The sequence below is a fragment of the Salvia splendens genome, chromosome 20, assembly GCF_004379255.2.
Source record: "Salvia splendens isolate huo1 chromosome 20, SspV2, whole genome shotgun sequence".
NCBI classification, from domain to species: Eukaryota; Viridiplantae; Streptophyta; class Magnoliopsida; order Lamiales; family Lamiaceae; genus Salvia; species Salvia splendens.
The window spans coordinates 16,844,055-16,969,440 of record NC_056051.1 but is presented as its reverse complement, the minus strand read 5'-3'; the positions used below and the strand labels follow the sequence as shown (position 1 = coordinate 16,969,440).

Genomic DNA, 125,386 nt, shown 5'->3' with positions numbered 1-125,386 from the left:
CTTAGTCCAATAGTTTAGATATGATAACTGCGAGGTTAATTTGAGCGTTCGACGCTCGATCTGAAGTATGCTATATTTTTCATGTCTGCTCTGTTCATTCTGTGTTCGTTAGTTGGAAGAGATGAAGTCGATCGGTAGTTGTAGTCGTACTGCTTTAGTTTGTTAGTTGCAGCTTTTGTCAGTAGCTAATTAGAGTAATCTGTTTTCCCGTTCACTTTTGCTTACCTTGTGTTTGGATTATTTAGGAAACTGTTTTACTTGACCCGGGAATTTCATAAATGCTCTTAAGTTGCTTTTTGATACAAATCATGCATGCATCTATGTTTTACGTACTTTCAGTTTCCCAGGCCTAGTAGTTAAAACTCGACCCTCAAGTTGTGTGGCAGCAGCCAACCCCTCCAAAAGTTCTCTCTATGCATTCGACCCTCGAGGTTGTTACAACAACGACGGCATTATGAAAGTTCACGATCTCCTAGACCCTGTGTTCTAGCGAATCCTCTGGACCAAGGAATTAGGCACAAACACATCGTAACACAACAAACCGCGTCGCTTCAAATGGCGCCGTTGCCGGGGATGGATGGCGTTATTTATGTTTGCATCTAGAGATTTTTGGCGTATATAGTTTTTTTTATTCGTTGTTTTTCGTTTTGATTACAGTTTATGCGCAGAGGCTCAGAGTCAGGACACTGGAGCAACTCATTTGGTTGGAGGGACGCTCAAGCTAGTTGGAAGATTAAGAGAACAGTCTCCCATGTTACCACCCGATCTTGGTTGACAACAGGAGATCCAGTCCAGCTGAGTTCGGAAAGTGAAGACGACCTAGTCCCACCCATCAAGGAGGAAGTTGAGTCAGCTACAGACTCATAAGAAGGAACCGTCAGAATGGCGGCTGAACCAGACAATGATCCAGAGATCGACTCGCTCAATGCTCATTTGAACGGCGAGCCGGCACAAGCAATAGTAATCACCCAAGCTCAGAGATTGATAGACATCAAGACCAATGTACTGGCTGTCATGCCACACTTCTATGGCCGCAAGATAGAATGTCCCTACGAGTTTCTACATGAGTTTTGCAAGCTCTGCAGCATTCAGAAGAGGCCACCTAACTCAACTGAGGAAGATTATAGGCTACGTGCTCTACCTTTCGCACTAAAGGGAGAGGCGAATACCTGGTTACTAAGGTTGCCGGAAAATTCTATAAGCTCATGGGCAGATTTAAGGTTACTATTCTTGGATTACTTCTTTCCATCGAACAAGACGAATGCAATCAAGAAGGAGATTCTGGCATGTCGACAAGGTTATGATGAGGCGTTGAGTCAGTATTGGTCGCGATTCAAGGGTTTGCTCGATTCATGCCCTAATAACCGAATGTGCGAAGCAGAGGTCTACAACATCTTTTATGAAGGGACAAATCCGGAGTCCAAGGATTTATTAAACTCCTCGAGCGGGAGAAATTTTACCAAGAAACGAGTAAGTGAGGCCCGAGAGATTTTGGGCAGGCTGATTGATGCCAAGAAGGTGTACGACTCTCCTCGCACCATCCTGAAGAGGGGGAGTGTGGAAGCAGTGAACGTACAGAGTGAAGACCGGATAGATCAAAGGATAGATAAGTTGGAGAAGGTAATCCTAATTGCCTTGGAAAAGAGCAATTCCCCAGACCCAGGAGAGAAGACCAAGCAATTGCCTGGTCCAGAGGAAGTGTATCAATACTATAGTCAGCAGAACGAAGAAGATTGCCAAGCTCAAGCAAATGCAATGGGAAGCTGGAATCCAAACGGAAGTTGGAACCCAGATAGGCAAAGGGATGCTCCCTGGAGGGATACCCAAATTTCAGATGGTCTGACAATGATCCGAGTTTGCCGCCACCACAACAAGGAAACCACTATGAAAACCCTCAGGATCAACAACTGAATTGGATTAACAGAAATCAGGAGGGGAACAATTGGTGCAATCGGCAGCAGAATGACCAACCCAACTGGGCAAACAGGAATCAGAACAATCCAGCCAGTTCTTATGTGCCACCACACCAGAGGAATTATCAAGGCAACAATCAGAGCTCTCAGCCCAACCATCAAAATCAACAAGGGTAGAATCCGCAGTATCACAACACAGGAGGTCCGGGTAATTTCAGGCCGAATCAGGGACATGGTCCAAACCACCCCCAAGGCCCGAACACCAGCCAGCCGAGTACCAGACAACCGAAGAGCATTGATGAATTGGTGAGTGATCTGGTGAACTTGCAACAACATATTCAGAACAACATTCAGTCCAACAATGACGTGATGCATAAGCTTCAAGATGCGCAGACTGAGCAGAAGGCGGCCATGGACATGTTAGCGAAACAACTCTCTCAGATCGCGACTTCTTTGAGCGAGATGCGCGTGAACGAAGAAAGAATTCCTGCCTCGATTAAACCACCAGATAGGGTAAATATCAGCCAGATAACCCTGAGATCGGGGCGAGGATATGATGGGCCAAGTGTGAAGAAAGATGGAGAGTCCATTCTCACTCCATTGGAAAAGGAAATCGGAACAGGGGAAACTGAAACAGGAGAGGTCAGAACAGGGAATGCCAACCAGAGTACGGACAGTGAGAAAGCAATACCCCGGACAGCTGACCAACATTTCCTAGGTCTAGGAGTTGAGGTGGAGATAGATGAAATCGGTAGAGAAACAGGAGAAACTTCCAAGGGAAACGTTAGCAACAGTGAGAGGCAAGTGAAACCCTTCCCCCACAGAGGTGAACCTAGGAAGAAGAAGGAAGATCCAGCAGACTTCATGGAAATTTTTGGGAAGCTTGAAATTAACCTACCGTTTCTTCAGGCTCTTAAGCTGCCCGTCTTCAGTAAGTTTATCAAGGAATTCATCGCTGGGAAGACCAAACCCAGCGGGAAGATTGTGATTGGAGAAACTGTGTCAGCCGTGATCCAGAAGAGAAGAATGCCTTCCAAGCGTACTGACCCAGGTATGTTCACTCTCCCTATCTCGATTGGGAACATTAATGTTGAGCATGCCTTGTGTGACTTAGGTGCTTCGATAAATGTTTTACCACTTTCGCTTTATAAGAAATTGGAGGGAGTAAGGATGGTGGAAACAAAGGTGGTAATTCAGTTAGCTGATAGGTCATGCATCAGTCCTGAGGGCGTTTTAGAAAATGTAATCGTTAAGGTGCATGATTTTCTGTATCCTGTTAATTTCCATGTAATTAAGATGAGTGAGTACCAGTCTGCTGAGTCTAGCGGAGTACTTTTAGGAAGACCATTTTTACGCACCGCTAAGACAATCATTGATGTGTTTGATGGAACCATTTGTCTAGATTATCATGGAGAGAAGTTTACTTTTAACATTGATGAGGCTATGAAAAATCCATTGGATATAGAGAATATGCATGTTGTGGATGTAATTAACCCCCTGGTCCAAGAATTTCTTGAGACAGAGTTGATGCAGGAACATGTGGAAAATTCAGAGTTGAGTCACTCCATCGGCAAGGAGGTGGCCAGTTGGTGTGAGGCAGTCAACACACTGGGAATGACTGATGAAGAATTAGCAGAAGCAATTCTGGAGTTTTGTGAAAGTCCACATTTTGCCAGGTTTAAGGAATTAGCGTGTGTCGCTAGTGGGGAACATTTACCAGCACCTGAAGGATTAATAACTAGAGAGCAAAAGAAGAATCCATTACCCCAGGAGACAAGTGCAACAAAGAAGGAACTGAAGACATTACCCCCAGGCCTGAGATATGCCTATTTGGAAGAGATTGAGATCTTCCCAGTGATTGTCAACAGTAACCTAACCAGAGAACAGGAAGAAGAGTTGCTGGAAGTCCTCAGGAAGAATAAGACCGCTATAGGATGGACTCTATCAAACCTGGTGGGGATCAGTCATGATCTCAGCATGCACCATATCCGCCTGGAGGATGGAGCCAAACCTCACAGAGACCCACAGAGGAAGCTGAATTTGAATATGAGAGAAGGGATTCTTAAAGAAGTACTCAAGCTGCTATCGCTGGGTATCATATATTCTATTCCAGATAGCAAGTGGGTAAGCCCGGTCCTTATGGTACCTAAGAAGTCATGCATCCAAGTAGTAACAAATGAGAAGAATGAGTTGGTGCCCACAGGATTAGTAACCGGGTGGCGGATGTGTATAGATTACCAGAAATTGAATGAGGCTACGCAGAAGGACCATTTTCCGTTACCATTCATAGATTAGATACTGGAAAGATTGGCAGGCAAGAAGTTTTTCTGTTTTCTGGACTGATACAGTGGATACTTCCAAATTTACGTTGATTCGGAAGATCAGGAGAAAACAACCTTCACATGCCCGTTGGGGACATACACATATAGGAGGATACCCTTTGGATTGTGCAATGCGCCAGGCACTTTTCAGAGGTGCATGATGAGTATTTTCTCAAACCTGTTAAAGGAGTGTATTGGGATTTTTATGGATGACTTAACGGTCTATGGGAACTCTTTCGAAGCTTGCTTGGCCAATTTGGATCGAGTGTTACAGAGATGCAGAGAGAAGAATCTGGTACTAAATTTTGAAAAGTGCCACTTTCTGGTACAAGAGGGAATTGTTCTGGGGCACGTGGTCTCGGAAAAAGGTATTCAGGTGGATAAGGCGAAGGTAGTGATCTCAAAGCTTCCATATCCTATGAATCAGAAAGAGATAAGGGGATTTTTGGGTCATGCTGGATTCTACCGGAGGTTCATTAAGGACTTTGCAAAAATCGCACAGCCACTTACCCGCCTCCTGCAGAATGACGTAGACTTCAACTTTGACGATGCATGTCAAGGGGCTTCCAACTTCTGAAAGAAAGACTTGTATCAACCCCTATCATTAGAGCTCCAGATTGGAATTACCCTTTCGAGGTAATGTGTGACGCCAGCGATTACGCGGTTGGAGCAGTCTTAGGTCAAAGAATTGAAAGGAAAAGCTATGTGATCTTCTATGCGTCCAATACCTTGAACCAGGCCCATAAGAATTACGACACCACGGAGAAAGAGATGCTAGCTGTCGTGTATTCCTTTGAGAAATTTCGACCATATTTGTTGGGGTCAAGGGTAATCGTGTTTACTGATCATGCAGTGTTAAAATATCTATTGGCAAAGAAGGAGTCTAAACCACGATTGATCAGATGGGTGTTGTTACTTCAAGAATTCGATTGGGAAGTTAAGGATAAGAAGGGTACGGAGAACAAGGTGGCTGATCATCTCAGCAGAATTTTTCAGGGAGATACTGAAGAGGCTATACCAGACGCATTCCCGGGTGAGCATCTGTACTTCACAGGAGAAACCTCAAGCCTCATTTGTTGGGATAAGGTAATGGCTGCGACTGGAGCTGGAGTTTCTGACAAAGAGAAGTACCCGCTGAATATGGAACCATGGTTCGCTGACCTAGCAAACTACTTAGTCACATGGGAACCGCCCAGCACTCCAGACGTGTGCCGGGCCCAGAGGATGAAAATCAGAAGTGGGGCCAAATATTATTTTTGGGACAATCCGTATCTATGGAGAATGGGGTCCGACCAAGTAATCAGAAGATGCATTCCGGAATGGGAGCAGCGAGACGTACTAGACCATTGCCATGCATTGGCGTGCGGTGGGCATTTCGGTCCAAGAAAGACTGCTCGGAAAGTTTTAGACAGTGGATTTTATTGGCCGACACTGAATAAGGACGCTTACGACTACTGCCAGAGTTGTAACCGGTGCCAGCAGACCAGGGGAATTTCTACCCGAGATGAGATGCCCCAGATCCCAGTGATCGTCTGCGAGGTTTTTGATGTCTGGGGGATGGACTTCATGGGTCCTTTCCCATCCTCCTATGGTAACTCGTACATTCTGGTGGTAGTAGATTACGTATCAAAATGGATAGAAGCCAAGACAACTGCCACCTGTGAGGCAAAAAAGGTCACGAGGTTCCTCAAGGCAAGCATTTTCAGTAGATACGGGGTGCCAAGGGCGGTCATTTCTTACCAGGGAACGCATTTCTGTAATCGGACGATGGAGGTGCTCATGAAGAAATACGAGGTACATCACAGACGTTCCACTCCGTATCATCCGCAAAGCAACGGTCAAGAAGAAATCTCTAATAAAGAGATCAAAGGAATTTTGGAAAAGACCGTCAACCCGTCGCGAAAGGACTGGAGCAGAAGGCTAGATGATGCGCTTTGGGCCTATCTTACTGCGTTTAAAACCTTCATCGGTATGTCGCCGTATGGACTGGTGTTTGGCAGGATGTGCCACCTTCCTGTAGGTATAGAGCACAAGGCCCATTGGGCAGTCCGAGAAATGAATATGAAGCCAGAGGTCTGTGGAGAGGAAAGGAAACTGCAACTGCAGGAGCTGGAGGAGCTGAGACTCGAGTCTTACGATGCCGCAATGTGGTACAAAGAAAAAACCAAGTTGTGGTACGATAAAAATCTCCGGATGAAGGAACTGCAGGTCGGGCAGAAAGTACTCCTTTTCAGTCAAGGTTAAAATTCATGCCAGGAAAAATGAAGTCGAAGTGGGCAGGAACCTACACCATCGTGAGCCTCAGAGCCAACGGAGCTGTGGAGATTCAGGGATGTACTCCTAACTCTGTTCCTTTTCTGGTAAATGGTCATCGAGTCAAGGGGTATAGGGATAGTTCAGAGTTGTGTGTGGTGGAAGAAGTTCCACTGCGCATGCTCCCCACTATAACTTAGATGGTTGAAGTGTTTAAGTATTTTTAGGGAATTCTAGGGTCGAAGGGATGGTTTGAAGTTTTAAATTTTTTGCAAGGCAAAACCCAGTTCTCGAGAATACTTAAACAGTTCTAGGGTCGAAGGGATGGTTTGAAGTGTGAATATTTTCTTTTTGACTCTTAAGAAAACTCAAACAAAGTAGAAAAAATCTTTTAAACCAAAAAAATATTTTCGAACCACCGAATAACCCTTGGAAACTCAGTTGAACTTTAAAATGTTTTTTTAATCTTATTTACTTGACCTGGGAAATTCGGTGTTTCATTCTTTTGTTTAATATGTATGTAAGTTGTGCATTTAAAGGACGCGTAGGAACGCGGCAGTTGAAAATAGGAGAGAGCAGAAAGAAAAGGCGGGAGTTTGGGAATTTGAAATTTAAAATTCAAAAAAGGAGAGGAAACTGAACTGTCACTGATGTCACTCTGCAGCTTTCCATTTTCCCTCAATATTTCCTTAATCTTTCTTTACCCAAAATAAACTCCACTCATTTTGTTAACTCTCCCCCATAATCCAAAAAAAAATCTCTCTCATAAGCTACGTATTTCCTTGCAGAAAACGCAGAAAACCCTCGCCGCCATACACCGAATCACGATGAAGAATCAAGATATTTCTCCCGAACCTCGCCAGAAGCGTACCAGATCACAGAGGGAGACAACCGGGGAAACATCAGAAGCGGCGGTCAGAAGGATTCGGGATGAGTCAGGAGCCGCTGCAATGTAAAGTTCTGGCCAGGCCACTCATTCGATTAACCCTACTGCGGCTGAGAGGGCCGATAATCTCAGTTCAGAGGAGATTATGAGGGAGTTTCTTAGCAGATTCGGCAATGGCGCGAACGCAAGTGAACTATTTACAAGAATGGCCGCGGCTTACCAAGAAGAGGAGGAAACCGAAACCCTAACCCCCCTAATAATTCCTCCAAGACCCCAAACTTTAATTGAAGGTACAACCGGTAGAGAGTTAGCGGTAAGAAGCGATGAAGAACCAGAGGAAGTAGGTGTGTCGGGGAGGAATATAATGGAAGTTGAAGAAGAGGTGAAAGCCGATAAACTACAAGTCATGTTAGAAAAAATGTTAGGTAACCCCGAAGATGCAGAATCATTAACTGGTCACGGTGGAGTTGATACTGAGAGAGAGAAAGTAGAGACAATGGTCGAAACAGACATCGTTGTTCTTGATGATGTGACTTCAGACGCAGATGAAAGCCTAAGAGATGAGAGACTGGTTAGACGGCGGCAGAGACAACTCAAGCGAATGGAAGAAACAGCTGCAGAGGCAGGGGAGGAGCCTAGTGCCGAAAAAGAAGATTGTCCCGAGGATAGGGCGGCTCTACCAGGGGAAGATTTGGATGACCACTACGTTTTGGAGAGAAAACGAAATGGAAAGCAAGTGGCTGAACCCATTTCCAAGAAACCCCACTAAACACCTGCAAGTTTGGATATACCAGCAGCCGATCCAGAAGCGCTCATGGTCCCCTTCGACCAAATGTCTGAGTCAGAGGTGTCTTGGACAGAGGATGAAGAAAAAGTTGAGACGGATAACCTTCGAGTAGAGGATTGGGCATTTGAGAGACTGGAAATCCTGGTGACGAAAAGATTACTGTATGATATGGCCAAATTCGAGGACCCTAAGCAGAGTGCAGCGTACAAAGGGCGACTGTCTAGCGGAAAGATGGCTAAATCAGGAAGGAAGCTGTGTATCGAGGATCTAAGGGACCTCGATGTGGATGTTAGGTTCGCTCAATACCTTTCGCAAATAGGATTCCAGTGTCTCTGGCTCGGGAGTTCTTCACAACCTTTATATTAAAACCAACTGAAGATCCTGACGCAGATTCTATCTCTTTCCGATTGTTCACCCAAGAGTTCACATTGAGTATTAGGGAGTTTTCCCTACAGTTGGGCCTCTTCACGGAAGACGAGGATGAAAAGGGTAAATGGAATGAGAGAGCTATCGGCCCACCAAAGAAGACGAAGGGCTTCAGCGTTGAGGAGGCTTGGAACATAGTAGCCCAGGGGAGAGGGGGTAAGTTCAAGACAGGGACCTCAAAAGGTTCACACATCACTGATCCCTCCCTGCGATTGGCCCAAGTCTACATCAGATACAATCTCTTGGGACAGGTCGGAGCCACTATCACCACATCGGAGCTCTATTTCATGTGGTGTATGGTCCAAGGAGTCAAGGTGCACTTGGGTTATTGGATAGCCCACGCTTGCCATGCGGTCCGATCATATCCTGATCGCCATTTGCTCACATGTCACCTGTTGGGAGCATTCTTGAGAAGAAACATCGTGATGAGAGTAGCCAACACGGTCATCAATCTGCCTATGTGCGACACGTCAGAGAGCTTCGATCTCCCTTACTTCTTCAACACAGGAATCACCTTGCTTACAGATGGTGAAGTAAAATTCTACGGAGATAGAGGCCAGGAGGTGATGGATGTGCAGCAAGAGCGAGCGGAGGAGACATCCACATCAAAGGATAGCAAAGATGACTGGAAGCAAAGGATAAAAACAATGCTGATCAAGTTGGGCGAGGGACCTGACTTGCAGAGACGGATTAGTGAGGAGCAGACGACGAAGATGGCCAAGGCCATTGAGGTGATGCTAAAAATGATAGATGTGGTCGAACACCGAATGTCCTCGGCGCAGCCGCCCGTTGCTACCCCTGATCGGCACTTGTCTGTTCAACCAGTAGGGCCACCCCAGTCCAAGGCCAGGAAGGATACTGCAACACCACCCCCAAGAGGAGCACCCCAGAAACCTGGTCCCCGCAGGGGCCAGGGACAGAATTAGTCAAACACCCCCCAGAGTAACCAAGTAATTTTTAGTTTGTTTTCAGTTCTTTTTGGTTTTTCATCTTTAGTTTTTTTTAGTAAGCATGCTAGGTTATTTCTGTGCCTTCTCCCGCTTAGTCCATGGCTTGGCCTAAGTGTGAGAAGTTTGTATGCCTAGTAGGTTCTGTTTCTTGTGTTTTTCTTGCGTTTCTTCTTACACTTAGTCCATTGCTTGGCCTAAGTGTGAGAAGATTGCTTTGTTTTTGTTCGGTGTGTTTTTGCCTTCTTACACTTAGCCCAATTCTTGGTCTAAGTGTGAGAAGTGTGTGTCTTGTTGTTTTTCTGTTTTTCTGTTTTGTCGCCACTAACTGGCCTGCTTTCCACTTCATGAGGATTGCTTGGGGACAAACATAAATGAAGTGGGAGGGGGGAAGCAGTTAATGTAGTCAGTGTCTTGTACATATTCTATTAGGTCTATGAGTTGTTAGTTTTTTTTAGGTTCTGTGTTTTGCATAACTGGTATAATAGATAGCAAAAGCCCCTTAGAAAGAGTAATTGAAGAGGAAATACATGCTGATTTGTGAATCCTTCTTCCTTAATAAATCTAAGTCAGGTGGAAGAAGTAAGGACAATAGAAAATGCCTGAATTTAAGCTTACTGTGAAGCCCTCTTAAAAGTGAGTTATAAGCCTAGAGTAGAATACTTTCTACTAAACACTTAAAAAAAAAGAGTGGCTGCTATTGATGCTAGAGCAGAAATGGCATAGATAGTAAGGACTAAAGGCAATAGGGTAACCATGTTGAGCTTTATTCTTTCGAACTTGCTGAACCTGCCTCATTGGAAAGGCACCCCTTAGTGAACCCTTTGGGCCTATTCTAAATTGAATCCATTTGTTGGAGCTTTAGCCTTCATGCCATGTGAACAAATGGACAGGGATGGAGTAGCTCGATGGTAGGGGTAAAAGACAGATTTAGTGGCAAAAGAAAAAAAATTAAGGAAGTGTTAGAGGCAATAAACGGGCAAGGAAAGTTGTAACTTGACCCGAGAGAAAAATAAGTTAGAATATGGGCAGGAAAAAAAAAGAGATATATGTTACCAGGCCCAGGACAAAATTGACTGAGAAAAAAATGGGCAGGAACAGTTTTACCTGACCCCAAGAAAAAAAAATAAAAAAATAGAGAACGGGCAGAAAAAAATTGTGGCCCAGACAAGTAAGAAAAATAAGGGCAAAAAGCCAAGGAACATCTCTATAAGGAAGGAATGATAAAATCATATACGGGAGTTGTTGCTAAGCTTTGTCCCTGAGTTCACGTGTCCGTATCATGTTTTACCTGTACTTTTTGAACTTAGCCCCCTAGGATTCTCACCGATATACACTGTGACCCCCTAGCCCATTACAACCCAGTGAAAGACCTTAAGGAACTATTTTATGGCATCAATGGTATGGCAGAATGAAGAGTGATGATCATTACGTCCCTGGTGAGGAATGAGTGATCGTATGAACCTAATAGAGGCAAAAATTTTAGGCTATCTTAACGAACTGACAACTTGGCTAAGATAGAGGAAGGGATGGGGAAGAATCTGAGGCTGTAAAAACTTGGATCGACCTTAATCTTGTGGGGATGGCTGCTAGAAAAAATACCAGTTTATGCGCTTCTGTGTTTTTCTTTTCTTTGTCTTGTGTTTTCTGTGTCTACGTCTAGGAGTTTTTTTTAGGTTGGTTAACAGGGGAGAATGCATTGAAACTTGCCTTATTTCTTTTTCTTGTCTTTCATACTTGAGGACAAGTATGGTTTAAGTGTGAGCAGTTTGATAAGGCTCGTTTCATGCATCTATTTTACATATGAATTCTATGATTTCTAAGGTGCTAACATGCATTTATAAGTCCTTGTGCGTGAAAAATCTGTCAGACCCAGGAATGAGAGACGATTACCAGGGCAGAGAGAATAGAGAAGAAAAGTGGAGAAAAAGAGTGAAATCCGCAAGGGCACAATCGTCAATTCAGGAATACCGCTGCCCTAGGGATTTGAGCCACACCTATAAATACCGGGAAGCTTACGAAAGGAAAGGGGGAGAGAGAATTTTCCTTAGTATTTTTGGGCTCACTCTTCACACATTCACTCGCGCACTTGGTTCCATGGAGTTTTTGGGGTAGTTAGTGGTGGTTTGTTTTTGTTCAGCTGAAGGTGTAACACCACTCCGAGAAGGAGTGAAGAAACAATTTACTTTCTGCACGTGCTCTTTTCTCGCCGATTTTCTTGCCGGAAATTCAGTGATTGCTTTGTGACTCATTTCGGTCTATGTTTAATCTAGTTTAAATTTATGTTTTCGGTTGATCTTAATGTTTACTGCTTTGATTACTGATTTGGATGCATTTCACAATTGTTTTGGTTGTTCGGAGTTGAGATCGGTGTTGATCGGAGTCGATCTTTTGAATTGAGGTTGAATCAGAGTGGGAATGATGTTGAACTCTGTGGATCTAGTTTATTTGGTGTTGATTCTGGTAGATCTAGCTTTGATTTCTGTTAATAGATCGAATCTGGAATATGTGTGCTCGGATCTGCATGGGAAACCCTGTTACTGTTTTTTTTTACTTAGTCCAGTAGTATAGATATGATAACTGCGAGGTTAATTTGAGTGTTCGACGCTCGATCTGAAGTATGCTCTGTTTTTCATGTCTGCTCTGTTCATTCCGTGTTCGTTTGTTGGAAGAGATGAAGTCGATCGGTAGTTGTAGTCGTACTGCTTTAGTTTTTTAGTTGCAGCTTTTGTCAGTAGCTAATTAGAGTAATCTGTTTTCCCGTTTACTTTTGCTTACCTTGTGTTTGGATTATTTAGGAAACTGTTTTACTTGACCCAGGAATTTCATAAATGCTCTTAAGTTGCTTTTTGATAAAAATCATGCATGCATCTATGTTTTACGTACTTTCAGTTTCCCAGGCCTAGTAGTTAAAACTCGACCCTCAAGTTGCGTGGCAGCAGCCAACCCCTCCAAAAGTTCTCTTTATGCATTCCGGCCCTTCCGTCCTCGTGGATTCGATCCCGACTTCCCTATACTAACCAATAGTGTAGAGGGTTGAGGTTTTGAGGCGAGGTTGTTACAACAACGACGGCATTCTGAAAGTTCACAATCTCCTAGACCCTGTGTTCTAGCGAATCCTCTGGACCAAGGAATTAGGCACAAACACAGCGTAACACAAAAAACTGCGTCGCTTCAATGATTGTTTTTTAAAAACATGAATAAATGCCGTGTTGTTTTTGCAGCTGAATGCGTTCGTCTGAGTGTACTACCATCGTGACGAGCCACATTTTAATGAACTGGACACTATATTCGGTTACTTCGATGTGAAGTTTGAGGAGGCCACCGAGGTGATAACCTTATCCGACAATACCGAGATCGTAGTCATTACTGACACCATCGAGCCAAACGTGCCGGTGCGTGGGCGTGTGAAAGAATTGGATGTAGATCTCGATGAGGTAAACTCACCATCGCCCGGGGCAGCATCGCGTGTTCGCCGGAAGCTATTTCACATTGACGAGGTTAACCTAGACCTAGACCACCTATCATCTTCAAAGTCACCAAGTCGCGTCATACCGGCGAAGAAGGTGATGGGGGCTTTACCCAAAGGTTCCTTGAAGGTGGTTGGCTCTGTAAGCAGTGATAGTAAGTAAGTCAAGTGTGCACAGAGAAAACTAAAGCAAGTGCTCGGTCAAGACACCACGCTCCTTAAATCCACCGGATCACCAGGTCCAGGAACTCAAGAGAACATCAGTGTTTTTGTCGTTGGACACACTCGACTCCCCTTCAAAAATAAATCTCTCAACCCGAATACTATAAATTAGTATAGAGAAGCGGGGTCGATCCCACGGAGATCTATTCGTGAAGTAGTGCTTAGAGACTCTAGAAACAAGCGGCTGCTGCCACGCAAAAGGGTTGAGAATTTTAACTACCTCTAGACCTAGGCACGAAATGTAAATGCTAGACCTAGGACACGGAAAGGAAAATAGAATCAGACTTCAATACTGAGAGACACATTTTACTTCTTAGATTGAGTAAACGCCTAACTAATTAAGACCTAGGCACGAAATGTAAATGCTAGACCACAGGCTCTGAACACTAACACAAAACACGCCATCCATCCCCGGCAACGGCGCCATTTGAAGGTGGTTGGCTCTGTAAGCAGTGATAGTAAGTAAGTCAAGTGTGCACAGAGAAAACTAAAGCAAGTGCTCGGTCAAGACACCACGCTCCTTAAATCCACCGGATCACCAGGTCCAGGAACTCAAGAGAACAACAGTGTTTTGTCGTTGGACACACTCGACTCCCCTTCAAAAATAAATCCCTCAACCGAATACTATAAATTAGTATAGAGAAGCGGGGTCGATCCCACGAAGATGGATTCGTGAAGTAGTGCTTAGAGACTCTGGAAACAAGCGGCTGCTGCCACGCAAAAGGGTTGAGAATTTTAACTACCTCTAGACCTAGGCACGAAATGTAAATGCTAGACCTAGGACACGGAAAGAAAAATAGAATCAGACTTCAATACTGAGAGACACATTTTACTTCCTAGATTGAGTAAACGCCTAACTAATTAAGACTAGACAGAGAGAATAAAACGGCGGGGACCATGACTCCAAATATAGTAAGTACGGCCAAAGCTGCAAATAACAAACTTATGCTCCAACTAACAACGACATGGAATTTCCTAACCGATTCAAGCACGCAAATGGAGAAAGAAGAGCATATATCTGGATTCGAACAGAATATAAAGATTTGGACTGGAAACTTACCATGAACCGGAAATACATCAGAATTGCGTAAACTAGGCGAAATAAAATGAAAACACGTAAACTAGGCATGAAATTTAATCAATCTTGCTCAGATTCACGTCGGATGCTTAATCCACTCCGGATCCAAGCGATCCGAACCCAACAATAAACAAAATCGACTCTATAACTCCGGTTTTCACAGATCTGTCCCGATCAACTCCGAATTCAAACAATCACAAACATCTCCACAACACCAGCGAACTCAACACTCTGATTCATCAACAAACAGACTCCGATCACCCAGATCCAACCACAACCTGCATAAATTCAGAAAACAATTGCGAAACGCATCCAAAACAAGTAAACTAACTCAAATTCCAGAAGATCATAGCAGCAAAACCAGAAATCAACATCATCGACATAACTGAAAATAAAACTCGCATAAAATACGGAAATAATGGTAAAAACAACCAGAGGTCCGAGCTTCGAACAACGAAGCTCAGCGAAATCAGCAAAGTACGAAAGCGGAAATTAAATTGTTTCTTCGCCCCACAGAAGGACGGTGTTACAACCCAATCGAAAACGTGAAAAAGCTAGATGTGAACCCAAAGTGTGTCACCCTGAATCTCCCCACGAAAAGAACCCAAGTGTGTGAAAAGTGAACTAAGCTACAGGCTGTTAGTGAGGCCTCCAACCGAGCAGATCCCTCCAGCGTGCATGCTTCTCCCTTTTATAGATGCGTACATAACCTTCTAGAGTCTTCGTAGAAATCTCTATTCTACCCTTCAACTCCGAGGTTTCCTCCGTCAAGCAATTTTTCGCACATTGTTCACTTATCCGCCAGTTTCGTCGGGCGTGTGATTACCGCCTTCCCTTCCTGGACCTGGCGGATTCCTTCTACACACCTGGCTTAAAACAAGTGTTAGACCCTGTAAATTCACGAATTTTTCCCCTAGACCTATGCATGAAATTAGCCTTATCAAACTGCTCACACTTAAACCATACTTGTCCTCAAGTATGAAAGACAAGAAAAAAAAGAAATAAGGCGAATTTCAATGCACGGTTCCCAAGAACGACTCTATAAACAAGACACTAACACAGAAACAGACTCCTAGACCTAGACAACTACAAATTCAGAAAAGAAAAATAACACACAAAGAACACAAAACACAACAAATAAGCATGCACTAGTTTCAACTTTTAGGCAACGGTCCCCACAAGCTTAAGTTCTCTCTGATTGTTTACAGTCTTCAAATCCTCCCTCTTCCTTCGTCGACCTAAACGGTCCGTCAGTTTGTCAAGAAGCCTATGGATTTCCTAGCGGTTAGGTTCGCTCGATCGCTCATTCCTCACCAGGGATGTTAGGACCAAAACGCTCCAAAGTTAAAGTTACACCACTGATGCGTTGGGTTACGAGAGTTTCTCCTTTCTATCATCTCTTTTTTTTCTAGGTCAGGTAATTTTTATTCTTTTTCCCCTTTTTTTTCCCTGGACTTCGTCCAGCTTATACCTCCCCCTTTTTTTCAATTTTCTCCTCCCCTGGACTTTGTCCAGCTTATACCAACAGTTCTGGACTTCGTCCAGCTTATTCCTCCATAACCCATTTTTCCTCCTTTGTACTCTACTCCCTAAGCATCAAGTGGCTGCCCATTTTTTACTTGTTAGCTCAAAGTGTTTAGGCTTATAACTCACTTTTATAGTAGGGCTGCACAGCTAGGTTATCTAAAGCATCCTCTATTGTCCTCACTTCATCCAAACCGCTTTTGGTTTATTAAGGAAAAGGGCATCAAAGTTGACGTGTATCCATTCTTCAATTGCTCTTACTAAGGGAATTTTTTCGTTATTGTATCCACTAGCTCATGCAACACGCAAAAATAAAATAAAAAAAACTTAAGACTCTAAGACTCTTATTTACATACTGCACCTATTCCCTCCCCCTCCCACTTCACTCAAGCTTGTCCCCAAGCTATCCTAGTGAAGGGGGGAAACAGGGAAGTATGAACAACATAAAACATACCAAAAAATGAACAAACAACATGCTAAAAACAAAACAAACTTCTCACACTTAGACTGTACACCGGGCTAAGTGGGAGAAAGTTCAACAACTAAAACCAAACATGCAAAAACGGCACAACCCCTTCTCACACTTAGACCAAAGAATGGGCTAAGTGTGGGAAATTGCAACACATAAGTACAGAACAAGCATACTGGCACAGAAAAACAAAAACAGAAAACAATAATAGATGAAAAGTAAAAGTTACTTGGGTTGGGGGAATTAATTCGGGGTCTGGCCCCCTTGGGAGCCAGACTTGGGCGGCAAGGCCATGTGGGTCACTTTAGCCTTCTTTCTTGCCGGCGATTTCGGCTTCTCTGTCCTCTCTTCTGTCTGTCTGGGTACGGTCTTCTTTAAAGTCACGGGTCTAGCAGAAGACAGGATGGTCAGAGGCTTGGTGACTTGTGGCTGCTTCTGGATAGATAAACTTCCTGGACTTGGCGCCGTGGTTCCGCCACTGGATCCAGGAAGTGACTTTGGTGCGTCCGGAAATTTCTCGCGCAACCACTTCATCATCGGCATTATTAATGCGACACCTTCCGTCATCCTCTCAGTACATCTGGATGATGTCTCCACCAGATCAGAAATGCGCCCCTTGAGGGCCACCATTTCCTCCCTAACCTTCCTGACTTCCGTTTTCATTTCGTCGTTCTCCGTTCTTACTCCGACAACTTCTTTCCGGACTCCCTCAGCCCCAACACTGTCCTTCCCTTTACCCCGTAGGGCCACGATCTCTTCCCTCACCTTTTGAATTTTGGATCTCATCCATCCGACTTCCTTCCTCACCACTTCCACTTTCACGACTGACTCTCTGGCTGCATCCACATCAGCAATTTCTGTCACCCCCGCCACCTCTTGCTCCTGTTTGATCTGGGCTTCCGACTTACCAACTTCATAAAAACAGACATCCTTCCCGTGCGTGATTAGCAGCCCCTTATTGAAGAAGTAATCCATGTTGAAAACCTCTGGGGGTAGACACATCTTCACTTCTCGGCAGGACTTGTGGATCTTCATGATCACATTCCGCTGTAGATAAGCCCCGAGAAGATGGCATGTGTATAGATGCCGGGAAGGGTTGGCAGTTACTTGGTGGCAGGCTTGGGCTAACCAGTAGCCCAAGTGGACACGTACACCCGTGGCCATGCACCAGGTAAAGTATAAGTCGGGAGTCGTCAATGCGTTGTTAGCTGTGCCCATCAGATTATAGCTAATGAAGGTTTGAGCGAACCTCAGGATCCTGTTCTCGATATGGTGGGCCTTCGAAAACTAGTTTTAAATTGACCCACCCTCAGGTGGGTCAAGAACTCCCATGCGCTCTGCGCTTTGAAACCTGGCGTGAACTTTGGTGGGCCGACCATTCTCTCGTTCCATAATCCTTCGTCATCTTCTGTACGCGTCAGCAAACCCATCCGTAAGGTCCACTCACGGATGCTCATCACATGTTCTTCGGTGAAGAGCCAGAAGTTAATGGAATCGGCTTCCAAGTCGGTGGTAGATTTAAACTGAAAAGTCGAGAAAAATTCCTGGGCCAATACTATCGGAACCTCAAGGGTGCTATGCTTTAGCAACCAGTCAAAGCCGATTGCCTCTATATACCCCCAAAATTCATCGTTGCTCGATATCTCCTTTAGTTCCGCCGAGTCATACATCTTCCCGGACTTAGCAACATTTCCTAAACCACTCTTCTCCGTGTATATTGCTGTGCGTTTTGGGTCCGCGAACTTCCTCATCTCATTCAGCAGCTCTTTAGTAATCCAGATTTCTTTCGGCTCAAAGTTGAGCTCCACCTCTTGTTCTTCTTCGGAGTCACTGGACCCATCAGGGCTTCCGGACTCAGCAGCGTACGGTACCTTAGCAGGTGGAGCGAGAGAGGGTTCAACAGACTTTCCTTTTGCTTTCTTGGTCGAGGAAGCAGCAATCTGTTTTCCTTTCCTCTTCCTCTCGACCGCGTGTCGGCGCTCCTCCTTGTCGCTCTCCCCATCAGTAGGTCTAGGAGAGTTTACCTGGTCAGGAGCTGCAGGCTCTAGATCCAGCGACCCTGCTTCTGTCCGCGGGACGTGTTCCTCTATTTCATCACGTAAACCTCGACAAGCTTGCCTCCTTGCTTCCCGTGCGTTAACTGGTGAATCGGTCCCAATGGGGACATCAGTCAGATCTACCATCAAAGTCATCCCGTCGCCGCCGGGTTCTGGTTCAGCATCAGTAACGAGGGCTTCTCCCTTGTCAGACATAAAAGGGGTCGCCCCCTTGAGATAAACAGGGGACTCTACCCCAACCAACTCTTGTTCAACGTGGGCTTCAATACCCACGGACTTCTCAGGGGTTTCCCCCTCTTTGACATCTTCCTCAACAGTTAGGGCTTCGGCGCCCTCAACCACTTCTGGGGTTTCCCCCGCTAATTTTCTATCAGAATTTAGGGCTTCGTCTCCCTCTGGAACATCACTACCAACAACTGGGGTTTCCCCCCTCCAAACTTTTCCAAAACAGGGGATTCCCCCTCTGTACGACTACCAGCAACAATAGAAAGATCCACACCCACAGATTCTGGTAGGGTTTCTTTCTCCACAAAACCCACGGCGGCAAACACAGGGTTCACCCCCTCAGGAACTCCAACTACCTCATCATTTAAAACAGAGGATTCCCTCTCAGCGACAGAATCTAACCTGGGTTCACTTACAGCCAATAATCCCAGCCCTGCCGCCAGATCTGCTTCTTTTTCGTGCTTTTCTGCGGCGGCTGTCTCCGGGACGGCAGTGTCAGGTTCTGCGACGGCTTCCGGTTGGGATGTTGAAACCCCTGAAGTTTCCGGTGGGGGTGGTATGGCAGATGTTGAAATGGCCAGTACAGGATTTCCCATCACAACCGCGAACATAGCAAATGCCTCCATCGCCTTTTCTGGCCCCCCTAATTTTTGTAGGAGGTCAGCCATGAACGCCACCGTATTAGAATCGGCGGGTCCTGAAGTACTTCCGGCACCCTGTTTGTTGTCCATGAAGAATGCTGCAAAATTTTCACAGAAACTCGGATGGAATTTTCTCGATTAGGGTTAGAGAAAGAAAACCTAAAGAGAAATTTTGGGGATTCTCGAATGTAGAGATAGAGTGAGTAATGAAAAATAAAAAGCAGCACACGGTTATTAGCTGATGGGTATGGACGAGGACGGTTTTGCAGGCATGACGCTAGCGACCGTACGTCTCCTCATAAAGGTTCCCCTTTAGTTTTTTTAAAATCCGAACCGGTGCCAATTCCCTCCAATGTTTTGCTCCTCAACTCCCTGCCCCAGTAGATACTCTCTGCAGAACTACACATAAAAAAAAATCAAACTAAACAAATGAAACGCCAGACCCCCCAGGTCTAGGATATGACAATATAAAAAACATTCCCAAGGAGTCTGGTATTTCGAAAATATTTTTGGAAGATTATTTTTTTTTTATTTGTTTGGGTTTTCTTGATTTAAGGAAAACAATTAAATATTTACAAATTGTGTTCAAGTGTTCTCACGATTCCTAGGTCAGGTCATGGTAAAACTTTTTGGATACTGGACCTAGGAAATCCTTAAGAACACTCACTTCCTAGACCGATCAGGCGATATTAGGGACTGCGCGTAGTGGCATTTCGTCCACTACACACAGCTCCGAGTTATCCCTAAATACCTTCACACGATGACCGTTGACAAGAAAAGGAGTTGAGTTTGAAGCACTTCCCTGGATCTCTACTGCTCAATTTGCACGAAGACTCACAATAGTGTATGGTCCAGTCCATTTGGACTTCAGCTTACCAGGCATTAACTTGAGCCGGGATTGGAACAGGAGAACTTTCTACCCAACTTGCAGTTCCTTGGTTCGGAGATTCTTATCATGCCAAAGCTTGGTCTTTTCTTTGTACCACATCGCTGATTCGTAAGACTCAAGCCTCAATTCTTCCAACTCCTGGAGCTGCAGTTTCCTCTCTCCCTCACAGGCTTGAGGATTCATATTAATCTCCTTGACTGCCCAGTACGCCCTATGCTCAATTCCCACCGGCAAGTGACACATCTTGCCGAATACTAACCTGTAAGGAGACATTCCAATGGGCATTTTATATGCTGTTTTGTATGCCCATAGTGCGTCATCAAGTCTCTTACTCCAGTCCTTCCTTGACGGATTAACCGTCTTTTCCAGAATCGCTTTGATTTCCCTGTTTGATATTTCAGCTTGCCCATTTGATTGAGAATGATATGGTGTGGAAAGGCGATGGTGAACTCCGTACTTTCTCATTAGAGCTTCAATAGTCCGGTTACGGAAATGCGTCCCATTATCAGATATTATAGCTCTGGGCACTCCGTACCTGTTAAAGATGTTAGCTCTAAGAAATTTCGCTACCTCTTTGGCTTCACACGATGTGGTCGCCTTGGCCTCTATCCACTTTGAAACATAATCAACTGCCACAAGTATGTACGCGTTCCCGTATGAAGACGAAAATGGACCCATGAAATCCATTCCCCAGACATCGAAGATCTCACACACAATCACTGGAACTTGTGGCATTTCGTCCCTCCTGGAGATTCCCCCTGTCTGTTGACACCTCTCACAGCTCTGACAAAACTCGAAAGCATCCTTATGCAATGTAGGCCAGTAAAAACCACTATCTAACACCTTCCTTGCAGTCTTCCTAGGTCCAAAGTGACCTCCACAAGCTAGGGCATGGCAATGGTTCAGCACTTCCCTTTGTTCCCATTCTGGTATGCATCTTCTAATCACTTGGTCAGCTCCCATTTTCCACAAATACGGGTCGTCCCAGAAATAATACTTGGCCTCGCTTTTGAGCTTCATCCTCTGGGCCAGGGAAATTTTCTGCGAACTGGGCACCTCTCCAGTGACCAAGTAGTTTGCCAAGTCTGCGAACCATGGCTCATCGTTTAGACGACATTTTCCTCTCTCAGAATCTCCTGGATCTGTTAACGCCATGATCTTTTCCCAATTGACGGGTCTAGGAAGTTCTCCTAAATAGTACAGATGTTCCTCGGGGAATGCATCTGGAATTACTTCCTCGGTCTCCCCTTGAAAAATACGACTCAAGTGGTCAGCCACCTTGTTCTCAGTTCCTTTCTTATCCTTGACCTCCCAATCAAATTCTTGTAAAAGTAACACCCAACGGATTAATCTTGGTTTGGACTCCTTCTTCGCCAGCAGGTACTTAATAGCCGCGTGGTCTGTGAAAACGATCACCTTCGACCCCAGCAAGTACGGGCGAAACTTCTCGAATGAGTATACAACAGCCAGCATCTCCTTTTCAGTGGTGTCATAATTCTTCTGAGCTAGATTCAGTGTCTTGGATGCATAAAAAATCACGTAGCTTTTCCCATCAACTCTTTGACCTAGCACCGCTCCCACGGCGTAGTCGCTTGCGTCGCACATGATCTCAAATGGTAGATTCCAGTCGGGCGCTCTAATAATGGGAGCAGAAACTAACCTATCCTTCAACAACTGAAAAGCTTTTTTGCACTGCTCATCGAAAACAAACTCCACATCGTTATGCAATAAGTGAGTGAGTGGTTGAGCAATTCTAGCAAAATCCTTTATAAACCTCCTATAAAATCCTGCATGCCCTAGGAATCCTCTCACCTCTTTCTGATTCGTCGGGTAAGGCAGTTTTGAGATAACATCGATTTTTGCTTGATCTACCTGTATGCCTCTTTCCGATACCACATGCCCTAGGACAATTCCCTCGAGGACCATAAAGTGGCATTTCTCGAAATTCAAAACCAAGTGCTTCTCCTGACACCTCCTCAGCACTACATCCAAACTTGCCAAACACGAGTCAAATGAATTCCCATACACAGTGAAGTCATCCATAAAAATCTCGATGCAATCCTCCAGGAGATCTGAGAAGATACTCATCATACACCGCTGAAAGGTGCCTGGCGCATTGCACAGACCAAACGGCATCCGTCTATAAGCATACGTTGCAAAGGGACACGTGAAAGTTGTCTTCTCCTAGTCCTCGGGATCCACATAGATTTGAAAATACCCACTATATCCATCCAGGAAGCAGAAATATTGCTTGCCCGCCAACCTCTCCAACATCTGGTCAATGAAAGGTAACGGGAAGTGATCTGATACAAACGGGAAGTCCAAGGCCCGAGCTGACCCGACCACGACTCCCCTTAAGCTGCCCGGAAGGCCCGTCACAAGATCAATGAGACAAAAGCTTCGGGAAGGCGTTTCAAACTTCATTAGGAGGGGAATGGAGGAGGCAGATGGAATGCCCGGTCGGGCGAATCCACACCTCCAAAACGCCCGACCTGGCGTTTGTGCGCTGAGCATCGTCTACAGTCCAGAAAGTTCACCCGACCGGGCGATTTCACCATCCCAGAATGCCCGACCGGGCGTTTGAAGAAGCAGCGCCGAATCCAGAAAGTTCGCCCGACCGGGCGATTTCACTTTCCCAAAACGCCCGGCCGGGCGATTCAACTTTTACAGCCGTTTTTTCCTTGTTTTTTAGCCTTTTCTTGGGTTTCCAACCCTAACTATAAATATCCTTTTTGTAAGACTTTAGAGGGGACTTTTGATGAATGTTATTATGAAGACTCCTTTGAGAGCATCTCCCATGTGAGATTTCTATCCAAATTCCTACATTGTAGGTTGCTTGTTTTATGTTCATTTGGCTAAATCAAGTATAGGTATGCATTTATGGTTGTGTAGTCATGAATGTGGAGCCAATGGAGTATTTGCTTTGGGTGAAAGTAGCCTAGGGTTGCCCACATCTTCTTGTGGGAGGTCATAGGTCCTCAAAGAGGATTCCTCCTTCTTTACACTTTCTTCTCACCTTCTTTTCTCTTCATCAAAATCCATTTTGAGCCTAGTTTTTGTGGCTAGCTCAACTTATCTTTGTTTATCTTAACTAAAAAGTGAGATCAAACACTACTTTGGGTATTTCTTGGGCACATGGAAGGATTCCCTCACAAGGAACCTTATCATTTGGTATCTAGAGCCTAGGTGCCTACCAAGTGTTTGATTTTAAACCTCTATGAAATTTCTTTTTCCTTGTTTTTCCTTATTTCTTTTGTTTTAGTCTTTGCTTGTTTATTGGTCAATTGTTGTAGGATTGAGCTGATTTTTGGTGTGCATGAACCTTGATATATGAACTATTTTCCTGAAAAATCTCAGCCAAAAATTCCATCATTTGATAGGTCAAATTAATGTGTGAAGTTGCTGCTCTGTTTTGTGCCCTAGTTTGACAGATTTGGGGAAAACGTAAAATCGAGGGTCTCCTCGAAAACCTGCTATATTGGGGATATTTTTCCCTCTTTCTAAACCCTTTTAATCTTGTTATCTACCAAGTTTCATCAATTTTGGGGTTGGGTAGCCATATAAAAAAATTTCCTAAAGATCAACCAAGAGTTACATAGATTTTCAGCTCAACTAAGTTTGTTTGCTAGCTTCCTTAGGCATTGAACCTTACTTTCACATGCTTGATTGGATTTACTTGCTTGGTTATATTGCCTATGTGTATACCTTGAATGATTTTTCTTAGCACTTGCATTTAGGAAGTTGGATATTGAGAGTGAGTGAACCTAGCCCTCACTATATTCTAAGCCTTTTTCCGAGTGACATTGGTGAGTGAATTGGGGGTGGGATTACCAATTGGGAAGTGAGTTCTTACTAAAATCTCCCCTTCTTGTGTGTGTGAGTGTGGATTTTACTAACCCTTAGGACTAGATCCTAGTTTATTTTTATTTCTTATTGTAGGTACCATTGTGAATGCCACCTCGTACTAGATCCACCACGATGGGGGATCCGCAACCGGGTGCGAGCACGAGTCTTAGTGTGGCGGGGGATGAGTTGAAAAACTTGATGGAAAAAATTATGACGGATTTGAGGGATCTAAAAGAAGGCCAAACCACAATGCATGTCACTCAAGATGCTATGTTCGGGGATTTGAATGAACTCAAGGAGAACCAAGCATCCATCCATGAAAACCAAACTTTTCTCCACGACGAGCTCAACGCTTTGAAGGCCTTGCGACTATCAAGGTCAAACACCCCTAGGAGCAATCACACACATCATGATGCCTCCGAGGGGAGTAATGGAGAGGAAGAGCCATATGGTTGGTACGATCATGGGGGGCGTGGGGGACAAGGAGGAGGACGGAATGGGAATAGGAATGGTAGGTTCGGGAACATGATGGGCGGAAGAGGGAATGGAAACATGGGGCACCATGGGTGGAATGGTAGGCATAGAAGATATAGAAACTATGAGGAGGAGGAGATGGAGCCGCGGTATGATGATCCCACCAAGTCTATCAAGCACACATTTCCCGAGTTCCACGGCAATTTTGATCCCGAGGCCTACTTGGAATGGGAGTCACAAATGAGCAAAATTTTCTCACTCCATAACTTTTCGGAAGGTGATAAGGTGAAGGTGGCAATAGCCGAGTTTCGTGGCAATGCGGATACATGGTGGAATGATACGATGAGGAGGAGAATGATGGTTAGGGGAGGAGAAGTGGGTTCGTGGGCGGAGTTGTGTGAGCTCATGAGGACTACCTTTGTACCAAAGTCCTATTTCCTCCGAATTCGAGGGGAGTTTCAAGATTTGAAGCAAGGGACGAAGAGCGTAATGGAGTACTACTACGAACTCCTATCATTGATGAGCAAGGTAGGGGTGGAGGAGCGAGAAGAGGCGACTCAAGATCGATTTATCCATGGCCTTAACATCAACTTGAAGCACAAGGTGCAAGTGGAGGCATTGAGGGGAATTTCCTTGGATGAGGTGATTGGGTTTGCCGACACTTTTGAGAGGCAAAGTAAGGAGTTGGTTTCTATCCGGGCTAAATGGGCGTCTAGCCAAACCGGAGGGACGGGGACTAGCAAGTGTAGCGCTCCCGGCAAGAAGGTGGAAAACATGGCCAATCCAAATACCCAAGGGAGATCGATCGTTAAGGCTTTACCGGGTACTCAACCTATTAAAGCTATAGCCCCTATGGAAGACAAGAAGGTTCAATGTTTCAAGTGCAAGGGGTATGGCCATTATGCACGTGAGTGCCCAAACCAACGGGTAATGGTTATCGGGCAAGATGGTAGCGTGTATAGTGAGGAAGATGAAGAAGATGGGGAGAGTGTGGCCACTAAAGAAGTGAGCCCGGACACCGACATAGCTTTTTCTAGTGGCGAAGAAGAAGATACACCCTTAAGGGCTATGGTTGTTCTCCGAATGCTCAATGTACAACCCAACCTTGAGGAGCATAAGGAGCAAAGGTGCAACATCTTTCATATGAAGTGTAAGGTGAAGTTCAAGACGTGCTTGGTCATCATAGATGGAGAGAGTTGTACAAATGTGGTGTGTGACCGGTTGGTGGCCAAGTTGGGATTGAAGGTACTTAAACACCCAAGCCCCTACAAATTGCAATGGTTAGGGGATTCCGGGGAGTTGAAGGTGAAGGCTCAATGCAAAGTTCCATTGAAGATTGGGGAAGTTGAGGAAGAAATCCTATGTGATATCATTCCTATGACGGCATGTCATGTTTTGCTAGGGAGGCCATGGGAGTTTGACAAAAGGGCCTACAAAAATGGCTTCACGAATGAGTATTTCTACATGCTCAACGGGTTGAAGGTTCGTTTGAAGCCATTGCTACCTAGTGCCATGTTTGAGGCTAGCCAACATCTACAAAAGGAAAGAGAGAGAGATAGGGAAAAAAGGCTAGTAGAAGAATGTGAGCTAAAAAAGCCAAGTGAGAGTGGGGGTGGTGAGAGAAAAATAAAAGCGCCCAAAGGAGAGCACCCACAAACAAGAGAAGGAAATGAATGTTTGATAGCTAGTAAAACCGACCTTGGGTGGGCACTAAACAATCACCTCTCCGTTCTCCTCATGGTCCGTAAGGATTTGTGCTTAGCTACTAACCTTGACCCGTATCCTTTGATTGTCCAAAGTGTGTTGCAGGAATTTGAAGATGTATTCCCGGAGGAACTCCCGAGTGAACTCCCTCCCATGAGGGGGATCGAGCATCAAATTGACTTTTTGCAGGGATCATCTCTCCCAAACCGGGCCGCATACAAGGCGAACCCCAAGGAGACACAAGAGCTACAAAGGCAAGTCGATGAACTTCTTGCCAAAGGTCTAATTCGTGAATCTCTATCTCCTTGTGTCGTACCCGTCATTCTTGTACCTAAGAAGGACGGAAGTTGGAGGATGTGTGTAGATTGTAGGGCAATTAACAAAATCACCATCAAATATAGACACCCTATACCTAGGTTAGACGACATGTTAGAGGATCTTTGTGGCTCTATATGTTTCTCTAAAATTGATTTGGCTAGTGGATATCACCAAATTCGCATGAAAGAGGGAGATGAATAGAAAACCGCTTTCAAAACCAAATTTGGCCTATATGAATGGCTTGTGATGCCTTTTGGTTTAACTAATGCCCCTTCTACATTCATGCGTTTGATGAATCATGTGCTTCGTCCTTTTAGTGGGAAATTTGTGGTGGTATATTTTAACGATATCTTGATTTATAGTCGTAGTGTTGAAGAGCATGCTAGTCATCTTAGGAATGTGCTTGAAGTGTTGAGAATGCATGCTTTATATGCCAAGTTGCCTAAATGCACTTTTTGTGTTGAGGAAGTTGTGTTTCTTGGTTTTGTTGTGGGAAAGGAAGGAGTGCGGGTAGATGAGGAAAAGGTGAAAGCCATTAGGGAATGGCCAACACCTAGGAATGTGAGTGAGGTTAGGTCTTTTCATGGCCTTGCTAGCTTCTATAGGAGGTTTGTTAGGGATTTTTCCACAAAAGCTTCACCCTTGAACTACCTTGTCAAAAAAAATGTTGAGTTTAAGTGGGGGGAGGAGCAAGAGAGAGCGTTTAGTACTTTGAAAAATGACCTCACGCATGCTCCCTTACTAGCACTCCCTAATTTTGATAAAACTTTTGAACTTGAGTGTGATGCAAGTGGTGTGGGGATCGGGGGAGTTCTCATGCAAGAGGGTAAGCCCATAGCTTACTTCTCGGAAAAACTAAATCAAGCCCAATTGAACTACCCCACATACGACAAGGAGTTGTATGCTATAGTCCGTTGCCTTGAGAATTGGCAACACTACTTGATGCACAAGGAGTTTGTGATACACACGGATCATGAGTCTATTAAGTTCTTAGGAGGGCAACATAAACTTGATAAAAGACATGCTAAATGGAGTGTTTTCCTAGAGACTTTTCCCTATGTCATTAGGTACAAGAAGGGAAAGGACAATGTGGTTGCCGATGCTCTTTCTAGGAAACCTTTTGAGACCTTGCATGATGGCACTTTACTTGTGAGTGATACCGTGTGTTTGAGAAAGCGTGTGCTTACTATGTGTGCCTCCAATTATGTTGGATTTGAGTTTATTAAAGACCTTTATGAGCATGATCATGACTTTTCTTCTATTTACGGAGCTTGTGAAAAAGGTGCTTCTGATAAATACTATAAGTTGGATGGCTATCTTTTTAGAGAGAATAGGTTGTGCATACCTTCATGCTCTTTGAGAAATTTGTTGATTAAGGAGGCTCACCTAGGGGGCCTAATGGGTCATTTTGGGTTGCTTAAAACTTTTGACATACTAAATGAGCATTTCTTTTGGCCTTGCATGAAGAAGCATGTTGAAAAGTTTTGTAGTAGTTGCTTAGAGTGTAGGTAAGCCAAGTCTAAATCTAACAATTATGGTCTTTACACCCCTTTGCCTACTCCTACACATCCTTGGGTAGACTTGTCCATGGACTTTGTTCTAGGCCTCCCAATGTCTCATCGGAAAAATGATAGCATCTTTGTGGTGGTGGATAGGTTTTCCAAAATGGCTCACTTCATTCCATGTCAGAAGACAAGTGATGCCAAATTCGTTGCTAGTTTATTTTTCAAGGAGGTTGTAAGAATCCATGGGGTCCCGAGAACTATTGTAAGTGATAGAGACGTAAAATTTTTGAGTTTCTTTTGGAAAACACTTTGGGGTAGGATGGGCACCAAACTCCTTTTCTCTACCACCGCACATCCCCAAACGGATGGTCAAACGGAAGTTGTAAACCGCTCATTGGGAACTCTTCTCCGTGCCTTGGTTTTTGAAAATAAAACTTCTTGGGAAGAATGTTTGCCTATAGCCGAATTTTCTTATAATAGGACCATACATTCCACCACCCAACAATCCCCTTTTGAGGTTGTCTATGGTTTCAATCCACTCACCCCGTTGGACTTGTCCACGGCCGATTTGCCTTTGTCTTTTATGGTTGATGTAGGTGGGATGGAGAAGGCCAAGTTTGTACAAGACGTGCATACTCGAGTGCAAGAACGAATCCGCAAGATGGGGGAACAAGTAGCTCAAAGGGTGAACAAAGGGCGAAAGAAAATGTTGTTCAACCCCGGAGATTGGGTGTGGGTACACTTTTGGAAAATACGTTTTCCCGAAAAAGCAAGATCCAAGCTTGCCTCGCGAGGGGATGCCCATTTATGGTCCTAGAGCGTGTGAACGACAATGCCTACATCATTGATCTTCCCGGTGAGTATAACGTGAGTTGTACTTTTAATGTGGCTGACTTGAGCCCATTTGATTTTGTAGGGGACGACCCAGATTTGAGGACAAATCCTTCTCAAGAGGGAGAGGATGATACAAACGGGAAGTCCAAGGCCCGGGCTGACCCGACCACGACTCCCCTTAAGCTGCCCGGAAGGCCCGTCACAAGATCAATGAGACAAAAGCTTCGGGAAGGCGTTTCAAACTTCATTAGGAGGGGAATGGAGGAGGCAGATGGAATGCCCGGTCGGGCGAATCCACACCTCCAAAACGCCCGACCGGGCGTTTGTGCGCTGAGCATCGTCTACAGTCCAGAAAGTTCGCCCGACCGAGCGATTTCACCATCCCAGAACGCCCGACCGGGCGTTTGAAGAAGCAGTGCCGAATCCAGAAAGTTCGCCCGACCGGGCGATTTCACTTTCCCAAAACGCCCGGCCGGGCGATTCAACTTTTACAGCCATTTTTTCCTTATTTTTTTAGCCTTTTCTTGGGTTTCTAACCCTAACTATAAATATCCTTTTTGTAAGACTTTAGAGGGGACTTTTGATGAATGTTATTATGAAGACTCCTTTGAGAGCATCTCCCATGTGAGATTTCTATCCAAATTCCTACATTGTAGGTTGCTTGTTTTATGTTCATTTGGCTAAATCAAGTATAGGTATGCATTTATGGTTGTGTAGTCATGAATGTTGAGCCAATGGAGTATTTGCTTTGGGTGAAAGTAGCCTAGGGTTGCCCACATCTTCTTGTGGGAGGTCATAGGTCCTCAAAGAGGATTCCTCCTTCTTTACACTTTCTTCTCACCTTCTTTTCTCTTCATCAAAATCCATTTTGAGCCTAGTTTTTGTGGCTAGCTCAACTTATCTTTGTTTATCTTAACTAAAAAGTGAGATCAAACACTACTTTGGGTATTTCTTGGGCACATGGAAGGATTCCCTCACAAGGAACCTTATCATGATCCTTCTTAGTAGCCTCGTTCAGCTTCCGGTAGTCAATACACATCCTCCACACAGTAACAAGTCGAGTGGGGACCAACTCCATTTTATCATTCTTAACCACCTGTATTCCTGACTTCTTTGGTACCATATGAACTGGACTAACCCATTCACTGTCTGGTATGGAATATATGATTCCTAGGGATAGCAGCTTCAATACTTCCTTCAGCACTTCTTCCCTCATGTTCGGATTCAACGTGCGTTGCGGGTCCCTGCAGGCTTTTGCTCCTTCTTCTAGACGAATGTGATGCATGCACATATATGGACTGATTTCAACCAAGTCAGAGAGTGTCCACCCAATAGCCTTCTTGTGTCTCCGGATCACATTCAGCAATTTCTCTTCTTGTCCCTCGGTCAAGCTGCTGTTAATAATTACCGGGAAATTTTCATTCTCCTCCAGATACGCATACTTGAGCCCAGGTGGAAGCGTTTTCAATTCTTTCTTGAGGACATCTTTTTCCTGGGGCAAGGGATTTTTCTCTGTCGACTCTGTTGCGATTCCCTTCTTAGACTCAGTAGAACTGTCCATGCTCGCCACATAAGGTGCCTTCCTTGATCTAGCTAGCTTCGGGTTCGCACAGAATTCCAGAATCGCTTCAGCTAGCTCATCATCTGATAACTCACTCGTGTTCATTGCTTGACACCAACTAGCTACTTCTCTATCAATGGCATGACTCATCTCGGAATTCTCGATCTGTTCCCGCATTAATTTTGTCTCAAGGTATTCCTGGACCAATGGGTTAATAACATCTATAGCATGTAAATTTTCGACGTCAAGAGATTTTTTCATTGCCTCATCTATGCTGAATGTATATTTCTCCCCATTATAATCAAGGCAGATGGTACCATCAAAAACATCAATGATAGTCTTGGCGGTACGTAGGAAGGGTCTCCCTAAAAGTACTCCGCCAGACTCTGCAGATTCATTATCACTCATTCTAATCACATGGAAATCAGCTGGGTACAAGAAGTCATGTACCTTTACTATTACATTCTCAAGCACTCCTTGAGGACAAATGCATGACCTGTCTGCCAATTGGATCACAACTTTCGTGTCCACCATGCCTACCCCTACTAACTTCTTGTATATAGACAGTGGTAACACATTTATGGATGTACCTAAATCGCACATAGCATGCTCGATTTTTACATCACCAATAGAGATGGGTAAGGTAAACATACCTGGATCATTGCATTTCGAAGGCATCCTCCGCTTTTGAATCACTGCAGAGACATTCTCGCCTATCAAAATTTTCCCACTGGGTGTCTAGCCTTCCGAGCTATAAATTTCTTAATGAACTTGCTAAACACCGGCAATTTCAAGGCCTGTAAAAATGGTAGATTAATCTCCAATTTCCCGAAAATTTCCATGAAGTCCACCGGTTCTTCCTTCTTCTTCTTGGCTTCCCCCCGGCTTGGGAAAGGCTTCAGTCGCTTCCCTGCTCCTGTAGAGCTTTCAGCTAAGAATTCTCCAGTTTCCTCCCTTATTGCCTCGTTCTCCAACTCCGGCTCTGGATCGAGGAAAAAAGGCTCAGCTGACCTTGGCAAGGGTTTCTCCAAATCCCATATCTTAAGGTCATCCTTGACCCAGGAAGTTCCTCCCTCCAAGTTCCTAGGCCTAGGAATTGTATCCTCGTCCTTGCCTTCCTTGGGGCTTGTCGCTTCTTTCGTTCTTACCTCTGGCCAATCATATCCTTTCCCAGATCTCAAGGTAATCTGACTTATATTCGCTCTATCTGGTGGCCTTACGGAGGCGGGAATCTTCCCTTCATTTCCCCTCATATCACTAAAAGAAGTGGCTATCTGGGATAACTGCTTGGCCAGCATATCCATTACTGCCTTTTGCTTCTGTTGAGCATCTTGAAGCTTGTGCACTACGCCATTGTTCGATTGCAGGTTGTTTTGCATATGCTGCTGAGAACTGACGAGATCGTGCACCATATCATCGATACTCTTTGGTGATTTGGATGGCTGAGTGGGCCGTGGACCGACTCTGGTGGCCTTATGCTCAGAGTCGGTCCACTCACTTGACCCTGACGAGCGTTTCCTTGACCTCCTGAAGAGTTGTTGTATTGATTTCCTTGACCCTGGTAATTGTTCTGAAAATTCCTTTGGTGCGGTGGTACATAAGAGTTCCCTTGACTGTTCTGATTTATGTTTCCCCAGCTCGAGTGGTCTCCTTGGTTCCGATTGATCCAGCTGCCCTGCCCCTCTTGATTCCTTCCTGACCAGTTACCTTGTCTTTCGGGCTAAGGTGCAAATTGCTGACTTTGTTGTGGTGCCGGCTGATTCTGCTCATTGTCAGTCCATCTGAAATTTGGATGGTTTCTCCAGGGCACATCTCTCTGTCTCCCTGGATTCCAGCTCCCATCGGGATTCCAACTTCCCATTGCATTGACCTGGGCCTGATAATCTCCTTCCTGGGTCCCGTAATATTGCTGAATTTAATTATCTCCTGGACCAGGAGATTTCTCCTTCCCTTGTAAAGCCAGTGGAATCGTCTTTTCAATCGCGTTCAAAAGAGCTTTCTCGAGCCTATCAATCTTGCTTCTACTTTGTCATCTTCTTGCTCTCTTACAGCATGCACCGATCCTCTCCTCACTGCATTCCCAGGGTTATCGTATGTTTTTTAGCGTCGATCAACTTCCCCAGGATTTCTCTTGCCTCACTTCCTCTTTTTCTTGTGAAATTTTCTCCACTCGAGGAATTCATTAAGTCCTTTGACTCAGGAGTTGCCCCTTCGTAAAACAGAGAGTAGGTCTCTGCATCTATCATTCGGTGGTTCGGGCATGCATCCAACAACCCCTTGAATCTCGACCAATACTGACTCAGCAATTCATCGTAATCCTGCTTACACTCTAGTATTTTTTTTTTCAGTGCATTCGTCTTGTTAGATGGAAAGAAATAATCTAAGAATTCCAACTTGAAGTCCCTCCATGTGCGGATAGAATCTGGGGGCAACCTCAATAACCACGTATTAGCTTCCCCCTTCAAGGTAAATGGAATTGCACGTAGGCGATAATCCTCCTCTGCTGCATCATTCGCCCTCTTCTGAATACCACACAACTTACTGAATTCATTTAGGAACTCATAAGGACACTCATTCCTACGCCTAGAGAACGTTGGCAAGATGCCGAGTACGTTTGTCTTGATCTCAATAGTCCTCTGACGTGGATTCATCACTATTGCTTGAGCTGGTTCTCCATCTAAATGGGCAGTGAGCGAACCGATCTCTGGATCTGGATCTACTACTTGCGCCATGACTACTTCCTCTGCTTCCCCTGTTTCTGACTCTGTTTCTGATTCGGGTGGTGACTCTGGATCTTAGCGTTCTGACGACGTCCAAGATTCGTCGCTAGTAAATTCACTCGGAAACGGATCTCCCGTGGTGAACCCTGATCTGGTGGTCACAGTAGAGACTGTATCCTTAACCCGCCAGTTAAACTGGCCGTGCTTCCACCCAGATGAGTTGCTCTAGTAGGTAGATCTTGAGCCTCTGCTCATAAACTACAAATAAAAGAGAGAGAAAATAAATCAAAACTATTTACACCACAGGCTCTGAACACTAACACAAAACACGCCATCCATCCCCGGCAACGGCGCCATTTGAAGGTGGTTGGCTCTGTAAGCAGTGATAGTAAGTAAGTCAAGTGTGCACAGAGAAAACTAAAGCAAGTGCTCGGTCAAGACACCACGCTCCTTAAATCCACCGGATCACCAGGTCCAGGAACTCAAGAGAACAACAGTGTTTTGTCGTTGGACACACTCGACTCCCCTTCAAAAATAAATCCCTCAACCGAATACTATAAATTAGTATAGAGAAGCGGGGTCGATCCCACGAAGATGGATTCGTGAAGTAGTGCTTAGAGACTCTGGAAACAAGCGGCTGCTGCCACGCAAAAGGGTTGAGAATTTTAACTACCTCTAGACCTAGGCACGAAATGTAAATGCTAGACCTAGGACACGGAAAGAAAAATAGAATCAGACTTCAATACTGAGAGACACATTTTACTTCCTAGATTGAGTAAACGCCTAACTAATTAAGACTAGACAGAGAGAATAAAACGGCGGGGACCATGACTCCAAATATAGTAAGTATGGCCAAAGCTGCAAATAACAAACTTATGCTCCAACTAACAACGACATGAAATTTCCTAACCGATTCAAGCACGCAAATGGAGAAAGAAGAGCATATATCTGGATTCGAACAGAATATAAAGATTTGGATGCTGGAAACTTACCATGAACCGGAAATACATCAGATCTGCGTAAACTAGGCGAAATAAAATGAAAACACGTAAACTAGGCATGAAATTTAATCAATCTTGCTCAGATTCACGTCGGATGCTTAATCCACTCCGGATCCAAGCGATCCGAACCCAACAACAGACAAAATCGACTTTATAACTCCGGTTTTCACAGATCTGTCCCGATCAACTCCGAATTCAAACAATCACAAATATCTCCACAACACCAGCGAACTCAACTCTCCGATTCATCAACAAACAGACTCCGATCACCCAGATCCAACCACAACCTGCATAAATTCAGAAAACAATTGCGAAACGTATCCAAAACAAGTAAACTAACTCAAATTCCAGAAGATCATAGCAGCAAAACCATAAATCAACATCATCGACATAACTGAAAATAAAACTCGCATAAAATACGGAAATAATGGTAAAAACAACCAGAGGTCCGAGCTTCGAACAGCGAAGCTCGGTGAAATCAGCAAAGTACGAAAGCGGAAATTAAATTGTTTCTTCGCCCCGCAGAAGGACGGTGTTACAACCCAATCGAAAATGTGAAAAAGCTAGATGTGAACCCAAAGTGCGTCACCCTGAATCTCCCCATGAAAAGAACCCAAGTGTGTGAAAAGTGAACTAAGCTACAGGCTGTTAGCGAGGCCTCCAACCGAGCAGATCCCTCCAGCGTGCATGCTTCTCCATTTTATAGATGCGGACATAACCTTCTAGAGTCTTCGTAGAAATCTCTATTCTACCCTTCAACTCCGAGGTTCCCTCCGTCAAGCAATTTTTCGCACATTGTTCACTTATCCGCCAGTTTCCTCGGGCGTGTGATTACCGCCTTCCCTTCCTGGACCTGGCGGATTCTTTCTACACACCTGGCTTAAAACAAGTGTTAGACCCTGTAAATTCATGAATTTTTCCCCTAGACCTATGCATGAAATTAGCCTTATCATTCCTCGTGGGCTTCTTGGAGCCCGCTCCCAACGTCACGCAAGACGGCACCGTAGCTGGTGTTTTATTAGTTTCAATCGAATGTTATGCAATATGGTGTAGGGTTTAGCATTTTGTCGTAAGTTTAAAATAGTAGGAACTTAAGTAGTAATGTTATGTTTTATGTCCTCATCCTTAGTAGTCGTTGGTTTAAAATAGTAGGAACTTAACAGTAGCAATGTTATGTTTTATGTCCTCATCCTTAGTTAGTCGTCGAAAATATTGCTCGATGGATGTGTCGATTCTCTATGTATTAGGAATTTGGGAGTGAAGTTGTTGATGTTTTAATTTTCTATAAGAAAAAATGGATTTCAAGTCTGGTTGTGTGTGTTATATTTAACAAGTCCATTACTTAATAATTAACAAATATAATAGTCAACCAACAAAGTGGATTTCAATTTAAGCATCAGTATGAACCCCAATATTTCAATATTTCATCATTCAGATACACCTGTGTCTGGATTGTTAAGACGATCTTAAACAGAGTACACATATTGTTCGAAGTTCATCATATACAACCGCACAAGCATAAACGGGCACACTACGTAAAATGCATTTGCCCTATATGACAAAAGACTAGCAAACATCGATCCCCACTTTATAGCATCCCATCAGTGTCCAGAAGATCTAGCACGAAGGCCGAACGAGTAAACTCATCCAGACCCCGAAAAAGATCCATAAGCTCGGGCTCCTTAACAAGCTTTTTTGCTGCATAAAATTGTTGCTTTATGGTGAGGCCAACCATACCTTTCACTTGATTGAACACCCTCATTCTCTTCGTGCTAAGATCGAACTCATAGCCAATTCGACTCGAGATTTCCTTCAACCGATCATTCGTGTCTTCGTGGATGCGAGTCATCAAAGTAAGGACACTATCAATCTTTTCCACCTTGTCCATCGAATCAACAACCTTCCTTTTCTTGTTCTTTTTGTGCGGCACCTTTGGAGCAGATGCAACAGGTACCGACGTGCTCTCGTCAACCATCTCCAGTATCACACCCTCAGGGAAGACGTGGTCAGGGTAAAGTTCGTCTAAGGTCAGTGGGGAAGACTTATCTGAATCTTCATTCAAATGCACCTTTGAGCCATAAATTCTGCGAACCGCATCCCCGGTATCCACAGACCAAATTCTCTCCGAACGGTCCTTCTCGAAGATCTCTTTCCAGTCGTTCAACAAGGGCCAAGACTTGTTCCTCATATATTTCGCATTGTTGTCTTTCTGCCATACAAATTAAAGAAAACCATTAGTGAAGAAACTGACACAAAGCAATGCATAACTCCCCAATAATATATAAAACACAACCTGCACGACTTGTGCCCATTGTTCATCATCGATATCTATTTTGTAGTTACCATTAGCATTGAAACCCACGCCACTGCGGTCAAGTATTAATATTAGCGAATAGTAGTTCCTCTTCCAAGTATTGATCTTAGACTTGATGTGAGGGTGAACACATAAGTCGGTCTTTGGGAATTCACGGCGAAGTGCCTCTTTTGCTCGGGTTAAATATCCTGCACAGAAGCCATTATCCGATTTCCATCCGGCTGCAGCCAGCTCCTTCATAGTTGACATAAGGATCTCCTCCTCACGTTGTGTCCATACACGTCTTGACCTGTCGACTGCAATCCCTCTGCCGATATGAAGATCCGGATCAGCTGGAAAAAATGAATGCCCTCCTGTCAATTGTTATGCAAAAACTGATCATACAAGAATGAAGGAAATTTACTAGAGGGATTACCATCTGTCAATGGACTGTCGTTGTTGTTATTACAGCAACAACCACAAAAACTCATTGAAGCAATAAATCTCTAATCCAGAAACTGTTATCCAATATATAGTTTTTGCAATAGACTGAAAGAAACGATACTTCATAAATTTCCCAACCAAAAATGATCACAGAACCAACACAAATTAAGTCTCAGACTACATTATCTTATACATTCACGCTGGTTCAGGTTAAACTAAAACATATATTCGGACACACAAAATTGACAAAGGCAATTTAATTGTAAACACCTAGCAGAAATTTGTTACGGTTGCCTATTTCATTTGTGCATCTGTTCAGTTATACATTGATGAAGGCAATTTAAGGTGCTTGAATACATGATAGGCAAAACATACCACCGCTAAAAGAAATCAATAACCGGTCGGATTCAACTTCGGTGGAAGAGCTTCCTCCTGCTGGGAATTGTCATAAGCTTCAGTATTGACAAAATAATGAGAAGTTGGTGTTAAATTACGAATTTGAGTGAAATCGAAAATGAGAGGCGCGAACTCTAATTTGGGGACGCGCCAAATAGGGTTTTTTTAGGGCAATTCTGGAATAATGAGTAATTGATGAGGCTATTTTTGGGAATGTATAATTGTATCATACATCTCGTTGTGCCATACCAAACAGATGAATTGCATACATGTGTTTAGTATAGTGGCAAACAAATAGCAGTAGGTGATAACTATGCAATTCAGAAAACATAAATATAGTGTTGACTATATGCTAACACATGTTGGTCTAATATGCCAAACAAACGAGCCCTTAGGGTTAGATTTGTTTTATTTGAAGTCAATTAGTGAGATAGTGTATATATATATATATATATATATATATATATATATATATATATATATATATATATATATATATATAGGGTTTTGATCTATGCAAAACTGGATTTAAATACAGAAACGCAGAACAATATCATAATTAGGGCACTTTTAGGTCATAATTAGGTAATTTGTAGGTCATGCTAACAAAGCATGACCTAAAACGATCTTAGTATGACATTAAATCCAAATATTATAATATGACCTAAAATTGCTTAATTATGACCTTCCGTGTTTTTGGTTAATTATTGACCATTAGATCATCTAATCCTAGGGCTGAGATTTGGTCTGCATTTCTGGATTTAAACACATACTTATTTTGATCATCTCCCTATATATATATATGTATATATATATATGGGAGCATTAAGGTTCTATTGCTCCCTTAGTGTTAAGTTCCTACTTAAAATCAACCATTAGATTGGGTGGATGGACGGACTAGATGAAACTTTGATAAATGAATCCGTGTTGCATTATTAGGCATAATATGTACATTATATGAGTAAAATTATAAAACCACATTGAATCATAGACGTTTCAAAACGGAAGGAGTGCGAATTAAGTGGAATTTTCAATAAACCTTACATCTACTCACTCTCTCTCTCTCAATCCAACCGTCTCACCCCTCAAACCACGACTGAAATTCGTCTCCCCTAATTCACCCCAATTTCCAAACCCTAGCCGCAACTACAAGCCACCGGAAATCAACAACATCGTCGATTTTCGCCCTAAATCAACCTCCAGCGCTGTTTCACAGTCGAAACCTCACTCCCTTAGCGCGCAACCATCCAGTTGAAGGCGACGACAAGGTAGGGTTTAAATGGTTAATTATTTGGTACTGATACCCACTGTTAATCGCCGATTTTCACCGCCTACACATTACCTACTCGTCGATTCAATAATTTCTCCCAAAAAAATCACGGTCTTCAAACTTTTTTTGTTCGTTATTTTCTTTAATCATAATAAGTACGTTGCGTTCATTGAACTTGAAGGTTCCTTTCTTTTTCTAGAAATTTTCAATGTTGTATTGAGTTATGATTCCTGTTTGTTAAACTGTGTAAAAATGATTGTGTAGTGATTGTTTTCCATGATACTACGATAGATATAAGAGTCATCTTTCTTAATAATGCAATTGTCATTAAAAGAAATCGAATATCCATCAAAAAATCAATTTAGAAACTGAAATTAAATTTCTTCAAAATAAAAAAATATGTCACTACTAAAACATAAATAAACGTCTTCCACTGCAACGGCTGCCACTTTAGTAGCATCGCCTAGCTGGACTTCGATCTCACGATCATGTAGCCGTCTTGTCACCTGCATTAAGTCAGGATCAAAACAAATATGATCATTGGCTCCAGTGTCAATAACCTAAGTGTGAGTAGATATTGAAGCCAAACATGATTCAACTACCAGAGCTTGGTGCATACCTGTAGCCTTGCCCTTTTTAGGACAATCTGACTTCCACTTCTGACCACACTTGAAACACTTTCCACCTAGCCTATTCTTAGCCTTTCTCTTCTTGCCACCCTTAGCACTGATCAAATTAGATTATTTTTAATGTTTTATAAATTTAATTTACAATATTTTATTAAAACTATAATATTCTCCTCACTTTTTCTTGTCTTAATAATTAATACTCTCACCGTTCCATTAGAAATGAAAAATTTGCATTTCCATACGAGATTTTATGTAATGTTATTTTGTGAGTTAATGAGGAGAGGATAAAGTAAGAGATATGAAAAAGTAGAGATAATGTTGTTTCTTGGTTCCATTTTAGAAAAGTTTTATTTTTAATGGAACAACCCAAAAAAAATATTTTATTTTTAATAAAATAAGGAGAATAATAGAAATTAATAATTCATTAAAATTTTATTGAATCATATCCCAATTCCATCTTTCAACTAAAAAAATCACTTAAATGATTTTGACCCCTCCATACAATTAAATATTGGATGAAATTGGGTTATGATTCAATTAAATTTTAATGAATTAGTTGTAATTTTCATTAAAAAAAATTAAATAAATAATAATTATTAAAACATGAATAGTTGAGGATAAAAAAGAACAAAAATAAAGGAAAATTGTGATACCTATATCAATTGAGAGACATGATTATGATTTTAATAAAATATTGCATATCAAATTCATAAAACATTAAAAATCATCTAATTTGATTTATTGACGTAATTACAAAATTGTTATAAGATTGGATACCATTTTTATAATTTATTAGAAAGAGATGTAATCAAATACAAACTCTAAATATTGTACAAACTTCAAACTATGATCTGAATCATTAGAAAATATCAACAGATGACAAAATAATATTAACAAAAAGATCAGCACAGTGTCAACAGTTGATGCTGCGTTAAAAATGTGTAATAGTCTTACAAATCTTATATTGACATAAATAAGGATGATTAAATGGGGTAACTGATGCACTCCATTATTAGTTGATAGTCTTACCGTACTACTACCTCCGTCCCTAAAATTTTGTGACATTTTTTCATTTTTTCCGTTCCACATATTTTGTCACATTTCACTTTTTACTATTTTTGGTAATAGACCCCACATTCCACTAACTTATTCTCACTCACATTTTATTATAAAACTAATACTTTAAAAGTAGGACTCACATCTTATCAACTTTTTTTTCAACTGACTTTTCATTATATTTTTTAAAACTTGTATCCGGTCAAACTGTGACCAATGGGCGGATGGAGTATATATTTCTATGCAGGGTCTATTGAAAAGGATGTGTATAAATAAAGAAAATGGTATATTGATTTTGGAATATGGAATACTACTATTTTATATTTAATGAAAGTTTTAGCAATTGCACGCAAGAATCGAACGATTTCTCGTGAAATTCAGAAATTCACACTTTAGCGCGAATTATCGTGAGATACAAATTCATGCAAAAATTAAGAAATTCACAAGATCGCATGGACCTCCAAATGGAATTATTTCCCGATTGTACATTACCACTAACATTAATTTGATAAGAATTTATATATTTTGATTGAAATTTATATACTCATTCCGTCCCCTATCAAGTGCTATTATACAATCAATTCATGTCTAAATTAAATGACTAGTCATATTATTTTCTCCAACATGACTTCTCCTACCTATACTATTTGTTGAAACCAAACGAACACAGGCAAGAAACTCTCTCTCCCCATCCATTATTTGAAACAAGTTGAAACCCAAAGAAAATCTAAACTCAAGGCACACCACATAAAAGGTAAAAGGTAGCATGAATTCCTCCTCCCCCTCCAATATAAATCCACCTCCACCTCCTATTTCTCCCCTCCAAACTGACGACCACCACCACCACCACCATGACACCCTCCCTCTTCTCTCTCCTCCTCCTCCTCTTCACCCTCCTCCTCCTCGGCACGGCCCGGGCCGAGGACCCCTACCACTTCCACACATGGGACGTGAAATACGCCACCCTCTCCCCCTTAGGCACCCCTCAAAAGATCATCACCATCAACGACCAGTTCCCCGGGCCCCGCCTCAACGGCACCTCCAACAACAACATCGTCGTCAACGTCTTCAACCACCTCGACGAGCCTCTCCTCTTCACCTGGAACGGCATCCAGCAGCGCAAAAACTCGTGGCAGGAGGGCCTCCCCGGCACCAACTGCCCCATCCCCCCCGGCACCAACGTCACCTACAAATTCCAAGTCAAGGACCAGATCGGCAGCTACTACTACTACCCCTCCACCTCCCTCCACCGCGCCGCGGGAGGCTACGGCCCCATCACCGTCCACAGCCGCGAGCTCATCCCCGTCCCCTACGACTTCCCCGAGGCCGAACACACCGTCCTCGTCGGCGACTGGTACACCAAGCCCCTCCCCGACCTCCTCAAGCTCCTCGAATCCGGCCGCAGCCTCGGCCGCCCGGAGGGTGTCGTCATCAACGGAAAAGGTGGGAAAATCGAACCAAACCCTAACCCTAAGGAGGAGCCGATGTTCACTATGCTCCCTGGCAAAACCTATCGCTACAGATTCTGCAATGTTGGGATGAGAAACTCAATCAACGTCCGATTCCAGAAGCATTCGATGAAATTGGTGGAGATTGAAGGATCTCACACGGTGCAGAACATGTACGATTCGCTGGATGTTCATCTCGGCCAATGCTACGCCGTTTTGGTGACCGCCGATCAGGCACCGGGGGATTATTACCTGATCGCGTCGACGCGGTTCACGAAGGAGGTGGTGGTGGCGCGGGCGCTGGTGCGGTACTCCGGCGGTAAATCTCCGGCGCCGTCGGAGATGCCGGAGGCGCCGGTGGGGTGGGCGTGGTCGCTGAACCAGTTCCGGTCGCAGCGGTGGAACCTGACGGCGAGCGCGGCACGGCCGAACCCGCAGGGCTCGTACCACTACGGGAAGATCAACATCACGAGGACGATCAAGATCGTGAACACCGCGGGGTCGGTGGACGGGAAGCTCAGGTACGCGATCAACGGCGTGTCGCACGTGAACCCCGAGACGCCGCTGAAGCTGGCGGAGTACTTCAGAGTGGCGGATAAGGTGTTCAAGTACAATCTTATCAAGGACAACCCCGGCGAGGTCGGGGAGACCATGACCATGGCGCCGGACGTCGTGAATGCGACCTTTCGCGATTTTATTGAAATTATTTTCGAGAATCCGGAGAAGAGCGTGCAGACGTGGCATCTGGCCGGCTATTCCTTCTTCTCCGTCGCGTAAGTTTTCTTTCTTTTTTTTTGAAAAAAAAAGCGAAGTGAAAGAAAAATAATATAATAATATATCAGAGAGAACTGATGAGTGACTGTGTCATGTATGAAAATGTTACAGGATAGAGCCGGGGAAATGGACGCCGGCGAAGAGGAGCAACTACAATCTGCTGGATGCGGTGAGCAGGAACACGATCCAAGTGTACCCGGGATGCTGGGCTGCGGTGATGTTGACAATGGACAACGCGGGGATGTGGAATTTGAGGGCGGGCTCGACGGAGAGGGCATATTTAGGGCAGCAGCTCTACTTCAGCGTGCTCTCGCCGGAGCTCTCCCTGCGCGACGAGTACAATCTCCCCGACGATCAGCTTCTCTGTGGAATCGTGAAGGATATGCCAAGGCCTAAATTGTATACCATTTGATCATTTTTTTTTGGTTTAATGCATGGAGAGCGTGTGGTGATATGATATGTATGACACTGATTAATTTGTATGTAGACTTGTACTGCATTCTGGTTTGGATATATATACAATAAAAGTAGAGGTATTGGCCAACGTATCAAAAAATGTTGATAGGAAACTTATTTTTTCACAGTTAAATAGGGTACTTACAAAACTTCATACCTATGATGTGTTTAATACTCTCTCCCTTCATCCCATCCCATGTTAATTGAGTCATTTTTCATTCCAAAAATCATCCCATGTTAATTGAGTCATTTTTCATTACAAAATTATTGCAATCATTTTTATTTTAAACAAAAGTAATCATCCCTCTTACTTTATTATCTCTTCATCCCTCTTATTTTATTTTCTCTTACATTATTCATCATCTACTTAACGCACTATATTTCAATCTTCGTGTCTAAAAGAAGTGTCTCAAGTAACAAGGAACAGAAGAAGTAGAACATATTAAAACTGTTTAAAATCATAATCATCATTTTAATATTCTTCTTCCTTTCTAAAACAAAAACTTTTGGAGTCATTTTTCTTCCAATTTTTCTCTAATTTCACCCCTCCTAATCCTCTCACATATGATAATTCGGTCTTTACTTGCAGCAGGGGGCTAAAATGATTTTTGACCAAAGTAACAATTGAAAAAATGAAAAAAAAAATATTTTGGCAACTTGGAATTTAAGACCGTTGTTCCTCTCATTTATGCCCGTACCCTATACAAGTACCCTATGTTAATTTTCTATTTTTCTACCTTTTTCTATCCCACTTTTTATGGTTTTACTTTTCTTTTTTAACGAGCAAACTTAAGGAAAAATCAATAGAATATACTAAAATAACACTGTAAAGTTTGTGATATTTAGATCAGTTTCAAGTTTGGGAAAATACAAGAATTGGTTCAAAGTTTGTGGTCGTAGGGATCAGCATCCCTGAAACAATATGTTTTAGGGCTAGCGCGTTGGAGGGGAGCTAGTCGGGTAGAGCGGCGGCACACCTGCGAAAATAGAGTTTTTGTCTACTCCAACGCTGCCACTACTGGTGAGGGCAGGGACGGAACCACCAGCGGCCAAGCCACCGCTCCAGCGGGGGCTTGGCCAGTCCTAGAAACATCCCACCCATGGTCTCCCTCTGCGCTGGTGCCCCGTCGCCGTTGCACTAAATCCAAAATGTTTCGGGTTAGATGCTGCGGCGCACAAAAATTTGGGAAAGAAGATGATTATAATTGGGCTTCTAGTATTATTAGTTCTGTTGGGCCTTAACTTTTATTGTGTTTGCTGGACTAGTATTAAATTTTGAACAAGCCCAAGTGTAAACAATTACACCGTTGTCGAGCCGAGAAATTCATTTTCACCAATTTTGCTCTATTCTTTTAATTTACTTACTACTTTTTTTATCGATCCCTTTTTTCATTTTTTCACCAATTTTGCTGGACTAGTATTAAATTTTGAACAAGCCCAAGTGGGACACTTGTCACCAAATCGTCAAAATTATAATTCCTAAAAAATTATAAAGTTTGCAAGCACAATAATTTCAATCTCCACATCTTAAAATTAATATTTCAAGGATAAAATATTTCAAGTACAATACTATAGTTAGTTTGCACACAATCTTCATTAATTCATCGATTTCATAGATTTCATTATTTAAAATTATTTTTCATTATTTTAAAAAACATAGAATCAATTAAAAGATAAATAACTAATTTACAACAATTATATTAGTTTTGATTCTAATACATATTTTTATAGATGTATTTTGATTTTGATACATCATTTAACTTGATTTATTTCTCAATATCCAGGCTCACTTGTTTTCAAATTTTAAATATAATATTAGTTCTTCTAAATTTGATTGATATATTTTAATTTTTGGTTCGGTTGACTTTAAATAATTGAACGAAACAACAAATCGAATTATATATATTAATTATTTTTAAATATTACTATTATTATTTTAAATAATTTAATAATATTATTATTTTATTACATTTCAGCACCGGCTAATTTGTATTTCTGGTTCCGTCCCTGGGTGAGGGAGACAAGCGCGGCCACAAGACCAGCGTTTCCAACAAGCGTGGGCTCGGTGTATGAGTAGTTAGTGCGGACGTCTTTGAATTCGTCCAAGGGATAAGGCCCGGCTACCATAGCACCGGTGACTATGTTGGGATTGGGTGTGCTGGCGTCGCGCCACTGCCATCCACCACGGCAAGAGTAGCGGGTTTTGTCTCTAGGGATGGAGGCACCGCGGTGGTGGACGTGCCTCGGAAATTTGGCGCCGTATCCCACAACGTAGCTCGTCTTTGAAGGGTTGGCGCCTAGTATATAATTCATCTTAACAAAACATACACAATTGTTAGTTGTTACAAACCATCTACTATAATTTTATTTTTATTTAAAATAAAATCAGAAACACAATAAAAGAGAGAATATGGTAGTACTTGTAAAGTGGCGAAATCTTTGAGAACACTTAGTGGCAAAAAGGTTGAGCCACAAAATCAGAAAGGAATTCCTGTAGCGTTGAGGTAATCAGCATAAACAGATGCCAAAAATGCTGCATTTGCTATATATTGCAAATTTTGTGGCCTCCCACGGTTCAATTCAACCATTCCTCCTATAAATTTTACAACATAACAACCAAAGTTTATCAATTAGATGGGCAATTAGGCCTAACTACACAAATGTAGTCTTACCTCGACTCCATTTGAAAACTCTGTTGCTCCGAAGGTAAGAACACATAGTAAGCCCGGTAATATTATGATGCATATTCAACATATGGATTTCCCGGTTTCAAGAAAAGCTCAACTCTCGTTAGAAGTAGCATTGCTCCCGACAGCTTATTATCCCAGCTAAAAACTCTCAAATCAGGAGTCATGTGTCAAGTTTTATCAAACCGATCATGGTGAAAATTAGAGGTGAAATGTGAAGAGATGGATGAAGAAATGATAGAACTCCATGGAAGGAGATGAAGAACATATTTACATATTTACAGAGGAAAACTACCGGTTTCTGTTGCGTGGGAAGAAGAAGAGATGGAGATAATCGAAAATCTTTATTGACTACATTGTGAATTGTTGTTTTTAAACTACACCAAGCTATGCCTTATATAGGCTTACATCTAACTAACTAACTCACTCCTCTAACTAGCTAACTAACTAACTAACTCTAATAGCCCCCTCAAGATGGAAGCAAGACAATTGCTACCATCTTGACAATAACGTCAAACTACAAAAGAAGAAGAACTACAGCCATCTCAATCTTATTCTAACTAAATCCTAATTACATTCCATCTTGAGCATATTATTGATGTCGAGCATTGCTTCCTAGAACAACATCCATAGCATAAAGATTCACAATAAGATTGGCAACAACTTGAGCTTATCAACTTTCCATCCCCTGATCAAGCCATCATCGGCCTGCTTGATCAAGCCCTTGATCAAGCCATCATCGACCGGCTTGATCAAGCCATGTTCAACATTCTCAACCATACGCAATAGTGCTGCCCTTTCCAACACTGCATTGGCAAATTCACTCTTCTGCAATTTCACTCTACTGGACTTGAACGTCACTCTACAGCATTGGCAACTTCACTCTATTGCAACTTCACTTTTCTTGACGTGAACTTCACTCTACTTGACTTGAACAACACCACAGCCTAATCTCCACAGAACCGAATCAAACCTCGGAAAAATCTGAAACAATCGGAGAAGAGAAAAAAAATAGATCGGCTGAAATCAAACGCCGAAGAGAGAAAGATTGAACCGGTTCAAAATGAGAAGAAATATATCGTGAACAAGGAGATTCACTTGAGAAGAGAAAAAAAAACGAAACAGATCGTGATCACGGAGATTCACTTGAGAATAGAAAAAAAAATGAAACAGATCGTGAACACAGAGATTCACTTCCGAAACAAATCGTGAACACAGAGATTCACTTGAGAAAAACTGAAATAGATCGTGAATACAGAGAGTCACTTGAGATAAACTATGAGAAAGTCGAATTCAATCGGCGATAGAGAAAAAACAACCGAATTCAATCGGTGATTTGAGAAGATAAGAACCGAATTCAATCGGTGAGAAAAACAAAAAAAGGTGAGAAGAAATTGCGGATCCAAAAAAAACTGAAGAACTCCGTCGAAGTCGGATGCGGCGGAGATGAAGCACTCAGCAGAAGATTCCGCTCTGATACCATGCCAAGTTTTATCAAACCGATCATGGTGAAAATCAGAGGTGAAATGTGAAGAGATGGATGAAGAAATGATAGAACTCCATGGAAGGAGATGAAGAACATATTTACATATTTACAGAGGAAAACTACCGGTTTATGTTGCGTGGGAAGAAGAAGAGATGGAGAGAATCGAAAATCTTTATTGACTACATTGCGAATTGTTGTTTTTAAACTACACCAAGCTATGCCTTATATAGGCTTACATCTAACTAACTAACTAACTCCTCTAACTAACTAACTAACTCTAATATCATGTTAAAGGCCCGGGAATTCTTCGCCATTCCAGGATTAGTAGCCAGGGACACTTACGAAGAGTTGCCGGTGGCATAGAAAAGCCACGCAGAACCCCAAATGTATTCATCGTAGTATCCGGTTGAGTTGTAGTATGGCTCGATGAAAGGGTTACCTCTCGAGTAGCGGGTCCTCCGGCCAGCTTCGCGGCCAAAGGCGAAAACGTTCTTGGCCCCCTCGGCCAGCTTCTTGGAGTAGGCGTGGTTGTCACGGAAAATAATGGAGGTGGCGGCTAGGGCGGTCGCCATCTCGTTCGCGAGGTCAGGCCCAAAGGTCGTGGTTTGGACCGGGCGGGGCTAGTCCATGTCTTCAGGACGTTGCCAACAAAAATGGTCATCGGGGGTGGTGGAGCCGGGTCGGGATCCGCCAACCTGCTCTGAGTTCGGGTTGGGATATACAATGGCCCGTGAGAATAGGCCAGTTATGATGTGCCTCTTGAGTTTTAGTATATCTCATAGTATGTACTCACTCTGTCTCCTAATATGTTTCCTACTTTGATCCGACATAAAATTTAAGAAATGTAAAAGAAAGTGAGTTGAAAAAATTAGTGGATTGGTGATCCTAGTAACCAAATGTGTGCAGAACAAGTTAGTGGAATGTAGGCCCTATTATCAAAAGTGGAATAGTAAAATTGAAATGAGACAAATAATGAGAGATGAACCAAAATGAAAAATTGTAATACATAATGGTGGATGAAGGGATTATTATGCAGGCACAAGTCTAATATATATTGTCATGGACAACATGTAATATTAGTATTATTAACTATACATTGACATCAAATTATAGTGAAATAGGGGCATACCTGAGAATAAATTTGGTGTATTTTAGGGGAGGAGTTGAAAGTTAGTAGCAAATAGTCAGCGCCCCAGCGCCCCATTTGATGAGGTCTCTCACGTGATTATATTCTCCATTTGCACGATATTTGTGTTTATATTCAATAATGCTCCAACTTAACATCGTGACGGAATATGCCATGGGAAAATTAAATTTGGCATTATCTCCGGCGTAGTAGTATCCTCCCACTAACCCTCCTTTAATGTAGCACACCGAAATTTTGCGACTTTTGTTTCTATTAATGTGGATGTTGAATGGAAATTTCCCTTATGGAATTTAATTTCTATGCGATTGAGTTAATTATGTGAAATTAGTTGTTGTGAGTTATGTGAAATAATTTTCGATGTGCTAATTAAATTAAATGGGATCATGCATAATTATTCTAGCCATTTTATTGGAATTTTCGGCCCTCCTATTTATTGGAAATAATATTTTCTTTCTTGGATTTAATTAATTGTTATGGGGTATTTATCCAAATTAAATCCAAACCAAATTGTCCCTGTTTTATTCTACATGATTTTCGACCACTTGTCCATCCCTTGAAATTTTCGAAATTCTCCGATTAATTAGGAGAAGGAATTATTTTGTAGATTTAATTGGTACTTTGTTTATTTCCTTCCTTGAATTAAAATCCAATTAAATCTTACCATATCTTGCCAAATCTTTCCATATCCTATTCTAATTAGGATTTGACTCTTTCCTTCTTTGAGACCTCATTATTTTCGCCCCTTATGCCTATTACTTACTTGTGGGATTAAATTATTTGTTACCTATTTCGTGGGAGTCTTTTCCTACAAGAGATTACCAAATTTAAATCATATTCCTATTTAATTTGAGGATTTAAATATATTTTCCTTGTTTACACCCCTTCAACACACGCCTATTTTGCTAAAATTGTGGGATTTATTTATTGACCTCTATTTTATTCTTCCACAATTTTAATTGCTTTATTTAATTGTGGGATTTATCCTAGACTATAAATTAAAAGAACCCTAACCATAGCCCTCATATTTTCGCCTCCCTCTTCTCTCCTCCCACACGTTTTTCCCTCTCTTCCTCTCTCCTTCTCCACAAATCCTTCACCAATTACTTGTTCTTGCATCATTGTGGAGTTGGAAATTCAAGATTCATCGAAGAATCGCATCATTCGTCATTCCTACCTATTGTCTTCAAGAGAAAGGTATACTTTGATTCATCTTTCTCCTTCTTACACCATTGAATCCATGTTTCTTGATCCCCTCATGCATATAGTGAGTGTAGAAATCGTAGATCTAAAAATTATTCGGTTGGGGGATGTTTGCATGAGAAATTATGTGAATGTGCGTGTATGTATGTGTGTGTGAATTTGTGGATGATTCATTGGTGAATGGTATGTGTAAATAAGAGAACATGGTTGTGATGTCGTTTTTGAAGCGTGAATATGTGTTGAAAGCATGAATATGTATGTGTGGATGAATGATAGACATACCCTAGTTTGTAAATGTTGAACATGAAAACTGTGGTGTTCGGACAGTAGGTTCCGATGAGTGTTTGGCCGACCAAGCGATCTTATTTTGACACGAATTTTTAACTGAGTGAAATTTTAAGTGTCTTCTGTGTTGTGTCATAATTTCAACCCCTTTTGACGAAAGATGAATATTTAACGAATTTTTCAATTGAACTGCGCAGTCCTGTCAGAATTTGTATTCTCGTCCAGTGAGTTTCGTTTTTGTTTTGACCGACCTAAAGATGTGATTTTGGTGTGGATTTTTAACTGGATGAACCTTGATGTGTCTACGGTGTGGTGACCAAATTTTAGCTTCAAATGATATCAGATGGATTTTTAATGATTTTTACAAAACGACTGCGTTGTTCTGCCAGATTCATGTCTTGATTGAAATAGTCTTGTTGGCAAGTTTTGAATGAAATACATGATACATGTGTGAGTAAGAACTTATCCTATGATGTGATTATGTGTTGCACGTTAATGTATGCCAAAGGGTTCGTTTCGTGTATGATGGTGGACGTTGGGATGGGCAATATAAGAAAACGGTGAAAGGAACAATAGGGCATGTATGAGTAACGTGTGTATAGAAAACTGATTGTGTTGTATTATGTGGTTATGATGTTGATAAGGGTTTTTGTGCGTACGTGGGTACGAAGAGCAAGGATTTCAATAAAGTTGTGAACCGTGTTTGTAAGCGAACGAGGTGGGCTTTCTTTACTAAACTCTTTTACGTTTCAAAAATATGATTGTGGAGCTATAAGGGTGGTTTAAAGTGTTATGTCATGCCATGATTGTTTTGATGTTGAGATTGTTGCCTGATGTCTAGTTCGTTTGAGCTTGCTCCGTTAGACTATAGGGCTATGTGTGATGTTGAAATTGTTGCCAAATGCCTAGTTCGTTTGAGCTTGCTCCGTTAGGCTATAGGGCTATGTGTGATGTTGAGATTGTTGTCTGATGCCTAGTTCGTTTGAGCTTGCTCCGTTAGGCTATAGGGCTATGTGTGATGTTGAGATTATTGTCTGATGCCTAGTTCGTTTGAGCTTGCTCCGTTAGGCTATAGGGCTATGTGTGAAACGAATTCGGGTCTGAGTAGGGCCCCAAACCCTATCAGGTTGTGTACACAGGTGGGATCAGGAGTCGTCCTTGCTAGTCGGCCGGTCTCGTGGGCGAATAGTGTGACCACACTTTCGTCGCACTATGGTAAGAGGATGTGATTGATTGATTGATTGATGAGAAAGTGAGGAGATTGTTTTGACTGGCCAGTCTACAAAATTTTTTTGTGATACTCGATGATATTCTTTTCTAAAATGTTAAAACTCGAGTTCACTATGTATGGATGACATAACTTTTATCAACTATTTTGGCGTGTGCCCACTGAGTATATCAAGTACTCAGCCCTGCATATGTTTTCTTTATGTGCAGGTTGAGCGGTGATGTTGCGGCGGATGTTGAGTCGAGCCTGAAGAAATTTCAGATGCGTCCTGTCTTCATACATAGGCGTCTCCCTATGACTCTCTAGATACCTTTATTCCGCTGCCTTGTTTCGAATCGTTCTTGATAAAGTCTTTCGTTTTACTCTACACTATGTTATGACATTAATTACCTTGAGATATAAACCTGTTGCGTAATTGTTTAATCGATTAAAACTTTTCTTTTGAAGCTTTGTTTTGGATGTTGTCTTTTATTGTTTTCCCCTTCTCCTTCCCTTCTCCTTAGTCCCTTCCCTAGTCACGATTTCCCCGTCTTTACTATCCTTAGTAAGGGCGGTCGTGACATTTAACGTCTCTTAAACCCGACCCGTCTCGTAACCCGGAATCTCCTCTCCATGGGATGCGGTTCTTCTTGCCCAATTTTCCAGCTGCACACACAAATTAAGGATGTAAAATGGAAAATATGTACACGAGGACATACATCAAATAAACATGTAGTAGCATAGTGCTAAAACTCAAATACAAAAAACATATTGTAAAAAGAACTTACCGCTATGACTGAGTCTCCTAGAAATGATAAAGCTATAGCTAATCAGATCCAGTCATCCTAATAAAATACTTTTACACATATTTTACATGGAATGCGTTATGTCATCCTAATAAAATACTTTTACACATATTTTACATGGAATGCGTTATGGTGAAACTAGTATTAAAGTGACAATTTGATAATAACGTGTCATGCAATCTGTGATACATAGACAAGCAACTCGGCATACGGTTCTAAGCAATCTGTGATATGAAATCAGAGCACTATAGTGACACTATAATTAAAATGATAATCTAGACAAGCAATCTACTATACATACATAAGCAATCTGGTATACATAAGCAAACAATTCTGTATATGATTTCAAGCAATCTACGATACGAAATTAGAGATAATCAAATAATTATCTTCAATGCATAAGTAAGCAAGCCTATCACGTGACAAACTAAAATTAAACATGTTTCTAAATCTAAGTATCTTCATTGGTGGTATATTTTCATTTTAAATTTTTAAATGTGGTTATCATTTTAATACAATCCTATTTTACTATTTCATCAAATTGAGTCCTATGTTGACTATTGACATATGAAATAAAAATTAATAAATAAATAAGAGATTGATATAGTAGATAGGAAACGTACACTTTTGAGCATCGAAGAAGAGAAGAGCCTTGTGGAGGGCGGCTGCATAGTTATCCGGCAATGGACGCGGCGACGGCTTGTGTTTAGGTTCGGAGTTAGGTTCGGTGATCGGAAGCCCGATCACGATAAAAATGGACAAAAATGTCCATTTCAGCATGCTTAAATATTTATTTTGTTGTCTCATATATTTGAGATCACGAAAAGAAACACAAACTCAAAGTTACCTGAAAATATCAGTGGCTAAATTGGACACCACTTGTAATATCTCTGTCTTTCTCTAGATAGTATGCATTTGAATTGTATATATAGAGATTGGGGAGAATAGAAAAAACAAGTTGACTTGAATGCGTAATTTTTAATTTGTATCTCTCGCCTTGATGATTTTTCTTTGATTGATGCATGTGCAACTTTCTGAGACAGAGACTGAATCAACCAAATTCTGTAATGATCTATAATATATTTAAATTGGCTTTTTTAGGAATGAGTTGTATAATTATTAATTATGAGATTTAGTTTAATAGAGTTTAGGTGGTCAATCACACTAATTAAATTTCATATTTTTCATTCGCAATGGAAATGGCCTTCAAGAAGTATTGACAACAATTTGTGGTAGTATTTTATGTCTCATGTTGCTATTAATTAAAATTAAAAAGAGGAGACCATGGACGTGCTATATTACTATCCTTTTGAAGGCCATGAAAAATATTAATGAAACTACAAGAATTTATGCAAGTTGAATTACATTGACAAAGTAGAGAGCTTTAGTTATAGATGGAACCAGCTCGGACCTAGCAATTTAAATAAACCAGTGCTGAAATTTAAAAATCATAATATATAATAATATTAAAATATTTAATTTTTTAGTAATATAATATCATTGCAGCTTTATGCTATCAAACCGCTATGCTATGCTGTCAAAAAATGTATAATATGCTATCAAACACTGAACTTGGAGAAAAAATGAATACCTACCTATACTCTATCTTCCCTTCTAGAGTACCTAAATTCAGCAATGATTTTTATCCTAAATTCATTAGCAGCAATTCTAAATGAAAGCCGAAAATTTCGATGTTGAAATATGGAATTCTAATTTCTAAATGACGAAAGTTGGAAGAGTAAGTTTATCTCAATCATAAGAATCAAATTAAATGTTGAAAGTTGGGGTTCAAAGTAGTACCCAATAAAGTTTTCAACCATAAAGCGATAACATCTCATAAACTCAAGAAATAATCAAGATCCAAGACTTAGTTAAAATAATCTAGTAAAATCATTAATTAAAATTAAATTTTTAGATTTCTTTTTTTGGTAATTACCAAAGTATCCACTGGCTGACTCAATGACTATTTTCTCATGCTGATTTGTAGGCACTTCGATAGGTGGGACAACTGACTCAAGGATTTAAGGTTACTTCATATTCAAAGGCAGAGATCGACCACCTGACCATTTGGTTAAGAATGGATGAGTCCATACTATTTGACCACACCCCTTGGATTAAATATATTCGTTTTTTCGACTCCACCTATTGGTTCTCGGTTGTTAGAATTGGGAACCGATGTCAGTGTAGAATCCCTAACCGAAATCGAGACCTGACCATAATTTAGAAGTCTGGAGTTAGAAGTCAACAACATCATCCTCTCTATCCAATAGGTTGGGGTTCGAATATCACAAGGCTAAATTATCAACCGATCCCTTTTTTAAAAATTAGTAGTCTTGTAAAAATCAACTAATTATTCCATACTTTCTATATAAGTTAACATTATAAAAGAGTGGTTACAATCTGAAAATGTTGTGATCAATAACAAATTCATTTATACTTGAAAGTAAATGTCTGCCATACTTTCTATATAAGTTAACATTATAAAAGAGTGGTTACAATCTGAAAATGTTGTGATCAATAACAAATTCATTTATACTTGAAAGTAAATGTCTGCCATACTTTCTATATAAGTTAACATTATAAAAGAGTGGTTACAATCTGAAAATGTTGTGATCAATAAGGCCATCCACAACGTTGTCTCTATACCGTCTCTTAACTACTATTTGAGCACTATTTGAGGGCCCCACTGTCCTTTTTTCCTCCATCTCTTAACTAAGAGACGGAATCTGCAACGCTCCGTCTCTTAACCGTCTCTATACCGTCTCTTAATTACTATTCATTCAATTTAATTTATAATTTTTTTTTAAAACCCAATTCAATTTAAACAAACACACTTTATTAAAATCAAAACAAAAAAAAACACACAAAATAAAAAAAACACACAAAAAAAAAAATTTAAAAAAAACACAAAATAAAAAAACACACAAAATAAAAAAAAAACTAATCGGAAGGGCTAATCATCCTCCGGAGGCGGTCGAGGTTGAGGGGGAGTCGGAAGGCCAAGTTGTGCTGCCATATGCACAATTCCGTTCCACCAGGCCGCGAATTGGGAGTGCGAGAAGCGGGAAGTGTCCGCCATTGTGGCGGTCATGTACGCCACCATAAGTGTGTCCGAGCCTCCTCGCGAGCCCGATCCTGAGGCCGACTGGCTTGATTCGCCTCGGCCCTTCCTTGCTCTAGCCGCTTTCGCCGCCTTCGTCCCTTGCGGCCGACGGCGCCCACTCGCGGATCCTCCTGCAGCGCCGACTGTACCCGCAAACTCCTGGGATTCAACATCATGTTGGCTGATGCCTTCAGCAGTGTCACCACTAGACGCACCAGCACTAGACGAGTATAGGCCACTCGCCGTATGCTTCGTGCGCTTCGAGGTTGAGCCCGAGCTGGAGCGGAAACCGCCGGCCCATCGTTCCTCGTCCTTGACGGCGCGCCAAACATCAACAAATCTGAATTGATGTCCCTCGTCCTGGTAGTAGGCGCGCAAAGCGGACGTCAAAATGTCGGTGGCCGTGGCGCCGCTTTGGTAGCGCGCCTCTTCCGCCGAGTAGATGCCGCAGAATTTTTTGACCTGTCGGTCGACTCGGTCAAAGTGACAGCGGATCATTTTAACTGTGCGCTTGCGGGAGCGGTTCGGCTTTATTTGGTGGTAGACCTCGACAACCTTTTCCCAGAAACACTTCCGGGTTTGTTGATTCCCGACGATGGGATCGTACGAGACCGTGATCCAGGCGTTGTACACCGCCATCGTTTCGAGGTTGTTGTACGGATGTCGGCCAAGATCCTCTTCCTCTTCTTCCTCCTCGTCCTCGCCCGTCTGGGGTTGTACACTGCCTCGGCCACCTCCACCGCCTCGCCCACTTCCACCGCCTCGGCCTACTCCCGGCGTGGGATCAACTGGAAAATCCTCCCGGATCTGGGATAATCCCTGCGAAAACCGCGGGACGTTGGGACGAACATATGCATCAAGGTCAAAATTGGGTGGTTGGTACCCCCCCGGCGTCGCCGAACCCTGGGTCCCCGGCGTTGACGAACCTCCACCGCCCAATGTGTTGATCATGTTCTCCCAATCGCCGAATGAGTTGAGATCCCACCCGCCGGAGCCGGAGCCGCCATAGTTGCCCTCGCCGTCGCCGGACATCTTGAGTTGGGTTATGAAAATTTCAGCGAAAATTTGAGAGAAAATTTAGATGATAGGAAGAATAGATGTGTAGTTGTGTGTAAATGAGGATGGGTTTAGGAGTATTTATAGAGTAAAAAATTTAATAAAAAACAAAAAAAATATAAAAAAAACAAAAAAACGGTAATAATACCGTTACAAATTTTTTTTTTTTATTTAAATTCGAATTTTTTTTAAAAAAAAAATATTTATTGCGTCAGCACGTGACGACGCCCACTCGCGGGCCGGCGAGTGGGCGTCACGCACGACGCCGGGCTGCGCCACGTCGCCTAGGCGCGTGGCGAGACAGCTCGTCTCGTGGCTCGCCGAGGCGAGACGCGCGACGAGACGGGACGAGATGGAGACTGCAACGCGTCTCGCCGGGGTCTCGTCTCGCTGAGACGAGACGCGAGACGCCGGCGAGACCCGTTGTGGATGGTCTAACAAATTCATTTACACTTGAAAGTAAATGTCTGTAAACATATCATATTTGTAGCAAAACTATATACTATATCACTGCAAATAACAAGAAGCAGGCTCTACTGGTGCTTCCCTCCCAAGTCCATCCAATGGAGCTGCAGCTACTCCCCTTTGATTCAGCAGACATCGGAAATACGACAATCGACTCTTGACCTTCTCCGGATCCTTCGCTAGTTTGTCATAAGGTGTCCATAGCCTCTCTGCAAACAAGATCAACACGGAATCAATTAGTGAAATCCGAACTTCAAGATTTTTCCGATTTCTCCTTCTTGTCTTCGAAGGACCTTCGAGATTTTAGTGAAAAGTCGTGTGTTATATGCTCATGTAAAAGGTTACCTGCAGCTGCTGCAGCTCGTGGCCAAATCGTTTGCTCAATATCAGATGCATCGATATGCTCAGCCCACGCGCACACCTCACCTCCGAGGACCAAGGCTTGCTGCTTAGGATCCGTGATGTTTGTCAGCGGCTCATTCGAGTAGAAACCTTGCCAAAGTGCATCCAAATGGTCCAAATACCAGCTGTCTTGGTTGCTCACAACGCAACGGAGCCCTGCTTTAACGACATTTTGAGCAACACCGCTTCCTAGCCTGCATGGAATCAATACGAGTGCGTGGGATTTACCATGAAAGCCTGCTATTAGACCTTTTGTTTGAGCATTTAGTTACTTACCAGTTATGAACCACGGTTTTGGGGTTCAACTTTTTCCCGAAGTTGTTGAAAGTCTCTTCCCTGTGATCAGATTTCACACGTTATCGATATATTTTAGAGAGTTTTTAGATTATAGGCTAATTTCATTTGAATGCTAAGTACCAGTTTATCATGTCGTATCCATGGGAGAGAGCGATCTTCTGTGCTCTCAACACGAAATACTCGTAAGCCTTGGATCCGTTCATGTGGTTTTTGTGCAGCCTGCAAAGGAATGTAGCTAAGAGAGGTCATGTTTTCAGAATATTTTGACAGAGTATTGAAGATTGAAGCAGACGATTTTTACCATTTTTTAACATGAGGCGTCGTCTCCCAGCAACCTGCGATCCACATTTACGTGCATTTCAGAACAACGGTATGCAAAGCTAAATGATAGACTAATACAAAAACACTAGCAACAAATAAAAACAGAACTGTTTTGCAATTTCGAATTTTGTGTAAAATCTTACTCGTGTTCACTTCATCGCCTCCCAAGTGAACAAACTTGTACTTGAAGATCTTACTGAAATCTGGAAAACAGAATATCAGCATATTGTTAGTTGATCATAGCGTTTCCGGGATGAGAGGGACACGTTTTATGAAACAGAAACGAGATGTACCTGAGAGAATCCCATCGATCAGTTTGAAAGTAAACTCATTGCTGACATCAAGTGGTTGCTTACAATCTTTTGAAGGCCATAATGCAGGATATCCCACCCCCCTATAAATCAAGAATTTATGTTCGTAATGCTAGTTCCGAGTTCATAATTTTCACGAAAAAGGTAGTAAATTTTTATGCTGGTTCAAGATCAATGCTGTCGATCCATCAGTAAAACTCGTATCCTTAAACAAGTGATGAAGATGTTGAGCAACAGTACCAGGATTCAGTGTGACCGGGCACATCAATTTCAGCTAGCACATTGATCCCTCGTCTCTTAGCATAACTGAAATACCATGAATGAAACGTTAGAGAAACGACACTATATGTATATATAGTATCTGCACTGAACATATAAAATATACACACTTATTGCATTGCAGAAGCTTTATACGTTCAGTACAGTGTTTTAACGTTTTCATAATAAAAAGGTTCTCACAATTGACGATTCACTTGCCTTACAATCTCTTCAGCATCAGCAAACATGTAGCGTTCTGTTATGGAATATGCCCCATTCCACAGCTTCGGATACGAGGGTAGCTCGAGTGGGAAGGATTGTGTATCTACAATATGCCAATGCAGCACGTTCTGTGATCAGTAAGATTCGTAACAGAAAAAAAGTTAGTTTTGGCAGCAAAAGATGCATAGTCCTAAGAAAATTACTTGCCTATTTTTACGGGTTACATCTGAAAAAATCGAATTAGATACATTCTCCTTATGTCATGTTACTTACTAGCTTGGCGTAAGTCATCGAATCAATGACCTTCTTTATGACCGGAATAGGCAGGTAATGCCGTGAAGTATCTGCAATGTCACAAGTAAATTAGATACAAAGGATCAGAGGAATTCGATAGAAAATGCATCTTAGAACTTCCATTTTAAGAAGGGAAAACAGAGATGAGCGCCTCACCTATCAGAATGCCTCTGTACGAGAATCTCGGCTGATCAGCTATGGTCCATGGAACTTGATGGACTTGAATTCCTCTTGATGAAATGTTGTAGTGGCAGACTTGGCTAAATGTCTGTTGCAGTTTGTAACATTAATATTCATCAATTTTACATATTTAATAATGTGATAAATTGAAAAAAAAACTATAGATATTAAGCATTTGAAAAAGAATAGCAGACCTCTAGTCCATGCAAAGCTCCATAAACAGTTTTTGCCTGCAAAAAAAAAATCTCTTAAATCATCTTCAAAAATATCAAGATATTAGAAATTCAAATACTATCTGAAGCATTAGCATTCTCTATATGAGCATCATGTCCAACGAGCTAGTGTTATCTTGCTAAAATAGATGAGCAAATGGCCTAATGCATAAATCATACTATACGGCACAAGATGAATTCTGTTTCAGAGGTCATGTTGGTATACTCGAAGTCAAAAAATTTCACGGTACACACCTCAATATGTGCATAAAGTGGACTTCCCTGAGCAGGGACGTGCAGCTTGTACGACTCATCAGTTCCGTGCTGCAACTGCACCACCACACACGAAAAATGTTAGAAGCAATGTTTAACACAGAAATCTAAAACTGGACTAATAGGGAATAATAAGTATGAATCTACATTTGATTGAAAATTTGAAATGACTCTATTTTGACAAGATTAATATTAAGTTCCATCTTTCCATATGAAATTCAGATGTATAAACTCATTATTACTACTGCAGCATCCAAAAAAAATCGAAAACAATGAAAGAAGAAGCAAAAAATTTGCTTAAGTAAATCGCGATTCGCACAAAAGGTAATGAGGTATACCTCATCAGAAGGTGAGGAAACTACTATATGAATTCCTTTCAGCACCAGCGAAGAATCAATCTTGGAAGCGTTAAATTCAATCACATGACTTGATCTGACGACGTCTATTGACCTCTTGAATGCATCCTTGAGAATCGAGGAAGCATCAGCAAACTTGGTCCCATCGGTCCTGAGCTCAAATTCATTGCTGAGGTGGAGATTTCGGTATCCGTAGCTCGCAGATTTAGGCATCGGCCATATGTTCAAATGCTTGACATCAACTGCATTAGCTGATATCACAAAAATGAACACCAGATACCAATGAAACATGCCTTCTAGTCTTCTTTTTCCCATCCTACAAAGGGAAAGGAGACAATGCAGAGTGATTTTTCTATTTGGCTACAAAAGATGTACATATATTGTCACTTCAATTCTACATTTATTTCCCAGATTTTCAAAACGAAATGCTTTTTATTAATTGCAGTTCAATCCAAATTACCAAATTTAGACTCATATACTGACTAAGGTCAACAATCCTTCAATTCAAGGAAATGTTATTTACTAGATATTTCAACTGCAAAAAAGTAGTATTTACTATACAAAAGGAGTGATTTTTCCACATTTTAGCTATAAATCCCTATGCAATACTGCATATTTTTCCAGATTTTCAAAAGAATATGCTTTTATTCATTGCAGTTAAATACATTTCACCAAATTTACCCTCTTCTACTGACCAAGGGCAAAATCCTTTTTAATTCAAGAAAAAAAGTGGCATTTACTAGATATATAATGATATTCCATACTAGAGAAAATTCATGATTTTTTCACCATAAATGCATTAATGAAGATTAATTTCAATAATCCCAATGCACACACCACAATGTAGATTCAACAAGAGCTCATCAAATTCACCATTCAGAAACACATAAAAAAGCAATAAAATTTAGCAAGAATAACATGAAGAAATATAAAAATAGCACCTTTCGAATTTCAAGAAAGCCCAAAAAAGTTCTTTATCTTCCAGCAATATGATGAAAGATACAAACTTTTTATGGAGGTTTTAGTAATGAAGCATCTTAAATTCCCAGACTGATACAAAAGCAAGATGCTTTTTGGGCTGAGTTAAAAACCAGGAAATACTTTGATAATAGTACAAAATGTGAAAGAGGAATAATTGATGATTGTAAACACATTACGGTTCAACAAACCGAAACGTAGATCTACCTCCTTGTGTTCCTACATTGAGATGGGATAACATTCAATATATATACATACATATGGATATACACCTCCAGTGTGTGTGTTCGTGTAGGTGTGGGCGGATGGTTGTGACAACAAGCTGACAAAAATGATGGATTACATATGTTGTTGTTTTTTGTTTAAAATTTCTTAATTGAGTGAGTGGCGTGGTGGTTAATTAGGTGTAGATAATTAAATAAGAGTTATCAGTTATTCCAAAAAAAAAAAAAAAAAAAAGTGTATAACCCATAACTCTCATCCTTTATGGTTTATCTGCCGACTTTTGCCGATGATTAAAATCGCTCTCATCCTTTTATTTAAGCATTTTCTAATTATGAGTTGGACCTTATAATTGAATTTGTGTTTAAAAAACAATGGAGTTCAAATATTGTCACTAACATCTTTGTGTTAGAAAAACAAAGGACTAGGATGTTACTGCGGTATGCAATCCGTAGACCGGTCCGAATAGCCTGCTAAATTTAGAGGGTTAGAGTTGGAAAATTTACAGCTTAATAAAATTATAATCCGATTAGCCCGCAATCCAAATAGGACTAATCCGAAAACCTGTGGGCTGGCTCGAAAATCGAATGAAATTTCTATTGTTATAATTGTTTGACTCCTAATTGATATATATTACTCCCTCCGTCCCTGAAAATTTGTCACATTTCATTTTCTACACTCGTTTTAGAAAAATGATAATAAATAGCTAAAGTGGAGAGAGGTAAAATAAGATAGAAAATAATGTAGATAAGAGTCTTCTCTACATTATTATCTCTCTTATTTTACTCTCTTTCCATTTTAATTATTTATTAAGTAAGTATCATTTTTCTAAAACGGGTGCAAAAAATAAAATGTGACAAATTTTCAGGGACGGAGTGAGTACTATATTTATAATATAAATAACTAAAATAATAACCTTCAATTTTGTATAAACATACATATTATATGTTAAGTTTTTAGTATAATACTCACTCTGTCTACCAATAAACGTCTAATTTTGTCATTTTTATTCGTCCACCAATACAAGTCTCGTTTACATTTTACCATTTTTGGTAATGCATCTCACATTCCACTAACTTTATCTCAGACACATTTCACCATAAAACTAATACTACTTCCGTCAAAAAATAAGAGTCACATATTTTCATTTCGGTCCGTCCCACAATAAGAGTCACATTTCATTTTTACCGTAAATGGTAAGTAGACCACAAATTCCTTTAACTTATTCTACTCACATTTTATTACAAGAGCATCCAAGGGCGGACACATGTGGAAAGAGGGTAGGGCTTTAGCCCCTAATGAATTTATATTTTTAATTTTTTCTTTTATAAAGTTTTATAATTTTTTCATAATTTATACATATAATTATATTAAAGACTGTGTTAGTAATTAAAATCACATAGAAAATTGTTTTCAAACAATATTTTGAAAATATAGCCCTTATTAATGCTCATTTCTGCGTCCGCCCCTGAGAGCATCCACATCCGTGCTCTTGCCAACGAGCACGGATGTGGGCCCGGACCCACTTTTTCTGCATGCTCTTAGGCAATAGCACAACACCCACATTCGTGCTCTTCCGCAAGGACGAGCACAAGGGTCCCACCATTCCATTATTCAATTTAAATAAAAACATTTCCACAAAATTAAAATACATTAAAAATACCCGGAATAATATTACAAATTACAAAAAAATTAAAAATTACATAATTAAAGCATAAAAATTTAAAAGTACATAATTAAAATCCTAAAATTTTAAAAGTACATAATTAAAATCCTAAAAACTAAAAATTACATAATTAAATTCATAATTGGCTGAATTTCGTCCAAATGGATGATGAATGTGTGTATTTATAGATGATTTTGGGATTAATTTTTTTTAAAATTTTCAAAAAAATGGTAATAAAATGGCTATATTTTTGGGAATCCGAAAATATATTTTTTAATTTTTGGTATTATTTTCAATTTAAAAAAAAAAGAAAAGAAAATGCCAACGCCCAATAAAAACGTGCCACGTCGCTCTGCTCGCTGGCACGGACATGCTCTTAGCTAAGAGCATGTTCGTGTCAGCGGCAAGAGCGCAGCGGCGGACAAGCGTGTCCTTGCCAGCGGCAAGGACGGACGCACGGCGTGTGCTCGCCGCTGCGGATGCTCTAAAACTAATACTCCATGTATAAGTAGTATATAAAAGTAGAACTCACCTTTCACTAATCTTTTCTCGCCTATTTTCTATTACATTTCTTAAAACTCGTACTCGGTCATGGCCTTATAATGATGGATGGAGGGAGTAATAGATAAATAAATTAAAATTTTCAAATTCACCGAAAAAAAAATATTCAATTTCTAAACATGTTTTAAAATTTCTGGAAATATGTTTATGTTTTATTTTATTTATACAAATCGTAAAATTAGTATTTGATCATGTTTGTGTGTAACCATATATCACAAATTTATCATAATTGAATATTTTACATCTTATAAATATAACTGATTTTCATCATTAAGTATTGGATTGATCATATGCTAATTTTATGAGCAGTAACCCGATTAGCCCGATGGGCTAGCTCTAAACCCGAACCTTTAGGGTAAGGGTTGAATTTATATAACCCAATAAAAATACAACTCGATTAGCCCGCAACCTGAGTAGTGTTGGCCAAAATCCGTTTGGCTAACCCGATTGACAAACTTAATTGTCACTATATTTCGTTGTCTATAAATAAAGTAGTACTCCCTCCGTCCCTCTGTAGTAGAAGCGTTTCATTTTGAGCATTCATTTTGGAAAAATTATAATAAATAGTTAAAGTGGAGAAAGTAAAGTAAAAAAGAGAATAATATAGTTAAGAATCTTCTCTATATTAATCTTTCTCTATTTGAATTATTTATTATAATTTTTCCAAAACGGGTGCTGAAAATAAAACATCTCTATTACAAAGGGACGGAGGAAGTATGTTTTACTTGAATATTCCTCAATGTGTATTTTAATTTATGGTTTGAAAGTGATTTGGAGCATCACCAAGGAAGAGTAAATTGATAAAACCTCTTCAAAATATAAATATAACTTCTTAAAAAGTACGTGATTATTACAGAAGAATATAAATTGAAAAGGTACCATTTTACCCTTTGTGTAAATAAGGTATATTACCTTGTCAATACTTTTTCCATTAAAGTAGAAGTTTTTACAAAGAAGACGTATTGTAACATGGCAATTATTTCTCATTTCTCTCAATATTTCCCCGTTTGACTAGCGGCAAACAGTAATAATTCAAGGCATCATAACAAATCTCCACCTTAACTTGAATCCTCCTTCCAAATGCATCATCATAATACCATGTAGAAATCATGGAATAAAATATGTCCGATCAATGGATTTTGACCCAATAATAAATGTGACGAGACATCTAATTTTTTAAATTAAATGATATAGCGTCGATCTACATTTTACGTAGATAAATGTAGTATATTCACTTCCTCAAATCCGATTTCCGGTGAGTGAGAAATATTGGATTAAAGTTGGGCATAATTAGCTTTTAACTAAAGCTTGGAGTTTAAGTTTAGGGAATAATTAACTAGTGTTAATTATCCCACATAGGAGAAGTGACACATCTTTTAATGTGCTTAAATTAAGTGACTTTATGTTAATTAATAATTATAGTGGACCAATATGGGTGAAAGAGCCCACGCGCGCGCCGCCGCCGCCCGTGCTCGTACTAGCAGTCGCGGGCTCGGGCTCGAACTCAGACTTGGATCTTGGCAATTGGTCTTTGGGTGGTCTTTGGGCTCGGGTCTGGACCCGTAGTAATCTTTTTAGACCACCACTGAGTCAGTAATCCAAGTGGCTTGACACATCGTCAAGCGTGGCACAGTCAAAGCCTACACGGCTGCCACGTGAGAAATCCACACGCGAAAGGCACACTCCTGCCACAAGCTTGTAACCGCCGACGGTTACGAATGAGCCATGATGAGCCTTCATGGCTTGGTTGACCCTGCATGGTGGCTTGGCCTATAAATAGGCTAGCCATTCCACTGCATTTCACACACTGAATATCACAAGCATACTTCCTCTCTGCATAGTCTTTTCGAAGCTCTGCCCTCTTCCTCTTCTAGTTCGCCGGAGCTCGTTCCAACTGCGGTGTTGCAACGAACGAGACGTAGCCGTTTTATCTTTGGGGACGACGCGCCAAAAACCAAGGACACTACCGGGGTGTATCTCGTCTTGCGGAAAGAGGCCTTCCTCGACTCGGCTAAGTTTCAGAAAACGGGTTATATTACGCCCGGTTAGTATTTTTATAGCTATATCTCCAACAATCGCAAGACGAGATACCTACTACAGAAGACCTTAGACTTTCAGAAAACGAATTAAAAACTTTCGAAACTTAATCCTTTGCTGGAAATGTCGACCAACGTCAACACCACCGATGCCACCATTCCGGCCACTGCCGCATCCACTATTCTGGCCACCAACGCCGCCGTCATTTTCCCCACTCCATCAACCGGCATCTGCCAATGCATCCACCATCTCGATGATGCCGACCCCAGGCTTCCCAGCCGCCTCATCAACTATCCCATGGATTTCGGACAACCCTTTTGGGGCGTCCACTGGTTCCATCTTCGGTGGTTCAGTTGGTTCCACTTTTAGTGGTTCCTTCGGATCCTTTAATGGATCGAGTGTTGGTGCCTTCGGGCTCAATACTAGTGTTGGATCTTTCAGGATCAACACGAATGTGGGGGGCACTATGCCCAACACGAACCTGGGGGGGGTTCTATGCCCAACCCAACTGTTGGCTCCTACGGGGGCAGCGGGATAGGCTCCTTCCATGGGGTCAATCCGGCACCAATGGCACCAAGAATTATGCCACACACCGAGAAGCCGCCAAAGTTTGGAGGTTCGGACTTCAAGAGGTGGCACCAAAAGATGTTGTTCTACTTGACAACATTGGGCGTCATAAACTTTCTCACAGAAGACGAGCCGCCCACTCCAAGTGACCAAGAGACTAACATCGAGGTCATGGCCCACTATGATGCATGGCGCAGAGGAGATTACCTTTGTAAAAACTTTATTCTAAATGCTTTAGATGATAGTTTGTACAATGTATACTCAGTTGTAAACACCTCTAGGCAAGTGTGGGAAAACCTAGAGAGAAAGTACCGCAGTGATAATGCAGGAAATAAGAAGTTTGTAATAGTTAAGTTCCTTGACTACAAAATGGTCGATACAAGACCAGTCATGGAACAAGTTTAGGAGTTCCAAATGATCGTCCATGAACTTGCTGCCGAAGAAATGGCATTGCCCGACAACTTTACAACGGGCACGACCATTGAGAAGCTTCCACCTAGCTGGAGGGACTTCAAAAACTACCTCAAGCACAAGCAAAAGGAGATGACTTTTGAAGACTTGACCGTGAAGCTGCGCATTGAGGCAGATGTGCGAAAAATTGATCAAAAGGCTAAGAGCTCTTTTGATGCAAAAGCCAACTTGTTGGAGCAGGGCGGTCCCTCCAACAAACGCCCTCGCCCAAATCGTCCAAGTGACAAAGTGATAAGGCTAATTTCATGCATCGGTCTAGGGGTTTTATTTAGTGAAATTACTGGGTCTAATGCACGATTTAAGCCAGGTGTGTGAAGATTTTCGCTAGATCCAGGAAAAGAAGAGGACGCTTGCATGGTCCTAGGAAACTGGCAAAAAAGTGGACATTATGAAGGAAATTGCTTGACGGAGGAAGCCTCGGAGTTGAAGGGTAGAATAGGTATTTCTACGAAGACTCTAGAAGGCTATGTCCGCATCTATAAAAGGAAGAAGCATGCAAGCTGGAGGGAGCTTCTCGGTGGAGACCTTGCTAACAGCCTGTAGCTTAGTCCATTCTCTTCACACTCTTGGGTTCTTTCAGTGGGAAATTCAGGGCACACTAGGGGGTTCACCTCTAGCTTTCATACATTTTCGATCTGGTTGTAACACCGTCCTTCTTTAGGGCGAAGAAATAATTTATTTTCCGCTTTCGTTTCTGCTGAATTCGCCGAGCTTCGCTGTTCGAAGCTCGGATCTCTTTTGTTTCTGGTTATTTCTTACTTTTATGTAAGTTTCGTTTTCGTTTACGTCGATCGTGATGGTTCAAGTTGTTTGATTGTGTTTACTTGAATTCTGGAGTTGGATTGTTGGAGTTGGTTGATTTCTGGATTATTGCAGGTTAATGGTTGAATCTGGGAGAATGGAGCTGGTTTGTGAATGAATCGGGGTTTTGTCTGGTTAATGTTGTGGAGTTGTTCGTGATTGTTGGAATTTGGCGGTGATCGGAGCAGATCTGTTAGAATCGGAGTTATGGAGTTGATTTTGTTGATTGTTGAATTTGGATTGCTTGGATCCGGAGTGGATTAAGCGTCCGACGTGATTCTGAGCAGGAGTGTTTAATTTTATGCCGCGCTTACGTGTTTTCATTTCATTTCGCCTAGTTTACGTAGATCTGGTGAATTTCCGATTCGTAGCAAGTTTCCGGCGTCCAAATTTCTATATTCTGTTCGAATCCAGGAGTATGCTCTGGTTTCTGCATTTACGCGTCTGAGTTGTTTAGGAAATTGCATGGGTTGGTTGTCTGCAGCTTTTACCGTACTTGCTATTTCTGGAAACATGGTCCCCACTGTTAGTTGCTTCCTGTTTAGCTAGATTAGGTAATTGTTTACTTAGTCTAGGGAGTAATTGTGTCTTTCGGATTTGATGTCTGATTCCAGTAAGTTTTCTGTGTCCTAGGTCTAGCGTTTACATTTCTTGCCTAGATCTAGTGATAGTTAAAATCTCAACCCCTTTGCGTGGCAGCAGCCGTCTGTTTCCATAGTCTCTTAGCACTACTTTGCGAATCCATCTCTGTGGGATCGACCTCACTTCCCTATACTAATTCATAGTATTCGGGTTGAGGGATTTATTTTTGAAGGGGAGTCGAGTGTGTCCAACGACAAAAACACTGTAGTTCTCTTGAGTTCCTGGACCCAGTGATCCAGTGGATTTAAGGAGCGTTGTGTCTGGACCGAGCTTTGCATTAATTCTCATATGTGCACACTTGCTTACTCCTGAGTCTAGTCATTCGACATTAGAGTCGAGTGAGAGGACCACCACTTCAAATGGCGCCGTTGCTGGGGATGGATGGCGTGCTTAGTGTTAGTGTTCAGAGTCTGTGGTGTAAATAGTTTTGATTTGTTTTCCTTCTCTTTTGTTTACAGTTTATGAGCAGAGGCTCAAGATCTACCTACTGGAGCAACTCATCTGGGTGGAAACACGGCCAGTTTGATTGGCGGGTTAAGGATACAGTCTCTACTGTGACCACCAGATCAGGGTTCACCACGGGAGATCCGTTTCCGAGTGAATTTACTAGCGACGAATCTTGGACGTCATCAGGACGCGAAGATCCAGAATCACCACCCGAATCAGAAACAGAGTCAGAAACAGGGGAAGCAGAGGAAGTAGTCATGGCGCAGGTGGTAGACCCAGATCCAGAAATCGGCTCTCTCACTGCCCATTTAGATGGAGAACCAGCTCAAGCTATAGTGATGAATCCACGCCAGAGAACTATCGAGATCAAGACAAACGTACTCGGCATCTTGCCGACGTTCTCTGGGCGTAGAAATGAGTGTCCGTATGAGTTCTTAAATGAATTCAGTAAGTTATGTGGTATTCAGAAGAGGCCGAATGATGCAACAGAGGAGGATTATCGCCTACGAGCGATTCCGATTACCTTGAAGGGGGAAGCTAATACGTGGCTATTGAGGTTGCCTCCGGATTCTATCCGCACGTGGAGGGACTTCAAGTTAGAATTCTTAGATTATTTCTTCCCATCCAACAAGACGAATGCACTTAAGAAAGAAATACTAGAGTGTAAGCAAGATTACGATGAATCGTTGAGTCAGTATTGGTCGAGATTTAAGGGGTTGTTGGATGCATGCCCGAATCACCGAATGATAGAGGCAGAGACCTACTCTCTGTTTTACGAAGGAGCAACTCCCGAGTCAAAGGACTTAATGAACTCCTCGAGTGGGGGAAATTTCACAAGAAAAAGGGGAAGTGAGGCAAGAGAGATCCTAGGGAAGTTGATTGACGCTAAGAAGGCGTACGATAACCCTAGGAATGCAGTGAAAAGAGGATCGGTGCATGCTGTGAGAGAACAAGAAGATGACAAAGTCGAAGCAAGGATTGATAGGCTCGAGAAGGCTCTTTTGAACGCGATTGAAAAGACGATTCCACTGGCTTCACAAGGGAAGGAGAAATCTCCTGGTCCAGGAGATAATCGAATGCAACAATATTACGGGACCCAGGAAGGAGATTATCAGGCCCAGGTCAATGCAATGGGAAGTTGGAATCCCGATGGGAGCTGGAATCCAGGGAGACAGAGAGATGCGCCTTGGAGAAACCATCCAAATTTCAGATGGACTGACAATGAACAGAATCAGCCGGCACCACAACAAAGTCAGCAGTTTGCACCTCAGCCCGAAAGACAAGGTAACTGGTCAGGAAGGAATCAAGAGGGGCATGGCAACTGGATTAATCGGAACCAAGGAGACCACTCGAGCTGGGGAAACAGGAATCAGAGCAATCAGGGGAACTCTTATGTACCCCCACACCAAAGGAATTTTCAGAACAATTACCAGGGCCAAGGAAATCAATACAATAACTCTTCAGGCGGTCAAGGAAACGCTCATCAGAATCAAGCAAGTGGACCAACTCTGAGTATAGGGCCAGGGCCCAGTCAACCCCCGAAACCACCAAAGAGTATCGATGATATGGTGCACGACCTCGTCAGTTCTCAGCAACATATGCAAAACAACCTGCAATTGAACAATGACGTAGTGCACAAGCTTCAAGATGCTCAACAGGAACAGAAGGCAACGATGGATATGCTGGCAAAGCAACTGTCACAAATAGCTAATTCCTTGAGTGATATGCGAGGAAACGAGGGAAAAATTCCTGCCTCAGTAAGGCAACCTGATAGAGCTAATATAAGTCAGATTACCTTGAGATCCGGGAAAGGGTATGATGGGCCAGTGGTAAGAACAAAGGAGGTGACAGATCCCAAAGAAGACAGGGAAGAAGAGGATACAATTCCTAGGCCAAGACACTTGGGGGGAGTATTCCCTTGGTCAAGGATGACCTTAAGACCGGAGATTTAGAGAAACCTTTGCCTAGATCAACTGAATCATTCTTCCTCGATCCAGAGCCGGAGTTGGAAGATGAGGCAGTGGGAAAAGAAACTGGAGAGTTATCAGCTGAAAGTTCTACCGGAGCAGGAAAGCGACCGAAACCCTTTCCAAGCCGAGGGGAAGCCAAGAAGCAAAAGGAAGAGCCGGTGGACTTCATGGACATTTTTGGGAAGTTGGAGATCAATCTGCCATTCTTACAGGCCCTGAAGATGCCAGTCTTTAGCAAGTTCATCAAGGAATTTATAGCTGGGAAGGCTAGACCCAGTGGAAAAATTCTTATAGGCGAGAACGTCTCCGCAGTGATTCAGAAGAGGAAGATGCCTTCAAAATGCAATGACCCATGTATGTTCACCTTACCCATCTCTATTGGTGACGTGAAAATCGAGCATGCTATGTGTGATTTGGGTGCGTCGATAAATGTGTTACCACTTTCCATATACAAGAAATTAGTGGGGGTAGGCATGGTAGACACGAAGGTAGTGATTCAACTGGCGGACAGGTCATGCATCTGTCCTGAAGGGGTGCTTGAGAATGTGATAGTCAAGGTACATGACTTCTTGTACCCTGCTGATTTCCATGTGATTAAGATGAGTGATAATGAGTCTGCAGAGTCGGGCGGAGTACTTTTAGGGAGACCCTTCCTACGTACCGCTAAGACTATCATTGATGTTTTTGATGGAACAATTTGCCTTGATTATAATGGGGAGAAATACACATTCAGCATTGATGAGGCAATGAAGAAACCTCTTGACGTTGAAAATTTGCATGCTATAGATGTTATTAACCCTTTGGTCCAAGAATACCTTGAGACGGAATTAATGCAGGAACAGATTGAGAACTCCGAGATGAGTCATGCCATTGATAGAGAAGTGGCCAGTTGGTGTCAAGCAATGAACACAAGTGAGTTATCTGATGAGGAGTTAGCTGAAGCAATTCTGGAATTCTGTGCAAATCCGGAGCTAGCTAGGTCAAGGAATACACCTTATGTGGCGAGTGTGGAAGGTTCTGTTGGGTCGAGGAAGGGAATGACAACCGAAACAACAGAGAAAAATCCCTTGCCCCAGGAAAAAGACGTTCCCAAGAAAGAGTTGAAAACACTTCCACCAGGCCTAAAGTATGCTTATTTAGAGGAAAATGAAACTTTCCCTGTGATTATCAACAGCAGCTTGACCAAGGGACAGAAAGAGGAACTGCTGAAGGTAATCCGAAGAAACAAGAAGGCTATTGGGTGGACACTCTCTGACCTGGTAGGAATTAGTCCAGATTTGTGCATGCATCACATCCGCTTGGAGGAAGGAGCAAAAGCCTGCAGAGATCCTCAACGCAAATTGAATCCTAACATGAGGGAGGAAGTGCTGAAGGAAGTATTGAAACTACTCTCCCTAGGAATCATTTATTCCATACCAGACAGTGAATGGGTGAGTCCAGTCCATATGGTACCCAAGAAGTCAGGAATACAGGTGGTCAAGAACGACAAGAATGAATTGGTGCCCACCAGACTAGTCACTGGGTGGAGGATGTGCATCGATTATAGGAAGTTAAATGAAGCGACCAAGAAAGACCATTTCCCTCTACCTTTCATTGACCAGATGCTGGAGAGGCTAGCGGGCAAGCAATACTTCTGTTTCCTAGACGGGTACAGTGGGTATTTTCAAATCTATGTGGATCCCGAGGACCAGGAGAAGACAACTTTCACGTGTCCTTTCGGCACGTATGCTTACAAGAGGATGCCGTTTGGCCTGTGCAATGCGCCAGACACTTTTCAGCGGTGTATGATGAGTATCTTCTCGGATCTCTTGGAGGACTGCATCGAGATTTTTATGGACGACTTCACTGTGTACGGGAATTCATTTGACTCATGTTTGGCTAGTTTGGATATAGTATTGAGAAGGTGCCAGGAAAAACATTTGGTTTTAAACTTCGAGAAATGCCACTTTATGGTCCCTGAGGGAATTGTCCTAGGGCACGTAGTCTCGGAAAGAGGTATACAGGTAGACCAGGCAAAGATTGAGGTGATCTCAAAACTGCCTTACCCGACGAATCAGAATGAGGTGAGAGGATTCCTAGGGCATGCCGGATTCTATAGGAGGTTCATAAAAGATTTCGCAAAAATTGCTCAGCCACTCTCCCACTTGTTGCATAACGATGTTGATTTTGTCTTTGATGAGGAATGCAAAAAGGCTTTTCAGTTGTTAAAAGACAGGCTAGTATCTGCGCCTATTATTAGAGCACCTGACTGGAATCTACCCTTTGAGATTATGTGTGACGCAAGCGATTATGCGGTGGGAGGGGTACTAGGTCAAAGAGTTGATGGGAAAAGCTATGTGATCTTTTATGCTTCAAAAACGCTGAATCAAGCTCAGAGAAATTATGACACTACTGAAAAAGAAATGATGGCGGTAGTATACTCATTTGAGAAATTTCGCCCGTACTTGCTTGGGTCGAGGGTGATAGTCTTCACCGACCACGCGGCTATAAAGTACCTGTTGGCAAAGAAAGAATCCAAGCCGAGATTAATCCGATGGGTGTTGCTTTTGCAGGAATTCGATTGGGAAGTCAGAGACAAAAAGGGAACAAAAAATAAAGTAGCCGATCATCTGAGCAGGATATTTCAAGGGGAGACCGAGGAAGCAATACCGGATGCATTCCCAGAGGAACATTTGTACTACGTGAAAAAATTTCCTCGACCTATCAGCTGGGAAGAGATTATGGTGTTAACAGGTCCAGGGGATGCCGAAAAAGGGAAATGTCATCAAAACGCTGAGCCATGGTTCGCTGACCTGGCAAATTACTTAGTCACTGGAGAGGTGCCCAGTTCGCAAGTAATTTCCCGGGCCCAGAAGATGAAATTGAAGAGCGAGGCCAAGTACTATTTCTGGGAAGACCCGTATTTGTGGCGAATGGGAGCCGACCAAGTAATCCGGAGGTGTATTCCGGAGTGGGAACAGAGGGATGTGCTGAATCATTGTCATGCTCTAGCATGTGGAGGTCACTTTGGACCTAGGAAGACCGCAAGTAAGGTGTTAGATAGTGGTTTTTACTGGCCTACATTGCATAAGGATGCGTTAGAGTTTTGTCAGAATTGTGAGAGGTGTCAACAGACTGGGGGAATCTCCAGAAGAGATGAAATGCCGCAAGTCCCGGTGATCATTTTTGAAATTTTTGATGTTTGGGGAATGGACTTCATGGGTCCATTTCCATCTTCATACGGGAATACATACATACTAGTGGCAGTGGATTATGTTTCGAAATGGATAGAAGCCAAGGCGACCACATCTTGCGAAGCTAAGGAGGTATCGAAGTTTCTTAGAGCTAATGTCTTCAATCGGTACGGAGTGCCCAAAGCTATAATATCTGACAATGGGACGCATTTCCGCAACCGGACTATTGAAGCTTTGATGAGAAAGTATGGCGTCCACCACAGATTGTCTACACCTTATCATCCTCAATCTAACGGCCAGGCAGAAATATCAAACAGAGAAATCAAAGCGATCCTGGAAAAAACGGTGAATCCGTCGAGGAAAGACTGGAGCAAGAGAATTGATGATGCATTATGGGCATACAGAACAGCGTATAAAACGCCCATTGGAATGTCTCCTTACAGGTTAGTATTCGGTAAGATGTGTCACTTGCCGGTGGGAATTGAGCACAAGGCGTACTGGGCGGTTAAGGAGATTAATATGAATCCTCAAGCTTGTGAGGAAGAGAGAAAACTGCAACTCCAGGAGTTGGAAGAATTGCGACTTGAATCCTATGAGTCGGCAATGTGGTACAAGGAAAAGACCAAGTTGTGGCATGATAAGAATCTCCGAACCAAGGAACTGCAAGTGGGGCAGAAGGTTCTCCTATTCCAGTCCCGACTCAAGTTAATGCCCGGTAAGCTGAAGTCCAAATGGACTGGACCATACACTGTTGTGAGTCTGCGTGCGAACGGAGCGGTAGAAATCCAGGGAAGTTTTTCAAACTCTGCTCCATTTCTTGTCAATGGCCATAGGGTAAAGGTATTTAGGGATAACTCGGAGATGTGTGTAGTGGACGAAGTTCCACTACGCTTACTCCCTAATATCGCCTGATCATTCTGGGAAGTGAGTGTTCTTGGAGATTTCCTAGGTCCAGTATCGAAGAAGTTTTATCATGGCCTGATCTAGGGAATCTTGAGAACACTGGAACATAAATTGTAAATATTTAGTCGCTTTTAGTAAATTAAGAAAACCCAAACAAATCAGAAAACAAACAATCTTCCAAAAATATTTTTGAAATACCAGGCTCCTTTAGGAATGTTTTTGATACTGTCATACCCTAGACCCGGGGAGTCTGGCGTTTCAATTTTTAGTTTAATGTTTTTCTCTAAGTGTGATTTTGCAGAAGGAAGTTACTTGGGCAGGGAATTGAGGAGTAAAATTTTGGAGGGAGTAGGCACCGGCTCGGATTTCAAAAGACACCTTTATGGGGAGGCGTACGGTCGCTAGCGTCATGCCTGCAAACCACCTGCAACAAAAACCGTCCTCGCCCATACCTATCGGATAATAACCGTGTTCTCCTTTTATTTTACTTATTCACGCTCTCTCTCTCTACATCCGTAATTCCCCAAATTCTCTCTAGGCTTTCTCTTTTCTAACCCTAATCAAAGTAATTTCCGTCCAAGTCTGTGTAAAAAATTTTGCAGAGTTCTCCATGGATAACAAGCAAAGTGCCGGGAACACCTCAGGATCCGCCGATTCAAGTGCGGCAACGTTTATGGCCGAGCTATTCCAGAAATTCGGGGGTGCGGAGAAGGCGATGGAGGCATTCGCCATGTTTGTAACCGCAATGGGTAAATCCGTACTAGAGGAGACAGCTGTTCCAGAGACCACCACACAACCGGAGGACGTTCCAGAATCCACGACCACCAGTCCGGAACCACCCACAACAGGGGATCGTGAAGACGACTCAGATCTGGTCACAGGGTTGGAATTGTTGGCTGTGAACGAACCAAGGTTAGACTCTGCAACTGAGGGGGAAACCCTTATTTCGATTAGTGTTTCCGAGGGGGTGAATCCCGTACTCGCCAGTGAGGAATGTGTTGAGAGAGATGTTCTGAAACCGTCTGGGGAAGTCAAAGATTTTGTTGTTAATGTTAGTATTTCTGAGGGGGAAACCCCTGTTTTGAAAGAATCTGTGGGGGGGGAGGCCCCTATAGTTGGTAAAGATGAGGGCGACGAGGCCCTAAATTCTGAACAAAATGTGGAGGGGGATACCTCCGAGAAACCGGTGGGTACTGAGGCCCACGTCGGAGAAGGATTTGAGGGGGTAGAGACCCCTATTTATATTTCGGGGGCAACCCCATTGTTGTCCACGGAGGGAGAAGCCCTCGATTCTGAAGTTGGCCAGAAACCCGCATCCTTCCTCGACCAAGAAGGCAAGAGGGAAGTCTACTGAATCCACACTTCCGCCGGCAGCTAAGGTGCCATATGCCGCAGAAACCGAGAGCCCCTCTGAGTCCAGCGACTCGGAAGAAGAACAAGAAGAGGAACTCAACTTTGAGCCAGCCGAAGTGTGGATAACAAACAGCTTGCTAGATGAAATGAGGAAGTTTGACGACCCAAAACGCAAGGCCATTTATAAAGAGAAGAGTACTGAGGGGAAGGTCGCTAAGTCTGGAAAGATGTATAGCTCATCGGAGCTCAAGAAGATTGCTTGCAACGGTGAATTCAGGACTTATATCGACGCCATAGGCTTCGATTGGTTGCTCAAGCACAGTACTGTCGAGGTTCCGATTGACCTGGCCCGAGAATTCTTTTCCACCTTCCGATTTAAGTCCACTACCGATTTGGATGCTGACTCAATTAATTTCAAACTTCTCAATGAGGAACATACGATGAGCATCCGGGAATGGACCTTGCGGATGGGTTTGCTGACACGAACGGAGGACGATGAGGGCCTGTGGAATGCAAGAATGGTGGGTCCGCCGAAAATGACGCCGGGATTCAAAGCGCAAAGCGCATGGGAGTTTTTGACTCACCCGAGGGTGGGTCAGTTTAAAACAAGCTGTTCGAAGGCACACCATATTGAGGACATGGTCCTGCGATTTGCCCAGACTTTTATTAGTTACAATTTAATGGGCACAGCCAACAACGCTCTGACTACCGCCGATCTGTACTTCACATGGTGCATGGCTACGGGGGTAAGAGTTCACTTGGGCTACTGGTTAGCCCAAGCCTGCCATCAAGTGACTGCAAATCCTTCTCGGCACCTATACACATGCCACCTACTCGGGGCTTATCTGCAGAGGAATGTGATTATGAAGTTCCATAAGGCATGCCGAGAGGTAAAGACATGCTCGCCCCCTGAGGTTTTTAACATGGATTATTTTTTCAATAAAGGGTTGCTGATCGCACGCGGAAGGGAAGTATGCTTTTACGCGGTTGGGCAGTCAGAGACTCAGGTGAAACAGGAACCCGATGTGGTGGAAGTGAAGGATACTGCTGACATGGAAGCAGGAGCCAGGATAGAAGTAGAGGAAGTGCGAAAGGAGGTTGGTTGGATGAGGTCAGAAATGAAAATGGTTTTGGAGGGGATTGTGGCCCTGCGGGGAGAAGGGAAGAATAGTGCTGAGGCTGAGAGTGTCAGGAAAGAAGTCGCGGGAGTACGAACGGAACTGGAAGAAATAAGGATGGAAGTTGGGAAGGTTCGGGAGGAAATGGTGGCCCTCAAGGGGCGCATTTTTGATCTAGTGGTATCATCGTCCAGATGTACTGAGCGGATGACGGAGGGCGTCGCACTGATGATGAAGATGACGAAGTGGCTTCAAGCGAAGTTCCCCGAGACACCGAAGGGACTTCCTGAACCTAGCGGCGGTTCCAAGACGTCGGGTCAAGGGAGTCTAGCTGTGCAGAAGCCGCCACAAGCACAAAGGCCTCAGACCACCTCGTCTTCCTCCAGGCCCGTGATTTTGAAGAAAACCGTACCCCGACCCACAGAAGATCAGAAGGAGACGCCGGAGTCACTGGCACGAAAGAAAGCTAAGGTGACCCAGCAGACAGTGCCACCAAAGTCTGGCCCTCGCGGGGGCCAGACCCCGAATTAAAATCCCCCAAAACCAAGTAATTCTTATTTTTTTTTCTGTCTTTTACTTTTCGTTTTTCTTTCGTTTGTGTTTTTATGTGCCAGCATGCTTCGTTTGTATATATGTGTTATACCTTCCCACACTTAGCCCATTTTTTGGTCTAAGTGTGAGAAGGGGCTTTTGTTTTGCATGTCTTGGTTTGGTATGTTGCGCCTTCTCCCACTTAGCCCGATGTTCGGTCTAAGTGTGAGAAGTTTGTTTTGTTCATATGTTTTGTTTGTTGTCTGCTGTTCTTACTTCCTTTTCCCCCCTTCACTAGGATAGCTTGGGGACAAGCTTGAGTGAAGTGGGAGGGGGAGGGGGTAAGTATGTGTCTGTTTTTTTTTCTGTTTTAGAGTCTTTAGGATGTGTGTTTCGCATGAGCTAGTGAGATAATAAGGCAGGTTTCCCTTAGTAAGAGTGATTGAAGAAAGAAAGCAGATCAACTTTGACACCTTCTTCCTTAATAAGCCGAATGCGATCTGAATGAAGTTAGGACGATGGAAAATGCCTTAGATAACCTAGTTGTGCAGCCCTACTATAAAGTTAGTTATAAGCCTAAACACCTTTTGTGCTAACATGTAAATTGGGCTGCCACTCGATGCTTAGGGAGTAGAGTATGAAGGAGAAAATAAATGGGTTAAGAAGGTATAAGCTGGACGAAGTCCAGAAAAAGGAGGTATAAGCTGGACGAAGTCCAGGGGAGGTTTGAAAAAAAAAAAAAAAATCGGAGGTATAAGCTGGACGAAGTCCAGGGGAAAATGGGTCATAATACAGAAAAATGAGGAAGAAAAAAAAAGAAAAAAAAATATAATCCTTAAGGGCAGAAAAATCGTAGCCTGACCTAGGGAAATTCATAGGAAAGGAGAAGTAAGAAGGGAAAAACTCTCATAACCCGACGCATCAGTGGTATAACCTTAACTGTGGAGCGTTTTGATCCTAGCATCCCTGGTGAGGAATGAGTGATCGAGCGAACCTAACAGATGGGAAATCGATAGGCTATCTTGACAAACTGACGGACCGTTTAGGCAGACGAAGGAAGGGGGAAAATTTGAAGACTGTAATCGATCGGATTGAACTTAAACTTGTGGGGATAGTAGCTTAAAATTCGAAACTAGTTCATGCTTGTTTGTTTTGTTGTGTTTCTGTTCTTTGTGTTGTTTTCTTTTCCAATTCCGTAGTTGCTTAGGTCTAGGAGTTTGTTTTCATTTTTAGGATTTTACTTGGTAACCATGCATTGAAATTCGCCTTATTCCTATTTTCTTGTCTTTCATACTTGAGGACAAGCATGGTTTAAGTGTGAGCAGTTTGATAAGGCTAATTTCATGCATCGGTCTAGGGGTTTTATTTCATGAAATTATTGGGTCTAACGCACGATTTAAGCCAGGTGTGTGAAGATTTTCGCTAGATCCAGGAAAAGAAGAGGATGCTTGCATGGTCCTAGGAAACTGGCGAAAAAGTGGACATTATGAAGGAAATTGCTTGACGGAGGAAGCCTCGGAGTTGAAGGGTAGAATAGGTATTTCTACGAAGACTCTAGAAGGCTATGTCCGCATCTATAAAAGGAAGAAGCATGCAAGCTGGAGGGAGCTTCTCGGTGGAGACCTTGCTAACAGCCTGTAGCTTAGTCCATTCTCTTCACACTCTTGGGTTCTTTCGGTGGGAAATTCAGGGCACACTAGGGGGTTCACCTCTAGCTTTCATACATTTTCGATCTGGTTGTAACACCGTCCTTCTTTAGGGCGAAGAAATAATTTATTTTCCGCTTTCGTTTCTGCTGAATTCGCCGAGCTTCGCTGTTCGAAGCTCGGATCTCTTTTGTTTCTGGATATTTCTTACTTTTATGCAAGTTTTGTTTTCGTTTACGTCGATCGTGATGGTTCCTGTTGTTTGATTGTGTTTACTTGAATTCTGGAGTTGGATTGTTGGAGTTGGTTGATTTCTGGATTATTGCAGGTTAATGGTTGAATCTGGGAGAATGGAGCTGGTTTGTGAATGAATCGGGGTTTTGTCTGGTTAATGTTGTGGAGTTGTTCGTGATTGTTGGAATTTGGCGGTGATCGGAGCAGATCTGTTAGAATCGGAGTTATGGAGTTGATTTTGTTGATTGTTGAGTTTGGATTGTTTGGATCCGGAGTGGATTAAGCGTCCGACGTGATTCTGAGCAGGAGTGTTTAATTTTATGCCGCGCTTACGTGTTTTCATTTCATTTCGCCTAGTTTACGTAGATCTGGTGTATTTCCGATTCGTAGCAAGTTTCCGGCGTCTAAATTTCTATATTCTGTTCGAATCCAGGAGTATGCTCTGTTTTCTGCATTTACGCGTCTGAGTTGGTTAGGAAATTGCATGGGTTGGTTGTCTGCAGCTTTTACCGTACTTGCTATTTCTGGAAACATGGTCCCCACTGTTAGTTGCTTCCTATTTAGCTAGATTAGGTAATTGTTTACTTAGTCTAGGGAGTAATTGTGTCTTTCGGATTTGATGTCTGATTCCAGTAAGTTTTCTGTGTCCTAGGTCTAGCGTTTACATTTCTTGCCTAGATCTAGTGATAGTTAAAATCTCAACCCCTTTGCGTGGCAGCAGCCGTCTGTTTCCATAGTCTCTTAGCACTACTTTGCGAATCCATCTCTGTGGGATCGACCCCACTTCCCTATACTAATTCATAGTATTCGGGTTGAGGGATTTATTTTTGAAGGGGAGTCGAGTGTGTCCAACGACAAAAACACTGTAGTTCTCTTGAGTTCCTGGACCCAGTGATCCAGTGGATTTAAGGAGCGTTGTGTCTGGACCGAGCTTTGCATTAATTCTCATATGTGCACACGTGCTTACTCTTGAGTCTAGTCATTCGACATTAGAGTCGAGTGAGAGGACCACCACTTCACAAAAGAAAGGGAAAACAGCCTACAAAGAAGTTTGAAGGCGACTGCTACAAATGTCGCAAACCGGGCCACTTTGCAAAGGACTGCCGCAGCAAGAAGAAGAAGCCGGCTGTCCACGTTGTTGAGAAGGAGTTCAAGGACTGGGATGAAAGCGACCTCATCGTTGTGGTCACCGAAGAAGTCAACATTGTTGACAACAAGGGTGGCTGGTATATTTATACAGGCGCTACTGCACACGTTTGTGCAGATAGGAGTATGTTCTCAACCTACAACAATGTTGAAGGGAGAAAAATAAACATGGGGAATCAAGCTTCGTCTGAAGTCCTCGGAGTTGGTGATGTAATCCTCAACATGGCGTCTGGCGTCTCAATCACCTTGAAGGATGCGCTGCACGTTCCGGACATCCGGAAGAACCTAGTTTCAGGATCAATACTAGTGAATAAGGGTTTTAAACTTGTATTTGAATCCAATAGGTTTGCATTGTATAAGTTTGGGAAGTCCATCGGAAAAGGTTATGTAACCGACGGACTTTTCAAGCTTAGTGTAGCAACACTTCGTGTTCCAAAGCCATTGGCTAATAAGAATGAAGCATCTACTTCCTCCTACTTGACTGAGTGTACAAATTTGTGGCACTACAGATTGGGACATGTAAGTTCAAATGCCATTAAAAGACTAGCAAACCTAGAGTAAATAAAGGCAAATAAAGTCTACACTAAAGATAAATGTGAAATTTATCTTGAAGCCAAAATGGCCAAGTTACCTTTTCATTCAGTAGAAAGAAACACGAAACCCCTTGAACTAATCCACACGGATGTGTGTGATTTAAAGTTGGTGCAAACTAGAGGTGGTAATAGAAGCGTTCAAAAATTACAAGAACGAAGTAGAGAATCAACTTGGTTGTAAAATCAAAATGATTCTAAGTGATAGAGGAGGCAAATATGTAGCCTCGTTTGAAGAACTATGCAACACAAGTGGCATAATTCATCAAACAACTGCTCTCTATTCACCACAATCTAATGGGGTTGTAGAAGGCAAAAATCGAACTCCAAAAGAGATGATGAATGCACTGCTACTCAGTTCAAGATTACCACATAACATGTGGGGGGAAGCTGTTTTGACAGCTAACTATATCTTGAATAAAATTCCACTAAAAGGTAAGGATGTCACTCCCTACGAGTTGTGGAAAGGAAGGAAGTCATCTTACAAATACCTCAAAGTGTGGGGGTGTTTGGCAAAGGTGATGGTTCCTCTGCTGAAAGAGGTTACAATCGGACCTAAATCGGTTGATTGTATCTTCATTGGATATGCGCTTAACAGTAGTGCATATAGATTTGTTGTTCATAAGTCTGAAATATCGACTGTGACTGTTGGAACAACAATTGAATAAATAAATGTTGTATTTCTTGAAAATACATTTCTTTGTAAAAAATAAGAAAATGTAGCATCTAATTCTGAAGCAAGAATTGAGGATGAAATAACAAGCTCTAAGTCGTTAGATAATGAGCCCGAATCTCGCAAGCGTGCTAGGCCTGATCCAAATTAGGCAGTAACGAGACGAAGCAATAGGGTTAGAACACCAAAATCTTTTGGTCCCGACTACATTGCCTTCATGTTGGATGAAGAACCAACGTCTTTGAAAGTAGCCTATGCAGGCCAAGACGGGCTGCATTGGAGAGAAGTTGTTCAAAGCGAAATTGACTCAATTTTGCTAAACCACACTTGGGTGTTGGTTGATCTTCCCGAAGGTGCTAAACCTCTAGGATGTAAATGAGTCCTTAAAAGGAAATTTAAGGCCGATGGAACAGTTGATAAATATAAAGCCCGATTAGTAGTCAAGGGTTTTAAACAAAAGGAATGACATGACTTCTTTGATATGTACTCACCTGTAACGAGAATTACTTCTATAAGAGTGCTTCTCACGATTGCTGCATTGTACAATCTTGAGATTCACCAAATGGACGTAAAAACTGCGTTTCTAAATGGTGAACTCGAAGATGAGATCTATATGGAACAACCTGAAGGTTTTGTAGTACCTGGACAAGAAAATAAGGTCTGCAAACTGGTTAAGTCCTTATATGGATTAAAACAAGCGCCGCTCCAATGGCACTTAAAATTTGATAATGTAATGTTATCAAATGAATTTAAAATCAACGAGTGTGACAAGTGTGTCTATATTAAGAATACTGATAACGGATATGTTATAGTATGTCTCTATGTTGATGATATGTTAATCATGGGCAGTAGCACCCGAATAATTAACGAAACTAAAGCCATGTTGAAAAGAAATTTTGACATGAAGGACATAGGTCTAGCCGATGTAATTCTTGGAATGAAGATTCTAAGAACATCCGAGGGAATCACCTTAACAGAATCTCACTATGTGGAGAAAGTGCTAAAAAGATTCAATGCTTATGACAGCACGCCGACTAAGACGCCTATAGAGCTAAATGTTCACCTTAGCAAGAACAAAGGCGAACCTGTTTCACAAGAAGATTATGCGAAGGTTATCGGGTGCATTATGTACTTGACTAACTGTACGAGACCCGATATTGCTTGCGTCGTGAACAAGTTAGCACGCTACACGAGTAATCCAAGCAAAGAGCATTGGAAAGCTCTTGTAAGGGTTTTGAGATACTTAAAACATACTCAAAATCATGGGCTGCATTTTGCAAGACACCCCCCGGTACTTGAAGGGTACTGTGATGCGAACTGGATATCCGATAATAAAGACTCACTTTCCACTAATGGATATGCCTTTACTATTGGGGGTGCTGTTGTCTCGTGGAAATCCACGAAACAGACTTGTATAGCTCAATCAACTATGGAATCCAAATTCATAGCTTTAGACAAAGCTGGTGAGGAAGCCGAGTGGCTTAAGAATTTCCTCGAGGACATTCCATGTTGGTCTAAACATGTGCCTCCGGTGATGATTCACTGCGATAGCCAGGCCACTATCGGAAGGGCGAATAATGGCTTGTACATGGGAAGTCTCGACACATTCGTCGACGACATAACACCGTGAGACTCTTGATCACAACTGGCGTGATTACAATTGACTATGTGAAGTCAATAGATAATCTAGCGGATCCGCTAACCAAAGGGTTAAACCGTGATCAAATGAACAAACTGCTAGAGGGAATGGGACTGAAATTCACAAACTAAGGAATGATCTTAGTGGTAACCCAACCACGATGACTGGAGATCCCAAGAACTTGGTTCAATGAGAAAACTAAGCTATGAAAGTTCGTGTGAAACACTCACCAAATCTATTCCCCAGACAACAAAAGAGTGTTGCTAAGCTTGCCTAGTGGTGAGGCTAAGTCTATGACTTTTAATGAATCCTAGAGATCTCCAAGAGATGGACTTCTCAAGAAGATAGAGTAGGGCAAGATACTCAAATAGGAATCACCTATGTAAGTGTGAAGTGTGGCCGCTTCGTATTAAGCACATATGAATCCAAAGTGGTGTCCAAGGCCGAAATGGACACAAAACCTGAGAACGGATGAGGTTGAGGTGTTTAAGTGTCAACACCATTGTCTCAATGCACACGATGGAGGAATAGTTCAAAGCATCGCGCTACTAGTCCGTCGGTGTATTCGATGATGTTGACTATGGATGGTTCAAAGCCACAAACTACCTATCCTAATACTTACATATCTCATGAGGGTTGAGCTTGTGTCTGCATGCATATGCATTTGGCTATTTCCACTCATGTGGGGATTGTAGAAATCATGGAATAAAATATGCCCAGTCAATGGATTTTGACCAAATAATAAATGTGACGAGACATCTAATTTTTGAAATTAAATGATATAGCGTCGATCTACATTTTACGTAGATAAATATAGTATATTCACTTCCTCAAATCCGATTTTCGGTGAGTGAGAAATAGTAGATTAAAGTTGGGTATAATTAGCTTTTAATTAAAGCTTGGAATTTGAGCTTAGGGAATAATTAACTAGTGTTAATTATCCCACATAGGAGAAGTGACACATCTTTTAATATGCATAAATTAAGTGACTTTATGTTACTTAATAATTATAGTGGACCAAGATGGGTGAAGGGGCCCACACGCGCGCACACGCACGCGCCGCCGCCGCCCGCCCGCCCGAGCCCGAGTCCATTCTCGTGCTCGTGCTCATGCTAGTGCTAGTGCTCGTGGTCGCGGGCCTCAGGCCTCGAGCTCGAACTCGATCTTGGACTTGGATCTTGGCATTAGGTTTTTGGGTGGTCTTTGGGCTCGGGTCTGGACCCGTAGTAATCTTTTTAGACTACCGCTGAGTCAGCAATCCAAGTGGCTTGACACATCGTCAAACGTGGCATAGTCAAAGCCTACACGGCTGCCACGTGAGAAATCCACACGCGAAAGGCACACTCCTGCCACAAGTTTGTAACCTCCGACGGTTACGAATGAGCCATGATGAGCCTTTATGGCTTGGTTGACCCTGCATGGTGGCTTGGCCTATAAATAAGCTAGTCATTCCACTGCATTTCACACACTGAATATCACAAGCATACTTCCTCTCTGCATAGTCTTTTCGAAGCTCTGCCATCTTCCTCTTCCAGTTGGACGGAGCTCGTTCCAACTGCGGTGTTGCAACGAACGAGACGTAGCCGTTTTATCATTGGGGACGACGTGCTAAAAACTGAGAACACTACCGGGGCGTATCTCGTCTTGCGGAAAGAGGGGTTCCTCGACTCGGCTAAGTTCATCTTTACAGTTTCGAATTTCTTATTGTAATTTTCGTTTCTACTTTCCTTTTCTTCGACCTTCTCTCGGGTTGTATTACGCCCGGTTAGTGTTTTTATAGCTATATCTCCAACATACCAGACGAACAAACTTCTCTATTCTTGCCTCAAATTTTCCCTCCACGTGCAACTAATAGCTCATGACATTAAGCAAGTCCAAACAATGTTGAAACTTGCTCTGCGGGACCGGCTTGGTGAACATATCAGTAGGATTATCAGCTGTGCCAACTTTCTTAACCTCAATTCTTTTCTCATTTTTCAGAAAATGATACCTCACATCAATATGTTTAGTCCTCTCATGGTGGACTTGATCTTTGGCTAAACAAATAGCGCTCTAACTATCACAGAACACAATAGCTTGATCTTGATGTAAACCAAGATCACCAACTAGCCTTTTCAACCATATTCCCTCTTTAGCAGCTTCTGTCAATGTCATATACTCTGCTTCAGTCGTAGACAAAGTAACAGCAGCCTGCAAGGTTGCCTTCCAACTAACAACAGAACCACCAAGAGTGAAAACATAGTCAGTCATAGATCTTCTACCATCAACATCTCCAGCATAATCAGAATCAGAATAGCCAGTCACAGAACAATGAGTATCACCTCCATAAACGAGACCAACATCATACGTACCTCTCAAGTAACGAAAAATCCTCTTCACAGCCTGCCAATGCTCCTTCCCAGGCTGTACCATGAACCTGCTAACAACACTGACAGCATGTGCTATGTCTGGTCTACTGCAGACCATAGCATACATCAGACTCCCAACTGCATTTGAGTACAGATGAATGTTTGTGGCACTTGGAGTATCAATAGGAATAGATGTAGACATGTCAAATCTTGACAAGATCTTCTCAATGTAGCTCTTCTATGACAAGGAAAGCTTCTTCTTTTCTCTTTCCCTAGAAATCTCCATGCCTGTGATTTTCTTTGCAGCACCCAAATCCTTCATATCAAACTCAACACTGAGATGAGCCTTCAACTTCTGAATCTCATACAACGACTTCGTAGTTATAAACATATCATCCACGTACAGAACAAGATAGATCGTGGAACCATCATCAGCTTTGTTGTGATACACACAACAATCATACGGACTCCTGCTGTATCCCAGCTAGATCATGTAGCTGTCAAATCTCTTATACCATTGCCTCGAAGACTGCTTTAGTCCATATAACGACTTCTTCAGCTTGCACACATAATCCTCTTTGCTCGGAACCACAAATCCATCTGGCTGAGTCATGTAGATATCTTCCTCAAGCAATCCGTGTAGGAAAGCCGTCTTCACATCTAGTTTCTCAAGCTCCAAATCATAATGTGCAACTATCGAAAGTAACACTCTGATGGAAGTGTGTCTGACCACTGGTGAGAATATCTCATTATAGTCAACCCCTTCCTTCTGCGTGAATCCTCTTGCAACTAGCCGAGCTTTGTATCTAACACCATCATCTACTGTGGTCCCTTCCTTCTTCTTGAAGATCCATTTGCAAGTAATAATCTTTCTCCCCTTAGGCCGTTTGACTAGCTCCCATGTCAGATTCTTCCATAGTGATTCCATCTCTTCTCCCATTGCAGCGAGCCATTTAGCACGCTCACTGCCCGAAACAACTTCCTTATAAGTGGATGATTCTTCAGTAGATGGTTCATCTTCCACCTCACTGGCAACTTGTAGTGCATATGTCATCATGTTCTCAAAACTGTACTTCAACGGAGGCTTCACACCCGTCCTCCTAGCTCTGTCAATAGCAATGCTTCTCTAACGAGCTTCTAGATGAACATCAGAACTAGTAGTATCAGTAGTAGCTTCAGCAGCAGTGTGTTGATCTTCTCCACCTTGGAGTTGTGATTCACTCTCATCGTGAGTGACTTGCAGCTCCACCTGTTTATCAACACCTTCCAAATCCTCTGCAGCAATAAACTTTACAGTAGAGTTAAGCATATAATTTTCATCAAACACCACATTCCGACTGAGAATAATTCTATCCTCTGAAGGCGACCAGATTCTGTATCAAATTTCTTTTTACAATTCCGGCTGCTCAAACTTCTTTTTAGTTGAGATATTGGTGCAGAGAATTAAAGGCTTAGCTTTGAAAGAATAAGTCCCTTATTGGTATGATTAAATGAATTTGCCTACTTGCATTCCATTTATTTCCTTTGTATAAGAGCACTCACAGTGGTCGCTGTCCCGCAAGCCGCGTGGTTGGCTCGGTAGTTGGGACGGCGCCACTGCGCGCCATCAAAAAAATGGGGTGGGAAGGGCGCCGTGACTTCGGTGGTCGCCGAGCAGGCAACGACAGTCGCTCGACGCCCATTGTGCGCCGTCAGACCGTCGTCCGACCGCCGAGCAATTTAAGCTTTTGGAAGGGATTTTTTTTAGTGTGTTTTTTTTTTTAATGTAGTATGTTTGCGTTTACTTCTGTGTCCAAGTAATTTTGTAATCGTTGTTTTAAATATTTGACGAAACACCAACAACATAAAATGAATTAAAATGGGAGGACTATTGGAAAGGTTGTTGGGAGGGCTGAAGGTATTTTTGGGAAGGCTTAATTAGGGGTGAATAAAAAAATCGAAAACCGAATATCCGAACCGAACCAAACCGAAATTTTAAAATTCGGTTTTTTCGGTTTTTTGGTTCGGTTCGTTATTAAAAATTAAAAAAAATCCATTTTTCTGTTCTGGTGAAATAAAAAATTGAATAATCGAAAAACCGGATTATATTTTAAATATAATATTATATATATATACATATATATATATATATATTCTTTTAATTTATTCTTTATATACGTATATATAAAATAAATATATAATAAATATTACGTACATACATATATAGATTTATATACTATTAATTTCGTTTTTTTTTAGTTTTTCGGTTATTTCATATAATTTCTGTTTTTTCGATTTAGTTCGGTTTTTTAAGTTTGGTTTTCGGTTTTTGGGTTTCGGTTCAGTTTGAGTTTTGAATTAAATTCGGTTTTGGTTCGGTTTAGGTAAAAAACCGAACCGAAACCTGAATGCTCACCCCTAGGCTTAGTGATGCGGTATGAGGTACTTTTGAGAAGGTTGTTGGGAGGGCCTTCCCATTGTGCTCTAAGACTATCTTCATCCGTGACACTCACCCAACCCAACCCCAATCAACTTTTTAATAAAATATTCATTTCTCTATCCTCCACATACACAACTCTCCCCCAATTCAACCCCCATCAACTTTTTTACTTCCATCAGTGACCCCAACCCAACCCAATTAAATATTTTCTTTTTCATATATTTTATATTAATATTTTAATTTATAGTTAATTTATATATATTAAATAATGTCTAAAAATTATAATAAAAAATATATGATTCAAATTTAAAACAGAAAATATTAGCTATTCAAATAATTAAAACACAATATAATAATAAATTACACACATTAAAAAATACAAGGCGATAATAGAAATAAACAAACCAAAATACAAATGAAGAGTGAAAAAAAAAGCTAGCTTAAACAAGATAAACATTAGTACATATTTAATTGTTTGTGCCAAATTTAATCCAAATGTGCTCAATCAAATCTTCTCGAAGAGCAATATGAGCTTCTCTATTGCGGAGTTGAGCTCGATTAGTCATATATGATGACAAGCTCCCGATCCGTTGAGTGGAATAGCGAAAGGCTTCAAAAACAAATTCATAACTAAAATTAATAAAAAAATCAAAAATTAATTTAGTGTAAAATGTTCAAGATTAAACTAGTGACCAAATTTATACAACTAGTGATAAAATAAATCAATAAATAAAAGTAAAGAAATAAAAAAAAAGTAATCAATATTGTCCAATAGGAGAAAGACATGTGTGAATGACACCCACTTTTTACTTGGGCCGGCAGGGTGACAATGGAAGAAAGGGTTGGGTTGGGTTTGGTTTTTTTTTTGTTTAGAATTATTTTTAATTGCATCTTTTTTGTCTTATGTGGGTGACCTTCTCTCCATGGTCACCGATGGAGATGGTCTAATAGAATAGAATGTTCATGTGATGGAAAGAAGTAGAAAATGAAATGGAAATACAAAGTACTCCATCCGTCTCTGAAAAATTGTCACTTATTTCCACTTTTGTTCGTCTCTAAAAATTTGTCACCTTTCACTTTTACCATTTTTTGTAGAGGACCCCACATTTCACTAACTCATTTCCCTTCACATTTTATTTTAATACTAATATATAAAAGTAGGACCCACATGTCACTATCTTTTTCAACGACTTTTTGTTACATTTCTTAAAGCCATGTCAGATCAAATGGTGACAAATTATAAGGGACAGAGGGATTAATTGTCTTCTCATCACTATCTTATTTCGTTCCTATCTTCATTTCATCTCGTCATTAGTAACGGATTTAGGAACAAATATCTTGAGATACACATTCAATATTTATTAATAATGAATGAGTTGCCGCCCAATACTTATTAGTAATGGTGAGTATAACTGTCACCAATATCGAAATTCATTATTGTCGATACCTGGCAATCCATATATCGAAACATTGAAACATAGTTATTACATTTGAGAAGTTACATCAAACAACAAAATCAAATATTATAATTTTAAATGATAATATTACATTAAAAGATCAAAATTGTTTATTATTTTCAAAATAATGATTTAGTAGCAAAGCATAGTTAATTAGACATAACATGACGGGATGTAGTATCCAAATCCAATTCTATATAATTAATAAAATGCATGTTACGTTATTACCCGATTTTACGCATACTAACATTTTTGTCATTTAAATTGGTAGCTTTGAATAGAAGATGGAGATGAGATTGCTGCCACGAAACATCAGAGTGGAGGTGGCAATCCAGCAGCCTTTGCACGAGTTTAACAATGTATCTTTAATACGCTGTTTATTATTTAAAGCGGATGACTTTTAATAATTTATGTTGTTTTTCTAAATTTCTTTTTACTTTTTATGTTTAGTATCTTTATGACGAAAAAGATTTGAAAGTTTAGTTTGATCTCCATAAAATAAAAGTATGCAATTTTTAGTTCAAAATGTTTGTTAACAACTTTCGTTTTAAAACACTAATCAAAATTTCTTCTCCCATATGTTTTGAGCTGATTTTAAGTACTTAAGATTGTAGCCACCAAGATTATATTATTGCTTCTCATGTCAAATTATCATTGTCTAGTTTATTTAGCAAGTATTATTACTGCTTGCACTTGACATCATTATACGAGTGATGAAAATATTAAAAGGATTAGTTTGATTTAAGCCATTAAGATAGCAAGTTATGATTAGTTTCTAGTATAATGATGAAAACATTAAAAGGATTAGTTTGATTTCAGCCACTAAGATAGCAAGTTATGATTAGTTTCTAGTATAATGATGAAAATATTAAAAGGATTAGTTTGATTTCAGCCACCAAGATAGCAAGTTATGATTAGTTTCTGCATATTGTCACCGACTAAAAAGAAAAGGATTGATGATTGATAAGTTATATGTATTTCATGAATCTCAATTTACTGATAATTCTTTTATGAACATCTTATAGTACCATCTTTGAATACGATAGTGAAGAGAGAAAGCTAAGGCTCCGTTTGATACACGGAGTTGATGGTGTGGGATTGGAATTGGAGCCTTCAATTCTAAATCTAGTGTTCGGTATAAAAAATTCTTGGATTTGGAATTAAATTACAATTTCACAATTTGAATTCCATATCAAAAGTATTGGATATCTAAATATTTATTTATTAAATTAACTCACTACACACACACACACATTCTTACACACACACTGCACACATTCGCGCACGCGCGCAAACATTCACACACTGCACACATTCACAAACATTCACACACTGCACACATTCACACATTCTTACACGCACACTGCACACACACATTGAACACATTCTTACACACACTGCACACACACATTCACACACACATTGCAAACATTCAATTTTTTAAATTCAATTCCATATCAATTATTTCATTTTACCAAACAAAGAATTTGGAATTGGATTCTAATTCCTTCCAACTCAATTTTATACAATTCTAGTTCCAATTCCGTGTACCAAACGGACCCTTAAGAGAGTTGGAAATGAATGTTATTCGTTCTTTGAATATATTACAATTAATACAAGTTCGGCTGCTTGCAAAGTTCGCATAGTTCTACCTCTGAGATTTTCGGATACTCAAATACTCCATAGATATGCAGAAGTTTCTCCTTAATTCAAACAAGTACTCCCTCCGTCTGCGAATAGGAGTCTCGTATTTCCATTTTAATCCGTCCGCGAATATGAGTCCCGGTTCACTTTTACCATAAATGGTAATAAGGTCCCACCTTCCACTAACTCACTTCACTCATATTTCATTTAAAACTAATATATACAAGTGAGACCCCTATTCCACTAACTTTTTCCACCCATTTTTTCTTAACATTCATTAAAATTCGTACCGCCAAGAAATGAGACTCCTAATAGAGGACGAAGTAAGTAATCATTATCAAGGACAATGACTATGGATTTAATCAGTTATACGGTTGGTGTTGAATAGAAATTGCGATGCCACCGGCATTGACCTTTGCAAAAGATTTATCTAACCTAAACATTTAGAATGATATTATGGTTATTATTTATTTAAAATTTTTAATCATATTTAGAATTGATCTAATTTTGGTAGATGACTTGACTTAAAATAGTAAATTAGTTTGTTTTTTTAGATGGTGGTAATATGTCATAGTGCACCCTGCTACTGTTTTTCCTTCACACCAATTAGATACCAAATTCAATAAAATGGAGTATAGAATAACCCAAAGTCCCAAACAATAAAAAACATTAGTACTATGTCATAGCTGAGCCCACATTGTGGCCCACCGGCCCGTTATCAAATTAGCTAGTATTGCTACTAATTTCTTTTGTTTAAATTTTTCTCAACATCTCCTCCTCTTCCTCCCATTGCTGCTGCCGCCGTAGGAGGGCGAGACTGAGGCCTAGGCGAAGAAGCGGATTGCGTCAACGACGAGAGAGACCTGCATATCAATTTCTAGAACATTAGGTACGGAGTATTATTGAGTTATGCTCCAGTTTTGATGCCTCTAATTATGTTTTGAGACCTGCATAGCAATTTCTGCTAATTATGTTTTTGAAGAGAATAATTGCCCGCTTTATGCATCTAATTTGATTGTTAATTATTGTTTGAAGAAATTTTGTTTTGGGTTGAGCTATAGCTCGTGCTTCAATTGATTTTCTTTTTGGCGTTATTTTCCCCCTTTTTTCTGTGCTGGTGTTGTATCCTCTGTTTCTCGAGCTTTTGCCTCTGATGTTATGGTGAAAGTCCTTGTTTTGGTATGTTATGTTGTTAGCTTAATAAGTTATGATTTCAAGTGTCACCTGTGGTTTTTGCGAGATATTTTATTTTGTTCTGGACAATTTCTTGGCATCTGTTTGAATGGAATGAATTTTTCATGAAAGACAATTTTGCATTTGGAAGGGACATTATTGATTCATTTTGAGAGTTGAATTAGCTGTCAAATTGATTGTATAATACTAAAATGGAAGTGCATCTTTATGTTTTAGCCCTTTGATTTGATCGAATCAAAGCTCCTATCGTGAAAATCAGGAAAGCATGTGATATTTTATGCTTGTTGTTCTCTACTAAGTAGTGCTATTGACATATAAAAAAGTTGAGGGTTCAAGAAAATTAAAGGTTAAAGATGAAGGATTTGCTACCGTCAGCGATTAAAAACAAAGAGAAAAGGTCGGAAGTTCATGCGAAGTTGAAGCACCAGAAGAAACTTGAAAAGAAGAAGAAGGCCAAGGTTCGTGAAGCTGCAGAGAAGCAAGCATTGGAGCTGGGGGAGGAGCCTCCTGCAAGGCCAGTCCCTCGGACCATTGAAAACACCCGTGAGCTGGATGAAACTGTTTGTAAGCCTGATGATGAAGAGCTATTTGCTGGAAACGAGGCTGATGAATTCAGCTGCATATTGAAAGAAGAACGCGCTCCTAAGGTGTTGATCACAACATCTCGCTTCCACTCCTCGGTATGTTATTGGTAACAGCTTTTGTTGAACCGTCTGATTTTCTGTATATGATACTGTAGCCTTGTGTGTTTTCCTTGTTAATGGTGGTTCATTCTATGATCTGCAGAGAGGGCCTGCATTTATTGATGAGCTTATCTCTGTCATCCCCAATGCTCATTATCATAAAAGAGGAACTTATGACCTTAAAAAGGTATTCATGTCGACACCATATATATTGTATTTTCCTAGTTAAAATGTGATTCTAAATTTGTGTACATTTTGTAGTTTTTTTACTCTTCGTGCTAACATCGTTCTATCAGATTGTTGAATATGCCAATAATAAAGATTTCACCTCCATCATAGTTGTTCATACCAACCGTCGGGAACCAGGTTAATCTTTGCCCTCATCTTTACTAGCACAGTAATAGTTTATACAAGAATTCATTAATATTTCAAATCTTTCCTGAAAAATAGTTTTAATAGATCAATGAAGCCGAAACTCTTGCATTGTGTTTTGGAAAGTCAGTTTTGTTTATAACTCTTATGACCCAATGCAGATGCTTTACTAATTATTGGATTACCAAGTGGGCCTACTGCTCACTTCAAATTATCGAGGCTCGTTTTGCGGAAGGACATTAAGGTAGGATGATCATTTCCCTGTTGTCTGAGTACATTCTTAGATGGTCAGTGAATTGTCATATTTTAACTCGTGGTCTTAATAGTCTAGTACTATCACAATTTGCTAGTCCTTCAACTTAGAATCCTTGTCATTCCAGCTCTGCTGATGAATTTTGTGTTTCCATTGTTTTGCTTCATGTTTCACTGAGTTGGCTTTGATATGTATATATTTCAGACGTAACATTGCATTTCTAATAATTTCTCAGAATCATGGAAATCCAACCAACCACCAGCCTGAGTTGGTTTTCAATAATTTCACAACACGCTTGGGACATCGTATAGGCAGGTAATTTTACCGTGATTTATTCAACATACTTACACATTCTAGGTGATAAACTATCATTGTTGATATTTGAACATGTAGCTTTTTATTCTGTTCTCTTTATTATGTTGTAGTTACACACGTCACTCGGCTTTTTATTAAGAGATTAAGTCTGAAATCTGCTAGTGTTTCTCCCTCCTACTTCATTCTGGATCCACATGTATCTGTTTAGAATTGAAAACAGAAGTTGTCATTGTTTATGTGGCTCAGGTTGATACAGTCACTGTTCCCACAAGACCCCAATTTCCGAGGACGGAGAGTTGTTACATTTCACAATCAGCGTGATTTCATATTCTTCCGCCATCACCGGTATGTACTCATGCATATGATACTGCTCTGTGTTTTCCTGTATGATGACACAAGTATCTTCTTTTTCCACATTGTTGCATGTAAAAGATACATTTTCGAAACAAAAGAAAGCAAAGAGCCTGAATCGAAAGGTAAAGGGAAAAAGGAGGTGGCTAAAACTCAAGAGAAAGTTATTACCAGGCTTCAGGTTTGTCATTCCTATACGCTCGAGCATCACCCCTAATAAATAGTCATCTTAACTCAAACATAAACACGATATGCAACTGAGTCTGCCCAATTTTCCATGATCCTTATATCTCAAAATTGTAGGAATGTGGTCCTCGCTTCACTCTGAAGCTAATCAGTCTTCAGCATGGAACATTTGATACAAAGGGAGGTGAATATGAATGGACACATAAGGTAATCTTTTTATTCATGTGCCGACTTTGCAGCAATGTTTACTCGTTCACCCTCTCACCTCCAACCCGATTTTCCCGAAAATGAGTGCTTACATTTCGTCTCCCTTCTTACCAATGGCAGCCTGAGATGGACACCAGTCGGAGAAGGTTTTTCTTGTGAAGCGCTCCGGGGTGCGATTTTTGTAGCCAATTTAATTTTAGATGTGATTTTCTTGAAGAATTTGTGTTGCCTTTTCTGTCTTTTTTTTTGGCTCCAACTTTTCTTGCATTATGCAACTCGATGTAACTTTTGATGGAAGTGTATAAGATTAGCAACAGATAGTTCAATGACAACAAAATCATTTTCTGTCCAACGGTGTCGTATTATGACATGACAACAAAATTTACATTATTTGCAACAATTATGGAAAGTTCTATAAACTTTTGACATTTCTCTGAGTTTTATACTATCAATTATTACGTTATTATATTGAAATCAAACCAGCCTCCATTTCAACCTATTATAAGTAGTTGAACATATTTATCTATACAACTACAACCATATTTCTTGAAGTATTAAAACATTTCAAAGTCACAAACATATAAAAACTTTTAGTTGGATCACCAAACCCCACCTATTAATTCTACCTCAAACACTCAATACATATAGACATAATTTAGCCAAGCATATAATCACCAAATCTCTTAGATCATACAAAGTAAAGGTAAAAAGGAACATGGATCATCAAATTAGAGCCATGCAATATGCAATCAAGATTGCAATCATCTTTTCTCTCTTCATCTCCCAAAATCTTGCACAGGTGCAACAACAACAATGCATGAACGAGCTTCAGCCGTGCCTAAACTATCTCAACGAAAAAAACCGGCCACCGGAAAGTTGCTGCCAGAATCTCGATTATGTTATTAAGTCAATGCCCGAGTGCCTGTGCGCTTTGATAAGCGTCCAGGGCGCCAATCAAGCCGAGCAAGCGGGCATCAACGTCACTGAGGCACAGACGCTGCCGGGAAGGTGCGGGCAACGTATTAACCCGCTAGGGTGCGTGACGGGAACGCCCGATACGAGATCGAGGAATACGGTTCAAAGTTCGAGCAGCTTGAAATTAAGGTCTTGGAGTTTGCCTGTGTATGTTGCTGCAATATTAGTAATTTTACTGGATTTGTAGTATATTATCCGGTTCTTTGTGGTTGTGGTGTTGAAGTCTTGTATGTGTGCAAGATTAAATTAAGCTTTTAATTTCTGTTATGAATGTATTGTATCATGTTTGAATTTATTCTTTAACAAATAATCATTTCAGTAATGTTATGGGTTGCTATACTAAATTATTTGAGTTTTTCTCATGATGCCTGGTTAGAAGAAACTGATTCATGTGACTGAATGTCCGGGAAACAAAGTTACAATTAAAATCCAAATTATAAAATAATTATAAAATATAGACTAGAGTCCAATTTTAGTCCCTTACATTTGTTCTAAAATTCTTTTTGGTCCCTTACATTAAGTTTGTAACATTTTGATCCCTTACATATTGTTTTGGTACCTTTTGCTCCCAAACAAGGTTATGGGACCCGAAAAGAATTTTATGGAAAATATAGGAGACCAAAATTGCACTTTAGTCCTTGATTATAATTAAGTTATTAAATTGATCAAACATTTTGACTATTAATTTTAACATAAAATGATTATTTTGGACCAAAACAATATATTTGGGACCAAAAGGTACCAAGACAATATGTAAGGGACCAAAATGTTACAAACTTAGGGTGTGTTCAGTTTGTTGAATATAGCCAGTTTTGGTGTTATTTTTGGGAGATTTCATCCGTTCATCTTCACGAAACTAATTTTGATCGGCCTGCTAGAAACCCATCGGCCCGCACTATTGATCCATGTTTTGGTCATATATAATTCACAATGGCATCACAATATTTGATTTCTGCTCCGCTACTGTCATCCAGAATTGGACACGAATTTACAATTTTACCCTTCAAAATTTTGAATTCCCCTCTCTCACCGACATCAGCGTCATTTTGTGCTTTGCAATTGTGGAATTTCTCTCTGTACCTCCCACTCCGCAAGACCCGTTGAAGAGGAGACGGTCGGCGAAATACCACCTTCCTGACGAGGCCGACATCTACCTCATCAGATCTAATTAGTCTGTTGCTTTTCTTGCCTATTGGAGTACTCATTTTTTGTTACTTAGTTTCATTCAAATTTATATTCTGATTTGAATCTGAGAAGAAAATCCCCGTACTTCTTCGCCGGTCAGAAAATAACAGCCCATGCCCTCCTACCTGTCTTCTCCCCTAATTTCCATAACTTAACAAACTTCTCGTGTTCTCCTTCCCCTTCATTCACCAGAAAAGTCAACAAATATGGTTTGGACACATCTCTGTTGGAATCGTCGGAAAAATTCACACAATCGGTTGGGTCTCCTCCCTCTGTCATTTGCCATAATATCGAATCGGACTTTCCCACTCTCATCTATCCTTCCAATTTTTCTATATATCTGGCATACAAAACGATCCGCCGAATTCCCACCTTTTCATCCTTCTCTCATCTCTTTCTCTTTCGCCGGAAAATTAAGAAACGCGGCTCATAAGAAATGGAGAAATTGGATAATGAATTTCCAAACAATTGGGGATGGCTGCTGCAAAGATGCCGAAGGGAAGGGGAATTGCAATGGGGGCAATTAGTTGAGTAGATTTTTAGGTTTTATTTTAACTTTTTTGATTATTTATATTTTTATAAAAATGGAGGACAAAATGGTCAAATTGCAAGTATATGTCATATCAACTGAAACTCATAAGGTTCACACCAAACGCTACAAATTAAATATGGGTTGGTGGGGCCACCCACATTTAATTCTAGCCGGTTTCATTACATGCAAAAACAATTGCGGTTAACTAAACACGCCCTTAATGTAAGAGGCCAAAAAGAATTTTAGGGCAAATATAAATGACCAAAATTAGACTTTAATCTAATATATATACACATAAGTAGTTGATGTGCTGTATTCGTGGATGATACATGTGGCAGTTTAAAGGATTCAGATTGCCAAATACTAGGGAGATGGCGGCAAGGAATGAGAAATTTCATGTTTTTTTCAAAAAAATTACTCCCCGTCCCCTAACAATTGTCTATTTTTATTTCGACATGAGTTTTAAGAAATATAAAGGACAGTGAGTTGAAAGATGTAACACCCCTTACTCGGTAGGTAAACCCACCGAATAAGTGATGGCACGTTTCAGTATCGAAAACCAGTACTGAAATTTTCCTTTTTCTTTTTAGCTTAAAAGCACAATTAAAATCTATTACATTTAAAAACTTAACATTTATCCAACTGAAGATTAAAGATTAAACTATTATACAACATGCCACGACTACTAAACCAAGTTGACCACCAGTGACTTGCAAAAGATGCAAAGCTGCGCAACACCACTGACATAATATCAACTCTATTGACCAACCGGGCGAGTGCGGCGAGTAAACGCGGGAGGGGACGGGAACTCCTGAACATCCTCGGGGAGGTCGTGGGAACCCCCGCTGCTGCCGCCACTGTAATCATCGGTATAGTTCAGTCGCTGCTTCTTCGGCCAGCCAGCATCGACACCTGCCCAAAATTTCTCGGAGTCCATCAGCACCTCATAGTAGTTCCAGTAGGTGAACTCCTTATAAAGCCCGGGCACGGGGAAGGCTTTCTCCGCTATCCTCCTGCAGTCCTCGTCAGTTTGGCCACTGGTCTGCATGCGGAGGACGTTGGTGTACAAGCCCGAAAATCGAGAGACCGCAGCTCTGATTCGGTCCCACCCCTTCCGGCACTCCTCCCCGCTGCGTGGCCTCCCCTCCGGGCAAAATGCCTTGTAGGCTGCTGCTATTTTAGCCCACAAGTTGACGATCCTCGGATTGTTCGAGGCGAGGGGATCATCGCAAACACTCACCCATGCCTTGGATAGCTCGACGTTCTCCGCATCCGTCAACTTCCTCCGTGTCGGACTCTCGTCGTCAGTTGGCTGCGACGACTCGCCGACCACCCTCTTGCCCTTGCCCTTCTCATTCTTTGGCGCGCCCCAACCCCGCCATACTCCCCCCGTTTGAACGGGAGTGTCCGCATCCCTGAGATCTATCCCCATCTCCTCTAAGGAGAAAGTATCACACCCAGTGAACTACGTCTCCGATGGGGTCAATGTGTACGAAGAAGCAGTCAAAAAATCAAAACTGGGGCGATAGACATTGTCCCCCCCCCCCCCGCATCCCCTGCATTCCCGGCTGCCACCTTGGCATCATCTGCATCCCGGGTGCCCACCCCGACATCATCTGCATCCCGGGTTGCATCCTGGGTACCCCCCTGCCCGCCCGGCATCGCCGATCCACCCTGCATCCCTTGCCATCCCGGCATACTACCCCCGGATGCCATCCCGGGCATCATCTGCTGCCAAGGGTACATGTTGTAGTACCCGGCCATCGGACCCCATCCACTTCCCACGGGTACCGTGGGAGTTTGAGACCCGCTCGTCACTGGAGTAGACTCGTTGTTGTGCTCCATTTCGCGTCGTTGCTCTTGTACAGAAATTAAGATAGAGAGAAAACTCGTTAAAACAAGTGGTGCGAATGAAAATGACGTGCAAATCGCGTATATATAGTGTTTCGAAAATTAAATAAAAAAAATAAAAAAATCGGCTGGCCGATCGCTCACCGATCGGGAGCCTGCAATGGCGGCCAGCCGATCGGTGAGCGCATCAGCCAGCGCCCGGGAATCGGCCTGCGCTCGCTATTTTTCTTGCCGATTTGGCGCTCGCCTGCTGCAATGGTTCGGCGAGCGGACCGGCCAGCGCCGGGAATAGGCTAGCCGGTCCGCTCGCCGCCATAGTGGATGCTCTAAAGTTTAAACATCCAAGGTTGATCATCACGACTTCCATTTGAGAAATTGTATCTATCCATTTCCACACTATTTTCAGTTAATCATAGCTCTAACAGTTTTCAACACTTCGGAAAACAACCGATCTAAAAAGCTTTCCACCACATTCTAGCGATTGATCGAGTCAACTTTCATTCAAAATTCGAGCTCAATCATGCGATCCAGCGCTTCTCCAGCTCCACCATCATGCCTTGCAACGTCCGGAAAAATCGATGCGGTTGGTCTCGAGCACGACGTTGAGGCAATTATGAATTGGCTCCGTCGAGATGCCCGCGAGCTCCTCTTCATCCCGATCGCCGGAGGAATCGGTAAAACAACCCTGGCTCGAAATGTTTATCACGATCCCTATTTCATTGATACCTATGATATTCGTGCTTGAGTTACAATATCTCAGGAGTATAGTTTCAGCGACATTTTGGCAAATCTGCTTGTTTCCATGAAAATATTCGTTAGAGAAGACATATCTAGATTGAGCAAAGAGGAAATTCCTTTGAAAGTTCACCAAACGCTAACGAATCGAAGATATTTTATCGTAATTGATGTTATGTGGAGTACCAACGCCTGGGATGAGATAAAGCCCTATTTCTCCAACAACAACCACACAAGTAGGATAATATTGACCACGAGGTTAGAGGATGTGGCTGGGTATATTGTTCGTCTGGAGAAATTCCATCAGATGCAATATTTGAAAGACGATCAGAGTTTGAGTCTGCTTAAGAAGGAGCTGTGTAAAGGGGAATGTCGGCTTCCGATGGTGGAAACGATGGAAGACATAGCAACGAGGATCACGAGGAGCTGCGGAGGGCTGCCCCTCGCGATTGTGGTGACCGCGGGACTTCTCTCGTAAGTCAGTGAGACGGAAGCTGACTGGGAGCAGATCGTCTTCACCTCGAATCTGGCCATCACTACGGATGAGGACCAGTATACTGCGATCTTAGATTTGAGCTATACCAATTTGCCTCACCATTTGAGGCCTTGTTTCTTGTACATGGGAGGACTTGGTTAGGAGAAATCTTGTTTTGGTTACAAAGAGGAAGTCGAATGGGAGAATCAAGAGCTGTGGCCTTCATGATCTGTTGCGCGACTTATGCCTTATGAGATCCCTGGAAGACAACTTTCTTCTATGCTTTATGGGTTCGTTTTTCCTACCTGAAATCTTTGCAACTCAGTGATAAAGGGGGAGTGTGGAAGGTATATACATGTGGAAGCAGGAGAGTGGTTTACCCAACCGAAAGTGAGGATATTGAGGAAGAAGTTCAGCAAACTGAAAGTGAGGAAATGGGGGAGTAAAAGTAGTTGCATCAGCATCAAATCTCGGCAGTCAAGAAGTCTTTATTCATTAGTCAAATTTGTTATTATGTTCCTTTAAATTAGCATTGAGTCTCTCTATTTATAGAGAGACTCAAAGTGGAGAGAATCATCTTTGGGGATCAATATTTTGGGCGAATTATTCGCAGGCCTCCTTAGCGAGGATAGTTCTTTCATATTCATTTTCCTTTCAGTTCAGTACTCAATAAAGCCGAGAGCCTTTCCCTCTAACAAATTGGTGCGGTGACGATGGTTGCAACTCGAAGCACGGACTCGCGACTGGATGGGTTAGAGAAGGCGACCGGAGACTTGGAGAAAGAGGTCGACTCTGCCAATGAGTCGATTGCCGAACTGACCGTCCAAGTCAAGGTGATCCAGTCTCAACTCGACTTACTCGTTAAGGAATTAAGGACGAGCCATTCCAACGACAATTCTGGCCCAAAGACAGGGCCCACTGGTGAGGGCTCCAGCAACAATCTCGAGTCCAACACAGCGGCTACGGAGGGTAGCGGGTCTTTAACTATGCCCACTTTTGACGGCTCAGAAGCAAAGGCTTGGCTGGCCAGAGCGGAGCAGTATTTTTTGGTTCAGAAAACGCCATCGGAAAATCGGGTGGCGTTGGCAGGGCAGGCTCTGCCTTGGTACCAGCTGCTGATTAAGCGCTGCCCTACGCTCTCGTGGGCAGAGTTTATCCGGGAGCTTCTGAAACGATTTGGGAACAATGGGGCTCGCGACGAATATGAGGCATTCACGTCAGTACGCCACATGGTGTCCCTTGCGGAGTTCGTAGCAGCCTTCGAATCTTGCCTTGGGTAGGTTCCAGATCTAGCTTACACGGGGTCCCTTGGCCGGCCTTCGGCTGGAGGTTCGTTTGCAGATGAAGGCGGCCAAGATCGCCGACTATGTAGACGCGGTTCAGCTAGCCCTGGACATCGACCAGGCATCGGGGAACCCGCCGACGAATCCATACCCCAAACCTGCGCCGATGGCTGTGAGTCAGGGTAGATCATTCTCGAAAGGATATTCACAGTCCTTTTCTTCACAATCAACGGGGGGTCCTCTCGACCTCCGGCGCGCCATTTTAGGACTATGTCTTCGGAGGAGTACACGAAGCACCTTGCGGCTGGGACTTGTTTCAAGTGTGGTCTGAAGTTCGGGCCTACTCACCGGTGCCCTCCGAAGACACTGAATGTATTGGTCGGTGATGGGGACGAGCTGTTCTCCGATGAATCCGATGACCAGGCTGAGAAGGTGGAATTGCAGCTCTCTGAGTTATCTTTAAATGGGCTTGACACGTCACACACCTTGAAGCTATTTGGGTCCATCGGTCCTCACCAAGTCAAGATAATGGTTGATAGCGGCGCGAGCCATTGTTTTATTTCAGACCAAGTCATTTTCGCCCTAAAATTGACGGTCACGCCCACTTCGCCCTACTCAGTGAGGTTGGGCGATGGTTCTAGAGTGCAGGCTATTGGGATATGCCAAGACTTGGTTTTAACTATGGCTTCAACAGATTTTTGTCTATCTTGCTACGTTTTCCCCCTTCGAAATGTGGATGTCATTCTAGGAGTAACGTGGCTGGCAGCGTTAGGAGATGTGACTGCCAATTGGTAGACCTTGCGGATGACATTCTCAGTCGATGACCGAATGCTTACTATCCAGGGAGATCCTACTCTCACTCGACGGGCCTGCTCCTCCCACGACATCAATTCTATCACAAACGACGACTCTTGCTGGGTCTTGCGATCCTTGGAAAGCACTGCATAGCCAGCAGGTTTTGGCCTCAATGAGACACTCTCAGCCACAGCACAGCGCCAGCTTCGGGATATCATCGCAGCGTTTCCCTCTGTTAGCTATGCGACGACTGCGCTGCCTCCGGTGCGCTGGATTGACCACCAAATTCCTCTCCAACCAGGGTCCCAGCCAGTCTCGGTGCTGCCTTATCGTTATAATCACTTGCAGAAGGATGAGATGGAGAAGCTCATCGCTAAAATGCTGGCATCAGGGGTCATCCAGCCAAGTACGAGCCCCTACTTGAGCCCAGTCCTCCTCGTCCGCAAGAAGGATGGCTCGTGGCATTTTTGGGTACACTATCACCAGCTGAATAAACGCACGGTGCCCGACAGATACCCTATTCCAGTGATCCTATTCCAGTGATTCAAGAATTATTAGATGAATTACATAGGGCGCGTTGGTTTAGCAAGCTGGACCTCAAAGCGGGATATCACCAAATCCGCGTGGCTACTGCTGATGTTCACAAGACTGTCTTTCGCACTCACTCGGGCCACTACGAGTTCCTTGTGATGCCTTTTGGCCTCACCAATGCTCTCGCAAAATTTCAAGGACTCATGAACGACATATTCCAGCCATTTTTGCGCAAGTTTGTTTAGGTGTTTTTTGACGTACAACGATTCTTGGTCAGCCCATCTTCATTACCTTCAACAGGTTTTCTATTTACTACAGGAACACGCGCTGGTGGTCAATCCAAAGAAGTGTTTGTTGGGGCGTGACAGCGTGGAATATCTTGGTCACATAGTTTCCTTCGAAGGAGTTCGAATGGATCCTTCAAAAATTTTAGCGGTACTGCGGTGGCCGACTCCAACAACTCTTAAGGGGGTTCCGTGGATTCTTAGGCCTCACCGGCTATTACCGGCGTTTTATAAAAGACTATGGCAAGAGTGCGGCTCCCCTAACTGCACTTTTGAAGAAATCTGCGATAGGTCCCCAGAAAAAAAAGGCATGGGTTTGGCCTGTTGAGGTGGAGAGGGCGTTCTCTGAAGGCGGCCCTAACTTCTGCCCCCCTCCTTCGTATGCCTGATTTCTCGAAGGAATTCGTCATCGAGTGCAATGCGTCTGGCCGTGGTCTCGGTGCCGTTCTCATGCAGGCCGACAGCCGGTCGCTTATTTCAGCAAGACCTTGTCTAGTCGCTGGCTCGCTAAATCAGCTTATGAGAAGGAGTTGATGGCTCTAGTCCTGGCCATCCACGATTGGCGCCCATATTTATTGGGGCGTCGTTTTGTGGTTCGCACCGACCAGCGAAGTTTGAAGCAACTATTGGCACAACCTCTTTCCACGCCGGCACAACAGAATTGGGCAACCAAACTTCTTGGCTATGATTTCTCCATATTGTACAAAGACGGGAGGCTTAATCGTGCCGCTGACGCGCTATCTCGCAGAGACGAGGAGACTCTCGAGCTCTCCACCTTATCACACCCAACCTGGCCGGTCTGGTCCGAGATGCAAGCCACGATCTCAGCTGATCCCTTCTTGGCAAAGATCAAGGCTGACCTTGAGGGAGATCGGCCTGCAGCAACCCAGTATGAACTCATCCATGGCGTTCTGTTTTACAAAGGCCGCATCGTGATACCAGCCCAATCATCTTGGATTCCTAAGCTCCTGGCTGAATTTCATCTCACACCAAGTGGAGGTGACGCTGGCGCATACCGCACCTATAGACGCCTCGCGAGCAACGTCTACTGCCCAGGAATGATGAAGCATGTCACAAATTTTGTGGCGGCTTGAACATGCCAACGCCATAAGTCTGACACGCACTCCCCAGCAGGGTTGCTGGTACCCGTCCCTATTCCGGAGCGAATTTGGGAAGATATTAGCATGAATTTTCTCTCCGGTCTTCCCAGGGAGGTGGGATGGATTGCATCTTCGTGGTAGTGGACTGTTTGTCCAAATACACCCACTTTATTGTACTCCGCCACCCGTTCTCAGCAAAACAGATCGCAGACCTGTTCACTAAAGAGATAGTGAGACTTCATGGCATCCCAAGATCCATCATTTCAGACCGAGACCCAATTTTCCTGAGCTCATTTTGGCAGGAGTTGTTTCGAGCTACGGGTACCAAACTCAAGATGAGCTCCGCATATCACCCAGAAACGGACGGCCAAACGGAGGTACTAAATCACTGTTTACAGACTTACTTACGTTGTTTCTCTTCCGATCGACCAAAAAATTGGAACCGTTGGCTGGCATGGGCCGAATATAGCTACAATACAAGTGCGCACTCTGCGTCGGGCCCGACCCCCTTTGAGGTTGTTTATGGCCGGCCGCCGCCGACTCTTCACAACTTCCTCCCTGGCGAGATTCGTTCACAGGCCATTGTCGACAGCCTCCGCTCCAGGGACGAGGCTCTTGCCCTTTTGAAACACCATTTGCTGCGCGCCCAGCAGCGTATGACCGTGGCAGCTAATCGACATCGGAGGGATGTTGAATATGCAGTAGGCGACTCGTTCTTCTTGAAATTCAGACCTTACAGACAGTCAACCTTGTTTACTTCCACTAACCGAAAACTGGCTCCACGATATTTTGGTCCTTTTGCGATTGAGGCGCGGGTGGGCAAGACGGCTTACTGATTGAAGCTTCCCGACAGCTGTCGCATCTACCCAGTGTTTCATGTCTCCCTTTTGAAGAAGGCAATCGGCTCAACGGTATCAGAACAGTCACTTCCATATGGCATTTTGGAGGCTGATCCTCCATTCTTACCAGAGACAGTTCTCGATCACTGGTCCACGTGGAGCAGGTTCTGATTAAGTGGGAAGGTCTGGGAGAAGACGAGGCAACGTGGATGGACGTGGTTGACGTACGCGGACAGTTTCCTTACTTCCGCCTTGGGGACAAGGTTGTTTTGTCCGACGGGGCAGTTGATAAAGAGGGAATGTGGAAGGTATATACACGTGGAAGCAGGAGAGTGGTTTACCCAACCGAAAGTGAGGATATTGAGGAAGAAGTTCAGCAAACTGAAAGTGAGGAAATGGGGGAGTAAAAGTAGTTGCATCAGCATCAAATCTCGGCAGTCAAGAAGTCTTTATTCATTAGTCAAATTTGTTATTCTGTTCCTTTAAATTAGCATTGTATTCGCCTATTGTAATCGCCTATTTATAGAGAGACTCAAAGTGGAGAGAATCATCTTTGGGGATCAATATTTTTGGCGAAGTATTCGCAGACCTCCTTAGCGAGGATAGTTCTTTCATATTCATTTTCCTTTCAGTTCAGTACTCAATAAAGCCGAGAGCCTTTCCTTCTAACACTCAGCTCCGTTTTAGTATTTCTCATTTTAATATCCTTGCACACATTGACGGCTCAACTATTCGTACTATTATATGCTACAGCCATAGTTCAGTAGGCTCTTTGGAGAAATTTAGGTTGCTCAGGGTTTTGGATATGCTAAACTCGAAAATCCCAGCTCGTGTGTTTGGCTGAATGATCTTAGGTTTCTTGCTTTCAGCTACTCCACTGTGAATCCCGCGTCCGTATCAAGCCTCCAAAATCTCCAAACCTTGATTATTTATTCAAATAACTCTTCTGTGGTGGTTCATTTGCCGGTTGAGATATGGAAGATGCCATGGTTAAGGCATCTCATCTCCCCCTCGTTACAACTCTTGCTCCACCCCGATGGAGCAACTACTCCTTCCGAAAGGTTGCAAACGCTTTCGCTTGCAACCAACTTTGAATGTAATGAAGGGATGGTGAAAATGATTCCTAATGTTAGGAAGTTGGGAGTATGTTACTCTCAAGAGAAGCTATCATCTAGAAAACCTTCAACGTTCGAATCGACTTAAGAAATTCAAAATGGAGATACGTGGTAGTTGTTGTCGAAAATGATTTTTTAAACTGCGATACACTAACCGGGCAATACAACCCAATGAAGTACGGAGAAAGTAAACTGAAATAAATTGAATTGAAAATACAAAACAGAATTCGAAACAATAAACTGTAAAGATGTAATTGTAAGCCGAGTCGAGGAGTCCTCTTTCCGCAAGACGAGATACGCCCCGGTAGTGCTCTCGGTTTGGCGTGTCGTCCCCAAAGATAAAACGGCTTCGTCTTGTTCGTTGCAGCACCGCAGACGGAACAAGCTCCGGCGAACTAGATGATGGCGATGGCAGAGCTTCGACGGGAAGACAATGCAGAGAGAGGGAGAGAGCTATGCAAATGTGTTGTGTGTCTAATTATTTTGCAATGCATGAAGTGACTGCCTATTTATAGGCCAAGTCTACCCGCAGGAGCATTGATGGAGTCAAGAGTCATCAACTCATCATGTGTGCCATGATGGATTGACTGTAACCGCCCGGGGGTTACTGACTGGTGCACTAGCCAATGGGAGCTGAAGACACACGACGCACCTGGACATGCTACACGACGGGATACACCATGGACCGTCAGGGTCCATTGGGGACCTTTCGTCTCCTGTTATAGGTCGGGGTCCAGCGGGGACCTTTTGACTCCCGTTGTGAGTCGGAGTCCAGCGGGGACCTTTTGTCTCCCGTTGTGCATCGGGGTCCAGCGGGAACGTTTTGTCTCCCATCATGCGTCGGGGTCCAGCGGGACCATGACGTGGACCAGGACCCGTCGGGGATAGCGTGGAGTTTGGGGTGGTCTAAAAAGAACAAGCGGGGCTCGAACCACGCTCAACGACTAGCTCTAAAGAACAGCCCAAAGACCACCCAAAGACCAATTGCCAAGATCCAAGGCACAAGGCACCCGGTGCACGGGGCAAGGGGCACGGGTCACGATGCACAGTGCACAGGTTGCGGGTCGCAGTGCGCGTGTGCGCGCGTGTGCGCGTGTGGGCTCTGTCACCCGTCTTATTCCACGATAATTATTACACATAATAATTCATCTGATTAAATACTTCATCAAAGAAGTCTATAATCCCCGATGTGGGATAATTAACACTTAGTTAATTAATTCCTTAGTCTTATCACATAGCTCATTTCTAGCTTTATTGTGACCAACTTTAATATATTATTTCTCACTCACCGGGAATCGGATTTGAGAAAATGAATATACTACGGTCATCTACTCGGAATGTAGATCGACGTTATTGCATTTAATTTCACAAAATTAAATGTCTTGTAATATTTATTATTAGTCAAAAATCATTTGACCAAGCACGATACCAACAATCCCCCACATGAGTGGAAATTGCCAAATGCATATGTATGCAGACACTAGCTCAACCCTCAAGAGGTATGTAAGCATAAGGATAGGTAGTTTTTTGCTTTGAACCATCCATAGTCAACACCATCGAATACACAGGCGGACTAGTAGTGCGATGCTTTGAACTATTTCTCCACGGCGTGCACCATGACAATGATGTTAACACTTAAACACCTCAACCTCATCCGTTCTCACGTTTTGTGTCCATTTCAGGCCTTGGACACCACTTTGGATTCATAAGTGTATAGTTTGAAGCGGCCCCACTTCACACTTACATAGGTGATTCCTCGTTAAGTATCTTGTCATACTTAGTCTCCTTGAGAACTTCATCTCATCGAGATCCTTTAGGAATCATTAAAAGTCATAGACTTAACCTCACCACTAGGCAAGTTTTTCAAACACTCTATTGCTCTCTAGGGAATAGATGTAGATGAGTGTTACACACGAACTCTCATAGCTTAGTTTTCCCATTGAACCAAGTTCTTGAGATCTCCAGTCATCATGGTTGGGTTACCACTATGACAATTCTTTAGTTTGTGGATTTCAAACCCATTCCCTCTAGCAATTTATTCATTTGATCACGATTTAACCCTTTGGTTAGCGGATCCGCTAGATTATCCAATGACTTCACGTAGTCAATTGTAATCACCCCTGTTGTGATCAAATGTCTCACGGTATTGTGTCGTCGACGAATGCGGCTTGGCTATCACAGTGAATTAACACTGGAGGCACGGGTTTTGACCAACATGGAATATCTTCAAGGAAGTTTTTAAGCCATTCGGCTTCTTCCGCGGCTTTATCTAAAGCTATGAATTCAGATTCCATGGTGGATCGGGCTATACTTGTCTGTTTCGTGGATTTCCACGAGACAGCACCACCCCCAATAGTAAAGACATATCCACTTGTTGAAGGTGAGTCTTTGTTATCGGATATCCAATTTGCATCGCAGTACCCTTCAAGTACCGGGGGTATCTCGAAAAGTGTAGCCCATGATTTTGAGTATACTTGAGATATCTCAAAACTCTTACAAGAGCTTTCCAATGCTCTTTGCTTGGATTGTTCGTATAACGGCTCAACTTTATCACAGCGCAAGCAATATCAGGTCGAGTGCAATTAGTAAGATACATAATGCATCCAATGACCCGTGCATAATCTTCTTGTGCAACGGGCTCACCCCTGTTCTTGCTCAAGTGAACATTGAGCTCTATAGGCGTCTTAGTCGGGATGCCATCATAGGCATTGAATCTCTTTAATACTTTCTCAACATAATGAGATTGTGTTAAGGTGATTCCTTCGGATGTTCTTAGAATTTTCATTCCAAGAATTACATCGGCTAGACCCGTATCCTTCATGTCGAAGTTTTTCTTCAACATGGCTTTCGTGTCGTTAATCACTTGGGTGTTACTACCCATGATTAACATATCATCAACGTAGAGACACACTATAACGTATCCATTATCAATGCTCTTAATGTAGACACATTTGTCACATTCGTTGATTTTAAATCCATTTGATGACATCACGTTATCAAATTTCAAGTGCCACTGCAATGGCGCTTGTTTCAATCCATAGAGGGATTTAACCAGCTTGCATACCTTTTTCTCTTGTCCAGGTACTACAAAACCTTCAGGTTGTTCCATATAGATTTCATCTTCAAGGTCACCATTTAGAAACGCAGTCTTAACATCCATTTGATGAATCTCAAGATTGTGCACAGCAGCAATCGCGAGAAGCACTCGAATTGATGTAATCCTCGTTACAGGTGAGTATGTATCGAAGAAATCGTACCCTTCCTTTTGTTTAAAGCCTTTGACTACCAGTCGAGCTTTATACTTGTCCATTGTTCTATCGGCCTTAAACTTTCTTTTAAGGACCCATTTGCATCCTAAAGGTTTAGCACCTTCAGGTAGATCAACCAACACCCACGTGTGGTTTAGCAAAATTGACTCAATTTCGCTTTGAACAGCTTCTTTCCAATGCAACCCGTCTGGGCTAGCCAAGGCTACTTTTATCGATGTTGGTTCTTCATCAAACATGAATGCAATGTAGTCAGGACCAAATGTCTTTGGTGTTCTGACCCTGCTACCACGTCTTGGTACCGCATCATTTGGATCAGGCCTTGTTCGCTTACGCGATTCTGGCTCTTCATCCGCTGATTTAGAACTAGTGGCTTCATCCTCAACTCTCGTCTCATAATTAGGTACAATATTTTCCTTGTCTTTGCGAGGAAATATGTTTTCAAGAAATACAGCATTTCTTGACTCGATTGTTGTTCCCACGGTCACAGTAGGTATTTCAGACTTGTGGACAACAAATCGATATGCACTACTATTAAGTGCATACCCAATGAAGATGCAGTCAACCGTTTTAGGACCGAGTGTAACTTCTTTGGGTGGAGGAACCATCACCTTAGCCAAACACCCCCACACTTTGAGGTATTTGTAGGATGACTTCCTTCCCTTCCACAACTCATAAGGAGTAACGTCCTTACCTTTGAGTGGGATTTTGTTTAGGATGTAGTTGGCTGTCAAAACAGCTTCCCCCCACATGTTCTGGGGAATCCCCGAACTGATCAGTAACGCATTCATCATCTCTTTAAGAGTTTAGTTTCTTGCGTTCTGTAGTACCAATAGATTGTGGTGAATATGGTGCAACCGTTTGAAGAATTATACCACTAGTGTTGCATAATTCCCCAAACGAGGCTAAGTATTCGCCTCCTCTATCACTTTGAATCATTTTGATTTACAATCCAAGTTGATTCCCGACTTCGTTCTAATAATTTTTGAACACTTCAATTGCTTCATCTTTACTTCTTAAAAAATAAAGATAGTAGCATCTTGTGCAATCATCTATGAACGTGATAAAGTATTTTATACCACTTCTAGTTTGCACGAATTTTAAATCACATACATTGGTGTGAATTAATTCAAGGGGTTTCGTGTTCCGTTCAACAGAATGAAACGGTAATCTAGTCATTTTTCACCTCAAGACAAATCTCACATTTGTTTTGGGTATAGACTTCTTTTGTCTTTAGTAAATTCAAGTTTACTAAACTTTTATAGCATTAGGATTCACATGTCCCAATCTATAATGCTATAAATAGGATGAAGTATTTGCATTTTCATTATTAGCCAATGGCCTTTCAAACACGGCGAATAGCCGATACACTTAGTTTAAAAAGGACCCTCGGTACCATAACATTTTCCGATGGATTTTCCAAACTTATATACAAAGAACTTATCAGACTCAAATACAAGTTAAAAACCCCTATTTACAAGTATTGATCCAGAAACTATGTTCTTGCATATGTCCGGGACATGTAGCACTTTCTAAGAGTGATTATCACGTCGGACGTCATCTTAAGGACCATATCTCCAAAGTTGACACATTTGGACGAGGCTTGGTTCCCCATGTTGAGCTTCCTCCCCTCAACAGTCTTGTAAGTGTAGAACTTACTTCTATCGGCAAACACGTAGGCAGTGACGCCCGTGTCGATGTACCAACCACCTTTGTTCTCGACGTGGTTGACTTCTTCAGTTACCACGACGGCTATGTTGCCTTTGGCATATTTGATAAATTTGGATCCACCAAGCTTCTTGGTTGGTGGCTTTATCTTTCTCCCGACATCTCGCATGGAATGGGCGGGGCCAAACGTCTCCCAACATTTTGTCAAGACACGGACGGGTGTCAAAAGTCTCCCGATATTTTTTAAGGGACCGAAGTGTGACTTATGTCTCCCTACATTTGCTAAGGCACGAACAGGAGCCAAATGTCTCCCTATGTCTCCTGACGAACGGGAGACCGACGGGTGCAAAATTTGTCCAGCCATTTCACATGGGATGTAAGGGTGCAAAACGTCTACTGACATTTCTTAAGGCACGGATGGGAGCCCAGGTCTCCCGACGAACAGGAGACAGACGGGTGCAAAATTTGCTCCTGACATTTCCCACGTCACAGATGTGTGCCATACGTCTCCCGACATATTCTAATGCACTAACGGGAGCGAAATGTCTCCCCATGTCTCCTGATGTTTTGAAGGCACGGAGTGGTGAGAAATGTCTCCCGTCATTTCCTATGCCACGGACGGGAGTCGAATGTCCCTCATGCCTCCCGACGAACGGGAAACGTCCCTTGGGACCTAACGTGTGCCAAATGTCTTCCAACATTTTCTAACGCACGGACGGGAGCAAAACGTCTCCCATGTCTCCCGACGAACGGGAGACGTCCCTTGAGACCAATGAGACACGCCCAACGACCCTATGTCCCTATCAATGGGAACGACGGGAGACGTCCCGTAGGACTTCCCTGTCATTGGCCATTCATGAGGTCTCTCCCCCACATTGGAGTCAGTTGTGTTGATCCCAACGGCATCAACTCTCGTGTTGGACCCGACGGTCCCAACACTCAATCCATTAGAGGATTCTATGGAGCCACTAAACGTGGAACCACTAGTTCTCGTGTTGGCCCCGAAGGACTCAACACTTGATCCGTTAGAGGATCTAAAGGAACCACTAATAGTGGAACCATCAGTTTGCGTGTTGGCCCCGAAAGCTCCAACACTCGTGTTGGTCCCAAAGGACTCAACACACGATCCATTGGAGGATCTCACGGAACCACAAAAAGTTGAACCGTCTTTCTTCGTGTTGGTCCCGAAGGCCCCAACACCCGTGTTGACCTCGAAAGGTCCAACACTCGATCCTATCAAGGATCCCATGGAACCACTTAATGTGGAACCATCGGTGCCACTTAAGGTGGATGCACCGGTTGATCAAAATGGGTTAGTAAGTGCTCAAGGCGCTTGGGTATTTAAGTGTAATGATGTGGACTCGACGGGAGTCGTGGTCATGGGGGGACCCGACGGAGAACAGTGGGCACGTCGGTGTTGAAGTCGGGAAAAGCGGCGACGGGGAACGCAGCGGCGGGTTTCATCTCCACGCTAAGGTATTAGTTTCGAAAGTTTTAGATTCGATTTAAAGTCCAGTCTCATTCTTCAACGGCAAGTATATCTCGTCTTGCGATTGTTGTCGAAAATGATTGTTTAAACTGCGATACACTAACCGGGCAATACAACCCAATGAAGTACGGAGAAAGTAAACGGAAATAAATTGAATTGAAAATACAAAACAGAATTCGAAACAATAAACCGTAAAGATGTAATTGTAAGCCGAGTCGAGGAGTCCTTTTTCCGCAAGACGAGATACGCCCCGGTAGTGCTCTCGGTTTGGCGTGTCGTCCCCAAAGATAAAACGGCTTCGTCTTGTTCGTTGTAGCACCGCAGACGGAACAAGCTCCGGCGAACTAGATGATGGCGATGGCAGAGCTTCGACGGGAAGACAATGCAGAGAGAGGGAGAGAGTTATGCAAATGTGTTGTGTGTCTAATTGTCTTGCAATGCATGAAGTGACTGCCTGTTTATAGGCCAAGTCCACCCGCAGGAGCATTGATGGAGTCAACAGACATCATGTGTGCCATGATGGCTTGACTGTAACCGCCCGGGGGTTACTGACTGGTGCACTAGCCAATGGGAGCTGAAGAGACAGGACGCACCTGGACATGCTACACGACGGGATACACCATGGACCGCCGGGGTCCATCGGGGACCTTTCATCTCCCGTTATAGGTCGGGGTCAAGCGGGGACCTTTTGACTCCCGTTGTGAGTGGGGGTCCAGCGGGGACCTTTTGTCTCCCGTTGTGCGTCGGGGTCCAGCGGGAACGTTTTATCTCCCGTCATGCGTCGGGGTCCAGCGGGATCATGACGTGGACCAGGACCCGTCGGGGATAGCGTGGAGTTTGGGGTGGTCTAAAAAGAACAAGCGGGGCTCGAACCACTCTCAACGACTAGCTCCAAAGAACAGCACAAAGACCACCCAAAGACCAATTGCCAAGGCACAAGACACAAGGCACCCGGTGCACGGTGCGCAGGTCGCTGGTCTCACTGCGCGGTGTGGGTCTGTCACCCGTCTTATTCCACGATAATTACTACACATAATAATTCATCTGATTAAATACTTCATCAAAGAAGTCTATCATCCCCGATGTGGGATAATTAACACTTAGTTAATTAATCCCTTAGTCTTTTCACATAGCTCATTTCTAGCTTTATTGTGACCAACTTTAATATATTATTTCTCACTCACCGGGAATCGGATTTGAGAAAATGAATATACTACGGTCATCTACTCGGAACGTAGATCGACGTTATTGCATTTAATTTCACAAAATTAAATGTCTTGTAATATTTATTATTAGTCAAAAATTATTTGACCAAGCACGATTCCAACAGTAGTCTCCCTTTAAGTCCACAGCTGGATTTTGTTCTTCCCGAGTCTCTCAGAAAGTTAACCTCGAGCGGATGGGGGCGTATGATAGAGACCCCGAGATAGCAGACATGCAGACCAACGAACCAGGACCGAGCCATGCTGCGAATGACGTAGAAGACAAGGGACGTAAGAGCAGAGGAAGGACGCGCGAAACGGCAAGGAAGGAGAGGCCACAACGAGTGAGGTCCAGACCCGCGAAGTTCAGAGATTTCATATCTCCGTGAAGATGGGAGTGAATCTTTTATTCTAGTTCTTTAGTTACGTTTTTTCCATATTAAAACGTTCTATTGTTTATACTTATTTTCTTTAATCTTTTCGGGTTTTCTTCTTGATTCTTTCCCGAATCGTAGAGTCGAATCAAGCAGGGTTACGATCCTATATATTATAGGATCCATTAGAGAGTTGAAATCATCATTGAGAATAAGAAATAAAAACTCTTTTCTCGTGAGAAAAACCCTACTCTGTCGCCACTTTTATTTCGTCAATACTTTCATTCTCCAAAACAGGTGCTCGAGCTTTAAGATAGGATTTGAGGCCTATCATCTGGTGCTTCATTGATCTCTCTTCCTCCACCAACACTCGCCCATCACCATCATGCCGGAGATCGCCACAGAGACGTCGGGCGAGACCAAACCCCCAACCATATACTCCAACGCGGAACTGACTCAATTGCTCTTCGATTTGAAAATTCGTTATGCGGGGTACGATAAGAAGTTACATCACAACCAGTTCAACCTTGAGTCGTTCACACGCCGAGAAGAAGTAACGAACAAGAAACTCGATGAGGGTATAGCTCTCTTGCTGGACGCCAACCACCAGCGCAAACCGGTTGTGCCCGACGACCTGGGGCCTGGTCCACCGAGATGGAAACTCCCTCCGTCAATTCTCATTCCCCCGGAAGGAATGCAGGCCGAGCAACTCCCGAGAGTTAAACCAGAGGCACCCCGGTTCGACGGCACCAAGCCTCGGAATGGATCCGAAAAATTCAGCGGTACTACAATCATTATTACACTCCGTTAGGTGATCGGGTTTATCTGACATCCTATTTGTTTGACCACCCGGCATCTAGTTGGTTAACCTTCTGGGAGGACAACTGCAGCCACAAGTCATGGGATCAGTTTTTTATTGCAGTTAAGAACCGATTCGATCCCAAATTATATGTTGATCATGTGGGATGCCTTGCTGCACTTCATCAGACCACCACCGTCGAGGCTTACCAATCAGAATTCGAGGAGGTGATGCAGAAAACGGCGAACGTAGGCGAGGAAAACCTTATTTCCTTGTTTATCGCCGGGCTGCAGGAACCTATGAAGCATGAATTATTGACTCGTCGCTCCGCCACACTCGCAGAAACATTTATCTTGGCTCAGAGATCAGCAGCTTGCCACAAGTTCACCATGGCAGCGAAACCGGCTACACATCCACCATGGACTGGTCGCGACAACCGTCCTCGGCCATCAACCTCTCCTATTTCGCAGGCAGCGACAGGTCCGCCTGGGCCAGGTTCACAGCAGCGGCAGCCTGCACATGGGCAACCCCGAGAGGGTTTGCCTCTTCTTCGTATATCTAAAGCAGAACGTGATGAACGGACCCGCAGGGGGTTATGTTGGCATTGCCCAGAGAAGTATACGCGTGAGCATGTGTGTACTACGAAGTACTATGCCCTCTTTGCAGACGAGGATGTGGATGACATACTGGACGAGGAGAATCTGAATGCCCCACCCGAAGCTGAAACCTTGGTGATTTCGGGCGATGTCTCCAGCATACATGTTATTGGACCACGCCTTAAGCCTCGCTCACTTCGCTTGACAGGATTGATCAATGGATCCGAGGTAACAGTACTGATTGATGGTGGCAGTACACACAACTTCATCAAGCCCACCATCGCTGAACAGCTAAGTCTCCCGGTTCACTCTGTTAATCCTTTTCGTGTTTTTGTAGGCAACAGCACTTCATTACGCTGTGATTACGTTTGCCTGCAAACACCTATTTCTCTGCACGCCACTATCTTCTACATTGATCTCTTCATATTACAGGTTGAGGGACCAGATATCATCCTTGGTGTTCAGTGGCTGCAGGATCTTGGGGATGTTACCCAAAATTTTCGTAACAGGACGATGAAGTTCGACTGGGCTGATCAAACAGTATTCCTCAAGGGGGAGAACGCCCAACGGCGCTGGATTTCTTATAACAATCTATTTGCTCTCGTGGATCAGGAACCGGATTGCGAGATTTTTGAGCTCATCACTGCTCATTCTGAGACCGCGACCTCTTCCATCGACGTCGATCAGCCGCGGCCTGACCCTTCTATTGCTGCGGTCATCGAGTCCTTTGATTCGGTCTTCTCTGTACCGACGACGCTGCCCCCACCACGCAAATGGGATCATCGAATTCATCTGCCGGAAGGTACACGTCCCATTAATGTTAAACCTTATAGATATCCATATTTTCAGAAGGCAGAGATAGAGCGCCAGGTCAAGGAAATGCTCACTCACGGTGTTATTCAGACTAGTACCAGCCCCTTCTCGTCGCCAGTACTGCTTGTCAGAAAGAAGGATGGGACTTTCCGATTTTGTGTTGATTACATAGCATTGAACGCTGCCACTACTCCGGATCACTTCCCGATCCCTACTCCTGATGAATTGTTCGATGAATTGAACAAAGCAAGGGTTTTCTCTAAGTTGGATTTGAGGTCCGGTTATCATCAGATCCGAATGCAAATAGCGGACATCCACAAAACAGCATTCCGGACACATGAAGGAGACTATGAATTTTTAGTGATGCCTTTCGGGTTGACAAATGCCCCGTCGACGTTCCAGGCAGCAATGAACAGTATTTTCCAACCCTTCCTTCGTCGATTCGTGATTGTTTTTTTTAATGATATTCTTGTGTACAGTGCTTCGTTGACTGATCACGTCTCACATCTCGAACAAGTCCTTCATATTCTCCAAATTAATTGTTTCTATGTCAAGCCCTCGAAGTGCTTGTTCGGAGTAGACACTATTGATTATTTGGGGCATATTATATCAGCGGGTGAGCTTCGTGCAGACCCCTCCAAGATAGAGGCGATGATGGCATGGCCGACTCCGACTACAGTGAAACAATTGCGCGGCTTCCTTGGCTTGACCGGGTATTATAGGCGATTTGTGAAGAATTACTCTATCATCGCAGCACCCCTCACCGACCTCCTAAAAAAGGAGTCCTTTATTTGGACGCCTTCGGCTGACACCAGTTTCGCGGAGGCACCTGTACTTCACCTGCCGGATTTTGATATTTCGTTCACCATTGAGACAGACGCGTCGGACTTTGGGATCGGGGCTGTGTTGGTTCAGAATGGTCACCCCCTAGCCTTCTTTAGCAAGAAACTCGGCCCTAAGCGACGAGTGGCGTCCACTTATCATAAGGAGCTTTATGCCATCGTTGAGGCGGTGCAAAAGTGGCGCTAGTATTTGTTGGGACGAGAGTTTATTATTCGCAGTGATCAGCGCAGTTTGAAGGATTTACTGTCGCAAATAGTTCAAACTCCTAACCAACAATTCTACATCAGAAAACTCATGGGATTCAAGTTCAAGATCGAGTACAAGTCAGGGGCCTCGAACCGAGTTGCTGATGCCCTTTCACGAATTGAGCATGGAGCGTGCAATGAGGCACCGCAGCTTCTGGCTCTTTTCGCTCGCTCGGTCCCGGCTATGTTAGAGATAATCCGCGATGAAAATCGAGAGTTGCCTGACTTAATCTCACTAGACAGGGAGGTCGCGGCAGGGACTGCCCCAGCTCATGTCTCCGTCGGCGACGGCCTGTTGTTCTTTAAACATAGACTATATCTCAGCCGAGCCTCCTCCACGATTCCAGATATCATTGCAGACGCTCACAACTCCAAGATGGCAGATCATCCTGGCGACAAGAGGACATTTGCCCGTGTATCTGCCTCCTTCTTCTGGCCGGGTGTAAAGACAGATGTACGCCGGTTCGTCGCGGCATGTTCAGTGTGTCAGGCAACGAAGTATGTGATGGATAGACCTTCTGGGCTTCTTCAACCGCTACCCATTCCGGATTCTGTATGGTCGGCAGCCTCCATGGATTTCATTGTTGGGCTTCCTCCGTCGCATGGGTACACCGCAATTATGGTGGTCGTGGATCGCCTCTCCAAATACGCCCACTTTGGGGCTCTGAAACCAGGCTTTGATGCAACGAAGGTTGCCACTCTATTTGTTAACACCGTCGTTAAGCTCCATGGCTTTCCGGATAAGTTGCTTTCTGACCGGGATGCTATATTTATGAGCGATTTTTGGAGTGAGTTGATGGCCTTGAGTGGGACGAAGCTACAATTTACAACAGCTTATCATCCGCAGACGGATGGCCAATCGGAGGTGACGAATAGAGGACTCGAGCAATACTTGCGAGCCTTTACGTATGAGCAGCCGGGTAGGTGGTTCGAATTTCTTCCATGGGCTGAATTAGCGATGAATTGTAGTGTCAACGTGAGTATTGGGATGTCCCCTTTCCGTGCTCTTTATGGCAGAGACCCACCAAACATATTTCGTACGCCAGCCGCCCCGGGAATAACGCAGCTGTCGCTGCCAACTTGGGTGACCGAACCGCCTTGCTTCGGGTTTTGAAAACCAATCTTGAGGCTGCTCAGTGGAGAATGGCAGTTGCAGCTAATAAACGGCGTCGTCATGTCGAGTTTGCAGTTGGTGTTACTCCGTCTCCAACCTTACCGCCAGGTATCGGTCGACCGCCCGATTTCGACGAAATTAGGCAAGAGATACTATGGTCCTTATGAAATTATTGAGAGGATTGGAGCAGTTGCTTACAGGTTGCAATTACCGATTGGAAGCCGCATACACAATGTATTTCACGTCTCATTGTTGAAACCATTTGTTCAACCGCTATCAGAGTCCACATCCCAGCAACTGTCGTTGGATTTTGTGCGGAGTCGACCTATTGACGTTCCGGTCAGTGATTGGAGGAGCGTGTTGTAATTGTCGATTCCTCAGTGCCAATGGCTCGTCAGTTGGGCATCTGATCCGGCCAACCGGACTTGGGAGTCGAAGGAGAAGCTGCTACAGCATTTTCCTACTTTGGACCTTGAGGGCAAGGTCGTTCTTAACGGGGAGGGAGTTGATAGAGACCCCGAGATAGCAGACATGCAGACCAACGAACCAGGACCGAGCCATGCTGCGAATGACGTAGAAGACAAGGGACGTAAGAGCAGAGGAAGGACGCGCGAAACGGCAAGGAAGGAGAGGCCACAACGAGTGAGGTCCAGACCCGCGAAGTTCAGAGATTTCATATCTCCGTGAAGATGGGAGTGAATCTTTTATTCTAGTTATTTAGTTACGTTTTTTCCATATTAAAACATTCTATTGTTTAGACTTATTTTCTTTAATCTTTTCAGGTTTTCTTCTTGATTCTTTCCCGAATCGTAGAGTCGAATCAAGCAGGGTTGCGATCCTATATATTATAGGATCCATTAGAGAGTCGAAATCATCATTGAGAATAAGAAATAAAAACTCTTTTCTCGTGAGAAAAACCCTACTCTGTCGCCGCTTTTATTTCATCAATACTTTCATTCTCTAAAACAGGTGCTCGAGCTTTAAGATAGGATTTGAGGCCTATCAGCGTACTTGGGATGATTTGAGTTTTGTTGGTTCGTTGCCTAATCTTCAAGTGCTCAAGCTGCGAAACTATGCTTGTGATGGAAGTATTTGGGAACCAATTGAGGGAGAATTCGAACAGCTGGAATTGCTTCTGATTGACGAATCAAATCTTGAGGAATGGTTGGCTGAAAGCAACCACTTTCCGAAACTCAAGAGTCTAGTACTTAGAGGTTGTCCTTCTCTTAGTGTGCTTCCAGAGGATATCGGATACATTCCGACACTTGAATTGATTGAGGTCGATCTCTCGTGGAGTCGGCCAAACGTATTCAAAGGGATCAAATGGAGAATGAAAATTACAGCATTCATATTCGTTATTGACATGCTCTTTTACTCACCAGTTTCTGGAACACTACTTATATATTTGTAGCAGTATCTTGTGGCTTTCTGAATGTTGATGATTTTGGCAGACTAATGCTGTGTGATTTTCATCTAAGGCTTCTTGTTGTAGGTTGTTGTTGCCATCATCTTCTTTTCAAGTTTAAATTATCATAATAAAGGCATATAACTCCTGGAATTGTTTAGGAATCTAAGGTGATGCATTAAGGAGAAATTCAGCAATGAATTTCCATTCATAACGATGGGAATTTTCTGAGGGTTAGTGCAATAAATTTTAGGAGTAAATGAGGGGTATTAATACCATATTTGTGAAATTTCCTTCCAAGTTTTAGGATCACTTCATGTAAATTTTCCCTCCCCACTTTTTGATCACGTCTAAAATGAAAGAATGCAGATTCATTTTTTTAAATTTTAGTGCAATTATTTAATTTTTTTTAATTTAGTCTATGTTATTCAACAATTGATTTGTATTGTAAAAAAATAAAGAATTTGAAACTAAAACATCTAACAAAGTGAGATCCATTACAAACATTTAACAGAGAGTCGGAGCATTTATGGGACATTTCTACGTTGAAAATATCAAAATAGACAATCTTGTAGTACCAACAAAATAAATGCTCTTAAAAAAGTTATTCCAAGGAAAGCAAAAACAACTTCATTATCTTTGTATATTTCTCATTATCAATTAAAAAAAACACTTGACTAAAAGTTTAAAATTAGTCTTTTTCATTTTCTTAAAAAAACTTTTGTGTCCTATATATTAAATGTGTTAACTTTTTGGTCTCAAATAATATGTTTTGGTCCATATTTTACGATTTCGTAGAAAAATAACGCCCAGTTCCATCTTAAAATCCAAAACTAGTTATCTACATTTGTACCAAAAACCTATTTGGTCATATACATTATTAGTTTGTTAGTTTTTTGTCATAAATAATACCTTTTGATCTTATTTAACTTATTAATTAGGTCAAAATGCGGTTGACCATAACTCCATCATTTCCATTCACAATGGTGAGAATTTTATGAGGATTAGTGCAGTAGTGCAATATATTAATGAGATTTTGTCACATTCTTCTATTTTCGTTCGTCTAATAAAATTTGTCATATTTCACTTTTTATCATTTTTGGTAATGGATTTCATATTTCACTAACTCATTTCAACTCACATTTTATTATAAAACTATAAAAATAGGACTCACTTCCCACTAACTTGTCTACTCACTTTCCATTACATTTATTAAAATCCATGCTCGGTCAAAGTGTGACAAAATTTAAGGGACGGAGTCGATTAGAATTTTCTATATTTATTAAGCTGTTTTGATCTTTATTTGTTTTAATATACTTATTTCATTTCTAGTTTTTTTCTTTTAAGTTTAGTTTTTCTTGAATTCTTTACTTTTATAAAAGCTTCATATATTAATCTTTAAAAGTCTATTCTTTGTCCAATAATGAGATTTTTGTTTAAACAATATGTACCTACGAAATAAATGCTCATTGTAATTATATTGTTATCTAACCACCAATTAGATAAAAGTCAATCCAAGGAAATGAATTTATCTTAAAATATTTCTCTAGTTTAGATCAAGAATCCATCTCCCATTCCAAGAAAGAACCGTTCAACCAATTATCCCACCGTAACACTTCCTTCGACGCGTTACACATAAATATATATATATATATGTATGTGTTGATTAATTATACAAAGTCATACTACATAGTTATTATACACATTTAACAGAGAGAGAGAGAGAGATGGAGAAGAGTTACAACAACTATAGGGTGTTTGGATTGTACAACCGGAAATTCAAGATCAGCGAGCCCCACGCGCCGCCCGAGGTCGCCGCGGCGTTCAAGCAATACGCGGAGGGGGCGGCCCGCATGAAGGCGGAGCAGCTGCACAAGTTCTTGATCGACTACCAAGGGTGCACGGACGCCCACGCGGCCAGGATCGTGGCGAAGGTGTTCCTCCCGCGCCACAACGTCGACGGCCTCACGCTCGATCACTTCTTCAGTCTCGTCTTCGACTCTCAACTCAATGCTCCTATTAATTCTCAGGTTTTTTTCCTAATTTCTCTTTTTATTTAATGTTTAAATTGCTCTATGTTAAATTTTTGGGATTAGTGGAAAATTGGTGAAAAAAAGGGTGTAGAGTCAACTGATTGGTTAATGTTGTTATTAGTATTAGGTATGTGAGATATTGGGATATGGTTAGTTTAGTCATCTACTGTTAAAGTAGTTTAATAATATAATAAATGCTAAGTCGTCTACACGTTCGATGGAATCCAAGAAATGAGGTCTACCAAATATTTTAAGCCTCCTATTTTGCCCTCGAATCACAATTTCTCCACTAAATACAAACTTTTAAACTTAACTACTAATTAAGCAATTTAAATGAAGCACAATTTCAAGAAAATTACTACTAAATAATGTGGAAACTGTAATAGTTATTCAAGAATAAACTTGGTCATCAGCGGCCGAGAATTAGAGTGGTGTCATTCTTAATCTAATTTTAAACTCATGCGGAGTCTTGAAACAGATTTTAAAACTTTTGAAATGGTACGAGTTTTAATGCAAAATTGATAAATTAAGATATATACAAAGAAAAATGTGTTAATTGAAAATATACCCCTATCTCATCAGAGATTAAGACATTTACTAAAATAAAAAGTTTTAATTTTCAAAAGATAGACTTAAAAAAAAAAGACTTTCTATTTTTATAGGACAATGGACAGTATATCTTACTGGAGTACTAAGGTAGTAGTATTATTTAGGGGTAGTTACATTTTTAAAACATTGAAATAATATTTCAACTTTTTATTTTTAGACATAAGCTTAAACCTCACGAAAATAAATTCTTAATTCTCAAATTTAACTAAGTAAATAAATATTTTTATAAATTACTCCATATTTTAACATAAAATACCTCTGAAAAGCTTACAATTATTGGAGGCACATGGACCCCACTCCACTGACATTTTGAATTGATTATACTTTACAATTATTAGAATGGGTTTTACAACGTACGAGTTTAAGCTTTTGGCAGTTTTAATTTTTTAGATCACTGGTATATGAATAGGAGTAGTTATTAAATTCTAAGTTTTCATAAATTGTATTTTAAGTTTTGATTTGTGGGACCACTTATTAGTGTTTAGATCACCCGCAATGGGGCGCCCGATGGCGTCCATCGTCCTCGGGCGCGGACGATGCCCACATTGTGGGTGGCCATCGTCCGCGCCCGATGCATAGGGCGCGCCCTACGTCGCGGACGATAGCCTATCGTCCGCACCATCGTCCGTGCCATTGTGGGCTCGGTGGACGATGGCGCGGACGATAGACCATCGTCCGCGCCAACGGGCGCCCCATTGCTGGATCAGCGGACGATGGTCGCGGACGATGGCACGCGTTTTCTATTTTTTATATAAATACCTCTACCCCACTTTCATTTGTAACGTTTCATGTCACGATTCCACTCTCGAAACTCACATTTTTATTATTACAATGAAATGGATTCAAGTCCCAAGAGTCTGATGTTTGGGGAGACGCATTGGTCGGGTACAGAACCGAGGGAATATCGATCGTTCGACGCCAACACGCAGTACGATCCCGAATTCAGCACGGAATCGTACGGTTTGGATGACATGGAGCCGTCTCCAAACCGACCCGTCGCGCCCTCCCGCCGCCGCTACCCCTTCCGCCCCCGCCAAAAAGAAGCGGACCCGGCACCGCGCGCAGAAGTTGCCACCTCCGGGAAATTGTGAAGAGTACGCCCCCGGCCGTACGAACTACCAGCCGGATGAAACCCTCATATTGGCGAGGTGTTGGGTGGACATATCGGAGGACCCGATATTCGCCAACAACCAGAGGCAGGTGGCGTACTGGGCGCGCATCGTCGAGCGCTACAATGCGGCGAAGCCGCCTAGCGCGTACAAGCGCCAACGGGAGCAGCTCCGCAAGCACTGGGACCAGGTGAAGAAGCAAATCAACCTGTTCTTGTCGGAGTACGAGAAGTGCGCGAGGGAGCAGGGGAGCGGCGAGAGCTTGAGCTACATGCGCTCCAAAGCGCTGATGTCGTACCAGTCCCTGTACGGCGAGTTCAAGCACGAGGCCATCTGGACGCTCTTGAGGGACAAGCAGAAGTTCCAAGGCGGGATTCTGCACACCGGGGCGACAAAGAGGATGAAGATCACCGAAGCTGGTGGTTACACGAGCAGCGAAAGCGGAACTCGTCCGGTGGACCTCAACCGGACGTACGAGGACATTGAGAGTTCCAGCACACTGATGTCCTCCCTGCGTCCCATAGGCGTCAAGGCTGCGAAGGCCAAGGGGAAGACGGCGGCGACATCATCCTCGACCGCCGCCGCCCCATTGCCGATCCCGGTCCCGATCCCGGCCCTGAACCCGACGGCCGCCGCGTATGAGCAGTTGGCAACAGCCTCGATGGCGAAGATGTTGTTGCAGGCGCACAAGGCCCTCAAGAAGTGTACGGACCCCTCCGAAGCCGAATATCTCCGGTGGTTGATCGATGAGCTGTGCCGGAAGTTGGGAAATGCGTAGATTAGCCAATTTGAATCGTGTAACTTTTGTTTAATCAATGCAATCTTCACCGGTTTTTAGTTAATCGTTGTGTTTTTTAATTAGTTTGCATAGAAAACATTTAAATTAATTAACAAAACAATAGTAAAACATATAGGGCGCGCCATAGGGCGCCCCATTGCTAATGGCCTTAGTGGTGGTACTAGTTGTAAATAATTTGTTATATATAGGTAATAAATTGTGATAACTTTATAAAAAAAACATATTTTTATAGGACGAACGAATATATAAAGTGTGCATATTTTTATGGGACGAAGGAAGTAGATTCTCAGTCTATGCACACATAATCGATATTAATGTCACATCAATTCACACTTTAACTATATTTTAGGTGGATTCACATTTTTCATCAAATATGGCTATTACTTCACACTCATAAAGTTTACCACTCCCTCTGTCCCTAATAATTAGTCATCATTTAATCTGATATGAGTTTTAAGAAATGTAATAAAAGTGTGCTAAAAAAATTGATGGCATGTGAGTCCTACTTTTATATAATAATAATTTTATAATAAAATGTGAGCATGAATGAGTTAGTGGAATGTAGGGTCCACTACCAACAATTGAAAAAATGAAAGGTGGTAAATTTTTATGAACGAATGGCAATGGAAACAAATAGGTGACAAATTTTGAGAGACGAAGGGAGTAATAGAGCTACTAAACTTTTGTTTATATAGATTCCATTAAAAAAGGCATTTTTCATAAAACAAAAGAATGGCACATAAGAGAATTAATGTGGTGAGGTTACTATATTGCATCTATTGTGCTTGGTTGAGAAATTTAAGCATAGATTTAGGTTAACAAATTGTGAAAAATCCTCAGGTGCACCATGACATGAGTGCTCCAATGCAACATTATTTCATATACACAGGCCACAATTCCTACTTGATCGGAAACCAGTTGAACAGCGAGTGTAGCGAAGTCCCCATCATCAACGCTCTCGAAAATGGCGTTCGAGGCATTGAGTTGGATCTATGGCCCAATTCCGCCAAAGACAACATCCTAGTTTATCACGGAAAGTATGTTTTCCTGCACTTATATATTGCTTTTGCTTCCACATTTACTAATTCGTTAATTGTGCCTTGCAGAACACTGACCCCTCC

At 42.4% G+C, this 125,386-nt stretch overlaps 7 protein-coding genes and 1 pseudogene across 12 annotated transcripts in view; 5 read left to right on the top strand and 3 right to left on the bottom strand.

Moving 5' to 3' along the window:
• Positions 1-41,002: 41,002 nt before the first annotated feature.
• On the top strand, positions 41,003-42,916 carry LOC121781115 (L-ascorbate oxidase homolog). Its single transcript, XM_042178815.1, has 2 exons — positions 41,003-42,379; positions 42,492-42,916. The coding sequence occupies exons 1-2, from the start codon at positions 41,010-41,012 to the stop codon at positions 42,790-42,792; spliced, it is 1,671 nt and encodes a 556-aa protein (XP_042034749.1). The 5' UTR covers positions 41,003-41,009; the 3' UTR covers positions 42,793-42,916.
• Positions 42,917-43,769: 853 nt separating this feature from the next.
• LOC121781567 lies at positions 43,770-52,434 on the bottom strand (annotated as a pseudogene).
• A 3,809-nt stretch (positions 52,435-56,243) lies between these two features.
• On the bottom strand, positions 56,244-60,756 carry LOC121782925 (beta-hexosaminidase 3-like). Of its 4 annotated transcripts, none has more exons than XM_042180930.1 (15): positions 60,641-60,756; positions 59,387-59,720; positions 59,031-59,105; positions 58,758-58,793; positions 58,540-58,651; positions 58,363-58,433; positions 58,087-58,217; positions 57,850-57,915; positions 57,592-57,692; positions 57,442-57,501; positions 57,279-57,312; positions 57,098-57,196; positions 56,957-57,016; positions 56,624-56,874; positions 56,244-56,487 (listed from the first exon to the last, which is right to left on the bottom strand). In XM_042180930.1, coding segments are annotated over exons 1-15 (1,599 nt in total). In that variant the 5' UTR covers positions 60,643-60,756; the 3' UTR covers positions 56,244-56,320. The 4 variants fall into 4 exon arrangements, with proteins under 4 accessions (XP_042036864.1, XP_042036863.1, XP_042036866.1 ...); XM_042180929.1 differs by having other exon boundaries at positions 60,590-60,748; XM_042180932.1 differs by having other exon boundaries at positions 60,655-60,734.
• Positions 60,757-84,824: 24,068 nt separating this feature from the next.
• Positions 84,825-85,322, bottom strand: LOC121781566 (secreted RxLR effector protein 161-like). Its single transcript, XM_042179289.1, has one exon. The coding sequence runs from the start codon at positions 85,320-85,322 to the stop codon at positions 84,825-84,827; it is 498 nt and encodes a 165-aa protein (XP_042035223.1).
• Positions 85,323-91,381: 6,059 nt separating this feature from the next.
• On the top strand, positions 91,382-94,553 carry LOC121782455 (ribosome production factor 1-like). Of its 3 annotated transcripts, none has more exons than XM_042180308.1 (10): positions 91,382-91,529; positions 92,181-92,514; positions 92,621-92,704; positions 92,814-92,883; positions 93,051-93,133; positions 93,378-93,457; positions 93,704-93,802; positions 93,890-93,989; positions 94,112-94,201; positions 94,322-94,553. In XM_042180308.1, exons 2-10 carry the CDS (start codon positions 92,188-92,190, stop codon positions 94,358-94,360), a joined length of 972 nt encoding a protein of 323 aa, XP_042036242.1. In that variant the 5' UTR covers positions 91,382-91,529; positions 92,181-92,187; the 3' UTR covers positions 94,361-94,553. The 3 variants fall into 3 exon arrangements, with proteins under 3 accessions (XP_042036242.1, XP_042036241.1, XP_042036240.1); XM_042180307.1 differs by having other exon boundaries at positions 91,390-91,529; positions 92,158-92,514; XM_042180306.1 differs by having other exon boundaries at positions 91,397-92,514.
• Positions 94,554-94,916: 363 nt separating this feature from the next.
• On the top strand, positions 94,917-95,363 carry LOC121781565 (non-specific lipid transfer protein GPI-anchored 30-like). Its single transcript, XM_042179287.1, has one exon. It carries the CDS (start codon positions 94,917-94,919, stop codon positions 95,361-95,363), a length of 447 nt encoding a protein of 148 aa, XP_042035221.1.
• Positions 95,364-99,264: 3,901 nt separating this feature from the next.
• On the top strand, positions 99,265-100,400 carry LOC121781564 (putative late blight resistance protein homolog R1A-3). The gene is made up of 3 exons (XM_042179286.1): positions 99,265-99,351; positions 99,505-99,953; positions 100,280-100,400. Exons 1-3 carry the CDS (start codon positions 99,265-99,267, stop codon positions 100,398-100,400), a joined length of 657 nt encoding a protein of 218 aa, XP_042035220.1.
• Positions 100,401-121,232: 20,832 nt separating this feature from the next.
• Positions 121,233-125,386, top strand: part of LOC121780619 (phosphoinositide phospholipase C 6-like) — a 6,230-nt gene continuing 2,076 nt past the window's right edge. Inside the window, exons 1-3 of the mRNA XM_042178229.1 lie at positions 121,233-121,745; positions 125,106-125,302; positions 125,372-125,386. The exon at positions 125,372-125,386 is cut by the window's right edge and continues 121 nt beyond it. Coding sequence (XP_042034163.1) covers positions 121,443-121,745; positions 125,106-125,302; positions 125,372-125,386 — 515 coding nt within the window. The 5' untranslated portion in view covers positions 121,233-121,442. The remainder of the gene's footprint in view (positions 121,746-125,105; positions 125,303-125,371) is intronic.

Bases quoted from the DNA above. Each gene is read 5' to 3' on its own strand.
- LOC121782925 (XM_042180929.1), bottom strand. From the start codon at position 60,642: ATGTATGTATATATATTGAATGTTATCCCATCTCAATGTAGGAACACA. The intron at 59,721-60,589 runs GTAGATCTACGT...TTCCCTTTGTAG, and splicing joins CAATGTAGGAACACAAGGAG to GATGGGAAAAAGAAGACTAG. The intron at 57,916-58,086 runs GCAAGTGAATCG...ATGGTATTTCAG, and splicing joins GATGCTGAAGAGATTGTAAG to TTATGCTAAGAGACGAGGGA.
- LOC121781115 (XM_042178815.1), top strand. From the start codon at position 41,010: ATGACACCCTCCCTCTTCTCTCTCCTCCTCCTCCTCTTCACCCTCCTC. The intron at 42,380-42,491 runs GTAAGTTTTCTT...AAAATGTTACAG, and splicing joins TATTCCTTCTTCTCCGTCGC to GATAGAGCCGGGGAAATGGA.
- LOC121781565 (XM_042179287.1), top strand. From the start codon at position 94,917: ATGGATCATCAAATTAGAGCCATGCAATATGCAATCAAGATTGCAATC.
- LOC121782455 (XM_042180308.1), top strand. From the start codon at position 92,188: ATGAAGGATTTGCTACCGTCAGCGATTAAAAACAAAGAGAAAAGGTCG. The intron at 92,515-92,620 runs GTATGTTATTGG...TATGATCTGCAG, and splicing joins CATCTCGCTTCCACTCCTCG to AGAGGGCCTGCATTTATTGA. The intron at 93,134-93,377 runs GTAGGATGATCA...ATAATTTCTCAG, and splicing joins TTTTGCGGAAGGACATTAAG to AATCATGGAAATCCAACCAA.
- LOC121781566 (XM_042179289.1), bottom strand. From the start codon at position 85,322: ATGTCTACATCTATTCCTATTGATACTCCAAGTGCCACAAACATTCAT.
- LOC121781564 (XM_042179286.1), top strand. From the start codon at position 99,265: ATGCGATCCAGCGCTTCTCCAGCTCCACCATCATGCCTTGCAACGTCC. The intron at 99,352-99,504 runs GCAATTATGAAT...ACAATATCTCAG, and splicing joins GTCTCGAGCACGACGTTGAG to GAGTATAGTTTCAGCGACAT. The intron at 99,954-100,279 runs GTAAGTCAGTGA...TTTGCAACTCAG, and splicing joins GTGACCGCGGGACTTCTCTC to TGATAAAGGGGGAGTGTGGA.